At 42.3% G+C, this 144179-nt stretch overlaps 1 protein-coding gene and 1 pseudogene across 3 annotated transcripts; both read left to right on the forward strand.

Annotated features, from left to right (window-relative positions):
• The first annotated feature begins 6590 nt into the window (after positions 1–6590).
• Positions 6591–113473, forward strand: CDCP1 (CUB domain containing protein 1). 3 transcript variants are annotated; one of them, XM_087712974.1, is made up of 9 exons: positions 6591–6827; positions 74127–74333; positions 75013–75366; positions 97965–98324; positions 98863–99066; positions 101245–101637; positions 104560–104922; positions 105715–105808; positions 111149–113473. In XM_087712974.1, exons 1-9 carry the CDS (start codon positions 6752–6754, stop codon positions 111576–111578), a joined length of 2481 nt encoding a protein of 826 aa, XP_087569100.1. In that variant the 5' UTR covers positions 6591–6751; the 3' UTR covers positions 111579–113473. The 3 variants fall into 3 exon arrangements, with proteins under 3 accessions (XP_087569100.1, XP_087569102.1, XP_087569101.1); XM_087712976.1 differs by lacking the exon at positions 104560–104922; XM_087712975.1 differs by lacking the exon at positions 97965–98324.
• Positions 80864–82668, forward strand: LOC148045859 (uncharacterized; annotated as a pseudogene).
• Positions 113474–144179: the final 30706 nt, after the last annotated feature.

Raw genomic sequence — 144179 nt, forward strand, 5'->3', positions numbered from 1 at the left:
CCTGTCTTGCGTTTTATTATCCTTCTGCCCTAAAGTACTTCCCATGGAGCTGGGATGAGCCCAAGTGTCTTCTACTGTATTTCCTATTTTTACATCTTTGACCTGAGCTAATCCGTCTTTGTTGTCACTCTGACCTTTTCCTTTTCTTAAGGGTAACTTCTTCCTGCACTTCCTAGGTCTTTTGTATTATTTTTCTACTCTGCAGCTATTTCTAATTGTCCTGATATCCTGGTAATTATTGTCAGGAGGTTTCTTTTAGAATGTATGCTGGCTTTGTTATTCTAGTGATTTCCAGTTTAATTATGGGCTGTACTGGTCTTCCTAATACAACACTGTCTTGGTGAAGTTCCCTTCCCACAGTAGGTAAGTAGATATATAATATATGTATGTATGTATGTATGTATGTATGTATGTATGTATGTATGTATACATACATACATACATACATACATACATATATACATACATATATATATTAGATTTATTAACATTTGTATGCCGCCCACTCCCATTGGGACTCTGGGCAGCTCACAGACAAAACAAAAAGAAATATATATTAAAAAATTTAAAAGAAGGATACAAGTATTAAAATTTCACATCATGCATACTGTTAGAGTGGGGCTGGATACTAATCAACAGCCCCAGGCCTGCCGGAACAGCCAGGTCTTGGTGGCTTTACGGAAGGCCAGAAGAGTAGTAAGGGTCCGACGGCACCCAGAGGAGGCCCAATCTGTGTGATCTTATTGGTCTTTGGGAGGTAAATGGCAGGAGGCGGTCTCTCAGGTAGCCAGGTCCTAAACCATGTAGGGCTTTAAAAGTAATGACTAGCACCTTGCAGCGCATCCGGAGACCAATGGGGAGCCAGTGCAGCTCGCGGAGGATAGGTGTAACATGGGTGTATCTAGGTACACCCAGTATCGCTCGCGCGGCTGCATTCTGGACCAACTGCAGTCTTCGAACACTCTTCAGGGGCAACCCCATGTAGAGTGTGTTACAGTAATCCAGTCTTGAGGTGACGAGGGCATGAGTGACCATCCGAAGGGCCTCCCGGTCCAGATAGGGCTGCAACTGGTACACCAGGCGAACTGGGCAAAGGCCCCCCTGGTCACAGCCGACAAGTGATGTTCTAACATCATCTGTGGATTCAGGAGGACACCCAAATTGCGGACCCTCTCTGAGGGGTGTATAATTTCACCCCCCCAGGCTAAGAGGTGGAATGACTGGACCATCCTTGGGAGGGAGCATCAGTAGCCACTCAGTCTTGTCGGGATTGAGTGCAAGCTTGTTCGCTCCCATCCAGACCCTGACAGCCTCCAGGCACTGGCACATCACTTCCACTGCTTCACTGAGTTGGCACGGGGCGGACAGATACAGTTGCGTATCGTCCAGGTATTGGTGATATTTAATCCGTGCCGGCGTATGATCTCACCCAGCGGCTTCATGTAGATATTAAATAGGAGGGGGGACAGGACTGAACCCTGCGGCACCCCATATTTGAGGGGCCTAGGGGTCGATCTCTGTCCTCCAACCAACACCGACTGCGACCTGTCTGAGAGGTAGGAGGAGAACGACCGTAGGACGGTGCCTCCCACTCCCACCTCCCGTAACCGTCGCAGAAGGATACCATGGTCGATGGTATCGAAGGCCGCTGAGAGGTCAAGAGGCACTAGGATAGAGGAATGTCCTCTATCCCTGGCCCGCCAGAGATCATCGATCAGTGCGACCAAAGCAGTTTCGGTGCCGTAACCGGGCCTGAAACCTGACTGAAAGGGATCCAGATAATCTGTTTCATCCAAGGTCCATCGGAGTTGAAAGGCCACCACTTTCTCAACAACCTTCCCTATGAAAGGGAGGTTGGAGACTGGATGATAGTTGTTTAAGATGGCTGGATCCAGGGAAGGTTTCTTAAGGAGGGGTCTCACCACTGCATCCTTTAGAGGGTGCGGGAAGGATCCCTCCTGAAGAGAGGTGTTAACAATCCTCTGGAGCCAGCCACGTGTCACCTCCCTGCTGGTCGAGACCAGCCAGGAGGGGCACGGGTCCAGTATACAGGTGGAGGCACTCACCGCTCCCATGGCCTTGTCCACTTCCTCAGGAGTGACAAGTTGAACTCTCTCCATAAAATCTGATCAAGACCTTCCCCCAATGCCTCGGCTGGTACCGTCCAAGTGGAGTCCAGGTCCGTCCGAATCCAAGCGATTTTATCCGACAGAAACTGAACAAATTCCTCAGCTCTACCCTGTAGAGGGTCGTCCGCATCCCTCCCTTTCAAGAGGAAGCGGGCTATCCTAAACAGGGCGACTGGGCGCAATTCTGTGGATGCAATAAGAGCGGAAAAATGTGCACATTTTGCCGCCCGTATCACCACTAAATAAGTCCTAATAAAGGCTCTTAATTGTATTCAGTTGGATTCAGAGTTACTAGCCCTCCAGCATCGCTCTAGGCATCTCTTTTGGCGCTTCATATCCCGGAGTTCCTGGGTGAATCAAGGAGCCCTCCTGGATCCACTGCCGCGGAGAGGCCATAAAGGTGCAATCTGGTTTAGAGCCTCTGCCGCCGTTGTATTCCAGGCAGCGACCAAGGACTCCGCTGGACTGTGGGCAAGAGAGTCAGGTATCTCACCAAGCGCCGTCTGAAATCCCATGGGGTCCATCAGGCGCCTGGGGCGGAACCACCTAATCGGTTCCCCCTCCCTACAGTGGGGGATTGGTTTCCGAAAGTCAAGCCTCAGTAGGAAGTGATCAGACCATGACAAGGGCAAGGTCTTAATGCCCTTCAAATCTAGATCACGTCTCCACTGCTCCGAGAGAAATACGAGTTCAAGCGTGTGACCAGCTGTATGAGTCGGACCCTGAATTACCTGGGTCAAGTCCATGGCTGTCATGGAAGCCATGAACTCCTGTGCCCCGTCAGAGCATTCACCGAGCGACGGCAGGTTGAAATCCCCCAGCACTATAATCCTGGGGAACTCAATCACCAGTTCGGCTACTAACTCGAGGAGCACAGGGAGGGCTGTTGTAACTGTTGGGAGGTAGGTACCTTAGCAACAAACCCATTTGACCCCCAAGGTCCAACTTCACCAGCAGGGACTCTCACCCGACAAGCTCTGGAGCAGGGATCCTATGAGGAATTAATGATCTTCGGATGATGACTGCCACTCCCCCACCCCTTCTGTGGTGTCGTGGCTGGTGGAGCACCTGAAACCCTTCTGGGCACATTTCAGTGAGGGGGACTCCTCCCTCATGGCCCAGCCAGGTTTCAGAAATACATGCCAGGTCTGCCCCCTCATCTAATATTAGGTCCCGGACGAGGGGAGCTTTGTGAACCACAGACCTGGCATTTAGCAACAGCAGCCTGAGACCAGGGCCCTGACGACTCTCGCCATCTGGTCCTGGAGTGGAGCTAACAAGGCCAGAAGGAGGGATCGCTGTGACGTAGCGGACCCTCCTTCCCCGGTAATGGCTAGCCCTGAAGCTCCCGTCGTACCTGCCCCTCCCAGTCATGACCATAATGCTCTGGCCCACCCCTGTGCCCGTAGACCCCCCTCTATCTCCCGAGGCCCCCATTCTCACTGGCAGGCCATTCCAACCAGACATTCCGGGTTGAGAGGTGAAACCGGGCCTCCATCCACTTCTGCTTCTGCACTCAGTGGAGGGGACTCCAGGCCATGCTCTCAATCACCTCATACGCAACAAGCAAGCATTCCCCACATAAATACCCCACTATAGTTAAAAAGTACAGCAATACAATAAAAAAATAGAATTACAGTAGTTTAAAAGAAAGTGGGATCATTCACTCACAGACATACACATACATACCACATACGAAAGGAGGGAGGGTTGCGCAAATATTAAAGTTGGTGTTGATATTGTGAGTCCGTAAGTTCAAGGGGCGGAAACACAAGAGTCAAATCAAAGCAAACGAAATGTAAAGGGAGTAATGTGTCTTCTTTCCCAGATCGCGTAGTAGTAGGAAAGTAAAAATCTAGGTGGCTAAGATAAGGTTCCTGAGATAGCGGTGGGTGGCAGAGAAATGAGTTTGCAAAACTGGGAGTCCAAGGGTCCAGGTCCATAAGCATGAACAGGGAGAGCCAGCTAGCCAGCTAGTAAGGAGGAAAGCCCCCCCCCCCGAGCCACAGAAAAGGGCAAGAAGGGGAGGCCACACCACAGAGAGAAGTCCGGTCCAATGGAGGGGGGCGCCTGAAGAGGCAGCAGCAATAGCAAGCAAAAACAGCTGCCCACCTCTGTCCGGTGCCACATAAATTAGCCACCCCACTCCTTGAAGACGGAGAACAAGCTGGTCTAATTTCGCAGGCTCCACGGGCTCTCCTGATCGCAGTAGGCTGGGATAGAGGGCACTGCAGATCGAAATAAGCTGCAGATCGAAATAAGGACCGTGGCAGCAGCCGCAAACCAGCCGCCCGATCTTCTTCAGCGCCATCTGGGCCAACCACCCCCTCACCAGGCCAACACAGTCAATGCGATCCAGAGGCTCTCACACGCCTCCCCAGTCCGCAAGTTCTTCCGCGTCTCCGAAGTCCTCAAGATCTCCAAAGTAAAGGCAAAAGACGCCGCCGCAATGAGAGACTACCAGCAACAGTGGTGTCAGCGCGCCGCCGCCATCTTCACTGCCGAGTCGGAGGAGATCTCCGAAGCGACCACGCAGGCTGGGAGCCGGCCAAAAGCAGTAACTCCCCAACTGATCAGCTGGCCGGGTCCCCTGGATCATTCTCTACGTGCTGCTGGGCTCACCGCCAGAAGAATCACCAAGAAGCCGTGATATTTCCTGTGTTTCGTTCCGCCTGCCAGCTGGAGCAAAAACGCCGGCAGCCATTCGGAACTCGCACATGCGCAGTTGTATATATGTATATGTATATGTATGTATGTATATATATATACACACATACATACATACATACACTATACATATACATATACATATACATATACATATACATATACATATACATATACATATACATATACATATACATATACATATACATACATACATACATACATACATATATATATATATATATATATATATACACACATACATACAGTTTATATATATATATATATATATATATATATATATATATATATATATATATATATATATATATATATATATACATACAGTTTATATATATATTATTATATATATATATTTGTGTTAAATAGCTTGAAATAGATCTATACTAGTCTCCCTTTATTTATTTATCAGCACAAATAAAAAAAACACAAATATAACAAAGGCAACAGTAAAAATATTGGGTTTCTGTCGTGATGGACTCTTGTGACTAGCCGAAGGACAGATGATGGAAGCAATTAGCTTCCTCCCATAATTGGGGCTTACCAGGGGTTGTAAATATATATATATATATATATATATATATATATATATATATATATATATATATATATATATATATATATATATATATATATATATATATATATATACACACACACACACACACACGTATATATATATACATACAGATATATATATATATATATATATATATATATATATATATATATATATATATATATATATATATATATATATAATATATATATAAATAATAAATACAGTAGGGAGGGAGGGAGAGTGTGTGTAGGTAGGTAGGAAGGTCGAGGGATAGAAAGAGAGAGAAATAGAGATAGAGAGATAGAGAGAAATATAGTAGATAGGTAGGCGTTTCTGCTAGCACGGCAGTTGATTAATTCTCATCAATCAGTTAAAGAGCTTTCCAAAAGGAAAAAAAAGTTTTGCATTCTGCAAACCTCTCAAAAACGGCCCGTTTTTCACAAATATGGGCCTGTTTTTTGTAAAAAAAATTGCATGCAGTGCCTTATGGAAGTTTATAGAGTGCTGCTGGGGGCTGTGGGAGTGAAAATGACCCTTTTTTGCTCATTTCTGCCCTCCCCAGCCCCCAGAAGCTCTCTGAAAGCCTCCATAACTGTATGCAGGGCCATTTTGGTGAACGGGTGGGGCTTTGGGAGGCAAAAATGCTGTATTCAATGTATAAGACGCACACAGCTTTTCAGTCTCTTTTTTGAGGGAAAAGGGTGTGTCTTATACTCTGAAAAATACGGTAGTTTATTTTAAAATCAACAAACAGTGGAATGTCAGTTGCAGCCATGGAACCATCCCATGGACTCAGGAAATATGATTTACTTAAGAAGTCCACCCTTTTAAATGTCATTAACGAAAGATCCATTAATATCCAAGGCAGCTGTGTACCAGTGCGGGCTGTTTTCTTAAATCTTCTACACAACTTTTAAAAAGGGCAGCCTCACTCCTGTTAAAAGATGAAGCACTGCGGAACAAGCGGCAGCACTCCTTTAACCTACTCATTTTCTCCCTCCTTTGTACTGGACAGGTTTCCTCAAAGTGAAATGATATCTAATCTTAAGGCGGGGATGGACAGGAAATCGAGGTTGAGGAAAGAGGTGCGATTTCCTCATCACTTGCCACAGTACGAGAGGCGTCGGCTAGCGCTTTGGACTTTCTCATTAAGTAAGAGGAGGAGTTTTACCTGGGGATCGGGATGAGGGAGGAGAGTGGGAGGGGTTGGCGGTGCCTCCTTTCTGACTACCCGGAGGAGGAAGAGGAGATCGTCGAAGCTGCTAGGAGTTCTTGCAGCTGCGTGATCCACAAGTAGGCAATTTAGCTTGCAAGGGCCGCAGCTACTGAATTTAGGGCAACTCCGTTGCAACCGCGGAACAAACGCGTGGAGATGGGTGAGGCGTGGTGGGTCGCACTGCCGCTGGCCAGGCTTATGTTCGCTGCAGTGTTGGCCCTACTAAAGGCAGGTAAGCGGGGATCGGGTACTTCTTTTCCTTTCCTCCTCCGCATGTTCTCTGGGAGGGGTGGAAGGCGAATCGTGCTGCTGTTTCGCTAAGCTGAAGGGAACGGGAGTATATTCTGGAAGCCTGGACGGTGGCATTGGACGGGTGGGTGGAGAACACATTATCTGGGTGCTCTTTATCTTTTGACGCTTTTTATTATCGACATTTTAAAAGAGTGCTGACGCTCGCGCTGGTTGATTAGAAGTTTTCGTTTTTGAAATATATCTAGGAAGTTTTTTCTATTAATCGCACGGTTCCCTTTTTTACTACTTTGAGAACATGATTCGCTGGTTGCGTTCTCATGTGGCTGCTTTCAATAGCCATTAGGGCTTAGAAGACCAAATTCTTAAGATAATGACACAATTGAAGTAAAGAGGTATCATCTGAACCTAGATAGTGGTATAAAATCTATTTATACTTCCGTCCCTGAAATTTTATCTCTTGAATCTGAATTGATGGTGGTCCTTGACTTTCCTAAAAGACTGCTTTCAGTCTTTTAGAGTGCTTTTCTTACTTAGCTTAATTTCTTATTCTTTTAGATATTCTTTTGTAGGTTGGAGTCCGGGATCTGTTCATTTTCCAAATTATATCTTTAGGCAATTTCTGAATGCATTGCTGTGATGATACGTTGTTGCAACCTGGATTTATTGTACACACATGATAAATTCTACTATGGGGAAAGGGTTTAGAAGTCTGAAAACATTAGTCTGCAGCTCACTAAATCTTATGCTTTTTAATAAATTTTGTAAGTCGAAAAAAGTGCTACCGGCCTTCTTTTGATTTTTTTGTCACTTCAGCTATCTACCCACAATGTTTAGATTGGAAAAACTGGCTGTTAGTATATAGACTAAGAATCTTAACTCTGTTCTATATTTGGAGATATTCACCATTTTAAAGTTCAGACAGTTGCTGCTCACAAGTAACCACAAATGATTCTATAGATGGAATTCACAGAGCAGTGAGAGGCCTCTGTCGTGGATTACTCATTCTAACATAGTGCCCTTAAAAGGTATAGGTACCCCTCGACTTAGTGACTTCAAATTACAATAGCACTGAAAAAAGTGACATGACAATTTTTCACATTTATGACAGTTGCAACATCCCCATGATTACAATTCATATGCTTGGCAACTGGTTCACATTTATAGCAGTTTGCAATATCCCATGGTCATTGTGACCTGACAAGCAATGGGGGAGCTAGGTTCACTTAACAACTTTGTTACCTAATTTAACAACTGAGGTGAGTCACTTAACAACTGTGACAAGAAAGATTGCAAAATGGGGAACTTAACAATTGTCTCACTTAACAACAGAAATTTTGGGCTCAATTGTGGTAAGTCGAGGACTACTTGTATTGGATTACAAACTTTCATCATTCCCTTTTGAGTGTGGCCAATGGGAATTGTTTGTAGGACTGCACCCTGGGGAAGACAAGTAGTATTTATTGTTCCCAAATGTTAACAACATCTAATTCCTCCATTTCTGGGCCTTGCATAGTTTGTCCTTTATTTCTTAAGAGAACTTATAGTTAAACAAGAAAAAATATTTTATAGACAATTAACAATTCCCAGATATTTTAGTTGCTTAATTCCTTTCTGTATTGTTCCTTTGGAACATGGAAAAGACTAGTTAACATGTTAGATTAAGCCATGATTTATTTAACTTTGGTTGTTTAATAAATCATAATGACCTAGTTCCGTGTTGGCGAACCTATGGCATGAGTGCCACAGGCACGCGGAGCCATTTGTTAGGGCATGTGAGGCATTGCCCTGTCAGCTCCAGCACGCATGCGCGCGCTGGCCAGCTGACTTTTGCTTTCATTTTCAACCGTTTTTCGCCCTCCAAACGCTTTTCTGAAGTCGCCTAAACTGTGGCTTTGTAATATATGATTATTACATTAGGATGGGATAGAGGCTATATTACAGCTTGTTTATTTTAATGGAAGGGTATAACTTAGCTGTTGCCCTAGAAAACAGATCTGATAGGCTTTCATTACAGAAATCTCATTTGTTGAATATAGGAAGTGTGGAACAATGGACCTAGTAAATTAGAATTTTTGTGAATTTGAGATCTTCAATCCAGACTGGATAGTCTTGCTAACTCATAAATGCTGCTGTAACTCTTGATTTTCTGCACTGTTGAAGAGTCTAGTCCTGCAATCCATCTCTGATTCTAGAAACTAAATACATGTAATCCTGAACCTACGACCACAATTGAGCCCAAAATTTATGTTGCCAAATGAGACATTAAGTGAATCACTGCAGTTGTTAAATTAGTAATATGGTTGTTAAGTGAAACAGGCTTTTCCATTGACTTTGTCAGAAGGTCACAAAAGGCGATTACAGGACATTACAGCTGTCATAAATATAAACTAGTTGCCAAGGGTCTGAATTTTGATCACATGATGCTGCAACAGTTGTAAGTTTAAAAAACAGTCATGAGTCACTTTTTGGTCCACTGAACTTTGTACAGTGACTACCATGTTTTCCCAAAAATAAGACATGGTCTTATGTTCTTTTGACACCCCCCGAAATAAGTGTGTTGGCCTTATTTTTGGGGAGGTCTTATTATTTTTGAGGTGCAGCAGGCGCCAAGTGTGGTCACCTCATGGCTGCTGCTGTGTTCTGCTTCTGCGGCAGTGCAACACAGCTGCTCATCAGCTGTTCGCCGTTGAGATCGTGCATGTCCTTCCAGCTGTCAGCCTCTATATCGTTTGCTTGCTATCAGCAGCCATAGTAACGGGGAGGGAGGGATTTTATGGTATTTGGGAGGGGAATTGTGCTGGAGAAGAGATCTTGAAGAGGGAGTTTTTAAATATTATTTCCCTCACACCATAAGTAATTGTGCCACCCCCATTGCAAGTCATGGCCCTCTATCGTTAGGATTCTTTTGTTGGTTAACATTACCCACTCCTTTATCCACATTGTTGTTGCTGCTTGATGATATGCTTTCCATTCCGGTAGGCCCATTCCATCTTGCGCTCTTTTATCTTGAAGATGCTTATATTTTATTCTAGGCTTTTTGCCATTCCACACAAAATTTCATACCATTTTATCCAAATTGTTATAAAAATTTTCTCCTAATTTGACCGGTGCCGTTTGAAATAAATAGAGTATTTTTGGCAAGACATTCATCTTGATTACTGCGATTCTTCCCATCAACCATATTTGTAGCTTCGACCAATTTTTTAAATCTTTTTGAATGTTTCGTAATAGTTTATCATAGTTATCTTCTTTTATAGAAGAGCATTTCGCAGATAGCCAAATCCCTAAGTATTTTACCTTTTTAGTTACCTTTAATTCCATTGCTTTCTCTAGTTCTTCTATCTGTCTTTTGGGAAAGTTCTTTATAATCATTTTTGTTTTTTCCTTATTTATTTTTAATCCGGCCACACGCCCAAAGTCCTCAATGTCCTTCATTAATTTCGGTCCTGAGATTAGAGGGTCTTCCACAATAAAGACCATGTCGTCAGTGAAGGCCTGTATTTTATATTGTTCTTTTTTTATGGTCAAACCCCTAATTTCCTGATTTAATCTTATCTGATTTAGGAGTACCTCTAACGACATAATAAATAGTAATGGGGAGAGCGGACACCCTTGTCTAAAACCCTTTCCGATTCGTACCCTCTCTGTTAATTCTCCATTAATTATAATGTTTGTTAATTGCTGTGAATATATAGTTTCTATAATCTTAATAAATTTGTTGCCGAATTTCATCATTTTTAGTTGTGTGATTAAAAAATTCCAATCTAAGTTATCGAATGCTTTCTGCGCATCGACAAAAATTAATGCTAATTGTTTCTCAGATCTTGTTTCGTAGAATTCCAAGGTGTTAATTATTATTCTTGTATTGTTCCGAATGTGTCTTTTAGAGAGAAAGCCGTTTTGGTCTGAATGGATGTTTTGATTTAATATTATTTTTAATCTTTCTGCCAAAATTGATATAAAAATTTTGTAATCCGCGTTTAACAAGGATATAGGTCTATAGTTTTGAATTTTACTACTATCCACCTCTTCCTTTGGTATTAGGGTAATGAAAGCTTCCCCCCATGATTTTGGAACCTTACCGTTTTGTAGTGCCTCATTAAATAATTCTAATAATTTGTCTTCTACGGTATTTTGGAGTTTTTTATAGATTTCCGACGGAAGCCCATCTGGACCAGGTGTTTTATTGTTTTTTTGTTTTTGAATGGCCTTTTTCAATTCCTCTTGTGTAATTTCCTTGTCAAGCATCTCTCTCATCTCCTCCGGCAAGACTGGAAGTTTCTGTTCTATTAGGTATTTTCTGATGTCTTGTTCACTAATTTCGTCCGGTTCATATAGTTTCTTATAGTAGTTCTGTAAATCTTTTTCTTTTCCCCTATTTCCTGTTTCAAGTTCCCCTCCTCATCCCTCAGTTGTTTAATAGTTCTTTTTGCATCACCTTTTCTTATTTTGTGAGCCAGCCATCTCCCAGTTTTATTTGCGTGTTCAAAATAGTTCTGCTTCATTCTTTTAATGTTTTGTGCTACTTCCTCTTGAGAGATCAGATTTATTTGGTGTTTAATTAACTCTCCTTTTTCCCTGTATTTAATATTGTCTGGCTCTTTCTGAATCAGCAGTTCTATCTCTCTTAATTCTTTGTTCAATGTATTAAGTTTTTCCCTATGCATTTTATTTCTTCTTGCTATATAGACTATTGATGTTCCCCTCACGACTGCCTTCATCGTATCCCAGACATTTTATATTGATGTCTGCTCTTTACCGTTTTCTTTGAAAAAGTATCCCAATTCCTTTTCTATTGATTGTACAAATTATTTCTCTTGTAATATGTTCTGGTTTAGTGTCCACCTAGGTTTTATCCTTGTCTTTCCTTTCCATTGCCATAAGACTGGATGATGGTCGGCCCACTTGTTTGTTGTTATTTCAATATTTACAGTATCCATAAGTAGTGCCGGGTTTGACCAGACCATATCAATACGGGACCAAGAATTATGTGGTTGAGAGTAGAATGTGTACTGTTGTATCTTGTCATTCATTGTTCGCCAGACATCATAGAGGTCTAGTTCCTTCACCATATTTGCATAGGCAGTCGGTGGTTTCCTTCTAGTACTTTTCTTGTGTATACCCTTGTAATCCATTTTACCGTCTACTACTGCATTGAAGTCCCCTAGAATACATATATTTTGCCACTTTATTTCATTTATCCTCTTGCGTAAATTTACATAGAATCTTTCTTGTTTTTGGTTTGGGGCATAAATTCCAACTAGTAAATTTTTCCCCCCACCATTCGTTATCTCCACCATTAATATTCTACCCTCTTTATCTGCATATATTAATTTTGGGTTCAACCATTCTTTTATATACATCACAATTCCCCTTTTTCTAGTTTGTGCTGACGAACAAAATGCTTTACCTAATTTTGGGCATTTCAACAGATTATTATAGTTCTCTTTAATGTGGGTTTCCTGAAGACAGATTACATCTAACTTTTGTTTCAATAAATCCAACAGTACACGTTTTCTTTTTGATGTTATGTTAAGACCATTTATATTTGCTGATAGTATATTCGTTTCCCATTCCTCAACTCCTTTACATATTGTTTGCTTTGAGGGCACCTTTAGATCTTGTCTCAATTGGTGACCTTGCTCTTGATTCTTCTCTGCCATATCTCTCTTGCTCTCTGACCTCTCTCGTCTCTCGCTCCTCCAGTTATAGTATCTTCCTGTCTTCTACTTGAGGTTCCTTCTTTATTAAACCTCTCTTCGTCTGCAAATAAAAGTTCCTGGAATTCTTGAGCTTTCTCCAAGGTGTCTATTCGGTACTTCTTTTCCCTCCATGTTACTAGCATTCCTTCCGGAAGGAGCCATCGAAACAGGATTCTATGTCTATTTAATTGTGAGGAGAGGAAGTTATATTTCCTTCTCTTCTCTCTAACTCTCTGGGGGATCTGCTTTAAGATAAGAATTTCTTTACCTTTATATGTTAGTGAGTCCCCTCTTATTGTGCTTAAAATATCCTCTCTCAATTGTCTTCTTAGAACCCTCACATGGATCTCCCTTGGAAGTCGATGACATCTTGCAAAGCTTGTGTTAATTCTGTAAACTTCATCCAATTCGTTAATGACCTCATTTTTGGGCCTGTCGAGAACTAGTCCCAGAATTTCTGCAATCAGCTCCCAAAGATTTTCATCTCTCGCTTCTTCTACATTTTGTAGTCTCAAATAAAATGCTGATCTCTCTAATTCTAGGTGGAGGATGGCCTCCTCCAGATCTGTGTTTATGGATTCCAGGCTATCCTCTGTCTTATCTATTCTTTTTTCTGCTATTTCCATTTTTTCCCTAACTTCTTTTATTTCCTGTTCATTCCTTGACAAAGCTGCCTGGACACTCTGCCTACACACTCTTCAATCCTCCCCATATTATTTTTGACTTCACTCATTTCATTCTTTACTCCCTCCAGGCCTTTGGTGATGTTTTCATTCATCTTCAATATTGCTTCCTGTAGAGAGTCCATTGTTACCTCCTGGCCTTGTGAAGTTGAGGCTGTCTTATCTCCCATCTGCCTGCCCTCAGGCGACTTTTCCCTCACCGGAGTGGATAGAGAAGTTTGTTTTTTGCTTCCTTTAGTTAAGGTTACTATTCTTGTTGCCATTTAACTTAATTCAGCTCTCCCCCTTTGATCTGTAGTTCCAGTACCTTCTAGCTGCTGTTAGAGTATTTATACAATTCTATTACATTAATCTATAAACTATAAACTATAAACTTTTTGAATAATTTATACTTAATTAATTAATTGATTAACCAATGAGTTAGGTATCTAGACAGTAATGTTAACAATATATCAGTTACCCAAGTCTCAGTGTGTTGTTCAACAACAATCAATCCACTATAATGAACACCCCAAAAAAAGAAAGATAGTTAAATTAGGGCAGTACTATACAGTATCCAGTAGATCAGTTCTATAGTATCTAAGTGGCGTCCACTAGATAGGGAGAAAACGTTTCAGTGTGGAGAGTCAAGAGACGGGAGAGGTAAGAGCTCACGATAGTCATTTCAAAGCTCACCCATCAATCACTTCTTGTTGTCAATGAGGTAAAGAAAGAGGCAGGGGAGATGTTTCCCCCCCCCCGGCGCTCAGTTTTTACTTTCAAGGTGTCGCCCTTCTGTTGCCTCTATCAGTGTGCCTCAGCACCGCCTCACCAGAGTTTTAAAGCTGATTCAAACCCTCGTGACTCGCAGATCTTTTTCCCCTTTTTCCCACGAGGAGGACAGATCCAACCGACTGTCTTTCTCTTCACCGTCTCGCCCACTGTTAATTCTCCAAATTTAAATATTCAAAAACTCAGTCCTTCTCTATCCGATCTGCCTCTCGGCTCTCTTAAATCTTTCCCTGTCCGTCTTTCTTCGCCGCTTCAGCTCAATGCACCCACTTGCTCAGAACAATTAGATTATTAATTTCTTCAAATTTAGGTTCTTAAATCAAGGTCTTTCGTTTACCGTCTTCCAATCCGATATGTTCCCTGCAGCTGTCTTTCCCTTCCTTGTTAAAGGATGGCAGTCACGTCTTCTGGTCGGCCATTAATCAGCCGACCTCCTTTGCACTCGATCTGAGGGAGCCTCTCGCTTCGTGGGGGAGATCGCCTTTCTCCCTCCACTGCTCCGATGCTTCCCCTCTCCACTGGTCCTCGCACCTTGAAAAGACCTTGCCTGCTACAGCCATGCTCGTGCAAAAGGTCGGGCGAACCTAGCAGAGGATCTGTCAGTAGCTTGCACCGGCGTGATGCCAAACCGGAAATGTGATAAACATTTTATGTCTGCCTCCGCCATCGCCTGGTCATGGAGCTAGTCTCTGGCTTTCGGGAAACCCGTTTCTTCCCTCTTGACCGTTCTAGACACTGCTCTTTTTTCACCTTCTCTCCAAGAAAGTTCTGGTCTAAATGACCCCCAGGCAGTGGTTTGTCAGTCCTGGAATTCACGGCCCCTCAGGAGGTGTTTTCCTAGTCTGCCTCATTGTGACACTCCAAAAATTCTGTTTCTAAGTGAGACAGTTAAGTAAGTTTTACCCCATTTTATGACTTTTTGTCATTGTTGTTAAGTGAATCACTGCAATTGTTAGGTTAGTACACAGTTGTTAAAGTGAATCTGGCTTCCCCATTGAGTCTGCTTATCAAAAGTTTACAAAAGGTGATCACATGACCCAGGACACTACAGCCGTCAGTTATCAGGTGGCTGTATTTTGATCATGTGAACTAATGTTGCAATGGTTGTGTGAAAAATGATAATGAGTCACTTTCGTCAGTAAAATTGCAATTTCGAATGGTCACAAAGTGAACTGTAAATCGAGAACTATCTGTATTAGTGATTACCTTATTTTGACTGAGAGTGTTCAAATCCTGTCTTTATACTTAATTATTTGGTCATTATTTTAATAAATAGTATATTCTTGAAGAATTCTTTGAACCATTAAACAAAATCTCATTACAATGTTCCATATTTTGTGCTCTAAAAAGAAGTCTCATTTTGCAATATAAAATTGAAATTTCTCACCCAAAGAGGTCCAGAAATGTAATGACACATAGTGAGAGGCAGGAAATTGCACTGTTTTAGTCTTACCATATTTTGCTTACTAATTGTCTTGATTCTGCACATGTTTATCATGCTTAACATACCAGTGTTTCATTTGTTTCCTGAGAAAATCCAGATTCCTCAATTCTGGGTTTGGAAAGCTTCCTTAATCCTAAAATAAATAAAGGCAAACAAAACAGAGTCTGATACTTTGCACATCCACACATTTAAATGGTTGTGATAAATCCTGATAAGGCTATTTTGGTTGTTCTGAACTACAGTATCAGGGAGGGGGGCTGTGCAAGAAGTTATGGAAAAACAGAAAACTATCAGTAATGTGAGAAGTCTAGTACAGTATCATAACCTGCATTAAGAATGAGCTGTATTGTATTGGTTAATTATGGTGGGTATTTGAGCAAAATCATAGCCAAACCAAAATCTTCTACTTCCTACAATAGAAAACAGATTGTTTTGGGAAATTCTGAATTGAAATGCAAAGCTTTCCAGTTTTGTTCTGCAGTCTAGAGCTAATTATGGTTGAATATGAATATTCAATTAATGCTCTATATAGCGGACATGGCTAATAATCCCAGACAGGTATAACCTTTATGTCTTCTGAAATGTTTTTAAGTATATTAGCTTTTGAAGCTAATATTGTTTCTTTAGGTGGCAAGTTCTGTTCCCTTATAAAGCATAAAGAAAAAAGTTCTTTCTGACAAAATAGCCTAGAACTATCATAAGCTTTCTGGACATTTTGAAGCTTCATATATATCAGTCCCAGCCAACATGGCCAATGGTAAGAGGTTTGTTTGTTTATTAACTTTATATACCTCCCATCTTATTGTTTGGGATGACCCTAATCTGGTTACAATGTAATAAAAATAGAGATGTAAAAACCATTAAAAAAATAAAAGCATATTAAAATTACAAGATATTAAATATAGAATAAAATACCATGAGTTTAAAGGGAGCAGCAGTGGTGCCTTTTCTGTCACTGCACAAACCACTGTTCTGATCTAGGCTTCTTGATACAGTAAAAAGCACACACTTAGTCCCAGAAACCCTCTTTTTATTTTTAAAGCTGTGAATTATGTTCATTCACAGCCCGTAATAAGTCCCAAGTAGTTGTAAAGAGTCCTACAGTAGGATGCCAAAGTCTTTCAGGCTAAGGCTGATAAGCACTCAACTTTATCTTCCTTGGAACGCTGGCAAAGACTTAATTGGTAGTTAGCTTGGCAAGGCCACACGGAGCAAAGAGTCAAAACGAAAGAGCTGGCTAAGCTGCTGGCACAGCCCTCCATCGATGCTCCGGTCGTGGCTCTCCATACATCTACCAACGTGCCCGGGGAGCCAGAGGATGCTTTGAAGTTGGAGGACAAGAAGGTGGACCTCACCTTGCAGAGGGGTCACGAAGCAGCTGCCTGGGCAGTGAAAGCAGCCACCACAGCCTCCTTCATCAACAGATCATCCTTGCTGTGGCTGCAGGAGCTACAGCAATGTACCCCCATAGCAGATGTCTGGTTGTATCAGGACATCAACAAGCTAATGGCAGCCATCCAGTTTTCATTGGATGCCACCTTAGCTGCAGCCAGGTTTGCTTCCAGAGCATCGCTTCATTGGTGGTATCATGCAGGCTGCTGTGGCTATGACATTGGCAGGCGGAGGTTCATCACAAGTGGCACCTGGCATCGGCCCCCTTCACAGGGGACTCCCTCTTTGGTTCGGCTCTAGAGCCCTTCCTAATCGACAACAAGGACAAGAGGAAGAGGTCCTGCCCACCACCCTGAAGAAGGCCAGTTTCAGGACAGCTCCATACCCCAGATGCTCCTACTCCCAGGGTCAAGACTTTGGGTCCTTCTTTCGGAGTCAGGATTCCTTCAGGGGGTCAGAGGCAGGGTACTCTGGGAACAGGCAGTACCAGGGGGGATTCTCTGCTAGGCAGAGGTACCCAGACAGGCAGCAGAGAGTCAGGGAGCAGAAGCGGCCCTTTCGAGGGGGCGGAGGGGGGCGCTCCTTCCACAAAAATTAAATATAGGCCCAGCGCTCCTCCCATTGGGGGGTGCTTAGCGCACTTCACCGACCGCTGGGACCTCTCCTCCTCCGAATCTGGATACTCCTCCCCCCACTTAGAGAAGAGGCGTATCAGGTAAGCACCAACGCCCTTTTTCTTCCTTCCCGTGTATAAGCATGAGGTTAGTATTTAAGTATTTAGTATTTAATAAATTTATAGGCCGCCCAATCTCGAAGGACTCCGGGCGGCTTACAGAAAGCAAACTTTAAAAAAATAAAGGAATTAAAAAACAGAGGAGACAGAATTAAAAAACCACATCATACACCCAATCTAGTCGGGCCTGGACCTCAGTCATGAGGTCAACAGCCCCAGGCTTGCCAGAATAGCCAGGTTTTGATAGCCTTTCGGAAGGCCATGAGGGTGGGCAGGGTCCAGATCTCTGGGGGTAGTTCATTCCATAGGGTCAGAGCGGCTACAGAGAAGGCCCTCCCCCAGGGTGCCACCAGCCGACATTGTCTGGTTGACGGCACCTGGAGAAGGCCCACCCTGTGCGATCTTATCGGCCATTAGGAGGTATGCGGCAGTAGGCGGTCTCGCAGGTATCCCGGTCCAAGGCCATGTAGGGCTTTAAAGGTAATAACCAACACCTTGAATCGTGTTCGGAGACCAATGGGAAGCCAGTGCAGCTCGTGGAGGATGGGTGTAACGTGGGTGTATCTTGGTACACCCAGTATCGCTTGCGCGGCTGCATTCTGGACTAATTGTAATCTCCGAACACTTTTTAGGGGCAGCCCCATATAAAACGCATTACAGTAGTCAAGTCTTGAGGTGACGAGGGCGTGAGTGACCGTTTGAAGTGCCTCCCGATTCAAATAGGGCCACAACTGGTGCACCAGGCGAACCTGGGCAAAGGCCCCCCTGGTCACGGCCGACAGGTGGTGTTCTAATGTCAGCTGCAAATCCAGGAGGACTCCCAAGTTGCGGACCCTCTCTGAGGGGTGTAAATTTTCACCCCACAGGATTAGGGATGGACTATCTGGACTGTCCTTGGGGGGCAGCATCCACAGCCACTCGGTTTTGTCAGGATTGAGTGCAAGTTTGTTCACTCCCATCCAGATCCTGACAGCTTCCAGGCACTGGCACATCACGTCCACTGCTCCACTGAGCTGGCATGGGGCGGAAAGATACAGCTGTGTATCATCCGCATGATGGTATTAAATCCCGTGCCGATGAATGATCTCACCCAGTGACTTCATGTAGATATTAAATAGGAGGGGGGACAAGACCGAACCCTGCAGCACACCATATTTGAGGGGCCTAGGGGTTGCCCTCCAACCAACACCGACTGCGACCTGTCGGAGAGGTAAGAGGAGAACCAGCGTAAAACAGCGCCTCCCACTCCCACATCTTCCAGCCGTCGCAGAAGGATACCATGGTCGATGGTATCGAAGGCCGCTGAGAGGTCAAGGAGCACCAGGATAGAGGAATGTCCTCTATCCCTGGCCCTCCAGAGATCATCGGTCAGTGCGACCAAGGTGGTTTCGGTGCAGTAACCAGGCCTGAAACCAGACTGAAAGGAATCTAGATAATCTGCTTCATCCAAGGACCGTCAGAGTTGAAGGGCCAACACTTTCTCAACAACCTTCCCCAGAAAAGGGAGGTTGGAGACCGGATGATAGTTCTTAAGAATAGCTGGGTCCAGAGAAGGCTTCTTGAGAAGGGGTCTCACCACTGCTTCCTTCAAAGGTTGTGGGAAAGATCCCTCCTGCAAAGACGCGTTCACAATCATCTGGAGCCAGCCTCGTGTTACCTCCCTGCTGGTCGAGACCAGCCAGGAGGGACACGGGTCCAGGAAACGAGTGGAGGCACTCATCGCTCCCATGGCCTTGTCCACTTCCTCAGGGGTGACAAGCTGGAACTCACTCCAGGAAATCTGATCAAGACTCTCCCTCGGCATCTCTGCTGGTGCTATCCAAGTGGAGTCAAGGTCTGCCCGAATCTGAGTGATTTTGTCCGACAGAAACTGAGCAAACTCCTCAGCCCTTGCCTGTAAGGGTTCCCCCGCGTCCTCACCCTTCAAGAGGGAGCGGGTTATTCTAAACAGGGTGGCTGGGCGAGATTCTGTGGATGCAATAAGAGTGGAAAAATGTGCACATTTTGCCGCCCCTATCACCACTAAATAAGTCCTAATGAAGGCTCTTGATAGTGTTCGGTCGGATTCGGAGTTGCTAGCCCTCCAGTGTCACTGTAGGCATCTCTTTTGGCACTTCATCTCCCGGAGTTCCTCGGTAAACCAAGGTGCTCTCCTGGATCCACTGCCGCGAAGAGGCCGCAATCCGATCCAGGGCCTCAGTCGCTGCTGTATTCCAGGCAGCGACCAAGGACTCCGTTGGATTGTGGGCAAGGGAGTCAGGTATCTCTCCAAGCTCCTTCTGAAATCCCAATGGGTCCATCAGGTGCCTGGGGCGGAACCATTTAATCGGTTCCACCTCCCTGCAATGGGGGAGTCGCTTCCAAAAGTCAAGCCTCAGCAGGGAGTGATCTGACCATGACAAGGGCGAGATCTCTATTCCCCTTAATTCAAGATCACGTCTCCACTGCCCCAAGAGAAATACAAGGTCGAGCGTGTGTCCCGCTCTATGAGTCGGACTCTGAATTACCTGGGTCAAGTCCATGGTTGTCATGGAAGCCATGAACTTCTGAGCCCCATCAGACCGTTCACCTAGGGATGGCAGGTTGAAGTCCCCCAGTACTATTAGTCTGGGAAACTCAACTGCCAACTCGATTATCGACTCTAGGAGCGCAGGCAGGGCTGTTGTGATGCAGCTGGGAGGTAGGTACATCAAAAACAAGCCTACTTGAACCCCTAGGTCCAACTTCATGAGAAGGGACTCACACCCCACAATCTCTGGAGCAGGAATCCTGCGAGGAACTAAAGACCTTCGGATAATGACTGCCACTCCCCCACCCCTTTTTCTGGTGTTGTGGTTGGTGAAGCACCTGGAACCCTTCTGGGCACATTTTTGAGAGGGGGACTCCTCCCTCATGGCCCAGCCAGGTTTCAGTAATACATACCAGGTCTGCCTCCTCGTCAAATATTATGTCCCGGACGAGGGGAGCTTTATGGATCACAGACCTGGCATTTAGCAGCAACAACCTGAGACCAGGGCCCTGACTTCTCTTGTCACCACGTCCTCGAGTTGAGCTTGCAGGGCCGGAACAAGGGATCTCTGTAACGTAGCGAGTCCTTCTTCCCCGGTAATGGCTAGCCCTGCAGCTCCCGTCATATCTGCCTCTCCCGGTCATAACCAAGATGCCCCAACTCGCCCCCATCCCCGTAGACCCTTCCCCCTCTCCCATGGCCCCTATTCTTCCAGGCAGGCCGCACATATCATTCACTCTAGGACGAGAGGCAGGTCTGGGCCTCCATCCACTTCTGCTTCTGCACTCAGTGGAGGGGGCACCAGGCTGCACTCTCAGTCCTCTCATGTATGCCACACAAAATCTCTTCTCATACATACCCCACTATAATCATTAAAATATACAAAATACAATAATATAAAAATCAGTTAATTTAAAAGTGGGTTCATTCATCATCATTCACACAGCACACACTCCCACCAGCAGGATTAACACAGATCTTAAATTTTGCTCAAGCGGTTTGCGCAAGTTCAGTTCAGTTCAGTTGAGTTTATTTATAGGCCGCCCTTTTCCCTGAGGGGACTCAGGGCGGCTAACAACTTGTATGGGAGGGGAAGACATACAATAACATAAAAACACAATATATAATTAAAATCAAGCAACATTCATACAACATTCGGGTGGGGGCGGATTATGGTCTTTACCCCCAGGCCTGGCGGGATAGCCAGATCTTGAGGGCTGTGCGGAAGGTCTGCAGGGTGGTGAGGGTAGCTGGGACTAATAATGGCGTAGGAGGAAGCATTCCTCGGTCTCTCTTCTCTCCCGCGGGTCCGGAAAGGTGTAAAAAAGGGTCTGAGGGTCCAGAGTCTGGGGGTGGCTGAAGTGGCTCCGGGGGTGGGTGGGCGCCAGTTGGAAGGGGCGCTAAATCCCCACTCGCATCTGCACCATTTTCCGTCATTTCCTTCCGTCGAGGGCATGTAGCAAGAAACAAACTGCAGGAGCTGCCAGCACGCCAAGCGATCTTCATAGTCCCTGCAGTGGTGGTATTATTTGAAGGATAAACCGGAAGAAAAATAGGTGAAAAAGGCTCCAGTCGGGGCCAGAAATGGTGGCCGCTGGGGGAGGTATTCGCCCAATCCCCAGGTGCACCGCCTATCCAAACTGGAGGAGCCGAAAGTAAGATGGTCCAAAGACTGGCACTGTCTGAGGTGGCACTCCTGGGGCAGCAGCAGATAACAGTGGGTGCAGCAAAAGGGGCCAGGTGCGAGACCCAGGGGCCAAGATCAAAGCAGGCAGAGTGTCGGTGACAGGAAGCCCCTCAGCGGCGACAGCAGGGAAGAAAAAAAGCTGCGCCGAGAGGGAAGGGGGGCATCCAGAAGAGCTTCGGTGGTGGCAGAGAAAACCAGCCACTCAGTCCCGGCACACATCGCTGTAGAACTCACCACCACCTCCACGGAACGAAGCACAAACCACCGCGCTGGCACAGCCCAGCGCAAGTCCAATGGCTCTCCACGGCGGCAGGGCTGAGATCTTCGCGGTCCGCACAACGCCATCACTGACCAGCGCAGGAGCCACTGAGGGCAGCAACACCATCCGGGAGCTGCCCGAAAGCGGCAACCCCCCCAAGTAGTTGCCTCCCTGAATTGTCTGAAAGTTGATCTCTTGCAGGAACCCCTCTTTCGCAATGTCTGAGGCCTTAGTCCCCTAAGCTTTGTTCATTTTATTTTTCGTAAGCCTAAGTGGTGAAGCTTGGCAGCCATTTCCCATCCTTGCAGGATTAAGGAGTCCCTAACAAATTTAGATGAATGGTAATATAATATATCCAGCTGTCATATTTTCTATAAACTAGCTTTTCTTTCATTTCAAAGGCACAAGTTTGCTCATCTAAATTTGAGATTAAAATCTTTCCAAGTTCTGCAAATCGTCATCATTTTAGTATCAACTAGAAATTTATGACCTGTTGGATCATCATTTCAGAGAGGTATAGTTCCTTACCTAAATAAAGAAATGGAATGACAAAATTCCAGACAAAATAGCAATGGAAGCTGGAGCAACTTCTGATTTCTGCCAACTTCCCCACTGACTCATTACTGAAAGATGGCTGGGAGCATTGGAAATGATCACATGATTGTTGCTGACTGCAACAACACTGAAGTGGCCATAACTTTGCCAAATTTTAATCCTATGGGATTTTGCATGGATTCTGTAAATTAGCCCATTTGAGATATGTTGATTAAAAAATTATTGCCCTATGAATCATGACATTTCCCAATTGAAAGTTGCAAACAGTCAGACAGTAGAGTTTAGTACCATATAGACACAAGAGTTGAGGTTTTAAGGTGCTACAAGCAACTCCACCTGCCCCCCATGTATGCACGCATTGTGACCCCTTGTGTGCACCCCGCACATGCATGGCAGAGACTCAAAAACCAACTGGCTGGCAGGTGGTGCGTGCACATGCACGGTGGAGCTAAGCTGGGGCAACGGCTCGCGTTCCCACAGAAAAAGCTGTGTATTCCACCTGTGTACCATGCATGCCACAGGTTCGCCATCAAGAGGCTAGAAGGAGATATAAAATTATATTGAAAACTTGGAATAAAAAGAAATTGAAGCTATAGACTAGCAGCCATTTACATGGGGGGATTGTCTTTTACAGGTAGCCCTTAACTTACTCAATTGAGTCCAAAATTTCTGTTGTTAAGTGAGACATTTGTTAAGTGAATTTTGCTCATTTTACGATCTTTTTAACCATACTTGTTAAGTAAATCGTTGCAGTTGTTAAGAATAACATAATTGTTAAATAAATGTGGCTCCCCCATTGACTTTGTTTGTCAGAAGCTTGCAAAAGGCAATCACATGACTCTGGGACACGGCAACCTTCATAAATATGAATCAGTTGCCAAGCATCTGAATTTTGATCACATGACCATGGGGATGCTGCAACAGTCCTGAGTGTGAAAAAGTCCTTTCTCCTGTGTGCTGCTTGGAGAGTCCAAGCATGGGTTAATTCTGTCTGACTGCCCTGGACTGAATTGAAAGATCTTTAGCCACACCTCTGGTGCTGGCACCTCAGGTTCTTTCAATTCAGTCTAGCCCAGTGGACATGTTGCAACGTGGTTCCTATAAAAAACCTTTGATTGGACTCTCCAAACTAGCATTTCACATCTTCATTCCAATTACCTTGCAAGAATACAGTTCAATGAGTGTTTTAAAAAGTTTTTCTTCTGCTATCCCATCGATCTGCGAGCCGACATGTTCTGGGCTTCGCCCGGGTGCACGCAGCTGTTGGGCGGGCAAGGGCGACACGGGTGGGTTGGAGTTCCGATGCCACCCTCAATCAGCTATTTTTCGGGTGCAGCAGCAGTGGTGTAAGTACCCTGTTGCTTGCGTTCTTGCCCATCGCTTCGGAAGCGGTTTTGGAAGCCTTCTGATCGGATTTCTCGTTGCAGTGGCCATTTTCTGACTTGATTGAAGGTGGGAGCAATTTTAAGTTGCATGTTTTCCACCTTTTCAACACGGCAGCCATTTTGTTGCTGCTAATTGCATCATGTCGGACACAGAGTCAAATTGCCGCTTCTCCTTGTTGCCGTCCGACTGTCCCTGCCTTCAGCAGAGAGCTGCGGAGGTCTCTCCGTCTGGCCATCCGGTGGGTTTCCTTCCCCACCATCTATGAGGCTTATTCTTCAGAGCACCTGCAGTAGTTTTTGACCACTCCTGGCCATACTCCTGCTTTGCCACATGTGGAGCGCTGGGAGCAGTTGGGCTCATGCCTTGTGGACTTGGCCTACCATCACTGCCAGCCTCCTCGCTCCATTCCACAGGACCATCCACACAGCCCTTGGCCTATCAGGTGGTGAATCCAGCGAATCTGCCTGGACAAGGATATTCCATAGCTCCTACCATGGCAGAGAGAACCCCCGATGAGGCAAACCAACCAGTTTCCTCAATCCGTAGGGGGGTTACTAGACAGGCCAGCAAGGTGGCCTCAGAGGCACTCTGCAGGTACCATCAGGCTGGGGGGAAGAAACAGGCCAGTTCTCAGGACAAGATGTCATAGCGCCAGAAGGCCCTCAAAAAGGAATTTGAAAAGGCTCAATGCAAATCTATATCAACTGTGGAGCCCCCCATAAGGGAATCAACTCAGTTGATCCCCTGTTGCCATTGAGCAGTCCATAGCAGACAGTGAGGATGAGGACCAGCAATTTTCCTCTGATGCTTCCATAGCATCTGCAGGGTCCCCCCAGGCTTTCAATGGCAGACAATGCTGACCTACTCCAATGCTCGCTTGAGGCGGAGGAGAATCTTCCTCCAGTCTTGCCCCTGGTTCTCAGCATCCCCCACCCCAGGCCACAAACCGGGCCGACCCGGCAGAGGATCAGGGTCCGGCCTTATCTGCAGAAATGCAAGAGGTGACAGCTAGGGCCATCTTCCTGGGCATTGCAGAGGAGCTCAAACAAAAATCCAAGAGTGCCCGCAGGTCTAACACCATGGGAGGTCAGTCCTGATACACTATCCACAGGTCATCTTCCCTGCATTCTTTGCTGGACAGCAAAGATTCTGCTGTAGATAAGGATGTCTTGCCTGAGCAGGAATTCTCTGGGGATGAGGGGGCCATCCCAGATAAACCAGCCTTCACTGGTTTATTTAAGCAGACTTCCTTCAAGACTATCATTAAGAAGGCCAAAACGACTACCCGATTAGGGACCTCTGTACCTGACAAAGCCACTCCTGAAACAGTTGAGCATGGTAAAGGCTCTTTGACGAGCCCATCATTGCTCAGGAGAAAGTTCCAGTACCCAAATTATTCCTGAATGTTGTGCAGCACCAGTGGGCCCAACCTGGTACTCTAGCCATGCGACAGGAAACTTTACATGGTGGATGCTGCCTTGGAGTATCTATTAAAACTGCCTCAGGTGGATCCACCACTGCAGGCTCTTACCTCCTCCTCTGTCTTGCCACCCGATCTTTTAGATGGTCTGAAAGCAGAGGACATGAGATCAGAAAAAGCATGTCATAAGACCCATCAGGCAGCTGCTTGGGCCATAAAGACAGTCACGTCTGCATCCTTTATGTCTAGGGCGTCCCTTCTGTGGCTCTGCCACCTTGCCGCCAAACTTCCTGCAGGTAACACCAAGTTAAGGCAGGAACTAAACAAGATTATGGTGGCAGCAGAATACACGGCTAATGCTACCCTTAATTCTGCAAAATTTGCATCAAGAGCCTTAGCGTCCAATGTCACCATGCGACGGTTATTATGGATGTACCACTGGAATGCCGATATGAGGTCCAAGTGGAAGTTGGCCTCAGCTCCCTTCAAGGGGGCAAAACTCTTTGGTGAGGCCTTGGACCCGGTTCTCATTGAGAACAAAGATAAAAAGAAGGTCAGGCCTTGTGTTTCCAAAAAGGCGGAGCTCAAAGACTCCGGATACTTCAGAAAACAGTCCTTTCGTGCTTTCGAAGTTTCTACCAGCTCGGGGCAATTTCACTGTCCATATGTGCAGGGTTCTGATCGGTCCCAGGACCATCAGCCATTTCGGGATAGGGGCCGCAACCAGTCCTTCTCGAAACGTCCATACGTTCCAACTCTAGGCCGTTCCGTTGCTATAAGTGACAACCAGAGCCTAGCTCCCATCGGATGCTGCCTGTAGTTGTCCCAGGCAAGATGGGAGCAGACCACGTCGACCAATGGGTACTCCAAACCATCCAACTGGGTCTTACCCTGGAATTCATCTCCCCTCCCCCTGCCACTTTTTTCCGCTGTGCCACCCCTTCCTTCCCAACCAAAAGATCACTGACGGAGCAGGAGATCCAACACCTTCGGGAGATAAGGGCCATAGAACTAGTGCCAGCGGGACACGAAGGTTTCTACTCCATTCTGTTCCTGGTGCCAAAGAACTCAGGAGGGTGGAGGGGGATATTAGATCTAAAAAAGTTAAATTACCATCTAGCATACAAATGCTTCAAGATAAAGTCCCTCTAGTCAATTCTGGGCTGCATCAGACCAGGAGATCTGCTAACATTGATAGATCTCCGAGATGCGTACCTCCATATCCCAGTCCACAAAGCCGATCGCAAGTTCCTGAGATTTTATTATGCAGGCAAGCACTATCAGTACAGGGCTCTGCCGTTTGGCCTGTCATTGGCCTCCAGGACATTTACAAAGATTCTGGCAGCTGTGGTTGCATCCCCGAGGTCACGCCCAGTTCGACTTCAAGCGTATTTGGACAACATTCTCATTCAGTCATCGTCCTATCAACAAGCAGTCCGGGACCTCCAGGTGATGATGAGAGTTCTTCAAGACCACGACTTCTCTGTCAATCTGGAAAAAAGCCACCTCACTCCCACCACCAGGTTGCTGCATCTCGGCACCATAATAGACACTGTCAGTTGCCAGGTCTCCTTGTCTCAGGAGCGGATCTCTAGCAAGAGAAAGCTGGTGTACCAGGTGCGGACTTCGCGGTCGGCTCCCATTGTTCAGTAATCAAAGCTCCTCAACAAAATTATTTCTTGCCTGTCAATAGTGCTATTGGCAAGGTTGCACTCACGACAGCTACAATGGTGCCTTCTGCCCCACCAAAGGGCCAAGAACAGCAACTCTCCCACTCTGATTCCAGTTCCACTCAATGTCCAACAGTCCCTGCAGTGGTGGCACTCTCCTGCATTGACCAAGGGCAGTCTCTTCTGTGAACCAGATCGTCTCACCATCCCACGGACGCCAGATTATTCGGATGGGGAGCCCATCTTGACAATCATGTCGCACAAGGCAGGTGGTCCACCAATTATCTCAAGCACAGCATAAACTGGCAGAAGCTAAAAGCGGTGAGGCTAGCTCTTCTACATTTTCAGATGACCATTCAAGGTCACCATGTAATGTTGCTCACAGACAATGTGGCCATCAAGGCACATGTCAACCGCCAGGTGGGCACCTGCTCCAAGTTGTTGATGGTGGAGGCGGAACATCTAGGGAAATGGGCAGAAAAACAGCTGTCATCTCTTTGAGTGGAGCACATCTTCGGGGTGAACAATGTCCAGACAGACTGGCTGAGCAGGGCCACAATCAATTACTCTGAGTGGCACCTGCACCCGGACCTTTTCCTAAAAATCATGCAGAGGTTTGGCCCTGTGTCATTTGACCTATTTGCCACCCCAGAGAACACACATCTCCCTCGCTTTTTCTCCAGATTCCAGTCCCCAAGAGCAGAAAGAATCAACGCTCTTCTTTGCCACTGGCCACCCAGCCTGCTCTACGCATTTCCGCTGCTACCACTCCTTTCCAGCGTGATCCACAAGATCCTAATGGAACAAGCAGAGGTGTTCCTCATGGCGCCATTCTGGCCCAGGCAGGCATGGTTTGCTGACCTCGTGAGTCTCTCCATCGCCAAACCGTGGAGGATCCCTCCAGAGGAGATCTCTCTCAGCCCCAGGGCCCTATTACATCCGGAGTCCCAGTGGTTGCAATTAGCTGTCTGGCACTTGAGAGGGGCCTCCTAAAAAGAGACAGGCTTTCCACTAAGGTCATACAAACTATTCAGGCTTCTCGGCAACATCGACTACCAGAATTTATGATGCCACCTGGTCCACATTCGCTAAGTGGTGCACACAACAGTTAATCAATCCCACATCCGCCACCATTCCCCAAATATTGGATTTTTTGCAGGAGGGATTGCACCAAGGGTTAGCGGCAACCATGCTCTGGTGACAGGTTGTGGCGCTGTCTACAGTCCTGGCCCCCAGCAACCACCTCTCCCTTGCATGTCATCCCAGGGTTCACAGTTTCCTAAAAGGGGCCACCAACTTGCGACTTCCAGTTGTTCATCGTTATCTGTTCTGGGAATTGAATACTGTCTTGAGGGCACTGATCAGCCCTCCGTTCGAGCCCCTTCGATCCTGTGACTTGAAACACCTGACTTTCAAAACGGTCTTTCTGACCGCCATTACCTCTGTGCGAAGAATCTCAGAGCTGGTTGGCCTGTCAGTCAGGGAGGACCTATGCCTCATACATCCCGACAGAGTTGTTCTCTGCTTAGATTCTTTGTTCATCCCCAAAGTCAACACCTGGTTCCAACAGAGCCAGGAAGTCATTCTTCCAGACTAGGGAGCGCAGATGGCACAAACTAGATGTGCGCAGGGCAATCCACAAGTACATCAAGCACACGGCATTGTTCCGGTGGCCTGAATCCCTCTTCATATCATTTCAGTCTGCCGTTATAGGGCATAAGGTCACTTCTGCTACCATCGGCCGATGGTTGCGCGCCTGCCCTTGCCTACCAGCTCCAGTCTAAGCAGGTGCCACACCACATCACCGCCCACTCTACAAGGAGCGCCGCATCCACAGCAGCCTGGGTGATTCAAGCATCCATAGAAGAAATCTGCAGGGTGGCAACATGGGCATCACTGTCTCAATTTGTTCGGAATTACAAATTAGACAAGTTCGCATTGGCGGACGCAGCGTTTGGGAGACGAGTTCTTCAGGGCATTCATTCGACTAGAGAGACCATTGACTCGAGTACTCCCGACCCTAGTGACATTTAGCTTGGGTATATCCCATGCTTGGACTCTTCAAGCAGTGCACAGGAGAAGTAGCGTTGTCTTTCCTGAACAGTCTTCTCTGTGCACTGCGGGAGAGTCCAACCCTGCCCTAAGGTCTCTCACAGTGTTAACTTTCCGTTGACATTACTCCCCTCTGACTTGTGTCTTATGTGCTCTCAGCTAACCAGAGCTTATGACTTACACTGTTGATTTATGACTTCTGTGAATTACTCTTGACCTGAACTTGTGACAGACTTACCGGAACCACTGTTGAACAGACTACAGGCCCACGCCTTCATCGAAAAAAATCTGAGATGCCAGCACCAGAGGCATGGCTAAAGATCTTTCAATTCAGTCCAGGGCAGTCAGACAGAATTAACCCATGCTTGGACTCTCCGGCAGCGCACGGTTGACTGTTCAGGTAAGCCAACGCTACTTATATGACTTTTGTAACTTTGAAAGGTCATTAAACAGACTATTGTAAATTGAATACCCCTATTGTCTGAATAGCTTTATACAGACTTATGTTTTCATTGATTTGTTTCCTATAATCAGTGATAGGATTCAGGCAGTTCACAACACTTAGGGAGAACCGGTTGTTAACTTTCTGAGAAGTTTGGTGAATTGATTGTTGGAAGAAATTATTAGGGCAGAGAACTGGTTGCTAAATTATTTGAATGCCACCACTGCCTATAATACAGATAATCCTTGATTTGTAACAGTGACTCTTCAAAGTTACAATGGTAGTAAAAAAGTGACTTATGACCATTTTTCACACTTATGACTGTTGTAGCATCCCCATGGTCCCATGATTAGAATTTGAATGCTTGGCTGCTGATTCATATTTATGAAGATTGTGGTGTCCTAGGGTCATGTGATCACCTTTTGAAATCTTCTGCCGAGTAAAATCAATGGGAAAAGCCAGATTTATTTAGCAACTGTGTTACTAACTTAGCAACTGCAGTGATTCACTTAACTGTGGCAAGAAGGATTGTAAAATGGGACAAAACTCACTTAACAAATGTCTCACTTGGCAACATAAATTTTGTGCTCAATTATGGTCATAAATCGAGGATTGTACTTTATGTGGATTTCATTGTACCAGCTGTGAATAAAATATCAGCATGGTCTCCTTTCTTTTTTGATCTATTAATCCCTATTAGCAATAGCAATAGCAGTTAGACTTATATACGGCTTCATAGGGCTTTCAGCCCTCTCTAAGTGGTTTACAGAGTCAGCATATTGCCCCCACAGTCTGGGTCCTCATTTCACCCACCTCGGAAGGATGGAAGGCTGAGTCAACCTTGAGCTGGTGAGATTTGAACCGTTGAACTGCAGATAACAGTCAGCTGAAGTGGCCTGCAGTACTGCACCCTAACTACTGCGCCACCTTGGCTCTAATATTGCTCAAAGACTACCAGGTACTTTGCAGATTATGTTTAGTACATTTCTACCAGTTACAATTTTCTGAGTTCATTTGAAGTATAAATTATGGGAAGTGCATCATACTGGCTGGATAGTGAGGATTGCACTGAAGGGAAAGAACAGAGTAATGAGTATCTGCAGTGGCTTGCTGTCTTTCTTTTATCCCTAGCAGTAATTTCCACAGCTTATGGCAAGTGTGATTTATTCAGTAGAGGCAATCATGGCTTAATGTAATGTATGAATCCAGCCTATATTTGATTTGATTTGATTTAACTTTATTTGTATGCCGCCCTTTTCCCTGGGGGGACTCAGGGCGGCTCACAATTCAGGGGGAGGGAAGGACAAAACAAGTTATACACATGAAGACAATACATAGTTAAAAAGCACAACAGTCATACTATATGTTTCCTTCCCATTCCATGAATAGTAGCAATGACTCAGAACAACACGACACAACTTTGTCATTTGTACTGTTTTTGTTGAGAGATTGCATCATAGTTGCATCTATCTCCAGTCACACTGGTTTCTTACTTAAAGTGAACATTTTTCTCACAACAGAGAGGCCGCAGTCAATTCTGAAATGCTATCTTGAAGATGCTTAATAGAGCTTACCACTCATGCCTGATTGGTTGAGATAACGTAGCTGGTTTCAGTTGTCTTGCTAAGATGCAAAGTGTGTTTGGGTCTTGATTTTAGCTTAGCATAGTTGAGCCCTGCTAATAAGTGTTTGAGATGAAAATAAACATGGTGGGAAGAGCCTATAGTGCATTTCTATTGCCTATAAATAACTCGGTTCAAGGTACAAGGGTCAAGAGGAGTGCCAATTTAGCAGTTGGCTGTTTGAAAGAAAGATTTCCAATTGTTACTGAATGTTTGCAAAACTTTGTTTATCAGAGTGAACGCCTTCTCTTAGTCTGGCTTCTTTCTTTGGGCAAGACTGATCATGTCCTTGTGTTTCCTTCTTCCTTTCCTTTTCTATTTTATATGTAAAGTGTTAATCATAGTGCAAGTTTTTTTTCTACCATTGGAAACACCAAAATTATACTTTGTTTTGCCCTGTCACACTTTTGATCTCACCCAGTGGTTTAATATATATGTTGAACAGGAGGGGTGAGAGAACTGACCCCTGCCCCCCCACAAGTGATGCGCCTCGAGGTCGATCCCTGCCCTCCAGTCAATACAAACTGTGACCGATCCGACAGGTAGGAGGAGAACCACCGTAAAACGGTGCCCCCTGCTCCCCCCCCAAGTCATCGCAGTAGGATACCATGATTGATGGTATCCAAAGCCGCTGAAAGGTCTAAGAGGAACAACCCCTGTCCCAGGCCCGCCAGAGATCATTGACCAACACAACCAATGCCATCTCCATGCTGTATCCAGGACTGAAACCCGACTGAAACTGATCCAGGTAGACAGCTTCATCCAGGTATTGGGGAAGCTGACGTGCTACCACACTCTCGACAACCTTCGCTACATAGCAAAGGTTGGAGACCGGACGATAGTTGGCTAAAGAAGCTGGGTCCAGGGAAGGCTTCTTAAGGAAGGAAACTGTTGCAGGAAACAACAGTTAACTAATCCAAGTGTAGTGAAAAATTGGGAGAATTTTGTGAGTTCAAGCCTTGTTTTCATAGAGATAATTTTCTGGGCTCCTAGCCAAGGGGTTGCTTATTTCCCTCCTTAGTTGTGGCAGACAGCCAAGTCTGCGTCAGTATATATTAGAGTCTTGGGACAGAACAGTTTGTTTCCTGCCTTTTAAAACAGATTTACATATAATCTACAATGGAGCAGCTTCATGACGAAAACGTGCAAATCACGCAACAGGTAGCTATGCTGGCTGCCCAGGTGGCTCAGCTCCAAGTTCACATTGCTCCACCGCTACCTCAGAGGAAATGACCAGTTGCAGTGCCTGATAAATTCAATGGCAACCAAGCCATGTTCCCAGCTTTTTTGGGACAATGCCAGCTATTTATCAGCTTGAGAGCAGAGGATTTCCCCACTGACCAAGATAAAGTGGGGTTTATTATTAGCCTTCTCTCCAGCTCCGCAGCTCATTGGGCTACCCCACTGCTGGTTCAGGCTAGCCCTTTGCTGGATGACTCCATGGGGTTCTGTGACCACCTCAGGTTAATGTATGAGGACCCCATTAAGACGGAGATGGCTACCTGACATGGCAGAGCCGACATTCTTGCAGGAATACATCAGTGAGTTTAGGCTGCTTAGCCAGGATTCAGCTTGGAATGAGGCAGCCCTCATGGACACATTTCAGAATGGGTTGTTGGAAGACTTGCAGGATGAGCTGGTGCATGTGGATAGGTCACCGAATTTCAACACACTGGCCCATCTGTATCTCCGAATTGATGCTCGGTTGCAGAGGCGGGGAAGTCGCTGCACATCCCAGGAGAACAGGGTGGCTCCTGCCATGCGTGAGACTCCAACTCCACGGGAGGAGCCCATGGAATTAGATGCAACCAAATCCTGCTTGTCGATAACAGAAAAACAGATGGCGCTCAGGGGGGTTGTGTTTTTATTGTGGGTAACCTGGGCATATGGCAGCCTTTTGCCCCAAGAAGAGACAAGGGGCGTCAGTTACTGGACCTATCCCCTGTTGGGAAACAGCCCAAGCCCGATCTAAGGGAAACTTTGGGTCGGGTGCACACCAATTCAGAGCCATGCTCAGAGACAGTGACTTGCGGGCTCTGTGACACCTGATCCTGGCATTATGAATAGTTCTGTTCAGTAGTCCACAGGGGATTCCGGTACATGCTCTGGTCGACTCAGGGACTACCACAAACTTCATGGACAAATCTTTTGCGACCAAGTATGCAATCCCTCTTGTGTCCGGTAGATCCTCCTATGCTTGTGGAGACCATTGACGACAGGGTGCTTCTGTCTGGGCCTATCAAGGCTGCCATGCAACCCTTGCGCCTGATCATCGGGGCTCATGAGGAAGCCATTCAATTCTACATTACCTCTTGCCTGCATTTCCCCTTGGGCTTGGGCTTGGGCTTGGCTTGGTTTCGGGTGCACGATTTACTGCTCCTAGAACCTTGTCACTTTTCCAGCTTTGCAATGTGTGGACCACACCCATCAAGGCTGTGCAGGCCAGTTGCTGAGTCCACCCGGGGTATCCTTGCCTTCCGACATAGCAGATTTTGCAGACATGTTCAGTGAACAAGAAGCAGACCAATTGCCACCGCACTGGCCATATGATTGCCCCATCAATTTGATTATGGGTGTGCCGTTCCCCATGGGTCATTTGTATTCAATGTCAGACCCGGAGTTGGCCGCAATTCAGGACTTTTTGGACAAAAACCTAGCTTGGGGTTTTATCCGACCCTCGTCTTCGCCACTGTCTGTCCCGGTCTTGTTCATCAAAAAGAAGACCGGAGATTTGAGACTATGTTGTGACTATTGTAAACTTAATTCTATCACGGTATGTAATCAATATTCTCTGCCCCTTATTCCTGAACTGTTGGAGCGGCTCAGAGAGGTTACTGTTTTCATAAAATTGGATCTGCGTGGAGCCTATAATCTTGTCCGGATCCGGCCCAGGGATGAATGGAAGACGGCATTCGGCACCAGGTACGTACATTTTGAGTATACAGTCATGCCATTTGGGCTGACCAATGCCCCTGCCGTCTTCCAACATTTTATGAACGATATCTTCTGGGACCTTTTGGACCAGTTTGTTGTTATTTATCTAGATGACATTCTAATTTACTCATCCTCCCGGGAGAGTCATTGGCAGCACCTACTCCTGGTCTTACAACGGCTCCATGAGAATCACTTTTTTTTTAATAGAATTTTTTTTTATTTTTGTTACATAGACAATATAATCACACAACAATAGAAAAAGAAAGGCAGAAAAGAAAAAACAAAAAACCCAAACAAACAAAAAAAAGCCCATCATCACATGCAGTATGTCATTTAGTTACAGGTGTTTTAACCTTTATCATTCTTATACATTCATTGTTTCCTTTAATAGATTATAATTTAGTATCGTTTCTTATTCCCCTGCCTGTGGCAATCCATCCCTACTACGTTTCCCCCCCCACACACACACCGTATTTCTCTGTTATATATTTAATAGACACAACAATAAAATAGAATTTTTTTAAAAAAGGAAAAAGCACAAAAAGAAAAAAAACTATCATCACATGCAACATGTCGTTTGGTTACAAGTGTTTTAACATCTACATCTTCAAATAATATTTACCGTCTCAAATGTTTCATCTAGTATAACTAAAAGCCTCATTTTCATTCTGCAATATATATTCAGTTAACATTAGCATTATTTTTCCCCAGAAAGTATACTTACATTCATTATTGTCCTTGCATTTCATACCTTCAAACAGAGATCTTATTCCTTCATTTTTCAACAAGACGTCGCTGCACATATATACCAGTTTTCATTTATTCCCTTATTAAAATTGCTTATCAGCAGCGAAATATCATTATAATAAGTTCTTAACATTATACATTATATCACCAGACCTTATATTAATTTTTCATTGTATCATTGTTAGATTATTTCACAGCATAATTATATCATCATTCACTTTCTTCAATTAAAGCATAAGTATATCATTTTTCATTTCCAAGGTTTTTTTTCTCCCTAGCCACCGATAAAACAAATCCCATATCTTATAAAATTGCTCATCCTCTTGATCTCTAATTTCAAATGTCAATTTACTCATTTCAGCACAGTCCATTATTTTTCAGATAACTTCTTCCTGTTTTGGTATTGTTTTGTTTTTCCAGTTTTTTGCAAATACAATTCTGGCTGCTGTTAACACATTTACAATCAAATATTTTAAGTCTTTGTTGTAGATTTCTGGTATGATCCCCAATTAAAAGACCTCTGGTTTAAAGTCTATTTGTTTGTGTGTCATTTTCTCCAACCACATGTGGATTTTAGTCCAGTATCTTTTAGCTTCAATGCAAGTCCACCACATGTGGTAGTATGAGCCAGGTATCTGGTGACATTTCCAACATTTTTCTGATTTATTCTTGAACATTCTTGTGATTCTGGTTGGGGGACCATGAATTTAGAATTTAGAATTTTATTAGAATTTGTAGGCCGCCCTTTTCCCTGAGGGGACTCAGGGCGGCTCACACAAAAACTGGGAAAGGGGAATACAGACAGTAGGACAAAACATGTAATAAAATAGCAAACAACAAACACTCATCATTCGGGCGGGTAACTATCCTATCCCCAGGCCTGACGGGCGAGCCAGTTCTTCAAGGCTATGCGGAAGGCCTGGACGGTGGAGAGGGTACGAATCTCCACGGGGAGCTCGTTCCAAAGGGTCGGGGCTACTGCTGAGAAGGCCCTCCTCCTTGTAGTTGCCAGCCGACACTGGCTGGCCGATGGAATACGGAGGAGGCCTAATCTATGAGATCTTATCGGTCGTAGGGATGTAATTGGCAGAAGGCGGTCTCTCAAGTATCCAGATCCACTGCCATGTAGGGCTTTATGGGTGATTAATAGCACCTTGAAGCGCATCCGGAGATCAACAGGTAGCCAGCGCAGCTCGCGGAGGATAGGTGTTATGCGGGTGAATCGGGGTGCACCCGCAATCACTCGCGCGGCTGCATTCTGCACTAGCTGAAGTCGCCGGATGCTCCTCAAGGGCAGCCCCATGTAGAGCACATTGCAGTATTCCAGCCTAGAGGTCACAAGGGCCCGAGTGACTGTTGTGAGAGCCTCCCGATTCAGGTAGGGTCGCAACTGGCGCACCAGGCGAACCTGGGCGAATGCCCCCCTGGTCACAGCCGTTAAGTGGTGGTCAAATGACAGCTGTGGATCCAGGAGGACTCCCAAGTTGCGAACCCTCTCTGAGGGGTATAAAATTTGACCCCCCAGCCTGAGTGGTGGAATAATAGCCAAATCTTTGGGAGGGAAACACAACAGCCACTCGGTCTTTTCTGGGTTGAGCACAAGCTTGTTCACCCTCATCCAGTCCATAACGGCCTCAAGACCCCGGCTCATCACGTCAACCGCTTCATTGATTTGGCACGGGGCGGACAGATACAATTGCGTATCGTCCGCATATTGATGGTATCTAATCCCGTGCCTGCGGATGATCTCTCCCAGCGGTTTCATGTAGATGTTGAATAGTAGGGGGGATAAGACCGAACCCTGAGGCACCCCATAATTTAGGGGCCTAGGGGACGATCTCTGCCCCCCCACTAACACCGACTGCGACCTGTCCGAGAGGTAGGAGGAGAACCACCGTAACACGGTGCCTCCCACTCCCACCTCCCGCAGTCGTCGCAGAAGGATACCATGGTCGATGGTATCGAAAGCCGCTGAGAGGTCAAGGAGGACCAGGATGGAGGAACGTCCTTCATCTCTGGCTCTCCAGAGATCATCCATCAATGCGACCAAAGCGGTTTCTGTGCTGTAACCGGGCCTGAAGCCTGACTGGAAGGGGTCTAGGTAGTTTGCTTCCTCCAAGGACCGTTGGAGCTGGAAGGCCACCACCTTCTCAACAACCTTCCCCAGGAAGGGAAGGTTGGAGACTGGACGATAGCTATTAAGAACAGCTGGATCCAAGGATGGTTTCTTCAGGAGGGGTCTCACCACCGCCGCTTTCAGTGCGGCGGGGAAGTTCCCCTCCCGAAGGGAGGCGGTCACAACCGCCTGGATCCAGCCTCGTGTCACCTCACTGCAGTTAGTAACCAGCCATGAGGGACACGGATCCAAAACGCAGGTGGAAGTACTTACAGCTCTCATGGCCTTGTCCACATCCCCGGGGGTAACGTCTTGAAACTCAACCCAGAGCTGTTCTACTTGGTCCCCCTGCGCCTCGGCTGGAACTGCGGGGGTGGAGTCCAAGTCCGACCGAAACCGAGCAATTTTGTCCGCTAAGAATTGGGCATATTCTTAGAGAATCATGAGAATCACTTCTATGCAAAACTGGAGATGTGCCAGTTTTGGCAGTCCACCATTGACTTCCTGGGGCATCATATCTCTCCCGAAGGCATTGCGATGGAGCCAGGCAAGGTGGAGTCTTTGCATAGTTGGCAACCTCCTCGGTGAGTGAAGGATGTCCAGCGACTCCTCAGGTTTGCCAACTAATATACCTTTATCCCTGGCTTTGCTTCCCTGACTGCGCCCCTTGCTCGGCTCCTTCAGAAAAAAGTTCTGTTTCACTGGAATGCCCCTGAGCAACAAGCATTCCAGGCCTTGAAGCAGGCCTTCATGAAGGAGCCCATTTTGAAGCATCCTGACCCCCACTGTCCGTTTGTAGTGGAGGCAGATGCATCAGATATCGCTGTTGGAACAGTATTACTTCAGGCTCATGCCTCTGGCGGTACCCTCTTCCCTTGCTCTTATTATTCACAGAAACTCAATTCTTCTGAGCGTAATTATACCATTTAGAGTTACTAGTCGTTAATGTGGCATTTGAGGCCTGGATGCATCATTTAGAGGGGGCCCAACATCAAATTGAGGTCCGGACAGGTCATAGAAATTTGAAATTTATTTTTTTATATCTAACTTTTTTTTAATTTTCAAAACAGACACAACCCCAAGAATCCTCCTTCTTTACATACTGTAGAAAGTGTATTAGTTGGTTACAAAAGACTTTCGTGCATCTCTACCACAATCATCAACCATAATTCATATTAACTCAAGTGTTTTAACTCAGATATATTTATACATATTACCATCATCATACCTCCATTTTCATTTGACTATAATTGACTATAAGTGTCCTTCATCATAAAATATATCGATTTAAAACATAACCACATAGTGACATTTCATTTGCTATTTCTAATATCCTCCAATAACACTGAATCCTTATGGCCTATTCTGGCTAAACAGTCATAATATTTAGTAACAAAAATTTCTAATCCTCCTTTCCAAATCACTGTTTAAAATTTACATCCACTTTCCTTATGTTGTACCCATACCTATATATATGTTGTTATCATTATCCCTCCTTTATTTGACTGTGTCCTTTATCATAACATTTTCCCCCTAATAAACATAATTTATCTAAATTTAACTTAGTTCTTTTTTATTAATCTATATATATAACCAAAAAATTCCTAATCTTCCTTCCATAGGTACCATCCAATATTCATATCCAATTATTACTTATCATAGCAATACATATGTATACATTATTATCATTGTCAATTATTTATTTAACTATATCTATTGTCACTAAATTCCACTAAGTTTCAATAGTTTTAGATTATACCCTTTCATCTATCAACCTATATCTTTCCAGTAGCAAAACAATCTCATGACTTTTGCCATTTGTGGTATCAGTCCTCTAATCATCTCCTTAATCAAATTTGCATGGACTCCTCTTTGCAACTCATTGCTTATTAAGTCTCTCATGTAATTTCGATGCCCTTCTTCTGTTTCCTTAATCAGCTTATCTTTAATTGTCAGTGGTGTTTTCAATTATGTTGCTAACAAAATTTCTCTCTTTAAATCCATAAATTCTTTTATTTCTTCTTCTTCTGTATCTTGCCATTTGGGGTAGAGTTCCCCTCTATTTAATTCCTCTTTCCATATTCCACTCTTTCCATTTCCAGACACAAACCAATCACCAAAGATATCAACGGATTTAATTTCTTTACAGTCATTTTTCTCTTTGGTTTTTAGGACTCTAACCTCCACTTTTTCCACTTGATAAACATCTCCAACTTCTTCATCATTTTACTCTTAGATGCTCTAGTTTTCCAACTTCTCCGTCCTCTCAAATGTGTTTGATAATTTCTGAATTTCTAACAATATCTTTTGCAAACTTAAAGTTTCTTTCTGCTGTTGAGATTGTGCCATTATCTCCAGCTGACAAACACGGCTGCTCTGGCTTGAAAGGTTTTTACAAGATTAAGCATAAATTTTATTTTCACTTTTCTCTGGTTAAAGGTATACTTCAAAGGAACATCTGTATGCTTTTCTTATCGCTCTCTATAGACAAAACAGTAAGACCTTGAAGTGCCAAGCCAGAATAATCAGTGAGGAAAGTAAAAGTGTTTTGTTTCCAATACACAAACCTCCAGCCTCTGAGTAGCAGTGTCATCTTTCCCTCTGTTGTTACAATTTTCTTTGTTGCTTTTTGTATCTTTTTTTATTCCAAGTTTTTTAAAAAAAGTCAAATTCTTGAATGAAATAGAGAGGAAAAAGGGAAAAACACACACAGTAATGAAGAAGGAGAATTTTATTCCATAGGTTGCAAAAAATAATGAAAAAAGAAGAAAACTTAATCCATTTGTTTTAAAAGGCTTGCATAAATTCCATCCATGAAAATAACATTTAAAAAGTAAGATAACCCACTGTCCAAAGCCATTCAAAGCTTAATTCTGCTGCTTATTTCTTCTGTTCTCAAATTTAAATTAACTTTAAGTTTTTTATAGGCAGTCTCTTTTAAAACGGTAAAAATTCCTCATCAGCTGGAAACACTTTCTCTTTCCCTATCCTTCCACTTCAGAGCCACCCTGACTTCATCAGCTAGTGGCTGGACTTTTTGTCGCTGGCTTGAAGAACTTCTCTTGGATCGATCAGGGACTTTGCGATGTCCCTGAGATCAACAAGATGTATTCTTTCTGTTCATCAACTCTGCAGGATGGTTTAGGTCCGATTGGACCACCCAGCAGCAAAAGTATCAGCTGCGGTCTTGGAGCATCGAGACCGCACATCCATAGTGTTGTGATGTTGGCTCCTCTTCTCAGGCATCATTTAGAGGGGGCCCGACATCAAAATGAAGACCATAGAAATTTGGAATTTTTGAAGACCACATGAAAATTGAACCAGTGCCAGATCCGGTGGTCCCTTTTTTTTTGCACGGTTCAATTTCTGCATGACATACATTCCCAGTGCACACAACCAAAGGGTGGATGCACTATCGCAGAAACCCAAGTATTCTTGTACCAAAGACCAGATTCAACCCCGGACAGTTTTGCCCGTAGAGTCCTTCTCCACGGTTCAGGAGCCAGTGGACTTACGGCCTCATATACAGGAAGCGCAGCAACATGACGATTGGGTGGAACAACGGAAGGCAGAGGTGGGGCATGCCTCCCCATGGGCATTCACCAATGAACTCTTGTGGTACCAAGACAGACTCTATGTGCCAGTAGGGCCACTTCGGGGACTTATTCTATACCAGTGCCATGATAATCCTGTGGCGGGGCAATTTGGCCTCTTCAAGACCTGGTCTCCCGTACCTTCTGGTGGCCCCGATTATGACATGACATACAATCTTATGTCATGTCTTGTGTACCATGTCGGCAGGCCACGTCAATGGCAGGAGTCCCCCTCAGAACTACTCCAGCCATTGCCGACACCAGAGAGGCCCTGGGGGGCCATTTCTATGGACTTCGTGACAGACTTGCCTCCGTCTTCTGGATTTACCACGGTGTTCGTAGTGGTAGATATGCTGATGAAGATGGTGCATTTTATCCCGTGTCAGAGATTACCGACAGCCCGTGCCACCACCTGCATGTTTATCCATGTTTTCAGGCTGCACGGCCTACCTGACAGGGTCGTGTCAAACAGAGGAACACAATTTACAGCCCAGTTTTGGAAAGGTCTGATGAAGGCCTTGGATGTAAAAAAATCTGCTTGTCCTCAGCGGACCATCCAGAAACCGATGGAGGGACAGAAAAAGTGATCGGGATCTTGGAGCAGTACCTGCACTGTTTTGTGAACCAGTAGCAAAATGATTGGGCGGACTACCTGACAGTGGTGGAGTTTGCATTCAATTACTCGCAACACACATCCACGCAAACGCCACCCTTCTTCGCCAATGTAGGGTATCATCATCGGTTCTTTCCCCTCACACCAATCGACTCACTGGTCCCCGCAGCTAAGGACTTTCTATCAGAACTACAGGTGGTCCATCAACTGGTGCGACGATATCTGGATAAAGCCAAGGAGGACTATTAAGAGAGTCGAGGACAGGTCTCGGCATGCAACTCCAGCATTGAATGGGGGTGGCCGAGTGTGGCTGTCCACTAGATACCTTCTGTCAGACAGGCTGGTCAAGAAGTTAGACCACTGTTACCTTGGCCTGTCTCCTGTTGAAGCAGTCATCAATCCGGTCGCCTATCACCTGACATTGCCATGTTTGATGCGAGTCCATCCGGTCTTTCATCAATCTCTCCTTGTTCCTGAATGGCTGGCTGGTCCTCTTTGCCAACCAGATCATCCCCAGCCAGAACCTCAAGACGATGAGGAGCCTCCCGAGTACGAAGTTGCCAGAATCCAGGATTCCCGATGGCTGAAAGGACGGTTCCAATACCTGATTGAATGGATGGGCTATGGGCTGGAGGATTTTACCTGGGAAGATGCAACCTCTGTGCACGCACCTTTGGTGCAGGCCTTCCACAAGCAATTCCCATCTAAACCACACCCTGAGCATCAGACCGGGGGGAAAGGGCCTGCAGTGAGGGATAGTGTTGTGGCCCAACAGTGGCTGGCTGGGCTGTTGGTGGAATCTGACAGCGATGAACACTATGGGATTGCCCTGGAGGCTGAGGAAGACTCTGAAGGGGGTCTTTGGAGTCAGAGCAGGGACTAGAGAGGCCTGTTGGCCACCAGATGGTGTCTTGAGTCATGGAGCAGTGAGGAAGAACAGAGGGAGGCTGTCCCTGATGTACATATGCATAGGGCTGAGAGGAGGAGGGAGCAGCTTTGGAAAAAGGTTCACAGAAGGAAATAGGAACAGGTGGCTACTGATTGGCTCCTCCCAGAGAGCTTATAGGTGGGGCGATGGGGAGAAATTTTGCAGGAAACAGTTTACTAATCCAGGTATAGTGAAAAATTGGGAGAATTTCATGAGTTCAAGCCTTGTTTTCATAGAGATAATTTTCTGGGCTCCTAGCCAAGGGGTTGCTTATCTTCCTCCTTAGTTGTGGCAGACAGCCAAGTCTGCATCAGTATATATTAGAGGCTTGGAACAGAACAGCCTCCAACCAAGAATCTGGTATTTTTCCTTTCAGTATCAGCTCATTGAATACTTCTAGCACGATGTTACTTAGCACATCTTGTAATGTTTTATAGAATTCCGCTGGTAATCCATCCAGACCTGCTGTTTCCCCCCTTTTTTGTCTTTTTATTGCTTCTGTTACTTCCATCATTATTATTCTCTCTTCTAGTGCCTTTTTAAATTTTTCTGGAATCTTGGGTATTTCCTCCTTCTATAGATATTGTTTTATCTTTTCCTCTGCCACTGTGTCTGGCTGGTATAGTTCCTTATAATTTTCTGCTATTTTTTTCCTTTTGATAACAAATATTCCCTTCTTGGTCTAATAACTGATTTATGATTTTTTTCTCCTTTCTCTTTTTTCATCTCATACGCCAACCATCGTCCTGGTTTATTTGCATTTTCAAAGAAATTTTGTCTTATGGCTTTTACTTTATTTGCCACTTCTTCGTTTTCCATTAAATTCCATTTATGTTTTTCTAGGTCCATCAAGTTTTTAATTTTAATATTTTGTAGATTTCTTTGCAGTTCTATTTCCAGTCTCCTGTATTCCACCTCTATCTTCTTTCATGTTTGTCTGTTTTGTTTGTTTGTTTTTCCTAAATAAGTCATTACTAGTCCTCTAGTGTATGCCTTGCTGGTATTCCATACATTCTGTATGGATGTGTCCTCCTTATTCTCTTTTTTTTAAAAAATTCAATTATTTTTCCATATATTACTGAAATTCTTCTTCATTTCAAGTTTCAAGTTTATTAGAATTTGTATGCTGCCCACTCCCATAGGGACTCTGGGCGGCTCACAACAGATTAATAGATTTAATAGATTTTTGATTTAATGTCCATCTCATTTTTTTCTCTGACCTTTCCATGTCATTATTGGATTGTGGTCTGCCCATATACTTGTTTCTATATCAATCTTTTATGTTTTAGCAATTAGATCTATTGTCCAAATCATATCTATTCTTGACCACAACGTGTCTATTTGAATAGAATGTATGTTATTTTTCTCTGAAGTGTCTTCTCCATACATCTTGTAGACTTAATTCTTCCATCATTGTAAAGAATGTTTTAGGCAGTGTTCTCCTTAACTTCTTATTCAACTTTACAGTTTTATGATCCAACTAGTTATTGGATTAAATAATGGATCGACTTAAAGTCTCCTAATATGCATATTTCTTCACATTCATATTCTTTTTTTAAAAATAATTTTATTGAACGTTTTAATCTTTAAAAACAGTAAAGAAGACACAACAAGAAAAAACAAAACACAGAACATACATAACACCTCAAGGCTGGATTATTGCAACACGCTCTACATGGGGCTACCCTTGAAAAGCGTTCGGAGACTGCAGTTAGTCCAGAATGAGGCTGCGCGAGCAATATTGCATGCACCACATTACACCTGTCCTCCGCGAGCTGCACTGGCTACCACTTGGTCTCTGGACGCAATTCAAAGTGTTGGTTATCACCTTTAAAGCCCTACATGACTTAGGGCCAGAGTACATTTGAGACCGCCTATTGCCAGGTACCTCCCAGCGGCCAGTAAGATCCCACAGATTGGGCCTCCTTCAGATGCCATCAGCCAGACAGTGTCGGCTGGTGGGCCCCCGGAGGAGAGCCTTCTTTGTGGCTGCTTCGACTCTTTGGAATCAGCTTCCCCCAGAGATCCGGACCATACCCACTCTCATGGCCTTCAGGAAAGCTGTAAAAACGTGGCTGTTCTGGCAGGCCTAGGGCTGTTGACCTCACTGTTGAGGTCCAGCCCCAATTAGAATGAATGTATGAGGTGTTGCTATTTTAAACCATTTTCTTTTGTTATGTGTTCGTTATGTGGTTTTTTTCCCCTCTTTATTTTTGTAAGCCGCCCAGAGTCCTTCGGGATTGGGCGGCATATAAATGTGGTTAATTAAATTAAATTAAATAAACAATATACAGTAATTTTACAGCGTTCCATATCGGCTTTCTTGCTTCGCTTTTATATTTCTCCCTTCTACATTGCCTTCCTATTGCTTTAAACCTGTCCTATAATGTGGTATTAATACTTATAATATTCATTATTTGTATCACCATATATTTATATTCCCTATTTTCTGTTTTGGCTTTTGATTTCTAGCCACTTATACATTTTATTCCAAACTATAGAAGTCTGATTCTTCTCTTTCTTTTAGTTTTTTTGTCATTTTATCCATTTCTGCGCATTTGAGTATTTCCTTATTATAGTTTCATTTGAGGGTGTATTGATTTTTTCCAGTTTTGTGCAAAAGCAATCCTGGCTGCAGTGAGTATGTATTGATTATGTATTGAGATTGTTTATCCATTTTTTGGTCCAGTAGTCCTAATAAGAATGCTTCTGGTTTGAGTTCTATTTTTCGCTCAGTAATTTCTTTCAACCATTTCCGAATTTTGCACCAGTTCTTCCTTGTGATGGGGCACGTCCACCATATATGATAGAATCTTCCAGGCTTGTAGCTGGATCTCCAACATTTTGGGGATAAATTTGGGTACATTTTGGCCAATCTCACTGGAGGCAAATGCCATCTATAAAACATTTTATAGAGATTTTCTTTGTAAGCTACTGCCATCATAAATTTATAATTTCTTTCCCATAGTTTATCCCATTTTTCTAACTATATTATGGCCAAAATTTCTTCCCCAGTTAATCATTGTCTCCTTTACCGCCTCTTCCTCCGTTTTATATTTTAAAAGAAAATTATATAATCTAGTGATCATTTTTCCTCCAGTTCCTAGTAATATTTTATCTAATTCCATTTGTTTCTCGTGTATTCTGTATTGTTCCTGATATTTTTAAAATCTTGTTTTAATTTGTAGATAGGGCCACCATTCCATATTTATTCCTTGTGTTTTCAGATCTCATACTGATTTTAGTTCTCCTTTTTCATCGAAGAGCTCTGCATATCTTATCATTTTGCTGAGATCTATAGTATTTGGATATGTTATTGCCTCCATCGTTGATAGCCAGATTGGGATTTCCAAGTAGTGGGTTTTTTTTATTTTTTTCCCAGACCCCAAAATGGGCATCCTTTACTATATGTCTCTGGAAGTAGGAATGAAATTTATTCTTTCCCTCCCAGAGGAAGCCGTGCCAGCCTAGTTGGAGACTGTGGCCTTCTAGCATAAGGATTATTTTATTTTTTAGTTGAATCCAGTCCTTTAGCCATGTTAGGGCTGCCACCTGATAATAAAACTCCCAATCTGGAAGGCCAAAGCCCCCTTTGTTTCTACTATCTTCTAGAAGTTTGTATTTAATATGTTTTTCCCTGACCAGATAAATTTGGATACTATTTTATTTAGCTGTTCAAAAACAATGTAATCTAATTAATCGGTATTGTTTGAAAAAGATAAAGTAGTTTGGGTAGAACATTCATTTTAATCGTTGAGATTCTGCCATTTAGTGATATCTGTAGTTTAGTCCAATTATTCAAATCTTTTGGTATCTCTGGTAGCAATTTGTTATAGTTATCTTCTTTTATTGTAATACATTTTGCCGATAGCCATATCCCCAAATATTTAATTTTCTTGGCCCTCGAAATTCCCAGTTTCTCCTCCAATTCTTCATTTTTTTCTTTTGGTTAAATTCTTAGTTAATATTTTAGTTTTCTCTTCATTTATTTTAAGCCCTGCCATTTTACCGAATTGGTTTATATCTTGTAATAGTTTTAGTCCAGTTTCTAGGGGTTCCTCTATGATAAAAGCTAGATTGTCTGCAAAGGCCTGTACTTTGTATTCCTAATTTTCAATCCCTTTATGTCCTTGTTTTGCCTAATTTGTAACACCAATGTCTCTATTGAGAGGATAAATAACAAGGGAGATAGAGGGCATCCTTGTCTTACCCCTTTGGTTATGCTGAAATTTTCTGTTGCTTCCCTGTTTAGAATTATTTTTTGCCCTCTGACTAGAATATAGAATATCCCAATAAATTCCTCTCCAAAGTTCATTACTGTTAATTGATTTATAAGAAAATATCAATTCAGGTTATCGAATGCTTTTTGTGGATCTATAAATATCAATGCTGCTTGTTTTCCTGAATGTATCTCATAGTATTCTAATATGTCCATTATCGTTCAAATATTGTTCTTTAGCAATAGCAATAGCAATAGCAGTAGACTTATATACCGCTTCATAGGGCTTTCAGCCCTCTCTAAGCGGTTTACAGAGAGTCAGCATATTGCCCCCAACAATCTGGGTCCTCATTTTACCCACCTCGGAAGGATGGAAGGCTGCGTCAACCCTGAGCCGGTGAGATTTGAACCGCTGAACTGCTGATCTAGCAGTAGCCTGCAGTGCTGCATTTAACCACTGCGCCACCTTGGCTCTTTATGTGTCTGTTGGGTAAAAATCCATTTTGGTCTGGGTGTATGATTCCGTTTAATATATTTTAAATGCTTTCCGCCATTATTGTTATAAATATTTTATAATCAGCATTTAGCAGCGAGATTGGCCTATAATTTTGGCTCTTTTGTTTTTCAGTGTTGTCTTTGAGGATTAATGTTATTAGTGCCTCCATCCAGGATTTTGGTGTCTTAACTCAATCTAGTACTTCATTATACATTTCTAATAATATGTTCTCTAATGATTTTTGCAATTCTTTATAAAATTCTGCTGGAATTCCGTCTGGGCCGGGGGTTTTGTTGTTTTTTTGTTTTTGGATTGCCCTTTTTACTTCTAGCCTTGTTATTCTCTCATTTAATGTTTCTTTTGTTGTTTCCGGTAGGGTTGGAAGATTCCTCCTCTGAAGATATCTTTTAATATCCTCCTCTTCCATTTCCTCTCAGCAGTACAGTGCTTGAAAGTATCTTACTGCTATACTTTTTTTTTCTTCCTTTTGGTGGTGTATCACCCCACAGCTACCAAAACTAAAGAAAAAGCTGCCAATGATAGCCTCTTCAGCAGGACAGAAGTTAACAACAGACATGCTGAGCAGTGAAAAACCAGGAGCTGCACCAACCCTACAAAGCCTACAAGCCTCATTAAACATGATTCAAGAATTTATGATAAAAACACAAGAATCAATAACCAAAAATCATGAGGACATGAAAGGCGATCTAGGGGAAGTGAAAGGCGATCCAGGGGAAGTGAAAGATGATATATAAAGAAGTTGGATGATAGGATGGGTAAGATACAGGAAACAATAGCTAAAAATGAGCAGAAGATAAAACTGGTAGAAGCAAGGAGAGAACAAATGGAAAAGAAATTGGAAGCAACAGAAGAAAGACTGACAGCAGACAATAGAGAACTTGGGGAGGCAATAGTCCATTTAGAATTACAACGATCCTCTTTGTATTTAAGATTTCAGAACATAGTAGAGACAAAAGATGAGGATCTACAAAAACTTATGAAGAATCTTCTAGCTCAGTGGTCCCCAACCTTTTTATCGCCGCGGACCAGTCAGCCTTTGATAATTTTACTGTGGCCCGCTGAGCGTGCGCAGGGGTGGGGGGGCGTTGTTCGCAACGACACATTGATTGTTTATATATCAGATTGTTTTGATTAAACAACTTTTATTTTATTGTATTTAAACATACCTTACAAAATAAAATACAATTACATAAATATAAAGTGCTTTAACATTTTAACAGTTAAACTTTAACTAAGCGCTCTAGTTACTAGAATCTAGTGAATCAATGAGAACCCTGAGCTTGTTTTTCTGCAACGAGACGGTTCCATCTGGGGGTAATTGGAGACAATGACACCCGAAGTGTCTTGCTTATGTCCAGTTTATTTCGTTGTTTTGTTTTGGTTGCTGTCACTGCAGAAAACCCCGCTTCACACAGATAGGATGTTGGAAAAGGCAAAACAGACTTAAGAGCTGTAGTGGCAATCTCAGGATATTCCGCCATGACTTTAATCCAGAACACCGGCAGAGTTGTTGTCTCAAATGCAGTTTTAAGGCCGCCGTCATTTGCAGTTGATCTTCTTCTTGTACAGACATGCTACATTCGTCTGGTTTGTTGACAAATGGGTCGCGGATCCATTCCTTACCAGTTCGTGGGTCTTTTGTGGTTGGGAAGTAGCGCTCGAACTCTTTTAAAAGCGAAGACATGTGATCGTGCACCAACTGGGAGAATGAACGCTCAGGCTCAGTCTCTCCTAAAATCCCCGCTAATGTCTGAAACATGTCCAAAATGCCTCTGTTCACACGCCGTCCCCACAACTCCAGTTTGGCTTTAAATGCAGCTACTTTGTCAGCCAACTTGAAAACAGTTGTCATTTTCAACAGTTGGATTAGGCCTCCTCCGAATTCCATCCGTCGGCCAGTGTCAACTGGCGACTACCAGGAGGAGAGCCTTCTCTGTGGCTGCTCCGGCCCTCTGGAACGAACTCCCCATGGAGATTCGAACCCTCACCATCCTCCAGGCCTTCTGCAAAGCCCTCAAAACCTGGCTGTTCCGACAGGCCTGGGGCTAAAGAGCTGTTGCCCCCGTCTCGAATGGTATGACTGTTGTGAGTTTTAAATTATATATTGTTATGCTTGCTGTTTTTTTAAATTTTTTGTCTGTATCCCCCTTCCACGGTTCGAGTTGTGAGCCGCCCTGAGTCCCCTTCGGGGGGAAAGGGCGGCATATAAATATAATAAACTGAACTGAACTGAACTGAAAAAGGAGAGAGAAAAATAAAAATATAAAGTAAAAATCCAGTAAGTACCTGCTAGGTGGAAAGTTACAAGGGAAAATTAAAAAAAGAAGTTGATTTAAAAAAGGACCCAAGTACAGATCCACCTAAAGAAAATAACTTCCATTCTTAATATAAGCAAAAGCGCCACAATTCTAACCAGTTCCAAAACAATTCCAGAGCTCCAAAGTTATAATCAGGAAAATGAAAAAACAAAAGCACCCAAGATGAATCCACAGCTGGTGTTTTGTCTTATGTAGTAGTTTTTATCATCAGTCTATTTATCAACTCATGTGTTCAAGGTTATTTTTTTCTTTGTTGCCGCTAGACTGTTGTTTCTTAAAAGAGTAGTTAGGAAAAAAAGAAAGTTCCAAGAGCAATCTCACAGATCAATTTCTTCAAATATCAATATCAAAATTTAAATTTTTTACTGGCAATCAACTCTATCCAGACTGCTCTCTATTCTCCAGACCATCCTCCCAAAACTATTTGCTGAATCCTTTATTTATATTGGCATTCGCTTCTTCGCTGGTACTTCCTGGAGCGGTAATCAACTCCTCCCCTTTTGGCTTCTCTCTTTGTTCTCAGTCAGTCTATCGTGGGAAAAAAACACAAACTTTTGAATACAGTGTGCAATTTCTCTTTCTCTCTTTTTGTGGAGCCATCTCAACTTTTGACAACTCGCAATAGCTGTCTTCCGTCCCATCTGGGTCAAAAGCTATTGTAGACATTTGGGGGAGTTTGCAGCTCCCCCTTTCACCTCTGCCTATGCTCTTATTCCTCACTGTCCCTCCAAGACAGTTCTGGGTTCAAACAAGCCCCCCAGAGTGGTAGGATATCGCCGCTCCTCCAGAGCCCCAAAGTTTGCATGCGTACCGTTGAGATACTGGATCCTTCCCCTTTCTGAGTTCTTTTTTCACTGGCAGAGGGTTGCAGGAGGCTGTCTCGGCCAAAAATGGAGCTCGCAAGGGCTGCAAACAGCCCTTCTGAGCTCCATTAACACTGGCAGAGGGTTACAGGAGGCCATCGCAGCCGGAAACAGAATTTGTGAGCCCGTTTTCACTTGCAGAGCACTTGGGCCACCAGAGGCACCCCTGACATGAATGATGTTGAGCTGGCCATGCCCACCCCAGCTCCTCAAGATCAAACACAATGCTGCTGTGGCCCTCAATAAAATAGAGTTTGACACCCCTGCTCTAGATAAAGTGTAGAGAAGAGCAACCAAGATGATTATGGGACGGGAGGCTAAAACAAAATCTATCCTTGGAGAGAAACACAAAAGCAGCAGAAAGAGAAAAATAAGGAGGAAGACATGGACTGTCAAAATTAGCCCAATTTACAACTTACTGTTTTTTGTAATTATTGCTATACTTTATTATCAAGAAGTGAGGCTACTGTTCAGAATATTCTGCATCAGATTGCAGCCGTGGGTACTGTGCAGTGGGAATGGAATTTGAGAATCTACTTCAGATCTTGTAATATTCTAAACAGCCCTGATTCAGGTACACAACTTTTATCATGACATCCCTGCATACAGGACATCTAGCAAGATCTTTTACTCTCCTGCTTTAGACATTCTTTTCAAGTTTACCTGCAACCCATATGGACAGTCTGAAATTCCTGGCCTGACTTTTCTTTTTCCTTTAGCCTTCCCATTGATGCCAAACTGCCATGCAATTAATCTCCTTGTCATGCAAGGAAAAGGCTTAGCAGAGGTTTGTGTTTCTTCCCCATGTATCTCATCAATAGGGATTGGAGAGAGTAATGGTGACGGGGAAAATGAGAGCTGGAAGAGTCTTTTCTACTTGCCAGGCAATTTTCCACTTACCTCCCGAAACAGCTATTTCTGAGAAAATTGTGAAGTATTCTTCCTGCAATTGGAAGTATCTCAAGTGCAGAGAAGAGCAATCAAGATGATTAGGGGACTGGAGACTCCAACATATGAAGAATGGTTACAGGAACTGGGCATGGCTAGACTAATGAAGAGAAGGACCAGGGGAGACATGATAGCAGTGTTCCAATATTTGGGGGACTACTACAGAGAGGAGAAGGCCAAGCTATTTTCCAAAGTACCCGAAGGCCAGACAAGGAATCATGGACAGAAACTGATCAAGGAGAGATTCAACCTAGAAATAAAGAGAAATTTTCTGACAGTGAGAACAATCAATGAATGGAACAGCTTACCTTCAGAAGTTGTGGAAGCTTCATTACTAGAAGCTTTCAAAAATAGACTGGACTGATGTAGGGTCTCCTGCTTCGGTAGGGGGTTGAACTAGAACACCTAGAACTGTGATGGCGGACCAATGGCACGCGTGCCAGAGATAGCGTGCAGAGCTCTCTCTGTGGGCACGCTCATCGTCGCCATCTGCTCTTCTAGTTTCCGGTGTGCATGGTATTTGCAGGTGCTGGAGCAGTGGAAAATGGCCTGAAAATGCCTCCCCCCCCCCCCAAATGGCCAAAAACCTAGGCCATTTTTCAGGCCATTTTCAAGACATTTTTCAGGCCAAAACAGCCTGAAAACGGCCTGAAAATGGCCAAAGCGGCCAAAAAACAAGCATGTGTGCACAGGCCAGCTGGTCTTTGGAATGCGCATGCCACAAACCCGAAGATCAGCTGGCCAGCATGCACATTCACACTGACCAGCTGGTTTCTGGTGCTCCAATGTGCACACATGCACTGTGTATGTATGTGCATACTGGTTTGGGCACTCGGTGCAGAAAAGGTTCGCCATCACTGACCTAGAAGTTCCCTTCCAACTGTGTTAATCTATTAAAGAAGGTCCCGGCCTAGAAACTAGGAGATTGTGAGTTCTGGGCCTAAATTAGGGCTGAAAATCAGCTGGTTTGGGGCCAGTTACTCTCTTAGCCAAAACCACCTCACAGGGTTGTTGTGGTGAAAATAGGAGGTGGGAGAAATATTTGTTGCTTTGAATTAATAAAAATATAAAACTTATAAGACCAGAATGTAAAAACCATTAAATAGTTCAAAATACAAATTATACAAAGAAACAGATTATCTGTTAATAATAATAATAGATCATATACTCAACTCATGCAGAAATATTGCATAAACTGATTATAAATATAGGTAATCTTCGGGTTACAAGTGTTCCCTTAGTGAACATTCGAAGTTACACCCCCTAGAGTTTACAAACAAATCTCAAACTAGGAATGTTGCAACACCCCCCAGCAATTGTTTGCCCTTACAAACAACTGCAGAGGCTTTGCAATATTTGTCCTGCCTATCCCCCTCTGCTCTGCACTTTGCTGGCCAAAATGGAGCTTTAGAGGGACAGGCCCATCCCTCCAACGCTCTGGCCTACACAGACCTCGCCTGGCACTTTGCTGGCCAAATCAGAGCTTCAGAGGGGTGAATGGCCTTCACTCTGAAGTACGTCATGTGCATTTAACGAACTCCACATTCGAGTAGTGAATGCGTGGGCGAAAGGAAGGACTGATAAAGTCAAATTCTGTGATTCACTTCCACAAACCCTTGGGTTATGAATGGAATGGGCAAGCTTCATTTCATTAGTAATTCAAAGACTACCTGTAATAGAAGGAATAGATCAGACATCTCGCCCTTGCTTATCAATGGTGACCGAGTGGAGCAAGTGGCCAGTTTTACGTTTCTGGGTGTTATGATAAAAGAGGACCTACCGTATTTTTCAGAGTATTAGACACACCGGAGTATAAGACGCACCAAGGTCTTGAAGAGGCAAACTTTTTAAAAAGTTTTTGCACTCTGCAGACCTCGCCAAAACGGTCTGTCTCATCCATCTCATCCTGGGCACCCTTTTTTTAACTATTACCATCTGGCAGATGGTACAGGATAATAAAAACTAGGACCGATAGGCTGAATAACAGCTTCTGTTCCAGGGCGGTAACTACCGTATTTTCACCCATATAACCCGCCCACGCAAATAACCCGCCCCACGCGAATAACCCGCAGGTTTTCAAGATCGTGCAAAATGTTTTCCGTATACCACGCCCACTTATATAACCCGCGACGAGGAAGGGAGAAGGGAAACTGCTGAGATCTGCCGCGAGGAAAGTGGTGGTCCCAAGCTCTCCCTTTACCGGCAGTTAATCTGTGCAAAATAGTTTTCGTATACCCCGCCCACTTTTATACCCCGCGGGGGCGTGCTGTGTATGTGAAAAACTCATATAACCCGCGGGTTATATGGGTAAAAATACGGTATATTGAATTCGACTATATAGTGCAACATTAATGCAACATCTGGTTTTCAAATTCAAATATAGCATGTGTCTTTGTGTTTATATTTTTATAGTTATAATGTACACTGAAGATGTCATTTAATTTTGATGTGCAATGACAATAAACTAAACTAAACTAACAACATTACACTAGGCATCCTCAAACTAAGGCCTGCGGGCCGGATAAAGCCCACCAATGCAAAGTATCCGGCCCATGGAATGGTGGGATTAAAAACAGCTGCCAGCTTGTACAGTAGTGCTTTAAAATTCTTTAAAAACAGCCTTTCAGATGTTTTTCACAGCCATGTGATTCAGGGTTGGTGGGTGAGTAGGGAAGGGGCTGCTTTTAAAGTAGCACTTTAAAAGTGGGTGGGTGAGGGACATGTCTGCAAACTTTTTCAAAATCAGCTGAAGTTGGCTAACACTAATTCAAATGCAACCTTAGTATAATGCCTGAAGGAGAATTCACCCACTGCTTTGATTCTTCCCATATATAAAGTGCATCCAAAAATTGGTTGCTGAACAATTGTGGTAGATATTCAGATGTGATATACACATGCACAAATGTGGCAAAAGCAAATCAGTTTGTGAATTATTCTCCAGGTTTAAAAGACCTTTAACCCTGTAATCCCAAATAAGTAGGCCCACACTTCTCATTGAATTAGTAGTATACTTATGTTTCTTAAAATTGTTCTTCATTTTAGATATTGTATTATTTCATGTTTTTTTGCACTACAAATGAAGATGTTTGCAGTGTTCATAGAAATTAGTTCAGATTTTTTTCTTTTTTTAAACACATAAACACATCAACAAAAACAAACACATGACTTAAGACAACATAGGAACAAGAAGTTCCATCATATATCATACAGCAGTTCCGTATCGGTTTCTTTGCAGTTAGTGTTTTCCCTTCTATACCTTTCTATCTTACATTCATGGTCTCCTTATTTGTTATCCATTTTTATATACAATTCTATATTTATTTATACTATTGTTATTCCCTTTAAAAGATTATAAGGTACAGTTTGGATTGTTTTGTTTACCATCCCTAGCGCCTGTTATGACACCACCTTATTTTCTCTCTATTTTCTTTTCTCTTTTCCTTCTCTACTTCCTTCCTTCCTCCTCTCCTTCCCCTTCTTTCTTCCCTTACCTCTCCCCTTACCTCTCCCCTACTCTTACCCTCTCTCTTCCCCTTTCTGCCCTCTCTCCTTCTCTTTCTCTCCCATCCTCCCTCCTCTCCTTTTTCTCTCCCTTCCACCCACCTCTCCTTACCTCTTTCTTCTTCCCTTACCTCTCCTCTACTCTTCCTCTTCCTTTCCTACTATCTCTCCTTCTCTTTCTCTCCTTTCCACCCTCCTCTGCTTTCCCTTCCTTCTTCCCTACCTTCTCTACTTCCTTCCTCCTCTCCTTCCTTCTTCCGTCCCTTTCTTTTTCTATTGTTAAAGGTGTCTCTTTCAAATCTCAATTTATGTTTTCTTGGGAATGGTATTTCCACAAACCCATATAGTTTCATATCATTTCCTTTTTTCTCTTTCGTTCTATAATCTATATACCCGCTATCGTGCTGAATTGATTTCACCATTCTTAACCTTCTAATTTTATTAAACATCTGGGCTCTTTTTTTAGTTGCATTCAGTCCATTCAAATTTATCGAGGTGATTGTTGTTTCTTGATCCATCTTTAAGTGGGGTTGTTTTTTTTTACTTCTAGTTTGTATTGACTTTTCCCTCTCACTCGTTCCTTCTCTGCTCTCTCTCTTTCTTGCCTCTGTTCTTCTCTCCTGTTTATTTCGTTATGTTCTGATGTTTCTTCCTCTTGACCTCTACCTTCTAATTCCTCTTTGTTTCCTTGTTCTATTTCCCTCTTGCAGTATTCTTCATAGAATTTCTGTGCATCTTCTATATTCTCTATCTTATATCTTTGTCCTTGCCAAGATACTAGAACCCCATCTGTACATTATTCTGTTTTTATTTAACTGGTTTGTTAAAAATTGGTACTGCCTACGTTGTTCCCGAATTCTTCTTGGAATCTGTTTGAGCATGATCAACTCTTTTCCCTATAGTGAAATTGTCTCTTCTCTGGTTTTTTTGTACACTTCATCTCTCGTTTTTTTAGCAAATCTTACATGCACTTCTCTCGGGAATCTATGTCTTCTGGCATAATTAGTGTGCACCCTATAAGCTTCATCAATGTCCCCTCTCAACTCTTGTTCTTTTTTTTGAAGAGTTTCAGTGAGAATTTTAATCATTTTTCCTTTCAGGTCTTCCTCCTTCTCTTCCGGTATGTTTTGGAATCTTAGGTAGAATGCAGCTCTTTTGTTTTCAAGTTGGGTTATTGATAGTTCTAATTCTTTATTAAGTTGTTTATATTCTAATTCCATTTTTCCCATCTTCTGGTCTGATTGTTCTATTTTTTCTTCCGTACACTGGATTTTCTGTTCATTGATTGTTAAGGCATTCTGTATTTTTTCAATTTTATAATCTTCATTCTTGATTCATGATTCCTCCCATATCTCCCATTTCATGATTCATGATTCCTCCTTGTTTCTTCATGATTAGTAGTTGTCACTTCTTGGCTTTTTGCCAGTGTCTCTTGTATCATCTGGAGCATTAATTGCATACTCTGCATCGTTGGAGCTGGTCCCACTGTTTCTGCCAACTTTTCACCTTTCTCCAACCCCAACGCACTCTCAATTGATCTTTGATTTGATTTGAGGAGGGGGGGTGTTACTGAGACCACATTGGGTGTAGGTTTTTTTCACTAATTTTACTGAAGTTGTCATTTTTTATCCCCCTATTTATCCTTACCCACAATTGCATATAAGTTTAATTTTACTTCTACTTTATCAGTAATATCAATGATATAAATAATTGTATAATTCAATATTCAATAATAATTAACTTTCCTTAATATTGCATTTCAATCCCTAAACATTCCTATGTAGTATTCTATCCTATTTGATTATTTGATTTTTGGTCTTTAATTAATATATATCATAGATTTATATATTATACTATTATCTTATACCAATAAATGTCTCTAGATTATACAAGTATTCAATCCTAGTAATTAGTCTCTCTGTGTATGTATGTATGTATGTATGTATGTATGTATGTATGTATGTATGTATCAGCTTATGTCACCAATAGTTTTCTTGCATCAGACTTCACGGTTCGGATTTACAGTCCACTAGGTGTCACCCTCTCTTCAGTATCACTGTTAATATCCACGAAGCAAATTTCTCTTTCAAAGCCAATCCTCTATCTATTGTCTCTGGCACTGTTCCAAGCTCTGAGGCAAATAAATGTCAAGTATTTATAAGTTCAACAAAGCAGCAGAAGGAAGAGTGAGCAGAAAAAAAAGAAACTCATTATACCAACCCGGCTGTTAAACATTCTCTTCTTTGAACTTTCCAAATCTTTTTGGCAAATGTTATTTTCCCCTCCTGTTGTCCATTTCAGGTTTTCGTTCTCACTGTGGCTAATTCCTTTAGCTTCTTCCGGCTGTCCCTTCCACCTCAGCGTCTCAGCATCTCTGCTCCACTTCTTTTCGGCAAAATTGAACTGCAAAAACAGCCTCCCTCCCAGCACTTTCTTCTTTCCAGCCCACCCTCTCTGCCAGTTTTGCGTTGCTCTCCTCTGGGTTGTCAACAATAGTAACAAATATCCAATTTCAACTGCTTCTCTGTCTGTTCGCTCCCTTCTTATGCGGTTGCCATCGTTCCGGTCCTAACCAAATGGCAGGATAGTTCCTTGTTCATTTAGGGGGTTTCTCCTATCTGCAGGAGGATTTGCCTTATCACCCCAGCGTCTACAGAGTATCCCACTAATCTGCTGGCCTCTTCAGGATCAACAGTGCTCAAAAATGAGCCCAAACGAAGAAGTTAGAGTTAGAGGTTAGGAGAGCTTCCTTCCCTCCACTCTAAGCATGGTGACGTCACTACAGGAAGTCCCTAGTTCAGATTTTTTTCAAACTATAGTCTGGCCCCCAACAGTCTGAGGGACCATTATCCCTCCTTAATTCACCATTGGAGGCTATGTGTTTATATTGATTCTCACCTTCTGCCTGCTTCCAATGTCTCTCAATGCCCCTCTTGGGGGTTTTAGTTGTAGTCTTAATTGGTGCAGTTCTCAATCTGGTTTATTGTGTGGTTACCTGAAACAAATGACCAGGAGTTATTTTGAAGGAAATCATGTTTGTTTTATTCTTTTTTTAATGGCCTATTTTAAGGAGCTGAAGCTGCTGTTGTAATAAAGTTAGGCAAGTGACAAAAAAACTTGCACTCTTTTTCCCTTTGGAGGGTGGTGTTAAGTAAGTACAACAAGGACAAAGGCAAAATGGACTGCTAAATTGGCCAAGCCCACCCAGTCATATGACCACCTAGCCATGCCCCCTCAGCCAGTCACACCCCCCCCAGCAGTGTGAGGGACTGTGAATCGGCCTCCTGTTCAAAACGTTTGAGGGTCCCTGCATTACACAGTCACCAAAAGTATTCAATGGAATATCTATAAATTTATCATGTGCCAATAGTGAAAAATAAGTTGAAAAAAATAGTTGAAAATGTGAGAGTTGTGTTGTGGGATTTCCAAATACAACAAACCTGATACTGCATATTTAAGTGTGATTGAAAATAATAAAGCATGAACAATTGATGTAGCCACACAAAGAGATAGTAAAAGAGAAGACAATTGAAGGTCAGAAAGTATCAAGATCGGAAAATTGTAGTTGAAAAATTATGATATACACTGGCGGTGGTATTCTTAGTTGGTATATTGAGCACTATATCAAAAAATCTTGGCTAGCACTTAGAAAATCTTTACGTTGACAAAATTTTCATCTCTTAATTACAAAATGGCACTCTGCTTAAATCCACATATATATTACAGTATCCTAGATCTGTGATGGTGAACCTATGGCACACGTGCCAGAGGTGGCACACAGAGCTCTGTCTTTGGGCGCATGCATTGTCGCCATCTGCTCTTCCAGTTTCTGACATGCATGGTGTTTGCGGATGCTGGAGCACCGGAAAATGGCCAAAATCCAGGCTGTTTTCCAGGCCATTTTCAGGCCATTTTTCAGACCTAAATGCAGCCTGAAAATGGCCTGAAAACAGCCTGGAAACTAGAAAATGGTCAAAAACGGCCAAAAAACAGGCATGTGTGCATTGGCCAGCTGATCTTTGACATGTGCATGCCGGAAACCTCAAAACCAGCTAGCCAGCATGTACCTTCACAGCGGCCAGCTGGTCTTTGGGTCTCCAGCGCTCCAGTGCACGAACGTGCATTGTGCCTGCATGTGCATTCCAGTTTGGGCACTTGGTGCCGAAAAGGTTTGCCATTACACTCCTAGATTCTTTGGAAGAACCCAATGTGTATTAAGGCCAACACCACTTAAACAATTGGCAGCTCTGATTTCACATTGTGTATATAATAATAATTATCAAGTTATGCTTGATGACACAAAAAATAGAACAAAGGAAAAACAATTGATTGTTTCATAATCTTTCTTTCCATGGATTTTCTTCTGTGTTGAATTGCTTTCACATTGTCAAGGACAAATGGAAGGATGACAAATTTTAAACATGAGAACTTGGTTAGTGGAAGTCAGGTCTGGTCAGCTAATCATCTCTATCATTTATCAGTTATTTCCATAATAGAAGGCTACTTGTGTTTTGTATCTTGTAAAACTAACTCTGGGTCTCTTCCCCTTCAATTCTCCAGGTTGGTTTGTATTAAGTTTCTAACATAAGACAAATTGCAAAACATTTGCATTTCTTGAAAGAAAGCTTCTATAAACCCACAAATTATATTTTCCTGGTGAGTGATTTTTAAATGACTTTTCCGGGAGCTTGCTGATCTTAATCTTTGCATCTTTATGTGTGAATAAGCATGCATTCACAAAGTTTTCACAATATTCTTCCCAATAACACTGGAATAAACTGTGAAAGTGAATGTTGTAAAAGTTTCCTTTGCTTTTGACAAGGTTAGACTGTTTCTAATAAACGGCCATATATTTATCTTCTTTTTCTTTATGTTATATGATGTTCCATTTATTTCATTTTCACTTAGTATAATGTGATGTTAATGTAATGACATGAAAGATTGTTTTCCCCCAACCACATCAATCTGATCCACTAGAGCAGGGTGGCAGGGTATGTTACAGATCCCCTCTCTTAAGGAGGTCCATATGGTGGGATCAAGAAGAAGGGCCTTCTCCATAGTCCCTATGGAACATCATTCCGCAGAAATCAGATTGCCACCCCCAACTTATCACTCTTTCAAAAGGCCCTGAAGACATGGTTTTCCAATGAATTAGGAGATGCAAGTATAATACGGAGCCCATCAAATGGTTGGTTTGATTGTTGACATTAGATTGTGTGTGAGAGCCTATTGGATTTGTACTGGGGGTTTTATTTTTATAAGTCACCATGAGTGATTTGGACAGCAATGTAAATTTTCATAATAACTAAATGTTACTGCATATTTTTAGAATATAGGCAAATTATTTAAACTGCATTATCAAAAAAATTCTCATCTACATTTACTTTCACTATGGTGTTGAAGCCAGATTTGCCAATGTTATGATTTAGATGTCTTTGAGTATATAAAGGAAAGACAAAAAAAAATCTGTCTACTTAATACCACCCACCACCTCTGTGACCAAACAGGCTGCAGCCCAGTACTACTGGATCTCTCTCTCTCTCTCTCTCTCTCCCTCCCTCCCTCCCTCTCTGTGTGTGTGTGTGTGAGAGAGAGAGAGAGAGAGAGAGAGGAGGGGGGAGGGAGGGACATGTATGTCCTTAAAAGATAATGTGTTCAGGAAGAAAATGGAAAACTTATTAATTTAGTATTATTTAAAAGATACTCTTTTTATGTTCCAAAGGTTTTATTTCTTTTAAAAAACACAAATATTTCATTATTCGTCAATCATTAAAACATTGAAGTACAATTTTTTTGTATGCCCCTCCCTCCCTCCATACAGCCCAACCCCCCTCCTCCTTCCCCCCTGACTTCCCAGAACCCGTACATGGTATGGATTTTTAACTAACACAGTCTAAAATCTATTGAGAAAAAAGAAATAAAGAAATCAATGACATTCTACATTGACCTTAGCTTCTTCTTGCTAAACTAACTTTAAACAATTTAAATCATAGCAAACACATCCCCAAATCTGGGTCCTTCCAAATGAGCCATTTAGATTGACAACATTTCTGTTCAGCACTCCTAGGTTAATGAGGATGATGGGAATTGTAATTCAATATACTTGGATTATCAGTTTCCTCACAAGTTTGGGTGGAAATTATCTATCCCAATATTCAATAAAAACCTACTATTTCGTGTGTGTGTGTGTGTGTGTGTGTGTGTGTGTGTGTGTGTGTGTGTGTGTGTGTTAAAGGTTCCTCTCGTACATATGTGCTAGTCATTTCCAACTCTAGGGGGCAGTGCTCATCTCCGTTTCAAAGCCGAAGAGCCAGCGCTGTCTGAAACGTTTCCATGGTCATGTGGCTGGCATGACTAAACACCGAAGGCACATGGAATGCTGTTACCTTCCCACCAAGGTGGTCCCTTTTTTTCTACTTGCATTTTTACATGCTTTCGAACTGCTAGATTGGTAGAAGCTGGGGTAAGTAATGAGAGCTCACTCAGTGCAGCACTAGGGATTCAAACCACCAAACTGTTGACATTTCTGATCGACAAGCTCAGTATATTACCCACTGAACCACCACATCCCATTATATATAGGTAGACACACTTGTACATCTACATCTACACATACACATACATATACTATTTTTCAGGGATGTGCAGTCACTAGAGGCAGGGGAGGTGGGGCCTCACCAGTCTCCTCAGGAAAAGGAAAGAATTTTAAAGATTTTTTTTTTGTTCCAAAGGTTTTATTTCTTTTAAAAAACACAACTATTTCATCATTCGTCAATCATTAAAACATTGAAGTACAATTTTTTTGTATGCCCCTCCCTCCCTCCACCCCCCCAACGCCCCTCCTCCTTCCCCCCCCGACTTCCCAGAACCCGTACACGGTATGGATTTTTAACTAACACAGTCTAAAATCTATTGAGAAAAAAGAAATAAAGAAATTAATGACATTCTACATTGACCTTAGCTTCTTCTTGACTTTAAACAATTTAAATCATTTCTGATCTTAAGCATAGACTAACTGGAATTTCTTGGTCCCGTATTTATTTTGTATATAGTCAATCCATTTTTTCCAGTCTCATTTATATCTCTCATTTGAGTGATCTTTAAGATATGCTGATATTTTAGCCATCTCGGCTAAGTTTGTGACTTTCAATGTCCATTCTTGGATTGTAGGCAAGTCTTCCTTCTTCCAGTATTGCGCCACCAACAGTCTTGCTGCCGTTATTAGGTGCAGAATCAAGTTAGTCTCTACCACTGTAAAATCAGTACATATACCTAGTAAAAATAGCTGAGGAGTAAACTTTATCCTTCTTTTAAAGATATTTTGCATAACCCACCATATTTTTATCCAGAATGCCTTAACCTTTTGGCAGGTCCACCATATATGATAATATGTAGCATCGAGAGAACCACACCTCCAACATTTAGGCTGTACATTCGGATACATAGAAGCCAACTTTTTAGGATCTAAATGCCATCTATAGAACATCTTGTAAAAATTTTCTCTCAGATTTTGAGCTTGTGTAAATTTCACATTTCTTACCCAGATTCTTTCCCATGTCTCCAACATTATTGGTTCTTCAATATTTTGAGCCCATTTTATCATACAATCTTTAACTAATTCTGTTTCCGAATCCATCTGTATTAATACATTATATATCCTCTTATATGCATTAAGCTTTGATCTCTTATTTGTTTAAACAAATTATCCTCAACTTGGATAAAACCAATTTTTTGATCTATTTTCCACCTAGCCTGTAATTGCCCATACTGGAACCATGTTTGAACTACCTTCTCCTCTTTTAATACCTCTAAGGATTTTAATTGTAATACCCCCCTTTCCGAGGTAAGAAGCTGTCTGTAAGTAATTCTATCCTGTTTTTGTGCTATATTCATATTTTCAATTGCGTGTCTAGGAATTGCCCACATGGGTATCTTGTCATTTAATTTATATTGGTATTTTTTCCAGACCCGCAGTAAAGCATTTCTTAAGATATGACTTTTAAAATTTTTATCCAATTTTTTGTTGAATAACAGGTAAGCATGCCAACCATATACCAGATCGTGTCCCTCAATATTCAATATTCTATCATTGGTTAAATGAGTCCAATCACTAATTACAGATAATGCCACTGCATCATAATATAGTTTTAAATTAGGTAGTTTCAATCCTCCTCTCTCACGTACATCTTGCATTATTTTCATCTTTACCCTCGGCTTCTTTCCTGCGCATACAAATTTCTTGATACCCTTCTGCCATTCTAAAAGATTCGCATCTTTTTTAAGTGGAGGGGCAGATATGGCGGGGACTTTAGGGCAGGCCATTACCGGGGAAGGAGGGTTCGCTACATCACAGAGATCCCTCCTTCCGGCCCTATGAGCCCCACTCCGAGACCAGATGGCGCAAGTAGTCAGGACCCTGGACTCAGGCTGCTGTCGCTAAATGCCAGGTCTGTGGTACATAAAGCTCCTCTCGTCCGGGACTTAATTTTAGACGAGAGGGCAGACCTGGCATGTATTACTGAAACCTGGCTGGGCCCAGAGGGAGGAGTCCCCCTTGTAGAACTGTGCCCAGAAGGATTTCAGGTGCTGCACCAGCCGAGAGCCCAGGGAAGGGGTGGGGGTGTGGCCGTTGTTATCCGGGAGTCGTTAGCTCCTCGTAGGGTCCCTGCTCCGGAGCTTGTCGGGTGTGAGTCTCTGCTGATAAAGTTGGACCTCAAGGGTCAAGTGGGTCTGCTGTTAACGTACCTGCCTCCCAACAGCGTTGCAGCAGCCCTCCCCTCGCTCCTCGAGTCGGTAGCCGAGCTGGCAATTGAGTTCCCTAGGTTGATGGTCCTGGGGGACTTTAATTTGCCTTCGCTCGGTGAAAACTCTGATGGGGCGCAGGAGTTCATGGCTTCCATGACAGCCATGGGCTTGACCCAAGTAATTCGGGGCCCAACCCATTCGGCGGGTCACACGCTTGACCTCGTATTCCTCTCGGAGCAGTGGATTTGTGACCTTGGTCTGAGGGGTAACGACATCATACCCCTGTCGTGGTCAGACCACTGCCTACTGAGGCTCGACTTCCGGAGACCAAACCCCCACTGTAGGGAGGAGGAACCGACCAGGTGGTTCCGCCCCAGGCGACTTATGGAACCGCTAAGGTTCCAGACAGAGCTTGGGGTCATTCCTGATACTTTCGCCCACAGTCCGGTAGAGACTCTGGTTGCCGCTTGGCATTTGGCGGCATCAGAGGCCCTCGACCGGATTGCGCCACTACGGCCCCTCCGAGGCGGCGGATCCCGGAGACCCCCTTGGTTCACCGAGGAACTCCGGGAGATGAAGCGCCGGAGGAGATGCCTAGAGCACCGATGGAGGTCCGATAAGTCCGAATCGAACCGAGCAATGGTAACCACCTGCACCAAGGAATACACCAGGGCACTTAGGGCAGCAAAAAGATCTCACATAGCCACCTTGGTTGCGTCCGCTGAGTCCCGCCCAGCCGCCCTGTTTAGGATAACCCGCTCCCTATTAAATATTCGGGAAGCGGGGGAACCCTTGCAGGGCAGAGCTGAGGATTATGCCCAATTCTTAGCGGACAAAATTGCTCGGTTTCGGTCGGACTTGGACTCCATCCCCGCAGTTCCAGCCGAGGCACAAGAGGATCAAGTAGAACATCTCTGGGTTGAGTTTCAGGATGTTACCCCCGGGGATGTGGACAAGGCCATGAGGGCTGTAAGTGCCTCCACCTGCGTACTGGACCCGTGTCCCTCATGGCTGGTTACTAACAGCAGTGAGGTGACACGAGGCTGGATCCAGGCGGTTGTGACCGCCTCTCTTCGGGAGGGGAACTTCCCCGCCGCACTGAAAGCGGCGGTGGTGAGACCCCTCCTAAAGAAGCCATCTCTGGATCCAGCTGTTCTTAATAACTATCGCCCAGTCTCCAACCTTCCCTTCCTTGGGAAGGTTGTGGAGAAGGTGGTGGCCTTCCAGCTCCAACGGTCCTTGGAGGAAGCAAACTATCTCGACCCCTTCCAGTCAGGCTTCAGACCCGGTTACAGCACTGAAACCGCTTTGGTCGCATTGACCGATGATCTCTGGAGGGCCAGAGATGGAGGACATTCCTCCATCCTGGTCCTCCTTGACCTCTCAGCGGCTTTCGATACCATCGACCATGGTATCCTTCTGCGACGACTGCGGGAGGTGGGAGTGGGAGGCACCGTGTTGCGGTGGTTCTCCTCCTACCTCTCGGACAGGTCGCAGTCGGTGTTAGTGGGGGGGCAGAAATCGTCCCCTAGGCCCCTAACTTATGGGGTGCCTCAGGGCTCGGTCTTATCCCCCCTACTATTCAACATCTACATGAAACCGCTGGGAGAGATCATCCGCAGGCACGGGATCAGATACCATCAATATGCGGACGATACTCAACTGTATCTGTCCGCCCCGTGCCAACTCAATGAAGCGGCAGACGTGATGAACCGAGGCCTTGAAGCCGTTATGGACTGGATGAGGGTTAACAAGCTTGTGCTCAACCCAGAAAAGACCGAGTGGCTGTTGTGTTTCCCTCCCAAAGATTCCACCAATATTCCATCTCTCAGGCTGGGGGGTCAAATTCTATACCCCTCAGAGAGGGTTCGCAACTTGGGAGTCCTCCTGGATCCACAGCTATCGTTTGACCACCACTTGACGGCTGTGACCAGGGGGGCATTCGCCCAAGTTCGCCTGGTGCGCCAGTTGCGGCCCTACCTGAATCGGGAGGCTCTCACAACAGTCACTCGGGCCCTTGTGACCTCTAGGCTGGAATACTGCAATGTGCTCTACATGGGGCTGCCCTTGAAGAGCATCCGGCGACTTCAGCTAGTACAGAACGCGGCCGCGCGAGTGATTGTGGGTGCACCTCGGTTCACCCACATAACACCTATCCTCCGCGAGCTGCGCTGGCTGCCTGTCGATCTCCGGATGCGCTTCAAGGTGTTACTAGTCACCCATAAAGCCCTACATGGTAGTGGATCTGGATACTTGAGAGACCGCCTTCTGCCAATTACCTCCCTGCGACCAATAAGATCACGTAGATTAGGCCTCCTCCGTATTCCATCGGCCAGCCAATGCCGGCTGGCAACTACAAGGAGGAGGGCCTTCTCAGTAGTAGCCCCGACCCTTTGGAACGAGCTCCCCGTGGAGATTCGTACCCTCTCCACCGTCCAGGCCTTCCGCACAGCCCTTAAGAACTGGCTAGCCCGTCAGGCCTGGGGATAAGGATAGCCGCCCCTCCCAAATGATGAATGTATGTTGTTTACTATTTTATTATATGTCTCTATGTCAATGTCTGTATTCCCCCTCCCTGATTTTATGTGAGCCGCCCTGAGTCCCCTCAGGGAAAAGGGCGGCCTACAAATATTAATAAAATCTCAAAATCTCAAATCTCAAGTATAGGTAACATTTGGAAAAGAAATAAAATTTTTGGTAAAATGTTCATTTTCACTGCCGCTATCCTACCCAGCAAAGATAAGTGCAATTTCTCCCATTTTTTCATCTCCGTCTGTATACTATGCCAAAGTGGTTCATAATTATGCTTATATAATTTCCCATTTGAAGTTAAAATGTTAACTCCAAGATATTTGACTTTTTTAACTACCTCACATCCTAGCATCACTCCTAATTCTTCCTTTTGTTTAGTATTCATATTTATAGCTAATATTTTTGTTTTTCCTAAATTTATTTTAAAGCCAGACACTTGACCATATTGATTAATCGTATTCATTAAGACCATACTGGATTCCTGCGGTTGTTCCAATATTATGACCAAATCATCTGCAAAAGCGCGGACTCTATATTCTTGCTGCCTAATCTTGATCCCTTTTAAACCATCCAAGCCCCGTATTTTATTCAACAGTACTTCCAAAGTTATAATAAACAATAATGGGGACAAAGGACAGTCCTGTCTTGTACCTTTTCCAATTTGAAAAGAGTCTGTTAAACTTCCATTGACTATGATTTGTGCTGTTTGCTGTTGGTATATTGCTTTAATTGACTGTAAAAAATTATCTCCTATCTGCATTTTTTGCAATATCTTCAGCAGAAATTGCCAGTTAACTCGATCAAAGGCCTTCTCAGCATCCAAAAATATAAACGCAGCAGGGATCTGGTTGTTCTTTCCCAAATATTCTAATGCATTAATACTTAATCTGACATTACTTTTCATCTGTCTCCCCTGTATAAAACCTGTTTGGTCCATGTGTATCAATTGTTGAATAACCAACATTAACCTATTTGCTAATATTTTAGTAAAAATTTTATAATCTACATTCAGTAATGAAATAGGTCTATAATTTTTAGGTTGAGTAGTATCTTGATCTTCTTTGGGTATCAAAGATATAAACGCTGTCTTCCAAGATAGAGGCACTTTACCTTCCATTTGAATCATATTAAATAATTCTCTAAGAGGTTCTACCATTTCTAACTGTAAGTTTTTATAGTAAACTGCTGTCAAGCCATCTGTACCTGGTACTTTCCCTGACTTTAATTGCTTAATTACCTGCAAGATTTCCCCCCAGGTTATTGGTTGATTCAATTTTTGCCTGTGCTCTTCTCTAACTGAAGGTATTTTCTCTTTATCTAAATATTTGTCTATATCTAAACCATTAATTTTATCCCCTTTATACAGTTCTGTAAAAAATTCCCGAAAGGCCTTTTGAATCTCTTCCTGTTGAAACACCTCCTTCCCTCTGTAAATCAGTTTAGATATATTTCGAGTTTTCCTTTTTTTCCTAATCTGATAAGCTAACCATCTGCCAGGTTTGTTTGCATTACAAAAAGTATTGTGTTTTGCATATAATAAATTAGTGGCTACCTGATCAGAGATCAACATGTCAAATTGAGATTTTAATATGTTAATAGCTTCCTTAACCTTTATATCGTCTGGGTTCATTGTTAACTCCAACTCTTTTCTCTTAATTTCCTCTTCCAGTTCTGTTCGTTTTAACCCTTGTTTATTTCTATGTGTTTTATTTATATTCATCAGCACTCCTCTCATATACGCTTTGCTTGCATCCCATACGAATTCCATAGATGTACCCTTATTCATATTCAAAACAAAATATTCAGACAGTAATTTTTTACAATCATTAATATACTTTTCATATCTAAATAAGTTTTCATTCAATCTCCAAGACCTTCTTGCCTGCACTACCCTTCCCAACTCCATCCAAACTGGGTTATGGTCCGAAAGGACCCTAGCCGCAATCTTTGTCTTCTTGACCCTAGAAAGCAAATCATTAGTGGTTAGTATAAAATCAATCCTTGAAAGGGATTGATGCCTGTCCGAGAAGAAAGTGAAGTCATATTCCTCTGCATTTCTTTCTCGCCAAATATCTCTCAATTCAAAGTCATCCATGATGTCAAAGAAAGGTTTGGGTAACTTTGCTCGCATCTTAGTATTTAGGCGGGAAGTCTTCTTATCTCTCTTAGTGTCTATCACTCCATTCCAGTCACCCAATAGTATACAGGAACTATAGTCCCACTGTACTAATTTAGCATGAAGATTTCTATAGAATCTATCTTGCTGTTGATTGGGAGCATAAATTCCCAAAAGTAATGTCTTTTTCCCTTCTAGGATTAAGTCTAAAGCAATATATCTTCCGAAGGGATCTGCTTCTATTAATTCAGCTTTCATATCTTTTCTTAAGTACACAACTATACCATTCTTCTTTTCCATAGCGGAAGCTGCAAAATGTTGACCAAGTTTTGAGTTAATCAAATATTTTTGATCAGTTGACTTGATATGAGTTTCTTGCAACAAATTACATCATTCTTAAACTGTTTGAGATAATGAAATATTTTCTTCCTCTCCTGTGGAGAATTCAGTCCGTTGACATTCCATGTTAAAATCTTAGTTGTCATCTTTGGTTGGCTGAAGCATTTTTAGAGCTTCCTGCATGGCCTGTTTAACCTTAGGTCTAGCTCCTCCCACTGCTTCCAGACTTGTTGTTGTAGTTCCTTGATCGATGGCCGGTGATTGTTGATGCTGTTGCTTTTTAGCTTGTTTCTCCATTCGTATAGCAGTCATGCGGCTAGGTCTTTGTTCCATAACACCTTGCACTTCTAGAAGAGAGAGATGCTCCATCTTGTTTGGTGGTTGTGTAGTTTGCTGTCTATCCTGTCCTTCTTGTGGTCTTTCTCCAGGTCCAGATGGTGCAGGGTATCCGGCCTTCAATATATTATAATAAAAATCTCGGGCTTTCCATACAGAGTTGAGGCGATATCTTTGCTTATCAAATGTAAATATAATGCCAAATGGTGCATCCCATCTATACTGTAGCTTCAAATTGGCGGTCAAGACCTGATTGTTTTGAAAGAGATACCACCTCAAATGTCAAGAGCCAGGAGAGACTGCGCTTTTTTGGTTGAAGAACTCAGAAAAGATACTCTTTATGAAGCAAAATGTAATGCTACTTGGGTGGCACAGAACAGACAATCCTATCACTCTTCCACACAAGACACTTATAGCATCCATTTCCACCAAGAGGAAGCTTGGCCAAACTCATAACACCAGCAGTCAGAAAGGGAGTACATTCTCGGTTTCTGGTTCTGCTTTACACTATTCCAGGGCTGTCAAACTCCCGGCCTGCGGGCCAGATGGATCACACACTGGCCACATCCATGCCCGATTTAGCGAAGGGGGAAAAAGTCCCAATACCACACGTGACGCTGGCATGATGACATGAATTTGACACCCCTGCATTATTCCCTAACAGAAGCTATTAAAAAGCAGTATTTGCCTATTTCAAGCTATGGAATCTAAAGTGGCAGGTGGATAATTCTAGTCACGTGAAACCAACCACAGTATAATACTAATTAGAATTATGGCTTCACTTAAACAATAAAATAGTGCTGTGTTTCCTGAGGGACTGCTGAAGGTTTCCTCATGCCTATGTCAGGAAATTGCAGAGGAAGGGAAGTGAAAAATGGCAGTGTTTGTTTGATTACCCACAAATCCAGACTTGGGCATAGAGTTGAGTATCCCAAACTGAGCATCTTAAGAGTGGGAGATTTCTGAAAAGCTGCAGTATCACTGCAGTGAAAATTGTTTAGTTTCTTTGCTGAAGTTTCCTTTACTTAGTTTCCTTTATTGTTAAATAATAATGTTAATTGTATTTTGTTCATTTTAAAATTCAACTCCATTTAAATGTACTTTTGCTCATTTGACTTAATGGGATCATGAAATCATGCACCTCTCTGACACAAGTAGTACCAAAGAAAGGAGTGTCATATCCAGATTACTCTTAAGATCTGTCCCATTTCCTAGGAAGTCTTTGATCTATTATTTCCTCATAGGAAAAAGGAAAAGGAAAGGATTACATGTAATCACTACATTGAGGCTTGGGACCAACTAGATTTTTACTGAATGAGAGGCATTTAAAAATTTGAATTCTGAGTGTTCACATGCTTCCTTTAATAAAAAAAGATGACAGTATAAGTTATAAATATAACTGGAGGATTGCTCAGTGGTAAAACTAAGGGGGAAAGAGCCTATTTAATGCTTTCTCCATAGTTGGTGGAGATAACATCCAGGAATGGGTTAACTCCATCTAGTATCCAATCAGACTAAGTCTACAATCTGTGATGTCAGACCTCCTCTGGTAGCTTCTCCTAGCTTTTAGACTCCGTCTATCCTTGGACTGGACGTGTTCCCTCGTCTTTTGTCTCTACACCTCTGAGGCTGACCAGAACTGGGTGGGTGGAACTGCCAGTGTGGCAGTGGAAGATTGGACCATGTGATGGACTTGTGGATGTGGGGGCAAGATCATGAACTTTCAACTGGGTGGGAAACCCAGGAAGCTTTCAGATTCGGGTTTTTCACAGATGTACCAACATGTCTCTCTTAATAAATTGGAAGTTTGAGGAAAGCTCTGCCTTGAACTCTGATTTAATTTTGGATGATATTTGGAACGCTGACACTAGGGTCCAAACCTGTTCTGGAGGAACAGGGGGGAAAGAAGAAATGAAATTCCCGAGAGACTAAGAAAATGGTTCAAAGGAAGAAAGAAAGGGAAGGATTTGTTAATAAACTAGAATGAAATTTAGTGAAATTAAGGTTTATGTTTAATACAATGTGGGAGAAATAGATTAAAATTACTATTTGGATAACTAATCAAATGAAATGTTTAATATACAAAATTAATTTTGAGGATATATGTTATTAACAGTAAAATAGAACAATGGTTGGAAATGATATGTTAAATGTGATTAATTTGGGGAGGCAAATAATGATATTGTCAATATATTAGGAAGAAATTAAAATTAAACCGGAGATTATGGAATGAAGATAAGATGACTGAAATGGAAAATGGAAAAAAGATGTAAAATTTACTATGTATAATGAGAAGATGTAAAGAGGGGGAAACCTGGACAATACTTCATTTATAAAGAGGTTTTAAGTATTTAACAAAAAAAAACTTTGCTAAAAAAAGAGGTCTGTCGAGCGGCCACCTGGACCTCTCCGTCCTCGTTTATCCACCATTACAAATTAGATAGATATTCCTCAGCGGAGGCAGCCTTTGGCAGGCAGGTATTGCAACAGGTTCATGCTGCTCAGGGGACCTCAGCCCAGACTACTAACCTCCCGTAAGGACAGTCCTTTCCTAGATGCTATCTCCACCAACTATGGAGAATGGGTTAACTGTATCTAATATCCAACTGGGTCTACAATCTGTGATGTCACACCTCCTCTGGTAGCTCCTCCCAGCTTTTTATTTTATTTTATGATGCATTGCAGTTTATGCAAAAAGTATAGATTTATTGGTTTGTTTATAGAGTGTTGGAAAAGTGTTCCAGAATGATCACATAAAATGCTTATAGGCTTTCCAAATTCAGATGGGCAGAAAATGAATTAAAAATATAGACATGTTAATATGAAATAACACTAAAAAAGCTCAAAAGGAACTGGAGAACTTTGTAAAATATCAATACTCAGTAATTGAAGACATTATAACTGAGCCAGATACTGAGTGCTGGGATCACGATCACTATGAGGACTTGTAGCAAGTACCATTTGTTCAGCACTGTTTGTAATTTTGAACAATTGCTGAATGAATATACCAAAAGAGTTTTTTTCCAGAGGCAACTGGACTTTCTAATTTCTTTTGTTGTTGAAGATGTTTTGCTTCTCATCCAAGAAATTTCTTCAACTCTTTAAGCTTCTTGGATGAGAAGCAAAACATCCCCCCCCCCAAAAAAAACCAGAAAGTCCAGTTACCTCTGGGAAAAGTGCTTTTGGGACAACCATGAATAGTACTAACAATAAAATCATATATAATAAAAACCTCCCGTAAGGACAGTCCTTTCCTAGATGCTATCTCCACCAACTATGGAGAATGGGTTAACTGTATCTAATATCCAACTGGGTCTACAATCTGTGATGTCACACCTCTTCTGGTAGCTCCTCCCAGCTTTTGATGAAGGTGGTACTGTAGACTGACATGTGTGATTAAAAAACTCCTCTCAGACCCAGGACCAGACCTGTATCAGGGTGGGGCTGGATTTATCTCCACTACCCTGAGAATGGGCGTCTCAGGTAAGACCAATGCCTATTCTCTTCTTGTTTTTTTAAATACAAAATTGTTTTAGCTTTACCCTTCACAAGATTTTTGAAATAAGTCAGCCAAAGCTTTAACACAGTGAACAATGTGGAATAACTATAGCTACAAAAAATTTTTTGGGTTGGCTTATGTGTTTCCAGTGATTGTGGAAAGACAACTGTGCCTATGGAAACAAACAAAAATAATCTGGAATCTGCTGGCATCTTTTCTGACTAACAGATTTTGTTTATGTGTTAAACCGACCTTCTTCTCTTTGTTTAAATACTATATCAATGTAACCACTTGGTGCATCTAATGGAGTGAGCTACTGCTCATAAAAGCTTTTTAATACCATATTTTTTCAGATGGATCAGAGTATAAGACGCACCAAAATTTTGAAGATATATTTTTTTAAAAAAGGTTTTGTATTCTGCAGGCCTCCCAAACCCATTGCACACCTCATTTTTTTGTGAAAAACGGGGCATGCAAAGAGTGTGAAAGGCCTGCAAAGTGCTCCTGGGAGGCAAAAATGAGCAAAAAACTATCCTCGTTTTTGGGCATGTATTGAAAAACAGGGCATGTATAGGCTTTGGGAGGCTTGTAGAATGCGCCTGGGGACAGGGGGAAAAACAAGCAAAAAAGGCTCATTTTCACTCATTTTTGCCCTCCCCAGCCCCCAGGAGCACTTTGCAGGCCTCCCAAACCCTCTGCATGTTCATTTTTGTGAAGGGGTGGGGTTTCATGAGCAAAAATGCTGTATTCAGTGTATAAGATACACCCAGATTTTCACCCTGGGTGGGGGGGGAGGTGCATTTTATACTCCGAAAAAATACGGTAATTAGAAAAGGTGCAACTCAACTCATTATGTTTAAGTTATTTACTGGGCAAAAACTGTTGGAAACTATTTTCCTAAAGTATGTATAATAAACAATTAGATTTAGAGAAGGCACACTGTCTTTTCAACACATCCACCATTTTCTTCATACAACTTCTTTTTACATTCAACTGATAACTGAGAATGGCCAGTTTGGATATTTTTAAAACCAAGACAGTGATAGCATTCTCTTGAAGGTTTACCTTGGATCCAATCTCTCTCAAATTTGGGAGACTTTCTGCATAAGATGAGGAAGTTGTTCTTTTTCTTCTTGCTTCCTCCCTCTTTGCATTCTTCAGGATGGGTTTTCAGTAAAATATGAAGGAGTGTTGCACCTACATAAATATATTTGCATTGTATTGAGCTTCTCTCAAATATGTGTAGAAAAAGAAAAGAAATTCATTCATTCAGATTGGATAGGGGTAGAATAACATATACACAAAATAGTTAGATCTGAGGGCCACCATTGCCTCTGTAAGAGACAAATTAATAGCTCTGAAATTATTCCAAATTATTCCAAATACTGAAACATGGCAACATTGAGGATAAAACTCAACTCTCACATTTATAGGTTTTCTAAGAGCTACATGCTTCTAAAATCACTGGATTCATCTCTCTCTCTCTCTCTCTCTCTCTCTCTCTCTCTCTCTCTCTCTCTCTCTCTCTCCCTCCCATCCTCCCTCCCTCCCTCCCTCCCTCCCTACCCCCTCTCTCTCCCCCCTCCCTCCCTCCCTCTCCATATATGTATGTATGTATATATGTATGTATACATACATAGATACATAGATACATAGATACATAGATACATAGATACATAGATAGATACATACATACATACATACATACATACATACATACATACATACATACATACTGGTCTTTTGGGTCTTTTCCTATGTAAGATTTTAAAATCTTACACAGGAAAAGACCAGAATACAACAAGACCAGCATACATACCTACACCTGTGAAAATCTACGAACACACACACACACACACACACACACACACACACACACACACGAGGGAGGGATATTATCTTCCCTCCTTTCCCTCTCCCTCAATACATAGTAACAAGAGTTCTAAAGTATCTTAGTAGTCTAACTGATCACGTACATCTACTTCATCAGATGAAGATGATTGTATTATTGCATGAAAGCTGATACGATAATATATGCCTAGGTTTTAAAATGCCAGAGGTCCATATCTTTTCTCTCTTTAATCTTAGGTGCTTTTGAAATTTCTCTTCCTCTGGGTGGAAACATAACAGTTAAAATAAAACCTGGATTTTCTTTTCTAAATACCTGTGCACTGCGTGAAGGAAAAAACCCTCATTTTTTGGAGAAAATCATAGAGCCTGGACAGAAGTTTCAATTTACCTTTGATTGTTCCACACCAGAGAAATATTGGTCCATACTTGTGGAGAAAAATATTGGTAAGCAATGTTACATGAACTGCAACTAAAATTACTGAGAGCTTTTTAAAGCACTGGATTATTTACTAACTGTCAGAAGTCTAAATGAATTTGTACAACCACATCAGTGAAATGGGTTAAAATGTATTTTTCTTGCTTAATGTTTTAAAAGAATCCGAAGTTTACACTTCAGCTTTTCTTACCTTTTTTAATAATATAACAATCTTTGAACTTTTTTATTTAATGAGACATCCCCTCCCGCAAATAAATGAGTAAAAAATTCTATAGTGGGCTTTCTTGAGTACTGCTTGAACAAGGCAGAGGCTAAGGCTGCCACTTAAAAATGGATGGTCTGGTATATATCTTTGCCCTCAAAGTGTAATAATGACACTTGAGGGGAAAATGTATAGAATACAATTCTAAGCATACTTACTAAATTTGGTAGCTTGCTATGTTGGATTATAACTCCCAGAATTCCCATATAATTTATTGTTGACTTAGGTCTGAGTAAGACTACTATCCTATAGTTAAAAACAGCTTATGTATATATAGGAACTTTATGAGCTTAGTTATGGATTGTTGATAGAATATTCTGGTAGTGTGAACAGAAGGAAGAGTAAAAAACATAGACCAAATCAATATGATTTATTATAGCCATTTCAGATTTGAGTATGAGTCTTACACATTTCTCTGTTTCTAGATTGTCTGTCAGGTCAATGTCCTTTTGGAGATATTCAGCTTCAGCCTCCAGGGTTGCCGCATCTTAATAGGACTTTCATTTGGGAGGCTAAAGCTAACCGAAGAGTTGGACTTGAACTGAAATTCTCTCCATGGTTAAGGCAAATTCTGCCTGGAGACACCTGCCCTGATCAAATTATTTACAACATTAGCAGTCGTCTGGGAAAAGATAGAGTCCAAATTGGAACCTTCTGCAGAAATGGTTCAGTGTCACGGGTAAAGGCACAAGGTGATGCTATTTTGACTCTTCAACTTCCTTGGGATTCAAAACTCGCAGCCTCTGGAGTTAAGCTTGCAAGTAGATCATCCATACAACGTAAGCATAGGAAACTAATACTTTGCTTCCATTGACAGCAACATTGCAATTTGCTATATTTAAATGCTTTACACCAGTGACCCCCCAACCTTTTGGGCAACAGGGATTGATTCATATGATTTTGTATGCTGCCTGCATCCCTGCTTTGCTTGTTTGCGTGGCCCAATTTCTGGGCCTGGTACTGGTCCATGGACTGGGGTTGGAGATCCCTGCCTTACACAATCTTTTTAACTTTTTTCTATGGCTGGGGTTAGGGGGAAAGAGGCAGAACCATGGAACTACTTAGGTTCTTTTATTTCTGCTTTTAAATTAATGACAATTTTTTGTATCAGTTATTTCAGTTTTTATTATTATTTTTAAGGATTACATGGGAATGTTGCAGATTTGAAGCAGACAGTTTATAATTTTGAGCTTCATTTAGTCTATTTGTGGATAATGTGAAGGGAGTAAACCAACATTATGACTACCGTATTTTCACCCATATAACCCGCGGGTTATATGCGGTTTTTACATGCACAGCGCCCCCCTGCGGGTTATATGCGTGGGCGGGGTATACAGAAAATATTTTACACGATCGGAGGCTTACACGATCGGAGGCTTGCTTCTTTCTCCGTTTCTTCCCCCACCCCGATCTCAGCTGTTTCCTTCTCCTCCGTTCCTTTCCTCTTCCCCAGCGTGCGCAGGCTTCTTTCTCCGTTCCTTCCCCCACCCCGATCTCAGCTGTTTCCTTCTCCTCCGTTCCTTTCCTCTTCCCCAGCGTGCGCAGGCTTCTTTCTCCGTTTCTTCCCCCACCCCGATCTCAGCTGTTTCCTTCTCCTCCGTTCCTTTCCTCTTCCCCAGCGTGCGCAGGCTTCTTTCTCCGTTCCTTCCCCCACCCCGATCTCAGCTGTTTCCTTCTCCTCCGTTCCTTTCCTCTTCCCCAGCGTGCGCAGGCTTCTTTCTCCGTTTCTTCCCCCACCCCGATCTCAGCTGTTTCCTTCTCCTCCGTTCCTTTCCTCTTCCCCAGCGTGCGCAGGCTTCTTTCTCCGTTTCTTCCCCCACCCCGATCTCAGCTGTTTCCTTCTCCTCCGTTCCTTTCCTCTTCCCCAGCGTGCGCAGGCTTCTTTCTCCGTTTCTTCCCCCCCCATCTCAGCTGTTTCCCTTCTCTTTTACTCGTCGCGGGTTATATGCGTGGGCGGGTTATATGCGTGGGCGGGGTATACGGGAAATATTTTACACGATCCGGAAAACCCGCGGGTTATATGCGTGTGCGGGTTATTTGCGTGGGCGGGTTATATGGGTGAAAATACGGTAATGCTTAAATCAGATTGAGCAACTGTTTATTGAAAAATATGGACTAATATATATGAAAGATGTGTCAGAGTTTTGTTTCAGCAGCACATCTAGCAAGCACAAACAAGCAAATGACCTTTTGGATTCAGTACAGTTCAGTAAGTCTAAGCCACTCCCAGACTTCAAACTGTCTCTTATGGCCCCATAAAAACAAATGCTATGTTTCAGTTTCCAAACAGTCCCCATTAGCTGACCTCTAACCATGTCTATCAAAACAGTCCCCATTGGCTGATCCGTTGCCATGTGTATTCCAGTCTATAAACATCCTCTGACACTCCTCCCTTCATAACTGTAATAGAAATAAAACTAACTTAATGTTCTTCTTGTGGTACACTCCACCCAATGGCTTGGTCATTATACCAGTCAGATTGTCCTCAGAAGAATAGTGAACAAGTTGATTACTGTACTTTTCTGGGTATAAGACACACTTCCCCCCTAAAAGAAAGTAAAAATTTGGGTGCGTCTTATATACCAAATGTTGCCTCACCTACCCCTTAGCCCCCAGCCTTTGGCCTCTGCATGTTGCATTTTACACCTGTTCCAGGCTGCAGGGATTGCTACACACCATTACCCCATATGTGGCTTGTGTTCTTGGCCTCTGTGCATCACATTTTTAGCCTCTGAGTGCTCCATTTGAGACCTGTTCAATACTGTGGGGATCGCCAGAGCACATCCCTGCCAATTGCTGCCTCCACACATTGTGTTTTTGACCTCTGTGCATCACGTTTTAGGCCTCTGCAAGTGCGATCTCACAACCATCGAACTAATATGCTGAAGCTGACCAGGCTGTTTTCTAAGGATAGTAGTCAGATGAATACAGAAAGATACTGGTAGGCAGAGGCAGAATTTTTTTTCTTATTTTCTTCCCCAAAAACTAAGGTGTATCTTATACTCCGAAGCATCTTATACTCTGAAAAATATGGTAATTTACATTTTATGGCTTCCCTGACATTACAATATTTAATGTCCACATGCTTGCTTCTATTCTTTACCTGTTGCCATTTTAATGCAAGCAACATTATCCTCATACACTGTAACTGCATCATTTACCTTCATGCTTAAATCCTGTAACAGCGGTATGTACCAAGTCACCTCTGCATGAAGTTCAGATAGAGTTATAAATTCGGCCTTCACAGTGGAAATGGCTACAGTAGTTTATTTTCTGCACTTCCAACCAATTACCGTATTTTCACCCATATAACCCGCGGGTTATATGCGTTTTTTGCATGCACAGCGCCCCCCTGCGGGTTATATGCATGGGCGGGGTATACGGAAAATATTTTACACGATCGGAGGCTTGCACAGGCTTCTTTCTCCGTTTCTTCCCCCACCCCGATCTCAGCTGTTTCCTTCTCCTCCGTTCCTTTCCTCTTCCCCAGCTTGCGCAGGCTTCTTTCTCCGTTTCTTCCCCCCCCCCATCTCAGCTGTTTCCCTTCTCTCTTACTCGTCGCGGGTTATATGCGTGGGCGGGGTATACGGAAAATATTTTACACGATCCGGAAAACCCGCGGGTTATTCGCGTGGGCGGGTTATATGGGTGAAAATACGGTAAAGCCCCTCCAAACAATATCACAATCCCAGAATTAGACTTTTGGGCTTTTACATCATTGGCATAATCACTGTTAACAACATTTCAATTTCAATTATTCAGATACCTATGAAGACCCAAGTTCAAAGTTTCATTCAAATACCTGAGAATCCTTTTTATATCCATCCAATGCAATTGCACTGGTGCAGCAGTAAAGCGACTTAGGATGCTTACTGCACAAGCTATGTCCTTTCTGGACCACTGTGACAGATATAACAGACTCCCTATTACTGACTGATATATCTCTTGATCACAGGCTTCACTTTTGTCCTCACCCAAACTGTTAGGAAAATCTGTATTCATAGGTGTTGGAGCAGAATTACAATCCTTCATGTTATATCTCTCCAACAGCTGTTCAATTTTCCTCCCTTGACTGAGAACATAACCACCTTTTTCCGAGTGTGCTGAGGAGAATCCAAGGAATGGGTTAACTCTGCCTTCCTGCTCGTTAGACTGAGTCAATCAAATCTTTGTAGCAACGTCTCTTGGGTATACTTCGCCAGTTTTCGACTGAGTCTGTCAGGCCTGCAACCATCTTTCTTTTGCATCTTTGGCTTACCACACTTTATATTATTCTACTATACCTTTTTCTATTGTGGGAAAATGGGAGGGGGATTGTATGGAGTTACTTATTGTGTAGTCAAAATAAAATTCTTTCTAGAAAGCCAAAGTCATCCTTTGTCTCTGCACCTTTGCACCTGATTGGAACTGGATGGGTGGAACTGCCAGCATGGCAGGGAAGATTGAATCATGTGATGGAATTGTGGGTGTGGGGAAGATCTTGAACTTTCAACTAGGTGGGGAAGGTTTGAGGTTTGTTTTATTTATATGCCGTCCTATTCCCAAAAGGGACTCAGGGCGGCGAACAACTCAAGCGGGAAAGGGAACACACAAATACAAGACAAGCATTTAAGATAGCCAACAACCACACCTGTCGAGAGGGGAAGGGAGCTCATCAACCCCAGGCCTGCCGACACAGCCAGGTTTTAACGGCTTTTCGGAAGGCCAGGAGAGAGGTGAGGGTCCAAATCTCCGCGGGGAGTTCTTTCCAAAGGGCCGAAGCTGCAACAGAGAAGGCCCTCCCCCGGGTCATAGCCAAATGGCATTGGCTGGTAGACGGAACCCGGAGGAGGCCGACCCTGTGCGATCTAATGGGTCTTTGGGTTTGGGAAAACCTGGAAGCTTTCAGATTTGGGTTTTCCCAGATGTGCCAACATGGCTCTGTTAATAAATTGGAACTTTGAGCAATACTTTGCCCTGGACTCTGATTTTGGATGCTATTTGGAACTCCAACATTAACCCAATTCAGTTCCTCTGAATCCTGGGGTGCTGTCTGGGGTCCTGAGCCCCAATGCCAACCCAAAACCAGGTGGTGTAAAGACTCAGGGAAGACAGAGCCTGGGAGAAGGTCGAACGAATGCTGTGAAAGCCGCCTGGGTGAACGGTCAGTTTCCCATGGGTACCCTATGACAGGCCAGATTGTCAGTGAGCACTTGGATGAGATGTGTGCAGCCAGCACCCTATGATCCGGGCCCAGCAATGGAAAGCACAGAGTGACCAGAGGGAGACTTACCAATGGCCAGGGCTGGTCAAAGAGCTGATGGGTGCCCATCTGTCCTAGGTGAGTTGAAGGCATCTGATTCTTTGAAGCTCTCCCCCAGGTGGGGTTGAGGACTTCTCCTAAGTTGGTGGAGACAGCGGTCATGCATGGGTTAACTCAGTCAGTAACCAATAGAACTGAGTCTACCAAAGTGATGTCATCGCCTCTGAGGAGCATGCTCCCGCTTTTCTAGACTCAGTTTTGATAGGAACTGGCTGTGCTAATTGCTTCTCCTCAACTATTTCTTAAAAATTGGTAAAATTAATTGGATTTATCAAAATTACTAACCAAATTGGTCCTTCTAAATTGTCCCTCTGGTCTGGGCTCCTTTAAAATCTCTCATTAGCCCTCAGGGCTGGAGAGTGCTTATTGTGTCTAATTGCAGGCTTGCCTGTGAAAGCCTCCTAATTGCAGGCTTGCCTGTGAAAGCCTCCGGGCTTCTGTGGCTGAATTTCACCAGAAGCAGCTGAAATACTCAGGAGACTCCAATCTCCTTAGAGGGGAAATCCCAGGCCCCTGCCTTGCCGCTAATTGCCGCCTCTGCCTCCAGGAGCCTCCGAACGCCGCGGGAGCTTCAGATCAGCAACAGAGCCTCCCTCCACTGAAATAACAATGAGGCTACCTCCGTGCCTGCCCATCATCACTCCAACCAGCTTTTAAAGGTCTGTGGCTTGTTTCCTGGCTCCTCAACCTCTCCACAGGGCCTAAAAAGCCCATTTACATTGTGAGGCCTCGGCTACCTCATGGCTTTGGCCCGTAGGCTCTGCAGCCTCAGTGGCCATTAATTCTGGCGCGAAGATCATCCGGTGGCCATTTTGGATCAAGGAACTGTGAGTTCTGGCTATGGCCTCCTCTCCTCTGGAGCCTCAACTGCCACCTACCTCCTTGGCCCCTGCCCTTACCATTGAACCCCCTGCTACTCGAGGCCACAAGCGCAAGCCTGCTCAGACTACCAATGTAGAGCGCCCCCCCCCCCAGGGACCCCAGGCCTACTCAGGGGTAGGTGCAGGATCCATCTCTTCAGGAGGATGACAGGGCCCCTCAGGTTCTAGCTAAGAAGGCCAAGTCTAAGACTAAACACACTGAACCTCGCATATTCCAGGACCAAGGGCCTATTCTTTCCAGTCCCCCCTCTGATTTTGCTTCGGATTCAGAGGATGACCTCTCCCCTGCTGCGTCCATCCTGCAGCCCGAGGTGGCTAGGGGCACTGATGCCTTAGCCTACAGTGGGGATGATTCAGATTGTGGCAGGAGCGTTACCCCTAATGAGGATCCCCTCTACCGGGGAAATATCTCTCCCAATCCCCGCCAGCACCGTTTTTATTCGCCAGGCATGGCTGATATGATCTCTGAGGCCATAGAACATGGTATTGCAGCTGGCCTTAAACACAGGTCCTCTAATTGTTCTGCTTCTTTCCAGTCTGCTTCTTCTTCTAGTTCCAGGCGCAGGGATGGAGATCTCTCAGCTTCTTCTTCACACGAGCTGCCTGGCACTTCCAGTCAACCATCAGTGTTTCGGGAAGAGGAACGCCCTGCAAGAGACTCAGATCTATCGGAGGATGAGGAGCTACCTCCCAACCCTCCTCCATTTGTTGGTTTGTTTAAACCTGCTGTCTTTCGTTCTCTCCTTTTCAAGGCCAAAAAGATCGCAGGCTTTCCCTCTCCAAAGGCACCTCAGAGTTTGGAAGCTGACAAGGCTGACACCACCGACCCACTCTTCATCCAGCCTATGGTGGAAAAGGAGGTGATCCCATCACCAAGGTTCTTCATAGACGTTGTCCGTAATCAATGGGCTTCTCCAGGTACTGGAACCCTCCCCAATGCCTCGGACAAGTACCTATACAATGTCGCTCCTGACCTCGCTAAGGCTTTAGAGGTACCTTTTATTGATTTGCCTATAATTGCCCTTTCCTCTCCCAACGCAGCCTCAGCAGCTCCGGAGGAAGCTCTGTGACTTGAAGACAAGAGAATAGAACAAACTCTAGTCAAGGGTCACCAGGCCTCAGCTTGGGCTATTAGAGCGGGCACCTCTGCTTCCTTCTTTAGCCGCTCCACTCTTCTGTGGCTGAGACAACTTGAAGCTTGCCTTCCAGCCAGGGATTCTAGGGCTAGAAGAGACATTAACAAGATCAAGGCGGCCGTAGAATACACTGCAGATGCCTCCTTGGACGTGGCCCGGTTTGCGTCCAAAGCCATTGCATCTTCCATCTCCACCCGCCGGCTTCTCTGGCTAAAACAGTGGCAGGCTGAAGTGCAGGCCAAGTGGAGACTTGCCTCCTCCCCCTACTCTTCATCCCTTCTCTTTGGTCCTCCATTAGAACCCCTTCTGGTAGAGTCCAAGGATAAGAGGAAGGTTCTGCAACCAGCCACTAAAAAGCAGGAAGGTCGGAACCATTCTTTTTACCGCAGGCAGCCCTTTCATAGCCAGGATGGGAGTGCTTCCAACTCCCGTCCACAGCGACAGGTCCTTCCCAGACAGGCCCCCTCTTTCCCCTATAGATCAGGCAGGAACAACCAGTGATTCCAGCCCAGAAAGCCTTTCAAGGACAATTCCTACTGCTCCTTTAAAAGGCAGAAGTGACTGCCTGGAGAATCTCCCAATAGGGGGGTGTCTGTTGGTCTTCGCAGATCGTTGGGACGACATCACCAACAACGCATGGGTCAAGTCCACAATCAGATTCGATCTTCTCCTGGATTTGCGCTCCAGTCCTCCGAACCACTTTGTCACATGTCCAATCTCCAGGGACCCTCAAAAAACGCTCCTGGTAGAGCAGGCCGTCCAACACCTGCTCCAGATTCAGGCCATTCAACCTTTACCTCCAGGTCAGGAGGGAGAAGGGTTTTATTCTCATCTTTTTATCGTGCCAAAGTCTTCACAGGGGGTGGGGGCTGGAGGGCAATCCTCAATCTAAAATTTTTAAATCAATTCATCAGATACAGGAGATTTAATATGCACTCTCTCCTATCAATTCTGGAGAGTGTTTGCAGACACAATGTCCTTACATCAGTGGACCTTATGGAGGCTTACCACCACGTACCCATCCACAAATGGCACAGGAGGTTTCTCTGCTTTTTCCAAGTGGACCTCCATTACCAATATCGGGCCCTCCCCTTCGGGCTGTCCTCACCCCAAGGGTTTTCATGAAACTTCTGTCTGTCATAGCCACACATCTGCGGGCCAGGCCCATCCGGATTTTCTGCTACCTGGATGATATCCTTTTGTTGTCCAGGTCACACACCCAGGCCCTCGGGGATCTCCAGGACACCCTTCAGGTTTTAGAGGATGTGGGGTTCTCCATCAATCGGAAGAAGAGTCACTTCGTCCCCACTCCTCACCTGGTGCACCTGGGAGCCCTCATAGATTCATCCCAAGGCAAAGTCTTCCTCTCCCAGGACCGCCAGAACAGTCTCAGGGAGTTAGCTAAAGAGGTACGAAGGAGGCAGCGGGTCCCTCTTCTTCAGCTGTCTCAGCTGCTGGGGAAGATGGTCTCCTGCTTCTCCATCGTCCCTTGGGCACGGCTTCACAGCCACTGCCCCCAGTGGTTTCTTCTGCCATTCCAGAAGTCCAACAGCAGTTGTTCCTCAGTGAAGGTCCCCCTGTCCCCGGAGGTCCTGTTATCCCTGGACGGGTGGATCTCCCCGGCCATTGCACAGGGCTCTCTTTTCAGGGACTCTCCATGTCTTGTAGTAACAACAGACGCGAGCCTCACGGGCTGGGGAGCTCACTTGGAGGGACAAGTAGCGCAGGGGCTTTGGTCCAATTCAGACCTATCACACAGTATGAATTGTGGGCCATCCATCTAGCTCTCCTTTGCTTCCAGCCCTTTCTCCAGAACTCACATGTGTTGATCCAGATGGACAACACCATGGCCAAGGCGCATGTCAATCGCCAGGGGGGGGGACGAGAGCTGTTTCTCTCATGGAATCTGCCTTTCAACTAGGAACTTGGGTGGAAGCCAACCTTCTCTCCCTACGCACCGAGCACATCTCTGGATCGGACAACACCGCAGCAGACTGGCTGAGCCGCACAATGATCGACCCTGCGGAGTGGAGCTTGAATCGACGCATATTGCATCAGCTGTCAGCCAAGTACGGGACTCCAGCCGTGGACCTCTTCGCAACATCTGCCAACAACCAGCTGCCCACCTGTCTCATTACATGACACCAGGCGTGGAAGGGACGGACACTCTCAGGTGCAGGTGGCCTCGCGGTCTCCTGTACACCTTCCCTCCCTTCCCCCTGATACAGAGGGTGATTCAGAAAATGCTGGAGGAAGAGGCCGAGCTCATCCTGCTTGCCCCCAATTGGCCTCGCCGACCATGGTACACGGACCTGATCAATCTTTCAGTGGAACCTCAATGGCTCTTGCCAATGATTCCGTCCCTCCTCCATCAGGGTTCCATACACCACCCAGATCTACGCTGGCTACGCCTAACCGCTTGGAGGCTGAGCGGGCGGTCCTGAGGGCAGATAACCTTTCCGAGACTGTGATCCATACCATTCAAGCCTCATGCCGCCCAGCTACCAATAGGATACACGAATCTACATGGCAGACTTTCATCTCATGGTGCCTTGGGCGAGGGGAAGACCATTGAAAGCTGCAGTACCCCAGCTTCTTGAATTCTTGCAGCAGGATCTTGATAGGGGACTTTCTCCGAATACCTTGCGGAGGCAGGTGGCAGCTCTCTCCTCGGTTCTCTCTCTCCACCAAGATGAACCCCTCTCCTTGCACCCTCACGTCCGCAGGTTCCTCAAAGGGGCATCCAATATCTGTCCTCCTGTCATGCATCGATTCCCCTCCTGGGATCTGACCAAAGTCCTCTACTTCCTTACAGAACTGCTCTTTGAACCCCCCCTCAGGGTGGCAACTTTGCACCACCCCACTCTCAAGACTGCCTTTCTGGTGGCCATAACATCAGCATGGAGGGTGTCAGAGTTGGCGGCCCTTTCCATCCGGGCCGACCTGTGTGTCTTCCACCCAGACCGTGTGGTCCTTCGCATCGACCCCACCTTTGTCCCGAAGGTGAATTCAGCATTCCATCGTTCCCTGGATCTCACCCTTCCAAACTTCTGTCCGGCTCCTTCTCATAGTCTGGACCGCAATTGGCACAAGCTAGATGTCAGGCATGCTCTTAAAACATACATCTCCAAGACGGCTGCCTTCAGACACAGCGAAGCCCTCTTCGTCTCTTTTCACCCGACCAACAAGGCCCTAAAAGCCTCTCCTTCCATGATCGGATGTTGGATCAGATCTGCCATTGCTCAATCTTACATCTCGCATCATCTCCCTCCTCCACCCAACATTACGGCTCATTCCACGTGCAGCACAGCCACGTCAGCGGCATGGGCATGGCAGGCCTCTGTGGAGGAGATCTGTAAGGCAGCGACCTGGGCTACCCCTAATTCCTTTATAAGACATTACAAAGTAGGTCGGTATGCATCTGCAGAGGCAGCTTTCGGATGGCATGTGCTCCAGCAGGTCCTTCCATGCTCTCGCTCCTAGGCCAGTCTCATGCCCTCCCGAGGACACGCCAGCTTTGGTATGTCCCATGCATGACCGCTGTCTCCACCAACTTAGGAAAATGGGGCATTGGTTCTTACCTGATATGCCCTTCTCTGGGCAGGTGGATACAGTGGTCATCCCCACCCTTGGGATTCTGGCCTACCTCACGGGGATGTTCTGCGAGCATGTTGTGTTAAATCTGGGGAGAAAGCTATTGTTCATGCACAGCAGTCTACTAATCTCCATCAGGAAAAGCGGGAGCATGCTCCTCAGAGGCGATGACATCACTTTGGTAGACTCAGTTCTATTGGTTACTGACTGAGTTAACCCATGCATGACTGCTGTCTCCACCTGCCCAGAGAAGGGGCGTATCAGGTAAGAACCAACGCCCCATTCTTCTGTGGGACCCCAGGGGAGAGGACCGTGGTTTCCTGTACCTACTATGGCCGCTGTGGGTAATGCAGCGTGGAGGGACCCATAAGGCCAGCTACAACAGGCTCAGGTTGCCATGAGCTTTCATACCTCCCCTGCAGCTGTCGGTGCAGCTAATACAACCTGCCAGGAGAGGTAGTGGGGTCAACAGCTGAAATGGTTTGCCTGGGGCTGCCATTCCCCAGTTACTGCAGCCACCTGCAGTACTTGAGAGACCGCCTGCTGCCAATTACCTCCACCAGACCGATTAGATCGCACAGACTAGGCCTCCTCCGAATTCCATCCGCCGGCCAGTGTCGACTGGCAACTACCCAGAGGAGAGCCTTCTCTGTTGCTGCTCCGACCCTCTGGAACGAACTCCCCGTGGAGATTCGCACCCTCACCACCCTCCAGGCCTTCCACATAGCCCTTAAAACCTGGCTGTTCCGACAGGCCTGGGGCTAAAGAATCATTGCCCCTATCTCGAATGGTATGATTGTTGCGCTTTTTAATTATGTATTGTTTTGTGTTGTTGTCAACGGTCTGTATCCCCCTTCCCTTGCTTGAGTTGTGAGCCGCCCTGAGTCCCTTCAGGGAAAAGGGCGGCATACAAATGAACTAAAACTCTAAACTCTAAACACCTCTTACGGGATCCTTTGGAAAATGAAGTGCTGAAAGTCACAGGGATGTCAGAAGTAACGTAGCTTCCGGCAGCTCCAAGCAGGCATCTCCCCCTGCAACCCAAAGGCAACTACAGTCGAAATGCCAGCTTGGTCGACAGTTTCTCTTGAGACCAGGAGAAGCACCCATTCTACCTGTAAGGTGAGCCAGAAAACTCCATGGAAAATCTAGTCGGTTGCACCTGCCTAAGTCAGAACCTGGGGAACAGGAAGCAGAGGAGGGGGCTTCTCCCCCACGCCTGCCCCTCCTCCACGCCGACCTGCCAGAGTGGAGCGGGCTAGGAATCAACCGCCAGAATGGAAGGTTCTCATAAGCATGCATGGTGAAGCAGAGGGAAGGCTATCGGGATCTGCCGAGAGAGAGATCCTTCCCCTCACCAAATGTCTGCAGAATTGAGTGTCCTTTGCCAGAAGTAGAGCAGTAGGAGGAATGTGACAGAAATCTCTCCTGTCGAGCCCAACTACCTGGTAAGACTGCAAAGTCTCCTGGGACCCCTACAGATGGGCTTCCTGTGGAAGTCCCTCTGCCTGCAAGGGAGCGATCAGAGGGCCTCGTATCTAATCCTAACCCTGGGATGCCACATCCCCACTCAACAGGGCAAAGTCAGAAACCCCATGAGAGAAGTGAAAAGGTGGGATTTGCTAAACAGGCAGCAGAGGTGCAACCCCTTCCTCCAGAAGTGAATGAACGCCAACTGACAAGGCCATACCAAAGATGGATGAGGGAAATCTTGGGGATGATGACCCAATGATCTGGAAGCCTGTCCGCCCTTTTTCTCTTGGGGTCCGGTTAGTAGTACCAGAAATTGGGGTCCAAGGCAAAGTTGAAGCCATCATAGACACCAGGTGCACATGATGCCTGATCAATCCCCACATAGTTGAGCAGATGGGCATATGCACGAGCCCACTTAACCCCCCCTATCAGCTTTGAATAAGTCGACAGGATGCTAATTGGTGGGGCCCATGCCTCTGTGGTCACTGTTTGTGTCAGGCTGCAGATGAACCATCACTGAGAATTCCTCAGGTTCATAGTCACCCCCAAAATGACAGACTCAGTCATATTTTATTTTATCAATTTCATATATACATTCACAATTATATGATCTCATAACTGTTATTAATAATATGTATTTATAACATCCCATAGATCCATCTTATCTTACAACGGTCCTACTTCTTCTTCCCTCCCTCCCTCTTTCCTTTCCTCGTTTCTTCTCTCCTACTCCCCTTCCTTCCCTCCCTCCTTCCCCTTCCCTCCTTCTCTCCTTCCCTCCTTCCTTCCCTCCTTCCTTCCTTCCCTCCTTTCTTTTCTCCTTCTCTCCATCCTTTCCCCCTTCCTTTCCTCCTTCCTTCCCCCCTTCCTTCTCTCCTACATTCCCTCCTTCCTTCCCTCCTTTCTTCTCTCCTTCTCTTCTTCCTTCTCTTCTTCCTTCCCTCCTTCCTTCCCTCCTTTCTTCTCTCCTTCTCTCCTTCCTTCCCTCCTTGCTTCCCTCCCTCCTTCCTACCCCCTTTCTTCTCTTTCTTCTCTCCTTCCTTCCTTCCTCCTCTCCTTTCCCTTCTCTCCTTCCCCTTCCTCCCCTTTACCCTTCCCCTCTTCTTCCCATTCCTCCCCTCTTTCCTACTTTTACAATCCCTCCCATTCTTCCTCTGCCTTTCCCTTTCTCCTATTCCTCTCCTTTCTCCTCTCCTTCCTATCTTTCCTTCTACTCCTCCCTCCATCCACTCTATCCGTTGTTGTGTTTACATATTCTCCTCTTCAGGGTTGACCTGGTTCTCTTTTTCTTTTTTTTTCCTTATTTGAAAGTTATATAAAAAAGGCAAGATTTACAAAATACAAGATACAAAAATAGATAAAGCTCTTTACACATTTTCATCTCCCATTGCTCATCTCGCCTTACCTAGTATGAAACTAGGTTGCTAATTCCATGCAGGTAGTTATAACGGATTACCTAACAGCTTTTCAAGTTTTTCCAACGTTGTAGTCTAATGGTGTTGCTCAATGGTGAATTCTCACCTCTAATACATTTCTACTCTCATTTGTCCCTCTGTCTTTGTGTATTGTTTATTTGAGTTGTTGCTTAGATCATTTTAAGTTAGTCAACTATCTCCTTTTATATCTGAATCCTCACTGTCTCATCAAGCCATTTGTACAATTTCTCCCAGACTTTGTAAAAGTCTGTCTTCTTTATCGTTAATCCGCATTGTCAATCTGTTCATTTCTGCTAATTCTAAGATTTTGTTCATCACCATTGTGCTAGTGGGGGCATTTTCACTCTTCCAGCACTGCGCGTAAGCGATCCTTGCCGCCGTCAAGATGTGGACGAGAAGGTATTGATTGGTTTTACATATTTTTTGATCTGTTATCCCTAATAGAAACATTTCCGGCTTAAGACTTAATTTAATTGACATGATTTCATTCAGCCATCTTAGCGTTCGCTTCCAATATGTCTTAGCCACCGGACACGTCCACCACATGTGGTAGTACGTGCCCAGCGTTGTTTTGCATTTCCAGCATTTGGCCGATAATTTTGAGGAAATTTTTGCCAGTCTTGTCGGAGGGAGATGCCAGCAGTAGAACATTTTGTATATATTTTCTTTATAGGCCGTCGATTTCGTTAATTTCACTCCCATACCCTTTCCCAGTCATCCAGGTCAATTGTGTGGCCGATATTCTGGGCCCAGACTCAGTCATATTGGGACTTGCGTGGATTGAGAAGTGGGGCCTAATGATCTTCTGGGAAGGTGGGCAGAGGAAGCTAGTTATTGACCTAGGACCATTGCCAACTGTAAAGTAGGACTACCTTGTAGAAGCTACAACCGCAAAGGAGGCAAGGCCACCACAATCTGCAGCTCTGGCCCAAGATGCCCTACCTGGGAGCCAGCAGATACCTAAAGATTACTGGGACTTAGAGGGGGTCTTCAGTGAGGAAGATTGCAATTATCTCCCCCATCACTGATCCACTGATTGCACAATAGAGTTCGTGCCTGGGGCAAAACTACCAAAGCTTAAAATGTTCTCAATGGCTCCTAAGGAGATAGTGGAATTAAGGAAATACATTGATGCCAATTTGAAGCGGGGCTTTATCCAGCCAGCCAATTCAGAAGTGCTCTTCAAAGAGAAGAAAGATGGGAGGAGTAGACTCTGTGTTGACTTCTGGGGGATCAACACCATTAGCATAAAAAACAACCCTCCCCCTCATAAAGGACATGTTGAACCACTTGGCTAAAGGCAAGTGGAAAACTAAAGGCAAACTGAACTTGAGAGAGGCATATTACCATATATACATCAGGGAGGGAGATGAATGAAAGACGGTCGCCTTTAACTGCCCCCTCTGAAGTTTCCAGTTCAAAGTCATGCCATTTGGCCTACAAAGAGCCCATGTAGTCTTCATGCAGTTCATTAATGAGGTGCTGCATGAGCATCTGTACAAAGGGGTGCTCATTTACCTTGATGACATTCTCGTCTTTTCTGAGACCCTAGAAGAACACATAAAACTGGTGCGGCAGGTCCTGGAAAAACTCTTAGCTGCCAAACTCTATGCTAAACTATCGAAGTGTGAATTCCACAAGACCTCACTGGATTACCTTGGCTATTGTATTTCCAGCAAGAGGATAGAAATGGGTCAAGGGAAAATGAAAGCTGTGCTAGACAACCCCCACGCACATACAAACAGCTACAAAGATTCCTGGGATTTGCTAACTTCTATCGGTAATTCATTATGGCTTTTGCAGAAGTAATTCTGCCCTTGACTGAACTGTTAAAAATGGGGCCATCCCCGCCAAAGCCAAACCAACCTATTGGGTGGACAATAGACTGTCAAAAAGCTTTTGAAAAAATTAAAACAGATCTTTGCCAAAGAGCCCATTCTGCAACACCCTGACGCAGAACTGCAATTCATAATCCAGTCAGATGCCAATGATGTGGCTGTACCAGCAGTACTGTTACAGAAGAACAAAGAGGGAAACTCTTGCCATGTGCTTATATCTCCAAAATACTTACCGCCATGGAAAGAAGTTGGGCCATTTTGGAGAAAGAAGCCTATGCATTTCAATGGGCACCACTCACCTGGAGACATTTTCTTACAGGGGGGGGATATGCCATTCAAGGTCTGGACTCACCATACAAACCTCAAAGCCCTATAAAGCCCCCGGAAACTGTCTCCCAAGCAAGTTTGCTGGGCAAATACTTCAGAAGGTTTACATTCAAACTTCCCTGCTGGGAAGAACTTGCTGGCAGATGCCTTATCAAGGAAACCACAGTATGACAATCAGAGGGAAGAAGTGATTCACTCCATCATTCTACCCCCCTCCCACCAAAAGGCAGCTCAAGTCACAACCAGAGGCCAGATAAGGCAGCCTACTCTCGGCCAGGACAAGTTGACCACAGCAATGAAATTGGTGCTGCCAACCAACCCCTAGCTCAACAACAACAAAGACATCCATACTGGAGAGCATCCAGGAGGGCAATTTCCTGATGTCAATAGATTTAATGGAAGCATACCTAAACATCCCTATATTGCCGGCTCACCAATGCTTCCTATAGTTTTGCTACGCGAACCAACATTACTAGTGCATGGCCCTCCCATTTGGCCTGTCTTCAGCACCCAGAACATTCATGAAGATCCTAGCGATGCTCTTGGCTCACCTCAGAACCACCCGCAGGCTACTCCACCTAGGAGCATATATAGACACAGCATCATGCATAGTCTCCCTGTCCCAGATCTGTCAGGACAGCATCAGAGCTCTGCTGAACCAGATCCACTCAGGCTGAACAGTGCCCCTGGCCCTCCTCTCACAACACTTAGGCAAGATGATGTCTTGCATCTCCATTGTTCCCTGGGCACCTATGCATGCCAGGGCCTTGCAGTGGTTCCTCCTGCCTTACCAGAAATCCATCAGGAGCAATTCAACTACCCGAGTCCTGTCCCACCAAAAGTCATTCAGTTCTTCCAGTAGTGGATGTCCCTGGCCACAGCCAAGGGATACATATTCAAGGAGCCGAACCATCTCACTATCACCATGGATGCACTGAGTGGAACGGCATCTTCTATCCCTGTGAGCAGAACATATCTCGGGTACATCCAATGTACAGGCAGACTGGCTCAGCCGAGCCACAGTTGACATCTGCACCACAACCTGTTCAGGACATGTCTGAAAGGTTTGGCTCACCAATCCTAGATCTGTTCACCACCCAATCAAACAGCCAGGTTTTATGCCCAGTTTGCAACACCAGTGGCGGAAGGGGTCAATGCACTCTGAATTCCATGACTCCGGGGGCTGCTATACACCTTTCATCCCAGGGGTAATCAGGAAAATACTGTTGGAGAGGGTAGAGATCCTACTCTTGGCTCCCCCACTGGCCCAGAAGAACATGGTTCACCGATCTATTCAACCTATTGGTGTCCATACACTGGACGATCCCACCAGACAAAATCTCCCTCAGTCAGTGGGTTCTCCTCCACCCAGACCCACAATGGCTCCAACCTTCTCTGTGGGAGCGCCTTCCCTCTGGAATGAGCTGCCCCCGGAGCTTCGTATAATCCCCGACCTCCGATCCTTCCGACGTGCCCTAAAAAGTTGGCTTTTCCAGCAAGCCAGCCTGGCCTGAACAAAACAAAACAAATTATTGATTACTGTTAATTTTAATTTTAATTCTTTTAAAAAAAATGTCATTGTCAATTTTAATTGGGTTTGGGATATCCTATTTAATTTCTTTTTAACTTTTGTATTATGTGTTTCTTTTAATGTTGTACGCCGCCCTGAGTCCTTGGGAGAAGGGTGGCATATAAATCGAATAAACCTAAACCTAACAATTTGTCATTTGAGCAGAGGGCTCTGAGGCTGGACAATTTCTCTGGCCAGGTGATACAGATCATTCAAGCCTCTAGGAGGCCATCTACCAACAGGATTTATGATTCTACCTGGAAAACCTTCTGTGCCTGGTGCTCCAAAATATATATTGATCCCCTCTCAGTATCGGTGGCCCAAATCCTGGACTTCCTACAGGCTGGGCTAGACAAGGGCCTTTTGCCCAATAAAATACTCAGGCAAGTGGCTGCTTTGTCATCCATGTTATCTTGTGGGGAACTGGAGTCCCTTGCATGGCACCTTATTGTGCACAGCTTTATCAGAGGCACCACTAACTTAAAGCCTCCGATGGTATACTGTTGTCCCAGTTCCCACCTGGGAACTACCTAGATCCTCCAGTCTCTATCTTCTACACCCATCAAACCTTAGGATGTGCCGACTTTGGTATGTCCCATTCCTTGGATTCTCCTCAGCACTCTTGGAGAAGGGGCATTGGTCTTACCTGACCCACTCCTTCTCGGTGTACTGAGAGAGAATCCAACCCCACCCTAGTGGCCATCTGGACCAGAGTCCAGGAGTGGTCAAGTCAAGTCAAGCATCACATTCAAGTCAATCATCACGCCGTCATCGAAAACCGGGGAAGTAGATACAAGAGGTGTGACTACAAAGTCTTGATTGACTCAGTCTAACAAGCAGGAAGGTAGAGTTAACCCATTCCTTGGATTCTCTCTCAGCACACTGAAAAGGAGCACGTCAGTTAAGAACAACACCCCTTCTCAGTTTTTGTATCTCTACACTAAGATAATTTTGTATTTAACCTAAATATTTTATTTCAATTTTTCTCTCTAATTGGTTAGCAAACCTCTTTTTTATGACACATCTTTTTCAATAAAATAAAGATCATCCACAAATGCTAACAATTGAAAATCCCTACCTTGTAATTTTCTAGTATATATGCAACCATCAGCTTTGCAACTTTTGAACCCAAGATCCTTCAATGCAGTATCTAGACAAATATTCTAATTCCTGGCTGACTGCTTCAGCCCATGAATGGCCTTGTTCAATTTATATACAGTGTTAGGCTTTTCACTTTCATACCCTGGTGCTTGAACCATGTACATTTCTTCCTTTAATTCCATATTGAGAAATGCTGTGGTTATATAAAAATGCCAAATTTGATGGTCACGTGCTGCTGCCAATGCCAGTGCCAACCTTATACTTTCACTCTTCACTGTTGGCGCGAATACCTTGTCATAGTGCACATTTTTCTTTTGTGAAAAACCTTGTGCCACTAATCTTGCCTTGTCTTGTACCTGGTTATTGGGTAGTACTTTCTTTTTGTACAACCACTTACATCCTACAGCTTTGCAATCCTGTGTCAAAGCCATAGATGTGAACACTTTATGTTCACCCATGGATTTCATTTCTTTGTCCATGCCTTCTTTCCACTTTACTTGTTCAATTGTGGGTAATGTCAATAGTTCCTTATAATTCCTTGGCTCATACTATACTTTACACACTTTAACTTTACTTTACTAGCAGAATACCTGTCAGGTGGAATCTCCTTGTTCCATTGCTCTAACCCGCATGGCATTGACTTCTCTTGTATGTTAACCCTCTCTTGCTTCATATCTGATTCATTTTTTGACTCCTTTACCTGTGCTTTTTCAGTTTCTCCTCCCTGAACACTAACATTGTCACTAAGTGAGTTGCTGTCACTGTGGGTAACCATCACTAAGTGGATCATTCCATAAATTTGCATAAATTCTGTTCCAATTTTGCTCTGCAAAGCTAGCAGACCTGGAAATCACTATTCTTTTGCTTCCATTGCTAAAGCGATAGCTCTTTGAGCCAGGCTCATAGCCTGTTAACCTTAGGTTTCTAGCCTTTGGTTTTATCTTTCTTCTAATTGCCTTTGGAATATGCTTCCAAACACCCTTAAATGTGCCAGAGATGGTTTTCTCCCATATAGCACTGCATACAGAGTATCATTAATGGATTAATTCCACAGCCTATTAATTAAATAATTAGCAGTCGACATGGCTTCACCCCAATATGATTTGCTCAGACCAGAATCCTCCAATAGTGAGTCCTTCATTGTTTGTAAGACACCGTTCCACTTCTCAGCTACACAATTCTTAGCTGCTGTGTACAGATTTGTGCATCTATGTTTTATTCCTAATTGTTCCAACAACTGTTGAAAATTTGCTGACATGAATTCTGAATCTCTGTCAGTCTGCAACTGACATACCTGTTGTTTATATCTCCTTTCTACAAAGCTTATCCATTGCTTAAATATCTGTAGCACCTCTACTTTACTCTTCAGTAAATAGCAAAACCAAAACCTGCTGTAATCATCTACCATGACTAGCACGTACTTTCTCCTCCCAAACTGACTTGTATTGGACCCACCAAATCTGCATGTACCAGCTCTACAGCTCTTATTGCCTTCTGCTAATTTTGCTAACTGGGAATGCCTTGAACTTTGATGATTACATGCTGCATAGTCCAAGTATGCCTTGGTTTATACCTTCTGCAAACTGTTGCATCTTTTGCAAAACTCTGAAGCTGGCGTGGCCAAGCTTTCTATGCAAGAGATGAACACAAGAATCATGTTGTGCCAAATTCCCAAATGTTTGTGCACATTAAACCTTTTGTCCCTGCAACACATAAAAATTATCCTGCTGTATGCCCTGTGCGCATACATTTACATTTCTCTTTATAAGACACTTTCGATTTATAAATATGGTCTCAAATCCATGCTTGTCTAAGCTAGAGACATTTAGTAAGTTATGCTTCATTTCAGGCATTTATTTGACTAGCCCCACTGTTTATTAACCATTTGTCCCTGCTATTACAATAGCAAACTTTCACAACATCAACCTTTCCATCTGTTGTCTGTTTTCTTTGCAAACAATCTTTCTTCAAATGAGTCTTATCACCACAGGTGAAACACCACTGTTCTGTTGCTTTCTTTGTAGAAAAACTTTGCTGTCATCCGATCTCTGCGGACATTTTGTCTGTTGTTTTTCTCTCTGCAGACATCTGTTGCGTTCTCTCTCTGTTCCTTGCCCCCCCCCTCAGGAATTTCTCCTTGTGGCTTCTCCTAAAATGGCATTTGTTCTCCTCAGAAATTAAACAGGCTTTAATGGACTGCAAACACAACTATTGCTCTGGTTTGCACTCAGAAACAGCTGAAACAATGTCCCACATTTCATCAAGGCTGTTTAATACCAACAGCACCTTTTGAGATTCAGGAATCTGCATCCCACCCTGTTCCAGGTCAATGAATAAAGTCTGCATGTGCAACAAATGCTGCTCCACAGAATCATGTCACTGTAGCCTGGCTCTGTACAACTTTCTCGATAATTGCACAATATTGCACACTCACATGCATACTTTTCAATTTCAGCCAAATCTCATTTGCAGTCTTCAAGTCAGCCACATTCAAAAATTGTTCATCTTCTAAACTTAATATGATATAAGCCAGTGCCTTATCATGCTGCCTCTGGTCAGTGACTACTACCCTGTTTCCCCTAAAATAAGACCTCCCTAGATAATAAGCCCAATCAGACTTTTGAGTGCATGCGCTAAAATAAATCCTCCCCTGAAAATAAGCCCTCCTCAAAAATATTGCAACATAGCAGCAGCCATGAGCTGACCAAGCTTTCCACCTCCTGCAGCTCAAAAATAATAAGACCTCCCCAAAAATAAGGCCAAGCACTTATTTCAGGCATGAAAAGAAAATAAGACCCTGTCTTATTTTAAGGAAATACAGTAATAGTGCCTGGGGTGAATTAACAACAATGTCCTAGACCTCCTTAGCTTTCAGGAAACTTTCCATCTTTGCAGTGGTGGGTTAAGGCTCACTGGTGCCCTAAACACTGACCAATTTTGGTGCTCCCCCCCTTTGTACATATTGTGCAAATCTTCATTGTTTTTTTTCTTTCTCAACTTTGTGGTGTCCCCTTGAGCCTGGTGCTCTAAGCACATGCTTAGTCTGCTTAATGGTTAATACACCACTCCATCTTTGATATAATGATATAATTCTTCTGTTCCAAATGAGGCAGACAGCTCTCCTCAACAGCCATTCTGCAAGCTTTCTCAGCCTTGTTCTCTGTTCCTAATAACACAGGCTATCCTTCAGCTTAATTATAGTTCAATCTTACTGTGTGCTCTGGGCCCATAATCTATCAGAGTTTTGTTTCAGCAGCACATCCAGCAAGCACACACAAGTAAATAAACTTCAGAACAATTCAGTTATGTATAAGAAACTTCTTTGTATACAATACCATACAGCAGAATTCAGTATTCAATATCAGGAACACAGAAGCACTATTCATAGTAGCAAGTCATTATAAAGTAGAGAGATACAGAGGTTAATATTGTACAGAGGCCGCAAAGTTACAGAGGCCAAAGCAACTTTTATATACAATTCAGCAAATCTAAGCCATGCCCAGACTTCAAATTGTCTCTTATGGCCCCATACAAACAAATACTCTGTTTCAGTTTCCAAACAGTCCACATTGGCTGACCTGTTGCCATGTCTATCCAAACATTCCCCATTGGCCGACTTGTTGTCATGTCCATTCCAGTCTATGAACATACTCTGACAAGATGGACTTGCTCAAACTCAGAAGCTGGCAACAATGGATCTATGCCATCTTTTTGCACATATTTTAGGAAATGTATCCTCAAAAATCTGCTCTGAGAAATTGAGCTAGCATTTAGCAAATGGTGTTATCTTTCTTTTTTTAAATGTTGTTTCTTTTTAAGTGCCCAGTTTATTTAACTAGATTTAGTACTTTTTAAAAACATTTTTTTATTTTGTATCATCAGATTTTTAACAAGCTTTTTAAAACGAAATTTCATTTTAAAATTTCCAAAATACATTGAATAAATCTTTATTATGTTTATTATGTACTTAAACAAAATCAAACCCACTTTCACTGATAGATTTTTAATGGAAAGTTGATAATCAGGAAGTCTTCATTTGTGCCTTGCTTCTTAGTCTGGAAGAAGAAAATATTACTCTCTTCATTGGACAATAGAACTTCTAGACCAAAGCTGTAACTCAGAGTAAAAAAGATTGATCAGGAAGGAGAAGCTGGGCTATTTGACAACATATTCATATATAAGGATGTCCACAAATCATAGTAAATGGAACTTAATGCTACCAATCAATGCACATCCCTTTTTTTTTTTTGCCCCTTGGCAGGGTTTGAGGACTTCGTCTGGGTATAGTATATCAGATGAAAAAAGGCATTAATTTGAAGGCAAAGTGAATGCTGCTGTTAGATTTTAAAGAGGCTATAACAAGGCATTTTAATTATCTAGATCGGGGGTGTCAAACTTACATTGTCATGGCGGCATCACGTGATATATCAGGACTTTTTTCCCCTTCGCTAAACCGGGTGTACCTTACACCTGTAGCCCTCAACCATAACGCATCTGGCCTGTGGGCCATGAGTTTAACAGCCCTGATCTAGATTGACTAGAAGAATTGGTCAATAGCTTCACTGAGTTTTGAATAATCACGTGTGAGATGAATTTCTGCAATGCTTCCAACCTCTAATTTTGATCCCTCAAACTTTGAGAATCTTTGATTTTTGTACATAGAGTTTTTGTCCTTTGAAGTTTTGTCCTTTGAAGTAAATCTTCCTTTTTTTAATATAGGCCTCTGCATTATAGAATCTACATTTAAAGGCAAATCATCAGCAACTTTGATGTCTGCAAATTATCCATTGGGGTTACCAGAAGATGAACTCATGACATGGCAATTTGTTCTTCCATCCAGTTTAAGAGCAGATATCAACTTCATCAATTATACAAAACCAAACTGTGAACGGAAATATGTGCGGGTGGAATACTCATTACCTGATTATTCTCCAGATACTAGAGTCTTATCCCTGGATGATGTGCAACCTGTCAATATTCCTGGCAGTTTTAACCTTTCCCTGTATGGATGTGACCAAGCCTCAGGGCTCCTCAGACTCTTATTTAAAGTGATAGTAAATTACCCTAAAAATGAAGAGAGTAAGCAACCATTCTTCTCTCTCTTATGACCTTTTTCTTTGGTTAATGTGTTTGCATATTAACTAAATTTGAAGAAGCATTCCCCAACTAATGTCTTCTATCCATGTTGTCTTATAGTTCTTGTCAATGCCAGATATACATGCATTCAGATAAAGATTTTATGCAATTGAATACATAATACTTTAACTGCTATAGGAAATGATCTTTTTCCTTTCTTATCAAGACAAACAGATCACCCAAAATTAAGATGTTCAATCTTGGGTTTTTAGTATGTGGATAAAATGTTAAAATCAGTTACTCTTGCATGAATCTGTTGTTAAATCAGATTTCAGATTTTTTTAAAATCAGGCAATTTTATCTGCCTATTCATTTGCAAATCTTTTATTGCTTTAGAGTCTATCATAGTAAACCTGCATATTTAATCTATCCCTCAATAGATCTAACTAAAACCCAAGATAACAACATTATCATTTTCTTGTAAGAATATGACAATTATTTTAAAAATTGATATTATCTATTTTTGTTTGTTTGTTTTTAGATGTAACCTACAAAATTGATCTAACACATGAGAAGACTAATCTTACAATTTATTCAAAATCATCAATGAATGAATGTTTGATCTGTGTTCACTCTAGCAGAAACTGCAGACCAAATGTGACATTAGAATATGGTGTCACATATTTTGCTACCTTCCTGTGTCAAAATTTGGATAATATAAGGATAATTGCTGAGCAAAGTATAGGTATGAGAAAAATATTTAGATTTTTGTTATATAAAAGATGTAAGCAGTTATCCCCTGAGAATGTATTTTGTTCTTGTTTACTTGAACTTCAGTAGTCAGGTAGAACTGAGCACCATCATATGCTATAGGAGAAACCAGATTGCCCTAAGATGCCTTTTTTAAAATCTAATTCAATCTGAAAATTGCACTTGTGTTGAATTACCATCCTTGTCATCTTTACTCATGACTTGAAGGCTATAGATTATAAAAGCTGTACATGTAAGATATATTCATACCATACCAGATAGGGATAAAATGTAGTTTACTGAGATGCGGTACATGCTAGAAACATAGTCTGTAGTAATGAATAATAATTTTTGGATGCAAGTTTAGCTGTATTTTTCAGCTTTCATCTCTATGTTACATTAATTGTAAGATTAGTCTTATACAGAATGTAAATACAAAATTGAGACTGATTATTGCCACAATATATCGAAAGTTCTGGTTTCTCTTGTCCTAAAATGGAAACAGTTATGTGAAAGGCATATTAGCAAATTCCATTCTACCCAATTCAGCTTTCAAATGCCTTATTTTGGTTTCCCTAATTTTAGAAAGGCAAGACTGTATCTGTTGTGATTCCTTATTTCTTAGAATAGTCTTTTTGGTCCTATCCATACAGTTGCTATTCTCTTTGACGATGGAGAAAACAAAAATCTCTTCCCCCCCCCCCAAACTCCCACTCACTATTTCAGTGCAAATATTTTATATTTGTAATAATACTGTTGAAAAGATGGTTGAGAAATTCTTTTATTAACACTGAAACTCAAGTTAAAAATGCCTTTAAGGTTTAAAAGCCAATAACATGGGAGGAATATCAGTGAGTTTTTTTTTCTAAATGTCTTGTAATATCTTCTAATATCTCAGTTTGATATTTATTAATATGCAGTTTATTAAACATAATTGTGGGGATCTGAGGGTCACTATTGCCTCTGTAGGAGACAAATTAATAGCTCTGAAATTATTTCAAATTATTCCAAATACTGCTGAAACATGGCAACATTGAGGATAGAAGGGCAGTTATACAATTTTCAAGTTTATAGATTTTCTAAGAGCTACATGCTTCTAAAATCACTGGATTCATATCTCCCTCTCTCTCCCTCCCTCTCTCTCCCTCCCTCTCTCTCTCTCCCTCTCTCTCTCTCTCTCTCCCCCCTCCACCTCCCTCCCCCTGTCTCTCTCTCAGAACAGTAAATCTCCCTTATCACATCTGGGCAGTATACAGACAAAATATCAAACAATGAAAATAGAATATAAAATTTACAAATAAAAAAATGCAAAGATGGATTAAACATTAATATTAAAAATTAATCAAAAGATGGGGAAGTTTTCAGAGTATTAGCCAGCCCCACAGCTTCATGTTTCTATATGAGCCTCAAGAAAGGCCACAGAGCCATGCTTTCACTCCTTTTCAGAAGGCCATGAAAGTGGGGGTGCTTCACTCTAGGGGGTGGAATGTTCCACATGTTGGGGACAGCAGCAGAGAAGGCTTTTTTTCCTTGGTCCCGCTAGTTGGAATTCTTTTACTGATAGTCTGCAGCATGTCTTCTTTGCCTGAATGGGTGGATTGAGCTGGACTGTTGTAATAGGATGGAGATGGTTCCATGGGTAACCTGGTTTCATGCCATGCAGAGCTCTAAAGGTCATAACCAACATATTGAATTGGACACAGAAACAAATCAGCAGCCAATGCAACTTGTGCATTAAAGTGGAATATGGGCCATTAGAGTGTTATATAATTAAGTAATCATGTATGCAATGGTACACTTATCAGTGTAAATTAAGAGAGGGAATATTGAGAGTTAATTGGCAACTTAATGTGATTGTTGAACCAATGTAGTTGGATTGTTGACAGTAGTTTAATGTTAGCTTGTTGCAGTGAAAAATATAACTAGTGAATTAAAAGCTGAACATTAAAATATCTGGAGGATTAGGGTTAGCTTTGTAATATTAATATACAGATAATTACTCAAATACAGATCTCTCAAATACTAAGTTTTATTGATTTACAAGAAAACTTTCCTTGCAGAAAAAGATGCTTGCCATGTAGAAAAACAGTAATGGGAAAGATAGAAAATTGCCTGATTTTTTCTTTAGTTTTAGATTCAAATCTGCTGTGTTCTGTTGTTTTTTTTAATACAGTTTGCTGGAATGCCAGAACATGTGAAAACCTATTCTTCCAGCTGGCTGTACCTTCTGTTCTTCTCCAGCTGCCAATTTTAATTGAGACATTTACATGGAAAATTCAAGCTCTTGAAGCAGTGAATATAGAAATCAGGTCCTCCACCTTGAAACTCAAGCAACATATCCCAAACCGGGATCAAAGGTGCAATGGAAGTTATAGTTATATTATTAATGGCTCCAGTCCAGGAAGGTCATGGAGTCTTGGTTATTTTTGTCCTGTTGGAGACATTGAAAAAATACAGATTAAGGATAACGTCACCTTAACCCTTAAGACATTTGGCAAGAGGTGGTTCAATGAGTCTAATACTCAGAAAGGGGATCTGAAACTGTTTTTTAAGCCAGTTCTACAAGGTGAGTGAGTTTTCTTTTACAGATAATCCTCGAGTTACAACAGTTCACTTAGCAACCGTTCAACATCATAACCCCCTCCCAAGTACTTATGACACAATCCCGAAGTTACGAATGTAGCAGCACCATGGCAGTCATTCACCCTTTATGAATGACCGCAGAGGCACTGCAACATTTATCTTGCCTATTCCCCCTCCTTTGGCCGGTCCTCTTCAAGCACAGGGCCTATGGAGACTCATCTTGCAAAGATCTAGTGGACTGTCTCCTCTTCAACCTTTCTACCACAGTTACTTTGCCTGCTTCCAGTGTTCCAAAAGAGGAGCGGTGAGAGCAAAGGGAGAATGGGACAAGCATGCCCTGTTCAGCTTGCAATCTCCCTCTAGACTCAAGTTATTTTTGCAAAAAGTCTTTGCTGCTGAAAATGGAGCCCAGGGTGGACATGCTGGCCCCTCCTGGGCTCCATTCTTGTTGGCAAAGGCTTTTTGCAAAGGCTTGCAGAAGCCTAGAGGGAGATTGTGTCCCTCTAGGCTCCGATTGTCTTTGCAAAAAACTCTTGCTGCTGAAAACAGAGCCTGGGAGGAATGCGCCTATCCTTCTTGCTGGCAAACACTTTTTGCAAATACTATCAGAGCCTAGAGGGATGCAATCTCCCCCTAGGCTTTGACAAGCCTTTTCAAAACTTTGCCAGCCAGAACAGACCCCAGGAGGGGCTGGTGCATCCCTCATGGGCTCCGTTTTCTGTGGGCAACAGCCTTTTGCAAAGACGATTGGAGCCTAATGGGAGATGCAAGCTGAGCAGGACAACGTGCATCCGCTCTCCCTCTGCTCTTGCCACTCTGCTTTTGGAGGACCAGGAGTAGGCAACTCATGGCAGAGAGGAGGCAGCTTGCTAAATCTTCACAAGATGGAGGAAAGCAATTGTGGGCAGCATGAGGTATCTCAGTGGATCAGGGGAGTCCTTGGATAGCCAAGGATGTAGCAAGTTGCCTCCTCTCTGCCATCAGTAGCCCTCCCCTCCCCCCCATGGAAGTTTGCACAGCTAGAAATTTTTGCTTTCCTTTCTCTAATCCCTCCCCCCCCCCATGGCCTTCCGCATCCTGAGATACCTCATGCAGTTAATGACTAACACATTAGATTATCGAATGTGTGGGCAAAAGCAGGGAGTTTTCATGTTTATGTGATTCACTCCAACAAATCCTTGGGTTACGATTGGCAAGAGACATTACATTGGCAACTCGAGGATTACCTACTTTTTTTTGCTTACATGCAATATATAAAGATTCTTGGATTTTATCATGCCTTTCTAAACTGAGAATCAAATGCAATGCTTTTTTCTATAATTTAGTGTTTTAAGATATGATAACTGGCTTCCAACACAATGTGGAATATTTAATTAGTACTTAGAATAACATACGATAAATGGAAGCCAGAGCAAATGTCATGTAGATGGGTAACAGTTCTAGGCTATGTTCAACTATCCTGTTGGGAGTGTAACATGTTAGTGAAAGCTTAAGGAGCCATTAAAAAGCAGGATTCAAATGCAACCTTGCCTAAATACTTAAGGCCTAGCTAATTCATCTTTAATTCTAGCTTGCAGCATGTTTTATTATTGGTTTTTGGGGTAATGGTTTTTTCATTTCTGTATATATATTATTGTTCTCCTGGAGAGCTTGGAGCAGAGTATAGTATCTCTCTGCAAGAACCTACTGTTAGCCAGAGCAGTCTACCAATCTTCCAAAACATTCATTTCTTTAGTTCCCCAAATTCTCAGCTATGAATATCTTGGAAGATTTCTCATTTATTAAGTGGAAATTAAATTTAAACTATAAACTAAAGGAAAAACAGGTATGTTATACAACAACTTTAACACAATAGGTACCAATTCAAAGAGCATTTTGGTATATTACAACTACCCAATAATGTTTCAACAGATATGTGTGTGTGTGTGTGTGTGTGTGTGTGTGTGTGTGTGTGTGTACACACACACACACACACACAGAGAGAGAGAGAGAGAGAGAGAGAGAGAGAGAGAGAGAGAGAGAGAGAGAGAGAGAGAGAGAGAGAGAGAGAGATTAATTGCAAGCCTCCCAGAGTAGCTATATCAGTGAATTAGATGGCATTGAAATTTAATAAATAAATAAAAATATTGATGGTATTTGGATGTATTGGAGACAGAAGCTATATTTATCATGGGAGAAAACCCTTTAATTCGGGCCCCCTTAGTAACAATGCTCCAGCTGGAGGAATTACAACATGAACTATCAGAAATACCCAAACATTCTTTGCATAAATGTCATATGATTCTAGGAAGATACTAGATTGTGTTTTTTTGTTTTGTTTTTTTAATCTTTTCCTGTAAATATTGATACTTTAAGACTATTCTATTGAACATTCACAATTATTAAATTGAAATCATCATCATCCAGAAAGGATTAATGGTAGCCCTTTTGAGGGAGACTACTATTTGATTAGAGAAAGGAAAGCAAAAGTTTTCTAGCTGTGCAAACTTCCATTCCATAAAGCAAATTTTAATAAAATTGTTAAGCTGGCATAAAAGAGAGAAGGGCACCAAAAAAGAAGCAAATCTTTGACTACTACCGGTATGGTCCTGATGACCTATATTGGTAATAAATTTCCACAGAGAATAGGTCAATCATCACAGAAGCCATTATAAAATATAAGATGCTCGGGTAAGTTTTCAGATGAGAAGGTATAAAACAGACAAATAGCATGTACTATATGATGTGATCAGTAGCAGCTATGGAGTTCTAATCAATCATTCTCTGAATAACTTATGGAGGGCACCTGTAAATCTGAGCTCATTATTGATTACTGTAAGACAGTTACTATCATTTTTAAGCAATTGTGTTGTCTCAGATTATGTTATGGGAATAAAGATTTGTTTTTCCTTCCCTGCCTCTACAGAAGATTGCATTTTCACCCTTAGTCCGGATCCAAAGACCAAAGTTTATATACAGACTCCTAACTGGCTGGAAGGCCTTCTTCCTTTTATGTCAGTGTATTGGAATTTCAGTGTCCCGCCAAAGCAAGTTGCACAGCTGACATTCTTAAATGAAAGGATGGGCATAACATGTGAAAAGAGTAGGGCTTTTATCTACGTTAAAGAACAGAGTGCAAAAGCGGTAGAAACTGTGTGCCGCGATGATAATGTACTTCCGAAGACTTTGAATTTGAGACAGGATTTTTGGATTAATATCACTAATTGTAAACCATCTGCTAAGCAACAACTTAGTTTGCAATTCTTGGTGACATTTCAAAAAAATTCAGGTAAGTTATCATTCTCACATTGTTACACAACCAAGTTCTACATGAATTTTATACAAAGAAGGAACTATTCTGCATGAATGAATCTTTTGAACCTACTAGCCCAGGGAACTAGACACCCTCCACACCTCCTTTAGCCCATGGCTTAATTTTGGGTACAAAACCAGGTCTAAAATGTGACATGAATCAATATGATATCTTATTTTGTGCATCATTTTTCTTAACATGGAAATTCCTTCAGCACAATGTAACTGTAAATTGCAGCAATCAAAATGCTGTTGAGGATTGAAGTTCACAAATGAGGAAGGTATCAGGTAGCTTCTCCTTTGAAGAGTATCTTTGAAAAGAGACAGTATTATATACCTGACTTTTTTTCTGCTACATAATTTCTTATGACTCCTCTCCTGTTTATTTGTTTTTTTTCTTTCTCTCTTTCTTCAACTTCTTCACCACCCCTCCCTTTCATCTTACCACCCAGCTGTTAACTACTAGAAAAACATTATGTATCTCCCCAGTCTGTGAATTGTTCATGTATTTCAAGTTGATTTTTGTTTCTTTCTTTCTATCTCTCTAAACAGGCTTGTAATCAACAATATTTTAAATTTGGCTTTTAGTAAATTGTCAATTAGTCTTGAGGGTATTTTATTCAAGACATGGAAGATAACACTGGAGGGGAAGAATCTGTGCAACTCCTCTTTCCAAGCCTTGATCTTCGAGTAGTTTTGGAAGGAATGAAAGCCTTTCCTTCTTACTTTGAACCAACCTGAATATCTCTTTCCCTTAATCTTTTCACAGATGTGACCGTCATAATTGGTGTGGTGGCTGGCGGGATGGCAGTTCTAGCTATTATTGGGCTCCTCATCTGCTGTGTTAAGAAAAAGAGAAAAAAGTATGTTCATTTTGTTCTCTTGCCCTTTTTCATTTAAATTAAAACAAACATTTTTCTTTCTATTGTCAGATTAGCAGGCCTTAGGCAAACAATGTATTAATGGTATTTCCCCTCTGAAATTCCTTTGAAAGACGGGTTGCATCTGTGGTAGTAATATCATCTCTCTTTTAGAGGGTCTATCTGTTGTAATGAAAGACAGATACTTCCTATCTCAGGTAAAATACTTCACAATATTCTCAGAAATGGTTCTTTGGGAGCTAAGTGGAAAATTGCCTTGGAAGAAGCAAGTAGAAAAGACTCTTCTGGCTCTAGTTTTTCCCCTGTCACAGTTAGTCTCCCTCCAATCCCAGATCAATGAGCTACATGGGGGAGGAACACAAAACTCTGCTGAGCTTTTAATTGCATGGCAATTTGACATCAATGAGAAGGCTAAGAGAAAAAGAGAAGTCAGACAAGGAATTTCAGACTGTCCATATGGGTTGCAGATAAATTTGAAAAGAATGTCTGAAGTAGAAGAGTAAAAGATCTTGCTAGATGTCCTGTATGCAGGGATGTCTTGATAAAAGTTGTGTACCTGAATCAGGGCTGTTTTAGAATATTACAAGGTCTGAAGTAGATTCTCAAATTCCATTCCCACTGCACAGTATCCAAGGCTGTCATCTGATGCAGAATATTCTGAACAGTAGCCTCACCTCTCTTTGATGATAAAGTATAGCAATTTTTTTTAAAAAAAACAACAGTAAATTGTAAATAGGGCTGATATTTAATAGCTTGTCTACTAAAACTCCAAGAACTTTTTCATGCTTACCACTATTAAGCCTGGTTTCACCCAGTCTATATGTGTACGTTTGGTTTTTCTTATCTAAGTGTAAGACTTTACTTTTCTCTACATTGAATTTCATTTTGTTAGATAGGGCCCAGTGTTCAAGTCTGTCAAGATCCATCTGGATCTTAAGTCAATCTTCTCGGGTGTTGGCTATTCCTGTCAGTATCATCCACAAATTTGGTAAATTCTATTCCCTCATCTAAGTCATTTATGAAGATGTTGAAGGCTACTAGGCCTAAGACAGAACCTTGTGGTACTCCACTGCTTACTTCCCTCCATGTAGCCATAGTCCTATTAAGGATTACTCATTGAGTATGGTTTATGAGCAAGTTACAAATCTATCTGATAGAGATCCTAGCTATCCTACTTTTTTCTAACTCACCACAAAGTAGGTTGTGATCTACTTCGTCGAATGTAAGTATATTATGTCCACAGTATTTCGCTGGTCTACTAATTTAGTCACTATGTTGAAGAATGAAATAAGATTGGTTTAGCATGATCTGTTTTTAACAAACCCATGCTGGCTGCTAGTTATTACTTCACTCATTTCTAAATGTTGACAGATCTGTTTTTTATTAACTTTTCCAGTATCTTCCTGGATATTGATGTTACGCTGTTTGGTCTGTAATTTCCTAGGTCTGGTTTTTTTCCCCTTTTTTGAAGATGGGGACCACATCAGCTTGTTTCCAGTCCTCTGGTAGTTTCCCGGTACTCCAGAATTTTTGAAAGATGTGGTACAGTGGTTCTGAGATGACATCTGCCAGCTCCTTTAGAATTGAGGGATGTAATCTGTCAGGTCCCAGTGATTTATATTCATCAAGATCAGATGGGTGTTCCCTTATCTTTTTCTCTCTTTTTTTTTTTGCTTATTTTAACTTTTATTCCTAGTTTGTCTTTTACAGTTATGTTTTTGGAAGGTTGGGCTATAGAAGGGTGTCAAACTCAAAACCCGTGGGCCAGATCCAGCCCACATTAAGGTCAGATCTGGTTTGCAAGGCCATCCTGGAAACTCTAAAGGGCTGGTCACTTTGTAATGGCCCACACCATCCTGGTGGGCATGCATAGGGACAGGAGGCAGCAGGCACATGCACACACAGGCCCAGTTTATTGTTGTTGCATGCAGGGCAATAAAAGTAGTCTGTGAGACTATGGTTAAAAAAAGTACTTCAGACCTTCCAACTTCGTGATAACTCTTTCTTTTTTGTGAGAAGTTGGAAGTTATGAATTATTATTTTTTTACCATAGGCCCACACACTATTTTTTTGCCTGGCACATGGCAGTGGTGAACGGAGCTGGAAAGCAGGTTAGTGAAGGGATGTGGCTGCCCTGGGAGAGGGTAGGAGGTTGGGAAAGTGAATGTTTGGCATGGGTGGCCTGGCTGAAGGGCCCTTAGGTAAGCCCATGCGGGGCGAGTGGGTCAGCTCCACACTCCCTGTCTTGCTTTGTTCTCCAGCCCCCCCCCTTTCGTTCTTCACCTCTCCTTCTTACTCGCCACCATAATGGAGCAGGAGGCTGAGCAATACACCAGTGTGGTGGCCACAAAGTGAGGTGGTGAGGGTTGGAGGACAAAGCAAGAGGGGGGTGTAACTGCCCCACATGCCCCACACATCCTGCACTGACTTATCTGAGCACCCTACAGCCAGGCCGTCAATATCCTGACAACTGCCTCATCTTGCATCAGCTCCAATAGCGCCATCCAGGGTCCCACATGTGTTGCTCAGCCTCTTGCTCCATTGTGGCAGCAAGTAAGGAGAAGCAGACCAGTGGGCACGCAGGGTCCTGGACTTTTTCTGGAGCTGTAGTTGAAAGGCCAGTCACTTTTCAGGATGTTGATGGCCTGGCTGAGGGGCCCTCAGGTAAGCTGGTGTGTGGTGCAGCTTGCACACCCTTCCTTGCTTTGTCTTCCACCCCCCTCACCGCCTCGTTTCACCTTCCACCCCCCTACCGCCTTGCTTTGTGGCTTCCTCACCAGTCCATTGCTCATCCTGCAGCTCTGTTATGACAGCAAGCAAGCAGAAGAAGTGGCAAAGAAAGAAGACAAAGAAAGGGAAGTGATGGGGGAGGTTGAGGATGAAGCAGTGCATGCTGCTATGGAGAGCATGGTTAGTGCCGGTGCCATGAGGTGGAGTGAGAGAGCGAGAGAATGATATGATCAAACCATCTCCACATGAGGTGGGGAGAGAGAGAGGGAGGGATAGAGGGAGAGAGAGAGAGAGAGAGAGATGGATGATCCAACCTATGTGTGTGTGACAGAGACAGAGACAGACAGAGAGATCCAATCCAACCTTGGAGAGTTATAACCAGGGCTGGCGGCAGTATGCTTCAGTGCCTGGCCAGCGGGATGCTTCTCAATCAGCCCCTTTCCTCTTTCTTCTTCCTGCTCCTCCTCCTCCTCCTTCAGACAAAAGCATAGTCCATTGCACGAAGTGCCTGAGATTTACTGGGATTGGGGGATGGTCAATCTTCATTCATGACATAGGAGAGAAGACAGAAGGCAATCCCCACCAGCCTGGCAGGGGTGGGGTGGAAAACTGTGTGGTGCTGAAAGCAACTGATGACACACTGGCTGTAGCTGCCCCACTCCCTGCTTGCCTCATCTCATCCCACAGGATGAGCCTCCAACCCCCTTTCCCACCCACCAGAGACCTCTGGATTTCCTCCCTAACCCCGCCTGGCCTCCATAGGCACCACCCACATGAACTATGCCAAGCTGGCCATGCCCCCAAGCCATACCTAGTCAGCCAGGTGTCCTCCCTCCAGCCCCTAGAGGACAACCACAATGCTGATCCGGCCCTCAGTGAAATCAAGTTTGATATCCTTGGGCTATAGTTTCTTTTTGCATGAAGACGGATGCAAAGAACGAGTTAAGCAGTTCTGCTTTCTCTCTGCTGCTTGTTACTTCTTTGCCATTTTCTTTGTTTAGTGGACCGACTGTTTCCTTGATTTTTTTTTCTTGTTATTTATATGTTGGAATAAACTTTTTTAATTATCTTTGACTTTTGTTGCAAGTCATTCTAATCTTTCCTGACATTGTCTTTGCAGATTCTGGCTATCAGCTGATATACTGTCTTAGTTATGTGTCCCTCTTTCCATTTTTGTACTTGCCTTTTTTGTCTTTCAATTTGTCAAAGAGATCTTTGTGCAGCCATGCTGATTTTTTCTTGGATTTCTTATTTTTCTTGTATTAATTTTCGTGTTTTTCTTCTACTAATTTTCATAAATTGTTCTCAAGGAATGGTTATATTCCAAACCTGTTAGGATTTTCTCTCAATAATGTTTACTGACTTGTAATTTTTGGGAGTAAAAATACTTTTCTTTCAGAGTCTCCGTAATGAAGATACAAAGGTCATCTCTTAGATATGGTGATTTCTACCACTGCTTTGCCACAAACCCACTGACCTCCCTGCAAGCTTCCCTTCCTTTTTATTAACATGTCAGAAAGTTCCCAAAACATCCCAGCCAACTTTATGTGTCATTAGGTCAATCAACATTCACTCAGGAAGGGATAAACCTAAGTTTCTTCATTTTTTCCTGCCAGTGGAAATCATGCTATGATGAAACAGTCATGACTGTGCTCTCTGTGCCTGCTTCTAAAATGGCCAGGTCCGTTTCAGCAAGATTTAACTGATGCTCATGCAAGCTGATAGAAATCTGAGACATATTGCACTCAAAATTCTATAATGTTCTGTTTTCTATTATGTGATTTAGGCTATACATAAAATGGTAAATCTCATTAACAGGTAATGGTAATAAATTACTCAAAATAGTTGCTTCTGTGGGAAAATGAGATAGGAAATCCATTGATTCTCCAAAAAGAGGTTTAGACAAACACTTAGGAAAAAAACTTACTGTGAAAGTTTCCCCTATATGGGCAGATTAGATTCTGTCTTTCTTTCTAGAGTGTTAAAACATAGTTATTTTTCTGAGTTGTTGGGCTGAACTGAGCATCTTGTGTTTTCTGTTTTCTTTATTAATAAGATTTCTGCATGTTATCACTTGCTAGCGGATATAACCTTCTGACCATGGGTAATAATTCATTGGCAGTTAAATTTAACCTTAGGATTTTTGTAATAAGGTAGATGAATAAAATAATACAGTTATAAGAACATAGTATTTCACAATATGAGGTCATTAAATTACAAAATTAAATAAAATTGAAAGAATATTTTATCAGCCACTTGCTTTACGTGAATTTAAGTTGCAAACCTCACAAAATAGACTAATCTGCCAGCTTTTAGTTAATTCCCTGTGATAATTTGTTATTAATACTTGTGAAAATCTACAGGAGAAAGTAGAAGCTGGCTTTTAGAAAGAGCCAAAACTTGTAAGATCCTGATATAATGTGTGAGACCCATTTTTTTCTTGGGAGGAAAGAATCATGTTAGAAAGTTAAATGTGATCTTTTAATTAGCAAAATGAGAGTATAAGCTTTGTAAATCAACATCATAAAAATCTTTGAGAGAATAAAATGTAAATCTGTATTGTTTTAAAATTTATTTCCTCTTCTTTTTTAGCAAAAGAAAAGAAAGTCATAACCCAGTGATGGGAGTTTATAATACCAATGTCAACACCTTGTTACCTGAAAGGCAAGGCATTTTTAAAAAGGAGAGGAAGAAGAATGATTCTCATGTATATGCAGTCATTGAGGATGTTATGGTTTATGGGCACTTGCTTGATAATTCTACAAGACCAGAGATGGCTGATGTAGGAGTGTACAGGCCCTTTTCTGGACCAGTAAGTAATATACCACCTTCCCCACCTCCAATCAGAAAAATATCTAAGAGCTCAGACCTGCAGGAATCGTCAAACATGCTTGTAACTAATAGTGAGAACTATACCTTTGCACATCATGTGCCAGAGAATATCCATAATGGTGACCTGAATGTGAGTGGTAATGGACATGTGGGCAGCAGAAACAATGAACAGGGAAATTCTGCGGACTAGACTTAATATCTTGATGATCTGTGACTTCTCTGATTCAAAGGAAAAACTTGTAACTCACTTATGGATGTGTTTGAAACCTATTTATGTGGTTTATTTTATTAAAATATAGATAGCAGATCTGTTCATACTCTGGGAAAGAGGTTTCTGAGGATGTAATGCCATACTTTGTTGTATAGAATGCAAGAACTTTGAAGTTTGCAGATTGTTAAACAAAACTAAGATATTATTTTAGCAAAAGAACTCTTAATCCAAAGATTGTGCTGGGTAATGAGTATTAAATGCAAGAATTGTGCTTTTCATAAATGAGATTTTTACTTATTGTCCTTACACACATTGTACATCATGTATTTTTTTTAAATATTACTTTTTAATTTTAGCTCTGTGGAAATAATTTAGTGAATTTTAATCCTCAGTTACATATTTCAAAGGGTGGTCAACACTAAGTTTGTAATGAAAATAAAAGGACCATTCTGCAATTAATGGAATCATTGTTCCATTGTTACAAAGTAATGGGTTGTCCTCCTACTTTACTCTAAAGGTATTCTGATACGTAGGAAATAAGCCTCCTGTGATATTTCGACTTGAGCTCTATGTCTCTTTGGTTACTAAGCTAAGAACCAATAAGATTTCTTACATAGATATGTACACATTACCAATAGTCAGTCTGTGCATCCATATGTCTGCTTTCGAGAAAGGAGGGTACAGAAGTTCCTTTGTAGAAATATACTGTTTTGAACATATCATCAGCCTGTAGCATAGACATACTATAGATTGGCCTGTTGTGAATTAACCTTTAATAGTTTGGGTTGAATACTTGGTTTAGATAATGCCCAACTCCAACCAACTCAAGATAGCATACAGTAGAACCAACAGAATAAAAACAGAATATAATAATCCTAAAAAGAATTTAAAAAGCAAACAACAAGAACAAATGGTAGATTTTCCAAACCTCACCCATATATAATAGGTAGGGGCCCCAACTATGCTAACCCAAGACCTGAGAAATCAGAATGCAAAAAAGGAACAGGAAAGATATAGTTCAGCAGGTTTTAGGGTTTTTTTTAAAGTTTACTATTCTTATAGAATGTATCTTGAAAGATACTCTTTCCAAACACAAAATTCTATCAATAGATTTCAATGAATGAGAAGATGTGGGAAAGCATTTTTACTTCAGCTTGAATTTAGCATTTTGAAGTTCTACATAAGCAACTAACAGCTGCAAAAAACTTCTGCATTGTTCTAACCCAGGTGGCTCTTGCAAAATATATTTTCCTAGTAAAGTGTATCTATGAGACGGTCGTTTTTAGAAGGGAGAATTAATAGTCAAAATGAATTCCTAGAATCCAGAAGGAGGTATGATTATACCTTGTATGTGAGGTGAAGCTTCTGAGAGCACCCCTTCCTCCTGCTTTGGAACAAACAGATTGTTCCTGAGTTTGGACACTTTCTGGAATGGCATGTGCATTGTAATGAGCTGACAAAAAGAATCGAGCATGCTAAAACTGCCATGAAATTGCCACATTTTCTGATTGATCTGTATGAAAAATTAAACCATTTAGAATATATATTGTACATCTGTAATTATTTCTATTATCCTATTTCAGGGATTGCATATGTTTGAAAAGTTGTCAACTAAACATTATAAAACAATTGTTTTCTTAATTTAGACAGAATATGTGTAAATATTTGACCCATTTTGAATATGAATGGAAGTTTTGATGTAAGTGTTCCATAGTCTGGTAACATGGTGGTTTTTATATGTTTCTCTGACAGCTGTTTTATTTCATTTGCATTAATGCCTACAGTTGAAATGTTTGTATATATGCATATTGTATATACTTTATTGGTTCTTCAAAATGAAATAAAAGAATGTTTACAAGGACAATTTAAACAAACCTCAAATGACTTATTCTTTAGAAACTTGCTTTGAAATGCAGCAAATGAAGTGTATGGAATTATTGAAGAGAAAAGATATTCTGATTGAGTGTACATTTTCTTCTTACCTTATAAATAGTTAAAGGAAAATACACTATATAAAGTGATTGCTATGGTAATATTTTTATTGTATGGTACAATTTATACTTTTAGAAATTAAATAAAGGAAAAACTGATTTTAAGAAGACTTGCACAAAATGCATAGAGTTAGTTTTTCTTAGTCAACTATTCCTTCATATTTTTCTGTTTAATTAAAAAAGGATAAATGTGTTCTCTCCATTTTAGCTTGTGGTTTGAAGATTATTTTTCATCCTGAAAACTGTGAATTAATACTCTTCGGAATCAAATAGCTTATTTAATATTAAATTTTAGTTCTTCAAGAATGCATGTATGTTTAGACAACGTAGTTGAGATAAAAATTAAAAGCTAACATGAAGGATTTGTAATTTAGATATAAGGAATAAAAAACTATTTAGAGCCATTCTCACAGAGTAAAATCTGTTCACATATTAGAAAATTAGAAAATGTAAGAAGATAAAATGAATTATTTTAACAATTGGAAATTGCTAATGAATGAAGAACAGTGAACTAATTACAAATATTTAAGTAATAAAAATGATAGAAAGATTTTTGCTATCCCAGATTTACAATCTTGGGTTGAAGATCGTATTTACTCTGTATTTTGAGGACAGAAAATGAATAATTGATGAATTAATATTACTCTGTGTGGTCATGATTTAAAACTATATTTAAATATATTTAATATATTTAAAAGCATGTAGATTTTTCTCTTTTTCAGTTTCTATTCCATTTCTTTTCCTTTAAATTTCACATACTTAAACAAACAAAAAAAATATGGATGCAAAAATGCATAGCAAGGATAGGCCATAGCAGTTTAGAAATATTTCTCCATTCCTCTTCTCTCTGTTTATTAATATAATGAGTATATTTTTAAACATTCAGCATGTTAGTGACATAAATACCATATTTTTTTTTGGGAGTATATGATGCACCGGAGTATAAGACGCACCAAATGTTGAAGAGGCAAATTTAAAAAAAAGTTTTTTTGCACTCTGTAGACCTCCCAAAAATGGCCCGTTTTTTCAGAAAATTGGCCCTCCCCCCCCCCGCCCAAAAAGGGCACGAATAGCCTTTAGGAGGCTTGCAGAGTACTCTGCCACCGCCCAACACAAGCAAAAAATGACCATTTTCTTGCAACAATTGGTCCATTTAGGAGTCTTATAGAGCAGTGGTCCCCAACCCCCGGTCCGCGGACCGGTGCCGGGCCGTGGAGTACCTGGCACCGGGCCGCGCAGCGGCCGGGGGCCATGATCGCTGCAGCGGCCGGGGGCCATGCAACGGCCGACTCTTCACTCATGCAGAGCCATCGCCGGAGGGGGGGAGCTGCGCGGAAGCACAGGAGCAAGTGAGGCGAGGAGGAAGAATCCCCCGCTACTACACCACCTCCGCCCCCTCCCCAAGTCAGCCGTCCCCTCAGTGAACGCCTCCGCCTCTTTCTCCTTTCTCGCCTCAGTCGGCTCGCCTGGAAGCGAGGCGAGGAGGGGGCGGACCATGCGCTGGAAGCGGAGCCCTTGGAGGCCCTGGTGGCTTCCCCGCCCGGCCTTGGCTTGTGAGAAGGAACGGCGGGAGAGGTAGAGAGAGAGAGAGAACGTCGGGCAGCCGAGGGCGGGGGGGGGGTCTTTTGAGGGGAGATGGGGGGCAGCGCACGGTGGAAAAGCGGCGGTCTTGCCCACCCCTTCCCTGCCTCCCGCCCGCTCCAGTTGCCGCAGCCAGGGGTGGGGGCTCGGTGCCTGAAGTCTCTTGCCTCTCTTCCAAAATTTCGCCAACGGGCATCGGTGAAGCGGGCTCTTTCTCTTCCTCACAAAACACATTTCCTTTCCCCCCACCCTTAATTATTGGCGATATGGACTCTTGGAGGCTGCGCTCCCGGGTCGCGTTTCCTTTTTGCAGCCCACGAGAATGCCTGGTTCTGAGCCTCAAAAAACGAGAGTTCTCTTAAGGCTGCAAAAAAGGAATATACTTTGGTCCCTGAAGCGCTTTTCCTGTTATTTGGACATTATATATATACGTACGTACATACGTACGGTATGTATATATGCATGTATGTATGTATGTATATATGTGTGTGTGTGTGTGTGTGTGTGTGTATGTATGTATGTATGTATGTATGTATGTATGTATGTATGTATGTATATATATATATATATATATATATATATATATATATATATATATATATATATATATATATATATATATATATATATATATATATATATATATATATTTGTGTTATTATTTGTGCTGATAAATAAATAAAGGAAGACTAGTATAGATCTATTTCAAGCTATTTAGCTCTCATCAGCTAGCCATATCCTTACTGGGATTCGAACCTGTGCTCTATTGCCTCCCCAGGCAGGGAGTTAACCATTTGAGCTACAGAGAACGACTCCTTTTATCAGCCAGCCAGGGTGGGAGGTATATACTTAAAGTCACAACCCCTGGTATGCCCAAGTGTGGGAGGAAGGTCACACTTCCACTCTCTGTCATTAGGCTCGTCACAAGAGTCCATCCAGACAGAAACCCAATATTTTTACTGTTGCCTTTGTTATATTTGTGTTATTATTTGTGCTGATAAATAAATAAAGGAAGACTAGTATAGATCTATTTCAAGCTATTTAGCTCTCATCAGCTAGCCTCACAAAACACATTGTGTGCTAGCTGATGAGAGCTAAATAGCTTGAAATAGATCTATACTAGTCTTCCTTTATTTATTTATCAGCACAAATAATAACACAAATATAACAAAGGCAACAGTAAAAATATTGGGTTTCTGTCTGGATGGACTCTTGTGACGAGCCTAATGACAGAGAGTGGAAGTGTGACCTTCCTCCCACACTTGGGCATACCAGGGGTTGTGACTTTAAGTATATATATATATATATATATATATATATATATATATATATATATATATATATATATATATATATATATATATATATATATATATATATATATATATATATATATATATATATATATATATATATATATATATATATATATATATATATATATATATGTCTGTAGTCCATAATATAGTGATGATTTTAAAAAAAATTAGTTGAGCACATGGAATCTTTTTTCTTTTAGTATATTTTGGAGGTGGGGGCCCACTTTGTTATTTAAGATAGTATCTCCTTTTATATATGGTAGTGAAGATACCTAACACTCCCACCCCCTATTTCCCCCACGACAATCAATGTGTCGTCGCGAACAATGCCCCCCCCACCCCTGCGCGCGCTCAGCGGGCCACGGTAAAATTATCAAAGGCTGACTGGTCCGCGGCAATAAAAAGGTTGGGGACCACTGTTATAGAGTGCTCCTATGGGCTGGGGGGGGGTAAAATTGAGCAAAAAAAATCCCCTTTTTCTCTTATTTCTACCCTCCCCAGCTCCCAGGAGCACTCTGGAAGCCTCCTAAAAGCTATGCACAGCCATTTTGATGAAGGGGGTGGGGTTTCAGGAGGCAAAAATGCTGTATTCAGTATATAAGATGCACACAGATTTTCAACCTTTTTTTTTTTTTTGGAAGGAAAAAAGTGTGTCTTATACTCCAAAAAATACTCCAAATAAAAGTAGGTAAAATATAACATATTAATGTTACTGGACAACTAGTAGGCACTGCTATTGTCAAATCTACTTTTATCAAATGTTATTAAACAGACAAACAGTTCACTCTACTTTCCTGCCTTTGTACAAAACATGAACTCTTAATGCAAAACAAAATAATTCTCATGGAAATGTTTACCAGTTAGAACATAGCAAAACATCCACTGTTACTTTAATTCTTCATTTTCCCAGTTGGACACAGATAAAAACTTTATTAAAATAGAGTCATGAACTCTTCTCTGAATCTTGACTTTAATTTTGACAATTATTTCTGTCATAATATCTTCTTCCGATATAGATAGATTAGAATTTGAGCATATATAATGTATCGACTGTAGTCTTTTCTTCTGGAGAAGATCACAACTGCCCTTATCTTCATTTCCGTTATATCATAAACCCTTTTGTATATTGCTTTTGTTTATCTAGATATTCTGTCTGTTCCTTATATAGAACTGCATTGATATCAAGAGAACTTGTATGTCTTGGAGACAACTGCTGTTTTAAACAGAAAATCTCAAATGCAAATGCAGGGCAACCTGCTGCTGTTTGTGTGGCTGATTTATTTCCATTGTGTATTAATACTAATCTAGTGATAAATTAGGGTTTAACCAGGAACATGCCAACTTGATAAAAATTTGATATTTCTTAATAGAACCATTATACCTATATGATGGCTGCACCAAGTGCTTCTGATTGAAACTAGAGATGTTCTGCAAGATCAAGTGGAATATTAATCAGCACTGAACACTAAACCATGCATTTCTCTCCTTTAGAAAGTGTGCCTCCAGGAAATAAGTGTAGTTGGCAAGTTGATGTGGCAATTCACAAACTTAAAAATATCCAGCGTGTTTTTTCCTTTAAAACTGCAAACTCATTTCTGTGATTTCTGACTATGATACCCACTTCCTCATTCTGCTGTGTCTGTACCTGTTTGCATACTTACGATCTAAAATAGTTCTGTTGAGTCAGACGCCATTTAATTGTAGAGTTAGGCCAGAATTGTTCTTACCAGATGTTTGATTATGCATGTTAGGGCAAGCTGCATATTCTGCAAGTTCAACCTGAAAAGGAAGAGTATTGTAATTGAATCATGTTTCATTTTCTGATAAATTGTTTGAAGGATTCCAGCTCTCACTTTTTTGGTCATTCTTGCTATTTTGCAACTCATGATTCAGTTGTTGAAGATGTTTGATTGCTGCTCAATTAAATAATCTAGACTGATTATAGTTGCTTAGAATAACTTATTTTCATTATGGGAGGGTGAGTCATAGCATTAATCATGTAACTCATAAAGAGATGTTTGTTCATTGTCCATCAGAGATGGTATTCAGCAGGTTCTGACCAGTTCTGGAGAACCAGTAGCAGAACTTTTGAATAGATGGGTGAACCGGTAAATACCACCTCTGATTGGCCTTGCCCCCATCTATTCCATGCCTCCTGAGTCCCAGCTGATCGGGAGGAAATGGGGATTTTGCAGTAACCTTCCCCTGGAGTGGGGAGGGAATGGAGATTTTACAGTATCCTTCCCCTGCCATGCACACCAAGCCACACCCACAGAACCGGTAGTAAAAAAAATTGAATTCCACCACTGTTGCCCATATATGCATAATCCACTAGTGAACGTTGTTACCCTCACAAAAATGATGAATATTTCTCTTCATTAGAGGATAAAGCTATGTGAATCATACCTGGGTAGGTGGCTGTTTTCTCTATGTGAACAAACAGCTTGTATATGAAGTCCAATTAAGATTCTTGAAATCTAGCTATATATTCTATTAATTGTACAAGTATTTAACATGCCTGCTGGGAAACAACAGAACTTATGTGAGGGAAGTGATTTGGTATTACCTGCTTGAAATCATTCTCGCCTCATTTTGTGACAGCAGGAAATAAAATATTAGGTATGCCAATTTGGGTCACTATCTATAACACCCTGGAGGATGTCCTGTTACCAAATTACATGGTCTCAATACTTCCTGTAGGTATTTTCAGACACAATTCAGTCAATCACAAATTTATTATCACTTGTTTTTTAGGTTTTATTTTATTTTATTTATATAATATTCAATTTCCATTGAATAGCAGCTATTTTTAAACAATCATAATCTACATATTTGTTGTAGTATTCATGAAATCTCCAGAATTATAAAGTGTTGTCATATAACTCCTTGTGTAGGTGTGGCGGTCACCCATGGCCCAGTGCATAACAGGGCATGCGCAGCCACGCTGAACCACACAGGAAAAAACAAACTCCATAAGATCCTGATAGTTCATAACATAACATCCTGCCCAGGATATGACCATATATAGACAGAACTTCCCTGAGCAGTAGATTAGCAATTTTAGTTTGACAGGCTGTCTTAAATCACATGCTGATTGCTCCTCCTGCCTTTGTCCTATCTCAATAAAAGGGGCTACCAGACCCCATTCTGGGTCATCCCATCCTGAGAAAGCTTGTGTCCGTGTCTTTTCTCAACATTGGCCTCATGGGCGAACCACGGGTATTTCACAATAAAGCCTACAAATTGAAATTTGGCACCTATGTTCCTCTTGGCTTCCAGGTGCTCGGTAATAAAGGATTTTTTGAAATGACCATCAGATCATTAGTATTTCTTATATTAAGACGCTTTGATGTTAAGGAGTTAAATGTTCCACTCCCCCCTCAACCTGAAAACAACTCTGTTCCAACTGTTACTTGAATATCAGCATGGCCAGGCCAGTGCATGATTCATCTGGCTTGCAGGCCAGGAGTTTGGAGAGGAATCTGAAGGAGAGAAGGGGATAAGATAGGAGAGGCTTCTGTAGGGTAAGGATGAGGGAGAGAAGGGGATAGGATAGGGGAGGTTTCTGTGGGGCAAGCCTGAGGGAGAAAAGGGGATAAGATAGGAGAGGCCTCTGGGGCAAGCCTGAGGGAGAGAAGGGGATAGGAGAGGCTTCTATGGGGCCAGCCTGAGGAGAGGAGAGGACAATCATAACTAAGGTGACCAGATGTCCCGATTTCAGCGGGACGGTCACACTTTATGACAATTTAGTAATTATAATAACAATAATACTTAACATCTTCTTTAACAACTCTCCACATTAATATTTCCTCTTTTTATATTGCCTCCTTTCTGGCTTCTGTTTCTCTTGTTTAGTCATTAATAAAATACATCCCATATCAAAAAATATTCATTTTCTTCTTTATTCTTAATAGTAAGTTAATCTATCCATTTCTGCACATTTTAATATTTTTTTAATTACATTCTCATCTGATGGAATCTCCTCATTTTTTCCACTGCTGTGCAAATACAATTCTGGTTGCAGTTAGTATATGTAAAACCAGATATATAGTTTTGTATCATATTTTTCTGGTATAATGCCCACAAAAATATCTCTGGTTTCAAGTCTATGTGTTGCTTTATCATTGTTTCCAACCAAGTATGTATTTTCATCCAGTATTTTTCTTTTTTCTTTTTTGGGGCATGTTCACCACATATGGTAGCATGAACCAGATGATTAATTACACTTCCAGCACTTAGCAGATATTTATATATTTTGCCAGTATTGCCGGTGCAAAATGCCATGTATAAAACATTTTATACATATTTTCTTTATATGCAGTTGACATAGTCAGTTTAATATTTCTATCCCATAATTTCAGCCATTTATCTAATTCTATTGCATGTCCAAAGTTTTTAGCCCAGGCAATCATTGTCTCCTTCCAAGTTCACTTAAGTTTAATGCTTAATAAATAACAATATATTTTTTCATCAGCATTTAATCTGTTCCAGTTAAAATCTGCTCTAATTCTGTTTGTTCTTTATTAAAACCATACGTCTTTCTCGTAATGTGATTGTATCTGCATATGTGGCCACCATGCAATGTCTATCCCTTAACTACTAAGTTCCTGTTTAGATTTTAATTCCCCTTTGTCATTCAAAATTTCTTTATATCTTCCAATTTTTTCCATGCTAATAACATTAGGATGTACCAATGCCTCCATAGTAGAAAGCCATATTGGTATTTTCAAAGAATGTTGTTCTTTTATTTTCTTTCTTTCTTCCTTCCTTCCTTCCTTCCTTCCTTCCTTCCTTCCTTCCTTCCTTCCTTCCTTCCTTCTTTCTTTCTTTCTTTCTTTCTTTCTTTCTTTCTTTCTTTCTTGTCTCTCCCCCCACTTATTTTCTTTCTCTTCCTTCCTTCCTTCTTGTCTCTCTCCAACTATATTTCTTCTTTCCTTCCTTTCATTTTCTTCCTTCCTTTTTTCTTTCTTGTGTCTCTCTCCCCACCTTTCTTTCTTTCTTGTCTCTCTCTCCAACTTTATTTCCTTCCTTCCTTTCTTTTTCTTCCTTCTTTCTTGTCTCTCTCTCTTCAACTTTCTTTCTCTTTCCTTATCTATCTATCTATCTATCTATCTATCTATCTATCTATCTATCTTTGTCTTTCTCTCTCACACACACACCATTTCCCTCATGTCTGCCACTGACAGCTCTCAAAGAGAAGGAAGTGTAAGGACTCCTGCCTTGGGAAGGGGTTGAACTAAATTACCTCCATGTTCCCTTGCATCCCTTTATGTTCTCTGTCCCATTTAGTCACAAACAGCCCCATTCACTTTAAAGTTGGTCACAAACTCCACTCACCCTGCGCGCGGCCTGGTCCCACCAAAGGAGGCGAGCTGTGGGGTGGGGGAAAGGGCGGAGTCTGTGGCTCCACATCTCTCAATCTTCCCCGCCTTCCCCTCCAGCACAACCAACCTCCCCACCTCTCCTGGGGCTTTGCCTTTCTCGGGCAGCCAGATGGGGACTGCGCCAGGGAAGCTGCCGTCGTCTGCCCTGGAGCTGCGGGCGAAGGAGCTGCCAGTGCTCGGGCCAGCCAAGTTCAGCAGGACTTGGCTCCCCCCATGCCCCGACTCTGGGTGCCAAACCTTTGGTCCTGCCCCTGTGGGCTTCAAGCCCCAAAGGTGCCGGACGAGGCTGTGCAAGCGCCCGCTGTCCTGCCTGACTCCTGAGACGGAGGATAACAGAAGAAGCTCTAACTGACAGTGTCCACTGGTTCTATTAGGAAATAAAATGGAGTAAAAGTTCTCATTGTAGGTTCTGTGGGTGGGAGATGCTGCTGCTGAGGCAGTGTGACAGTGGCGGCAGTGGGAGAGTTGGGGCACTGCCCACTGAGCAGTGCGATCCACAGGAAGATTAGGGGTGGTAGCCACTGCCGCCAGATGCCCCATGCCGCCATCGCTTTCTCCCCCTCAGGCCGGCAGCCAGGTACACAGAGGGGGCGGGTCAGCAGCGAGGGCAGCCAAGGAGGGGCAGCATATGGTGGGTGCTGAGGGAAGGAAGGAATTAAGAAGAGCTGAGCTGAGGGGGAAAAAATGTCTGTCGGGCGTGGGAGCAGGGGAGGTCACTCCATGGCAGGCCAGTCCTGCCACCACAGAGCCTTTTATTATTGTTTTCTCTTCCCCTTACGAGAGTTGCACCAACAGTGGCGGCGGCAGCAGGAGGAGTAACAGCCTGGTGTGCTCTCCCAATCCAGCCTTCCTGAGGGAGTTTGGCTGTTTGAAGAAGCCACATGGGGCGCGTTCTCTTCCCTTTCACAGCTGCCTTGTTTCCAATTGGGGGGATCCATGCAGAGGGAGGAAAAACATTTATCCCCCCCCCCAATTTGGAAACAAAGCAGCTGTCAAAGAGAAGGGAGTGCGCCCCACGTGGCTTCTTCAAACAGGTGAAGAAGGATCAGGGGTGGAGTTCAGCTGTTGGAAAAGCCCTGTGTGGAACTCCCCTCCTGTTCCTTCTTCTGCTGTTTAAAGAAACCATGCGGGGTGTGCTCCCTTGTTTTTGACAGCTGCCTCATTTCCAATTGAGGGGAAATCCATGTTTTTCCTCCCTCTGCATGGATCCCCCCCCCAATTGGAAATGAGGCAACTGTGAAAGAGAAGGGAATGCTCCCCACCTGGCTTCTTCAAATAGGTGAAGAAGGAACAGGAGGCGAGGATTCATTGGACAAGCCCACGGGTGTGCTGCTTTCTCCTCTGATAGCCGCCTCGTTTCCAATGGTGGGGGATCCATGTGATTTCCCCCCTCTACATGGATTCCCCACTCCCTTCATTGGAAACAAGACATCTCTCAAAGAGAAGAGGGCAGCGCACACCACCTGGCCTTGTCGGGGCCTCTGGAAGAATGGGTACACTAAGGCACACTAAATTTCACCGGTCCATACCAGCTGAAACCCACCCCTGATGCCAACCTAGTTGAAAGTCATGACCTTCTAGTGTTAGTAATTTGTATGTCTCAGACTGATCCATTCTTTCACCCATGTGAGTACTGAGGTCTGGTAATACTATTCCCAGTCTGGTAGTTGAAAGCTCCCTCTTTTTTTGGTTTCCTGCAACATTTTCAAGCCTATTCTTGCTTTTTTTCCTAACCAAATATGCTGCTAAAAAAATTAAAGGGAACACTTAAACAACACAATGTAACGCCAAGTCAATCACACATCTGAGAAATCAAACTGTCCACTTAGGTAGCAACACTGATTGATAATCAATTTCACATGCTGTTGTGCACATGGAATAGACAACAGGTGGAAAGCATAGGCAATCCCCAATAAAGGAGTGGTTCTGCAGGTGGTGACCACAGACCACTTCTCAGTTCCTATGCTTTCTGGCTGATGGTTTGGTCACTTTTGAATGCTGGCGGTGCTTTCACTCTAGTGGTAGCATGAGACGGAGTCTATAGTCCACACAAGGGGCTCAGGTAGTGCAGCTCATCCAGGATGGCACATCAATGTGAGCTGTGGCAAGAAGATTTGCTATGTCTGTCAGCGTAGTGTCCAGAGCATGGAGGCGCTACCAGGAGACAGGCCAGTACATCAGGAGATGTGGAGGAGGCCATAAGAGGGCAACAACCCAGCATCAGGACTGCTACCTCTGCCTTTGTGCAAGGAGGGACAGGAGGAGCACTGCCAGAGCCCTGCAAAATGACCTCCAGCAGGCCACAAATGTGCACGTGGCTGCTCAAATGGTCAGAAACAGACTCCATGAGGGTGATATGAGGGCCCGACGTCCACAGGTGGGGGTTGTGCTTACAGCCCAACACCATGCAGGACGTTTGGCATTTGCCAGAGAACACCAAGATTGGCAAATTCACCACTGGTGCCCTGTGCTCTTCAAAGATGAAAGCAGGTTCACACTGAGCACATGTGACAGACGTGACAGGGTCTGGAGACGCCATGGAGACCGTTCTGCTGCCTGCAACATCCTCCAGCATGACCGATTTGGCAGTGGGTCAGTAATGGTGTGGGGTGGCATTTCTTTAGGGGGCCGCACAGCCTTCCATGTGCTTGCCAGAGATAGCCTGACTGCCATTATGTACCAAAATGAGATCCTCAGCCCTTGTGAGACCATATGCTGGTGTGGTTGGCCCTGGGTTCCTCCTAATGCAAGACAATGCTAGACCTCATGTAGCTGGAGTGTGTCAGCAGTTCCTGCAAGACAAAGGCATTGATGCTATGGACTGGCCCGCCTGTTCCCCAGACCTGAATCCAATTGAGCACATCTGGGACATCATGTCTCGCTCCATCCACCAACCCTCGTTGCACCACAGACTGTCCAGGAGTTGGGGGATGCTTTAGTCCATGTGTGGGAGGAAACCATTGCCACCTCATCAGGAGCATGCCCAGACATTGTAGGGAGGTCATACAGGAACATGGAGTCCACACACACTACTAAGCCTCATTTTGACTTGTTTTAAGGACATTACATCAAAGTTGGATCAGCCTGTAGTGTTTTTGTCCAGTTTAATTTTGAGTGTAACTCCAAATTCAGACCTCCATGGGTTGCTAAATTTGATTTCCATTGATAATTTTTGTGTGATTTTGTTGTCAGAGCATTCAACTATATAATGAACAAAGTACTGTATATACTCAAGTATAAGCCTAGTTTTTCAGCCCACTTTTTGAGCTGAAAAAAGCCACCTCGGCTTATACTCGAGTCAGTGAAAAATTTGCCCGAAATGGAGGAGAAAAAGGGGCGGGGCCATGCCGCTGGGTGACGCTTGTGAATGGCCCAGCGCCCCTGAGTTTCCCCTCCCTCTGTGTCAGTTTGCCGCGCAGCGTGCACCGCACCATCCCCCCTCCTCACTTTCTAATGTAATGCAGGGCTATCTTACGATTCCCCTTCCTCCCCCTCCTGCCGCTCTGCAACGATGTCCCACCTCCTCGTTATGGCAAGCAGCCACATAGCGATGTCCCACCTCCTCTGGTACAGTGATCCAATGATAGGAATCACTGTGCCGTGTGTCATAGGAGGCGGGACATCATCATCACAGTGGGACATCAGCATTATGAGGTGAGTGAAGTATTTCATTGAATACACCGGTATTGTGTGATAATAATTTGTTATGCAGAGCAAATTTTTACAATGGCTACTGTATATTTAATGGGCACAGGCAGGCTGTATATGTTATTCAATGGGCAATGGCATTATTGGTATCTATTTTTATTTTTGAAATTTATCGGTAGCTGCTGCATTTCCCACCCTAGGCTTATACTCGAGTCAATAACTTTTCCAATTTTTGTGGTAAAATTAGGTGCCTCGGCTTATATTCGGGTCGGCCTATACTCGAGTATATACGGTATTTAATAAGAATATTTCATTCATTCAGATCTAGGATGTCTTATTTTTGTGTTCCCTTTATTTTTTTGAGCAGTGTATATCTTGATATTATTTCATTTAGTTCTTCAAAATATTTTTTCTCGCTGACTTCCGGTGGGCGGAGCCTGACAGAGGTTGTTATCTTTAACAGCCGAGCTGCACCAATATCTGTGAACATCTTAATTGTATGTATAAATCCTTAGCTTCATTTGCAAAGAATTCCTTCTGCTGATTACTTGTTGAAAGTTCTATAAAAATGGCGCCGAGCTGTGTAGGAGGGGCGTGTCTCAGATAGAAATTTTGTGAAGCCTAAAAGTGATTTATTACCAAGAAGTGATTTATTATCAAAACAAAAAGCAATTACTGTATAATTGGACTGCCTGGAATTTTTTAACTGACTAAAGAAGATTAGGCTTGAGATGGCTTCTAAGCAAAATTCCCCCCCCCTCCTCTCCCCACATCGAAAAGTGCCGGAAATTCACTAGCTCCTTCTGCTAAAATACAATCATTACTCCCTTCTACTTCTGCAGGTGACCCCCTGACAAGGGAAATTCTGCAGAAGGAATTAATCGATGCATTAAAAAATCATGCTGTTACGATGGAAGCCAAACTTAAGGAAGAGATAGCTGCTTCTAACAAACAGATGTCTGAAGAACTTATGACATGTAACCAAAGGATTAGAGGGGACTTTCTGGTGGCCCTGAATTTGCTAGCAGGTTATGCACAGGGCCTTGAAGAAAAGTTAGAAGATCTTAGTGACTCTAATACGAACTTGATAATGAAGATGGAGGCGGTCCAGCAAAAGGTTAGCGATGCAGAAAATGAAATCATAATGCTACAGTCTAGGCAAATGGAATTTGCTTTAAAGATAAGGGGCCTCCCTGAAAATACACAAGAGAACCTGAAACAGACTCTTTTTGAAGCCTTCGACCTGATGGCGGGAAGGTCAGGAGGGAATCTTGATTGGCAAATCGAAAAGGTTTGCCGCGTTAATTCCTCGCTGGATCTAGACAAAGAGAACAAGAAGGATATGATGGAAAGCAAACCACTCAAGTATTAACAAGGAGGGATCAACTTGTTCTCTCAGAGGTACAAGAAGCTAAAGAACAAAGACAAGACCACGTGGTTACTAGACGAATGGAACAGGAATTAAGAAAGCAATGTACACAAGCCACCGCTCAGGAGCATACAGGTGTTACATCAGAAACAGTGGGAGGAGCTAGGCCAAAGCTTAAATTCCAAGATGTTCAGATGGCTATTAAAAAATTTCAGGGGGCTAATGATGGTAACTAAGCAATTGGATCAATTTAGCAGGGGATGGAGTGTTCAGTATTGAAGGGTATGATTTGGTATATGGCTGCTTGTTTGCTGTATAATAAAGAGGTGAATGAGAATTTTAAAGGTCATCTTCTGGGGAATGTCTTGCTACGGGTTGGGAAAAAAACATCAATATAAATTAAATGACATGGTAGACTTATAAAAAGGTTAAGGTATTCTGGACAAAAATATGATGGATTATGCAAAATGTTCTAAAAAAAAGGATAAAAAAAGGATTTTTTTGTTATGTATAATTATTGACTGTACAGCAGTAGAGATTAACTTGACTTTGCATTTGATAACTGCAGCTAGATTGTTGGTGGTGTAATACTGGAAGAAGGAAGATTTGTCTACTATCCAGGAATGGACATTGAAAATCACAAACTTAGCAGAGATGGCTAAAATATTTGCATATCTCTAGGATAATTCAAACGAGAGATATAAACGAGACTGGGAAAAATGGATTGACTATATTCAAAATAAATATGGGTCTAGGAAATTTCAGATAGCTTATGATTAAGATCAGAAATGATACAAATTGTTTATAGTTAGTCTAGTAAGGAGGAGCTAAGCTCAATTCAAAGATGTTATTAATTTTCTACTTTTTCTTTAAGTATACCTTAAACTGTTTTTGTTAAAGATTTATACCTTGTGTTGGTTCTGGGAAGTCGGGGGAGGAAGGTTGGGGGGGAGGGGGGAGGGGGGAGGGAGTGGAGTTTACTAAGTTGGAGGAGGGATGTTGGATGATTGTACATGTATACTGCTATTTTTTCTTTTTTATGTATATTGAAATGGAATTATAAATACCATCAACACAAAAGGGAGTTTGCTCTGAAATACACCAAGTGAATTAGAGGAAGAGTGGGAAGCAGAGGAGAGAAGAAAGATAGGAAGAGAGGGATAGGAGAGAGGGTGAAGGGGGAAGATGAGGTGATAAAGAGGAGTGGTAAGGGGAGAGAGGAGAAGGAGAAAGGAAGGGGAAGTAGAGTAGAAAATGATGGAGGGAAGACAGAATGTAGAAAGTGGGAGGAGAGAGGGGGAGGAAAGTGTCGGATAAGGTATAAATATGGTGTATGGAGAGCAGAAGAGCCAATAACTGGGGTTTTCTTTTTTTTTTCCCCTTTGGTAGGTAATGGTAAGATGAATTGATGTAAGTACTTAATAATACAACATGATATTGACTATGTAATAGTATACATGTGATTATATGTTATGAAAATGGAAAATAAAAACTTTCTATGGATATGGAAGCATAAATACCATCAACATAGATTGGAGTTTGCTCAGAAGCGGAAATACACCAATGAGAGGAAGAGTGGGAAACAGAAGAGAGAAGAAAGATGGGAAGAGAGGGATAGGAGAGGGAGTAAGGGGGGAAGATGAGGAGTATAAGGAGGAGTGGAATGTAGAGAGAGGAGAAGGAGAAAGGAAGGGGAAGTAGAGTAGGAAAGGATGATGGAGGGAAGGAAGGAGGTAGGAGAGAGGTAGAAGAAAGAGGTGTATGGAGAGCAGAAGAGCTAATAATGGGTTTTTATCTTTCTGGGCGTTGATGACAAGAGGAACTGATGTAATTACTACAATACAATAGGATACTGGCTATGTAATAGTATACATGTGATTGTATGTTATGAAAATGGAAAATAAAAAAGTATATTGGCAAAATATTTTTTCTCCAGTTTTATTGATATTGTTTGAAATAAATATAGTAGTCTCAGCAAGATGTTCATTTTTATAGTAGCTATTCTTCCTGATAATGACAGTTGCAGTTCTTTCCATTTCTCTAGATCTAGTTTAATTTGCCTCGTCAGTTTCATATAATTATCCTCTTTAATTGTTACACATTTTGCTGTTAGTTGTATTCCTAAGTACTTCATTTTTTAAACTATCTGTATGTTAGTTCTTTCCATCAACATTCTTTTTTGTGTATCTGTAAGATTTCTAACTAAAATATTTGTCTTATCCCTGTTTATTTTTAGTCCTGCTACTTCCCCATATTCTTCTATTTTTCTAATTGGCTTTAGTCCAGTTTCTAAAGGGTCTTCTAGTATAAAGACCAAGTCATCTGCAAATGCTGGTAGTTTGTATTTCTCTTTTTTATTTCTATTCCTTTTATTTCTTCATCTTGCTGAGTGTTCCTGGTTAACACTTCCAAAGTCAATATAAATAACAATGGGAACAGTGGACATCCCTGTCTGGTGCCTATTTTGATATCAAAATTCTCTGTCATGTCTCCATTTACTATCACCTTGGCTGATTATTTACAGTATATTGCTTTAATCATATTGATAAATCTCTCTCCAAAGTCCATATATTTTAGTTGTGCTAACATGAATTGCCAATTAACATTATCAAATGCTTTCTGTGCATCTAAAAACATCAAAGCCATTTGTTTTCCCGGTTGTATTTCATAATACTCCAGTGTATTTAAGATCGTTCTCATATTATTTTTGATCTGTCTCTTTGGCAGAAATCCGTTTTGATCTAGTATAAATTCATTTAAATATTTTTGTAATCTCTTCGCTATTATTGAAGCATATTATTTTATAATCCACATTCAATAAGGATATTGGCCTATAGTTCTTTATCTGCATTAAATCCAAATCATCTTTCGATATAAGAGTAATATTTGCTTCCATCCATGTGTTTAGTATTTTTGCTTCTAGTAATACTTCATTATAAACTTCCAACATCACTGGATTTAATACGTCTTCTAGTTGTTTATAAAATTCTGCCAGTAGCCCATAGGGCTCTGGTATTTTATTACTATTTTGTCTCTTAATCAAGTCTGTCAATTTCATCATGGTTATCTGTTCATTCAACATATTCTTTACTGTATCTGGTACCTACCTGAAAGTTCAGATTGTTTCAAATATTGTTGTATTTTATTTTTCATGATTTCCTCCTTATACAATTTCTCATAGTACTTTTTTAGGATCATTTTTTCTTCTCATTCTGGTAGTGAAGGAACCCTTTCTCATCGATTAGTTGATGTATCAATTTCTCCCTCTCTTTTTTCAGTTTATATGCCAATCATCTTCCAGGTTTATTCGTGTTTTCAGAAAAAAAAATGTTTTGCACTTTTAATTTTTTGTGCCTATTCTTTTTCCAATAAGTTCATTTTAGGTTTTATTAACTCCATTTGATTTTTCAATTCCTTTTTTGTGGTTCTCTCTGTAACTTTAATTCCAATCTTTTGTGTTCTTCTTCTAATATTTTCTTGTTTTGTTTCTTCTTATTTTTCTTTCCTATGTACATTATAGCTAATCCCCAGGTAAATGCTTTAACAGTACCCCATACATTTTGCAGCAAGATCTCTTCCTTCCTGTTCTCTTTGAAGAAAGAGTCTAGTTCTTTTCCCATCTTTTGTATACATTGTTTTTTCTTGCAGTATTGCTTGATTTAATGTCCATGTCCATTTTCTTTTTTGCCCTTTCCATCAGATTGTGATCTTCCAAAACATTAAGTTCCATTTCTATCTCTTGAACACATGTTTTCAGTTCTGATGTCATCCATACCATATCTGTTCTGGACCAGGATTTATGTTTGTTTGAATAGAACATATTGTAAGGACCTGCCTTCCTTGCCTTCCCCACCTTCAAAAAAAGCATAGACTCTTGAATACCTGGTATTTCAAAATAATTTTTTTTTATTTGAAAGGGGGTGAAAGCAAATCAACATTCAAAGCAGGCTCTGGGACCCTCAGGCTATACAATCCATGATAAAGGGACTTAGGAACCCCTCCCAATGTGGATTCCCACCAATCTGCAGATGTGAAAATGTTTTTATACCGGCCTCTCTGAGAAACAGATAAGCAGGGATTCTCAGGATCATCTTTTGGAGTTTCAAACCACATGCCCACCCACCCTGCCTTGCATCCTCCAAAGGTGAGGATTTCCCGGGTTGCTTAGGTGCTAGGCAACAGTTATAAATCAGGTGAAAAGTTATATAAACAGACAAGGCAAGGCATAGAAAGGAGAAAGAACAAAATGCATCAAATCCAAATCCCTCTTCGTCCACCAAAGAATGGCAGATACACGGATGTGACATATTGCTCTTCTCAGAAAAATGGAAAGTCCACCTGGAAAGACATAAAAAATATAATACATTATGATTTATTATGGTTTTTGAGGGTATTTCAGGTAGAATTTCCTTAACAGTGTGGGAGCTTTTACATGTTTTTAGCTACCCACTTGTTCTGAGAGGATGGTAAGTATTTCCATGCCACTAAATATTGTATGGAGCCATGGTGAGTGCGAGAGTCCAGGATATCTTTAATTTCAAAATGTTGTTCTCTTTCCACCATAATGGGGGTTGGGGGTGTGGGCAAAGGGGGGGGGTCTCACCTTTGAAGTGATTTCTGGCTTGAATAGGCTGCAGTGAAACACTGGATGAACTTGCCTAAGTGTCTTGGGAAGGAGGAGTTCTACCATAATGGGGTTAATGATTCTGGTGATGGGGAATGGGCCAATGAATTTTGGTCCCAGTTTCTTAGACTGTGGTATGGATTGTAGAAACTGCAGGTGTGAAGATGTTTTTGTACTGGCTTCTCTGAGAAACAGATAAGTATTAACTTCTGGAGTTACAAACCACATGGTTTACTCCATCCCCATCCCCGTCTTGCATTCTCCAAGAGGTGAGGATTTTCCAGACCTCTGGAATGCCAGGCAACAGTTATAAATTGGGCAAAAGGCAAACAGACAAGGCAAGACATAGAAAAGAGAAAGAACAAAATGCATCAAATCCAACCCCCTCTTCATCCACCAAAGAATGGCAGATACATGGATCTCACGCGTATATTGATTTCTTTTAGGATGTATTTCTCTCCATACATCTGTCTTGTGTTCCAATTTCTTCCATCATTTTAACGAAAGTTTTGAGAGTGTTTTCCTGGCTTTTTTGCCTATTTTACTGCTCTTATAGTCAAGTTCTTTTTTTTTTAATTATTAACTGTTTTATTTCATTTTCATTTTCATTTTATACAATCACTTATATACTGTGCAATTAAAGAAACAATAAACACAACTCATCTTCTATTCCACTATAGAAAACCAACATAACACTTCATCCTCCACACACCCTTTCTTCTCCCCCTCCAACTTTCATTTCTCCCCTCCAGCATCCCCCTCTTCTACTTCCCCTCCTCCTCAGACATTCCTTTCTCCCCTTCCCTCCATCTCACCCTCCTTACATTCCCCTCTCACTCCCTCTCTACTCCTCCCTCTTCTTTCCCTCTACTCCTCGCTTCAGTGTATTTCTACTATTCATTAATCTATTCGATTTGTATTTTATACTAAAATTGAAAGAAAAAAAAGGAAAATAAAAGGAAAAGAGAAAAAAAAAGAAAAAAGAGCAGCAGTATACAAGTGCATTCTTGTTGTTTTGTAAATTGAAACTATATTTCCCCCCTCCCCCCCTCCCCCCAGTAAACCCCCCTCCCAAGCCCCCTTCCGACTTCCCAGATCCCATGCCCGGCATAGTTTTTTATCAAACACAGTCTAGAGTATATTGAAACCAAATAGATTAAAAATTAAAAGATAAAAGATAAAGGGGAAAAAAAAAGGAATAAAAAAAAAGAAAAAAGAAAAAAAGAAAAAAAAGAAAAAAATCAATAAATTCTCTACATTGAACTCAGCTTCCCATCATTATTAAAACTTAAACAATGTACATCATTCCTAATCTCAATTAATTTAATACTTGCAGGATTTCAAACTATATTGAAACCAAATAAGTTAATCAAATAGAATTCTACTCTAGCTAGGGACCTTATCTCTTTGTCTAAATATCTGTCTATTTCCAAACCTTTAATTTGTCCCTTTTACCTCCTTCTCTAAAAAACAGTTTAAACACATCTCAAATACTTCTCTCGGTTTCCTTTTCCAACTCTTCTCATCCTACCTCACCCGTGTCCATATATATATTTTATTTTCATCCGTACTCCTCTCATATTTGCTCCGCCTTCCTGCACACTCCCTGGGTATTTCCTTCCAGACATTATATTCCAATAACAGTTTATATAAAAATCAACTTACTTTCTGGCTCAAAATAAGCTCTAATTGAACCTTCACTACCCTCCCATCTACACCAGGCGTCCCAACTCTATTCAACCTAAACCACAACTTCACCCTCCTCATCCTAGAAAATAAATCATAAACAATTTATATAAAAGTTCAGAGTTATCCATCAAGTCTTTTTTTAAGTCTCATACAATATATTTTCCGAGGAAATCAGCGTCATTTCTTTCAGCCTTAATGTCTCTTCATCGGTATACCACTATACCATTTTATACAAGACAGAAGTCACAAAGTATTATTCAAATTAAAATTAAGCAAATGTTTTGGAAGCATAACTAAATCCTTGTTCTCTGCTCTTCTGCCCTTCCGGAGGGGGAAAACGATACCTCCCGCCTTGTAGTTGTGTGTTTTGTTGTTTCTCTTCTACTTCTCCTTGTCTTTGTCCAAGTCCAGGTAATTCAGGAAGTCCCGCCTTTAGGATCTTATAGTAAAAGTCTCGGGCTTCCCAAACAGAATTGAGGCGATATTTTTGGTCATCAAGTGTAACTGTAATACCAAATGGCACCTCCCATCTGTACTGTATCTGATTATTTCTGAGTTCTTTAGTTAGAAAAGCATAGTCTCTCCTGGCTCTTAACATTTGGGGTGGTATTTCTTTGAAAACGATCAAGTCCTGTCCATCAATTCGCAGCCTGTTATTGTAAAACTCTTGTAGTATCACGTTTCTGGATTCTCTTGTAGCAAAATATATCATTATATCTCTCAGGAGCTGTTTCTGTTTTGCTGCCCACGAATTATGGCGGTAAATTTTTTGGATCTGCCAATCAAAGTTGAGTCCCGGACTTCCCACCAAACGACTGAAAGCCTCAAAAAAGGTCTGTTTCAAATTCTCCTGTTCATTTTCACGCAATCCCCTAACTCTTATTGCAAACGCAGTCTTTTTATAATTTGTCATAACAAGTTGTCTTTCTGCATTTTCAACTTCCTGTTGCAACATTTCAATTTTAGATGTCAGATTAGAATTAGCTTCTTCCAAAAGCTCCAGTTTATCTTCCATTCCTGCAATATAATCTGTCATTACAGTTATGACCCCGATTATATCCTCCTTTGTTTGAGCAATCTTGGCATCAAGCTTATCACATAATTCCGAGATAAGTTGCTTCATTTCCTCTCTAAATTCTTTAAGAGTTTCAAAAAGAAATTCTTTCGTTAACAAATCTCCAGTAGAGGGCGTAGAAGGCAAAAGCTGCGGCTTTATAGCAATTGCTTAGGATGTATTGTTGAAAAAACGTTTAGACTGCTTTGATTTGGGAGCCATTATAAAAAGGAAACAAACAAAGTCTCTGCTCACCTTGATTTAAGATAAAATACTTTCAATAAACTTTTGGCAATTAGTAAAGAGAAGTCTTCAGGAAAACAGGGCGAATTAAATATATCATATATCAAATGCGGAAGCTATAAAATCGCCATTTTGAAAAGCAGTTAGACAAAGGAGTTTTTTATAAAATTGAAGCTGGTATTTTGAATAATAATAAAAAAAGGGATCTCAGGAATGGTCGCTGCTCGGATTGATTTTAAATAGCTTAGTTTTGTCCTGAGGGGGGGGGGGGCAACCTGCCTTGAGCTGGAAAAAAAACAGCTGAGAAGATCTGGCTGGAGTAAAAAAAAAAACTCAGCTTTTGTTGAACCTCTTCTCCGTTCACAGCGAAAAACAAAAAGCTGTGAACTACAAAGAGGATTCTAACGACTGAGTTCCTCCCTGCTCCTTTCTTGCCTGAAAGGAGAGATATCTATAGATCTTTTAGATATACAGACCAGAACTCTGAGGGCAGCTCCGTTGAGCCACCGGCGACGGCAGGCCCCTCCCCCGGAAGCCTCAAGTTCTGTATTTAATATTGCATTATAGTCTGCTACCTCAGAAATATTTTCATATTCCAATTCTATAATTTTCTTGTGGAGTTTTCCATAAAACTCATCTTGTTTATTATTAGGTGTGTATATCACTATCAGCAATATCTGCTTTTGATTTATTGTTGCCTATACCATCAATATGCTCCTGTTTTCATCTGTAAAAATTTGTCTAGCTGTTACAGTTTCTTTAATATATAAAACCATCACCCTTTTCTTTTGCTGTGCTAATGAAAAATGTACTTTCCCAATTTTGGGATACTCTAGTACCATGATGGCGAACCTATGGCACATGTGCCACAGTTGGGACACAGAGCCCTCTCTGTGGACATGCCAGCCATTGCCCCAGTCCAGCTCCACAGTGCATTTGTGCATGCCTTCAGCTGGTCTTTTGGTCTCTGCCGCGCATGCGGGAAGGCAGGGCACATGCGGGGGCAGGGGGCATGTGGGGGGCAGGGGGTATGCGAGGGAGCTTGCATTGCATTTTGGGACCTCCCACGGGGTCCCCACACTCTGTTTTGGCTTCCAGGTGCAAAATAGGGCACAGGGGCAGGGCATGCAGGTGGGTGCATCCATGCACACATTGCATTATGGGTGCAGGGGCCTGTGCATGCTTTTGGCATGTGACGACAAAAAGGTTAGCCAACACTGCTCTAGTAGTTTATTGTCTTGCTTTTTAATATGCACTTCTTAAAGACAAATTTAATTTAATTTTAATTTCTCTAGTTTCTTAAAGGTTCTTTTTATTTTCATTGGTGAGTTCAGTCTATTTATGTTAATTGATAGTAGGTTTTACTGTTCTAGTTGATCTTGTTTCTTTCTGTTCTTTCTGTTTGGCTCCTTCTCTTTCCTTTCTCTCTTTTTTCTCTGTTTCGGTTTCTTCTTGTTGTGTGTCTCCTTGTACTGTCACTTCCAACCTCTCTACTTGCTCCCTTTTCTCTCTTCCTTGTGTGCTATAAAATGCTGATAGCAGTATGTTCTGCTCTATCTACCTTATCTAAACTATGACTTTTATCCCTCAAGTCACTAATATTCCTTCAGGTATTAGCCATCTAAAGTTTACCTCATATTTTATCAATTGTCTTGTCAAAAATTGGTACTATATTCTTGAGTCTCTTACCCTTCTATGTATTTGCTTCAGAACTACTATTTTTCTTCCTTTGTATTTTAGTGGTATATCTCTTGCTCTTTGAAGTATTTCTGCTCTCATTGCCCTCTTTGAGAATCTCACGTGTACCTCTCTGGGATGCTTGTTTCTTCTCGCATAGCTTGTATAAACTCTAAATATCTCTTTTATCCCAGAGAGGACTTCCTGTTTGTTCATTCCAGAGCCTCTGCCATTAGTTCTGCTATTTTCTCCACCAGATCTCTTTTTTCTTCCTCAACATTCTGGAATCTTAGAAAATATTCTGCCTTGTCCAGCCCCAACATAATTATGAATCATTCAAGGTCATTGTCCACCTTAGTTGATCTATTCTCCATCACTTCTTCTTGTATGTTGCTCTATCTTTTTTTCCATTTTCTGAATCCGTTGTTCATTTTTAGTAATTATTTGCTGGATATTGTCTATTTTATCTTTCATCTTTTGTTCCATCTTTTGCATCCTATCTGCCAGATCCTCATGATTCCTAGCCATGGCACCTTGTCATGATTCCTGTAATGATTGGATCATATTTTTCATCTCTGACTGAAAGGTGTTAAAATTTTCATTCTGCAACATAGTATCTATAAAGCACTGGTTTTCTGGGCTCGAGGCCACTAATGATACTGGTGATGATGGTGCAGATGATGGGGGTTTCCTCCCTGTTTTACTTAAGTTTGTGTTACTTGTCATTTTGATAGTTTGAAATAATCCACTGTTTTAGATAATATTATTTAACAAAGACAACCAATCAATAACCCAACAATCAATAATAATCAATAATACTGTCAGTCAAACACAATAGTACTCCTCTATATCCAACTTATAAAATATATCTGATGTAGTCCAACAATTTCCTTTTTTACTCCCAGTTCTTATTTTCCAAACTCAGGTGAAATCTCAGGTCCCTTCCCTTTTTTAGGTGTTATATTTCACAAGTCCAAAATATCCATAGTCTAAGTTCTCTTCAACAGGAATTATTTTCTTTCTTCTTTCAAATGATTTATGCACTGTAATCCACAAGGTTGTAAATTATAATCCACAAAGATTCCCCAGACCCAAGAATTATGTCCAATGTTATAAATCCAATCCAACAAGTTGTAGCTTGTAAATCCTCAAGGAGAAGAGTTAGAAACTGAAGTTTGTTTTATGCTCAATTGCTCAGTTACTAAGATCTATATCCAATCAAGGAGCTTACACTGTTTCCACTCTCTTTCTCTATAGTTCTCTCAATAAACAATCCCAGCATTGGTGGGTTGCAGGCGGTACGCTCCGGTATGGGCGTACCAGTGCCTGCCCGGAGCACTGAGTATTATTCAGGTACGGTGCTCCGAAGGGCCCACCCACCTGCCCGAGGGCCCACCCACCTTCCTTACCTGTATTTGAGCTCTTTGGTGCTTCCGTGCACAGAGTGCATGGCCCCTGTGTGATGCTCCACCGAGCAGCTGGAGCATTGCAGAGGCTCCCAGAGGCATCGCAAGAGGTAAGGACCCATGTGCGTGCTGCGCACGTTCATGTGGTGGATGGCAGCCCCTGTTGCAACCGTACCAGTTCCAACAGGATCTGGAACTCACCACTGAATCCCAGGTGCAGGTAGCTTATCTCAGCCTTGTACCAATGTTTTTCCAATAAACTGCCCAAGTTCAAATTGTTATTCACACTTTTCATCACTTTTTCCACTTTTTCTATGGAGTTTTCTGACCAGCAGGTGTCACTGTTGCTCTGTTTCTCTTCTGCTCCTCTCTTTTAACTCTCTTTAGCATACTGTCTTTAGCCCAACTTTTATAATCCCAGATAGTTCAATAATATCCAATTAATATAATCCTTAGGTTAACCAATCTAATTTTCCTCTTTTAGTATTTATATCAGTGATGGTGATCCTTTTTTCCCTCAGGTGCTGAAATTGTGTGTGCACACGCAATAACATATATGTGTGTGCTGACACCCATAATGCAATACCCCCCACAAGCCCCATCCCATGCATGTGTGTATCCCCCCACACTTTCCCCACCCCCGGCATATGCATGTGCAACCCCCATTTTGGTGCTAGCAGGCTTCTCTGAAGCTTCTTGGGACCAAAAAAGGTGAGGGGGCATACTGCATCCCACCCCCATTTTTGGCCCCAGGAGGCTTCAGGGAGACCTGCTATCACCAAAGCAGTGGGGGGCACACCACATCTCCCCCCCACACTTTGGTGCTAGCAGGCCTCCCTGAAGCCTCATGGAACAAAACAATGGGGCATGGGGGGGGCACTGCTTCCTCCCACCCACCCCCATGCATGTGCACACAATCCTCCCACCCCCCCACATGTGTGTATGTCTTCCAACAGAGACTTAAAAATCAGCTGGTCAGTGGAAGGTGCATGTACTTGCACAGTGGAGCTGACCTGCGGTTGCTCACATACCTGCAGAGATGGCTCCGCATGTCACCTGTGGCATGCATGCCATAGGTTTGCCATCACAGATTTATATCTTCAAATTATGCAAATAGTTCAGGTTTCTTATTCAGGTCTATTTCGGCTTTGTGCTTGTTCACCACTATTTCAGGGGATGGGAAATAAACAAATCCATCCCCTTCTTTTATAGCTCCACTGTCACTCAATCAGTTTTAAAAGGGGCAGCTTTGACAGAAGTTAAAAAGTTCTTACTCAGCCACCATACTATTCTTATTCAATCTTTCCTCTTTTTCTCCATTCGGGCTGTCACAACTTTGGACAACACACAATGGACATCTTTTCCTTCTCACTGGATTGAGAACTTCCCCCAGATCAGACAAGGAGTTAGCGATTGCCTTGTGATCTACAGGGGGTCTTCTTTCTTCTTCACCACCTGTCCAAGTTCGTTAGGACCTTCTGACAAGAGGAATTCAATAAATTTTCATAGACCCCTATAGAAGAGTCATTGGATGGCCGCAACATATAGAGCTGAGGTGGCGCAGTGGTTAAATGCAGCACTGCAGGCTACTTCAGCTGACTGCAGTTCAGCAGTTCGGCTGTTCAAATCTCACCGGCTCAGGGTTGACTCAGCCTTCCATTCTTCCAAGGTGGGTAAAATGAGGACCCGGATGTTGGGGGTGATATGTTGACTCTGTAAACCGCTTAGAAAGGGCTGAAAGCCCTATGAAGCGGTATATAAGTCTAACTGCTATTGCTATTGCTATTGCTATTGCTATTGCTATTGCAACATCAGCTCCACCTCTTCCCTCTCAAATTTATCACTTCTAACTCATTCCCTCTAACTTGATATTTGTTACAGTAATAAAAAGGTAAAAATTTGTAAAGATTAATGGCTTTACCTTTAGCTGAAGACATGATTATTGGGATGAGGTCTATTTATCATTTTGATTGTCAGATATTTGTAAACTAGATGAAAATTCAGTAGTATAGCCTCTGCTAATCTGATAACTTCCAAGTATGTTGACAAGAGCTCACAGTTTCTAACTTCTAGGGCAAAAATCTGTATTAGAATATGCAGTTTAACAAAGTAACAGTACCTGACAGATGACAAAATATAAGCTCCAACTCTGTCTAATTATGAGAAGCAGGTGAGGCTGATTAATGTATACCAAAGTCTCGGACTTCCTGGGAGGAGCCTGCTGGTGGTGGCAGCAAAAAATCAGCTGCCTCCAAATTCCTGGCTACGTACCTGTTTAGAGGATCTTCCATCTGATGTCTTATCAGGTTTTCTTATCCTTCAGGCAAGAAGGAAAGAAGAAATTGTTTTGCTGGCAAATGCTCTTCGATTTTTGCAGCTTTAATTTCCTGTTCTGTATGGGATGCAAGCAAAGCGTATATGAGAGGAGTGCTGATGAATATAAATAAAACACATAGAAATAAACAAGGGTTAAAACGAACAGAACTGGAAGAGGAAATTAAGAGAAAAGAGTTGGAGTTAACAATGAACCCAGACGATATAAAGGTTAAGGAAGCTATTAACATATTAAAATCTCAATTTGACATGTTGATCTCTGACCAGGTAGACACTAATTTATTATATGCAAAACACAATACTTTTTGTAATGCAAACAAACCTGGCAGATGGTTAGCTTATCAGATTGGGGGAAAAAGGAAAACTCAAAATATATCTAAACTGATTTACAGAGGGAAGGAGGTGTTTCAACAGGAACTGATTCAAAAAGCCTTTCGGGAATTTTTTACAGAACTGTATAAAGGGGATAAAATTAATGGTTTAGATATAGACAAATATTTAGATAAAGAGAAAATACCTTCAGTTAGAGAAGAGCACAGGCAAAAATTGAATCAACCAATAACCTGGGGGGAAATCTTGCAGGTAATTAAGCAATTAAAGTCAGGGAAAGCACCAGGTACAGATGGCTTGACAGCGGTTTACTATAAAAACTTACAGTTAGAAATGGTAGAACCTCTTATAGAATTATTTACTATGATTCAAACGGAAGGTAAAGTGCCTCCATCTTGGAAGACAGCGTTTATATCTTTGATACCCAAAGAAGATCAAGCTACTACTCAACCTAAAAATTATAGACCTATTTCATTACTGAATGTAGATTATAAAATTTTTACTAAAATATTAGCAAATAGGTTAATGTTGGTTATTCAACAATTGATACACGGACCAAACAGGTTTTATACAGGGGAGACAGATGAAAAGTAATGTCAGATTAATTATTAATGCATTAGAATATTTGGGAAAGAACAACCAGATCCCTGCTGCGTTTATATTTTTGGATGCTGAGAAGGCCTTTGATTGAGTCAACTGGCAATTTCTGCTGAAGATACTGCAAAAAATGCAGATAGGAGATAATTTTTTACAGTCAATTAAAGCAATATACCAACAGCAAACAGCACAAATCATAGTCAATGGAAGTTTAACAGACTCTTTTCAAATTGGAAAAGGTACAAGACAAGGCTGTCCTTTGTCCCCATTATTGTTTATTATAACTTTGGAAGTACTGTTGAATAAAATACGGGGCTTGGGTGGTTTAAAAGGGATCAAGATTAGGCAGCAAGAATATAGAGTCCGCGCTTTTGCGGATGATTTGATCATAATATTGGAACAACCACAGGAATCCAGTATGGTCTTACTGAATACGATTAATCAATATGGTCAAGTGTCTGGCTTTAAAATAAATTTAGGAGAAACAAAAATATTAGCTATAAATATGAATACTAAACAAAAGGAAGAATTAGGAGTGATGTTAGGATGTGAGGTTGTTAAAAAAGTCAAATATCTTGGAGTTAACATTTTAACTTCAAATGGGAAATTATATAAGCATAATTATGAACCACTTTGGCATAGTATACAGACGGAGATGAAAAAATGGGAGAAATTGCACTTATCTTTGCTGGGTAGGATAGCGGCAGTGAAAATGAACATTTTACCAAAATTTTTATTTCTTTTCCAAATGTTACCTATACTTTAAAAAGATGCGAATCTTTTAGAATGGCAGAAGGGTATCAACAAATTTGTATGGGCAGGAAAGAAGCCGAGGGTAAAGCTGAAAATAATGCAAGATGTACGTGAGAGAGGAGGATTGAAACTACCTAATTTAAAACTATATTATGATGCAGTGGCATTATCTGTAATTAGTGATTGGACTCATTTAACCAATGATAGAATATTGAATATTGAGGGACACGATCTGGTATATGGTTGGCATGCTTACCTGTTATTCAACAAAAAATTGGATAAGAATTTTAAAAGTCATATCTTAAGAAATGCTTTACTGCGGGTCTGGAAAAAATACCAATATAAATTAAATGACAAGATACCCATGTGGGCAATTCCTAGACACGCAATTGAAAATATGAATATAGCACAAAAACAGGATAGAATTACTTACAGACAGCTTCTTACCTCGGAAAGGGGGGTATTACAATTAAAATCTTTAGAGGTATTAAAAGAGGAGAAGGTAGTTCAAACATGGTTCCAGTATGGGCAATTACAGGCTAGGTGGAAAATAGATCAAAAAATTGGTTTTATCCAAGTTGAGGATAATTTGTTTAAACAAATAAGAGATCAAAGCTTAATGCATATAAAGAGGATATATAATGTATTAATACAGATGGATTCGGAAACAGAATTAGTTAAAGATTGTATGATAAAATGGGCTCAAAATATTGAAGAACCAATAATGTTGGAGACATGGGAAAGAATCTGGGTAAGAAATGTGAAATTTACACAAGCTCAAAATCTGAGAGAAAATTTTTACAAGATGTTCTATAGATGGCATTTAGATCCTAAAAAGTTGGCTTCTATGTATCCAAATGTTGGAGGTGTGGTTCTCTAAATGTTGGAGGTGTGGTTCTCTCGATGCTACATATTATCCTAAATGTTGGAGGTGTGGTTCTCTCGATGCTACATATTATCATATATGGTGGACCTGCCAAAAGGTTAAGGCATTCTGGATAAAAATATGGTGGGTTATGCAAAATATCTTTAAAAGAAGGATAAAGTTTACTCCTCAGCTATTTTTACTAGGTATATGTACTGATTTTACAGTGGTAGAGACTAACTTGATTCTGCACCTAATAACGGCAGCAAGACTGTTGGTGGCGCAATAATGGAAGAAGGAAGACTTGCCTACAATCCAAGAATGGACATTGAAAGTCACAAACTTAGCCGAGATGGCTAAAATATCGGCATATCTTAAAGATCACTCAAATGAGAGATATAAATGAGACTGGAAAAAATGGATTGACTATATACAAAATAAATACGGGACCAAGAAATTCCAGTTAGCCTATGCTTAAGATCAGAAATGATTTAAATTGTTTAAAGTCAAGAAGAAGCTAAGGTCAATGTAGAATGTCATTAATTTCTTTATTTCTTTTTTCTCAATAGATTTTAGACTGTGTTAGTTAAAAATCCATACCGTGTACGGGTTCTGGGAAGTCGGGGGGGGGGAAGGAGGAGGGGCGTTGGGGGGTGGAGGGAGGGAGAGGCATACAAAAAAATTGTACTTCAATGTTTTAATGATTGACGAATCATGAAATATTTGTGTTTTTTAAAAGAAATAAAACCTTTGGAACAAAAAAAAAATTCTTTAAAATTCTTTCCTTTTCCTGAGGAGACTGGTGAGGCCCCACCTCCCCTGCCTCTAGTGATTGCACATCCCTGAAAAATAGTATATGTATGTGTATGTGTAGATGTACAAGTGTGTCTACCTATATATAATGTGATGTGGTGGTTCAGTGGGTAATATACTGAGCTTGTCGATCAGAAATGTCAACAGTTTGGTGGTTTGAATCCCTAGTGCTGCACTGAGTGAGCTCTCATTACTTACCCCAGCTTCTACCAATCTAGCAGTTCGAAAGCATGTAAAAATGCAAGTAGAAAAAAAGGGACCACCTTGGTGGGAAGGTAACAGCATTCCATGTGCCTTCGGTGTTTAGTCATGCCAGCCACATGACCATGGAAACGTTTCAGACAGCGCTGGCTCTTCGGCTTTGAAATGGAGATGAGCACTGCCCCCTAGAGTTGGAAATGACTAGCACATATGTACGAGAGGAACCTTTACCATACACACACACACACACACACACACACACACACACACACACACGAAATGGTAGGTTTTTATTGAATATTGGGATAGATAATTTCCCCCAAAACTTGTGAGGAAACTGATAATCCAAGTATATTGAATTACAATTCCCATCATCCTCATTAACCTAGGAGTGCTGAACAGAAATGTTGTCAATCTAAGTGGCACATTTGGAAGGACCCAGATTTGGGGATGTGTTTGCTATGATTATAAGCCTTGCAATGGGAAGAAAAATGAACTTATTTTTTAAAATGAAGTTTATATTCCTCTTTTCAAATTTTATTCACCACTTACAATTCTGGTACCATGCCTGCATTTCTCTTTATCTGCAGTCTAGCCTTCCTCTTTTGGTTAATAACACTTACTAAGGGGATTCACTTTTGTTTTTTTCTAAAGTGATGGTCTAGTAGTGTTATATTTAACTTTATAAAGTTTTTATCAATT

Source organism: Thamnophis sirtalis, unplaced genomic scaffold (genome assembly GCF_051295495.1).
Source record: "Thamnophis sirtalis isolate CommonGarterSnake01/CBP01778 unplaced genomic scaffold, rThaSir2_p1.2 scaffold_4, whole genome shotgun sequence".
Taxonomy (NCBI): Eukaryota; Metazoa; Chordata; class Lepidosauria; order Squamata; family Natricidae; genus Thamnophis; species Thamnophis sirtalis.

Excerpts from the sequence above, each read along its gene's own strand:
- CDCP1 (XM_087712974.1), top strand. The coding sequence starts at position 6,752 with ATGGGTGAGGCGTGGTGGGTCGCACTGCCGCTGGCCAGGCTTATGTTC. Across the intron at positions 6,828-74,126 it reads GTTGGCCCTACTAAAGGCAG|GTGCTTTTGAAATTTCTCTT; the intron begins GTAAGCGGGGAT and ends CTTTAATCTTAG. Across the intron at positions 105,809-111,148 it reads GTTAAGAAAAAGAGAAAAAA|CAAAAGAAAAGAAAGTCATA; the intron begins GTATGTTCATTT and ends CTTCTTTTTTAG.